This window comes from Lepidochelys kempii, chromosome 25, assembly GCF_965140285.1.
Source record: "Lepidochelys kempii isolate rLepKem1 chromosome 25, rLepKem1.hap1, whole genome shotgun sequence".
In the NCBI taxonomy this organism is placed as follows: Eukaryota; Metazoa; Chordata; order Testudines; family Cheloniidae; genus Lepidochelys; species Lepidochelys kempii.
Genome location: NC_136404.1, coordinates 18,037,280 through 18,173,949, shown reverse-complemented (window position 1 = coordinate 18,173,949; position 136,670 = coordinate 18,037,280). Strand labels below are relative to the sequence as shown.

The 136,670-nt window shown below is 60.4% G+C and overlaps 4 protein-coding genes across 14 annotated transcripts in view; 1 reads left to right on the top strand and 3 right to left on the bottom strand.

The window, feature by feature from the left end:
* Nucleotides 1-7,288: 7,288 nt before the first annotated feature.
* LOC144929895 (leucine-rich repeat-containing protein 25-like) lies at nt 7,289-22,030 on the bottom strand. Of its 5 annotated transcripts, none has more exons than XM_078850593.1 (6): nt 21,832-22,030; nt 19,993-20,216; nt 15,170-15,723; nt 11,514-11,576; nt 9,638-10,436; nt 7,289-8,213 (listed from the first exon to the last, which is right to left on the bottom strand). In XM_078850593.1, the coding sequence occupies exons 5-6, from the start codon at nt 10,426-10,428 to the stop codon at nt 8,063-8,065; spliced, it is 942 nt and encodes a 313-aa protein (XP_078706719.1). In that variant the 5' UTR covers nt 10,429-10,436; nt 11,514-11,576; nt 15,170-15,723; nt 19,993-20,216; nt 21,832-22,030; the 3' UTR covers nt 7,289-8,062. The 5 variants fall into 5 exon arrangements, with proteins under 5 accessions (XP_078706719.1, XP_078706721.1, XP_078706723.1 ...); XM_078850595.1 differs by having other exon boundaries at nt 9,638-10,432; XM_078850597.1 differs by lacking the exon at nt 15,170-15,723 and having other exon boundaries at nt 9,638-10,432; nt 20,030-20,216.
* A 9,925-nt stretch (nt 22,031-31,955) lies between these two features.
* On the top strand, nt 31,956-97,890 carry SSBP4 (single stranded DNA binding protein 4). 2 transcript variants are annotated; one of them, XM_073323668.2, is made up of 19 exons: nt 31,956-32,047; nt 35,347-35,483; nt 59,030-59,102; nt 60,095-60,156; nt 65,080-65,164; nt 85,958-86,047; nt 89,084-89,167; nt 91,000-91,059; nt 91,355-91,424; nt 92,072-92,142; nt 92,435-92,502; nt 93,111-93,156; nt 93,302-93,337; nt 93,513-93,567; nt 93,758-93,828; nt 95,268-95,346; nt 95,899-95,927; nt 96,390-96,491; nt 96,806-97,890. In XM_073323668.2, exons 6-19 carry the CDS (start codon nt 85,985-85,987, stop codon nt 96,833-96,835), a joined length of 864 nt encoding a protein of 287 aa, XP_073179769.1. In that variant the 5' UTR covers nt 31,956-32,047; nt 35,347-35,483; nt 59,030-59,102; nt 60,095-60,156; nt 65,080-65,164; nt 85,958-85,984; the 3' UTR covers nt 96,836-97,890. The 2 variants fall into 2 exon arrangements, with proteins under 2 accessions (XP_073179769.1, XP_073179770.1); XM_073323669.2 differs by lacking the exons at nt 31,956-32,047; nt 35,347-35,483 and adding an exon at nt 47,989-48,199.
* Nucleotides 97,891-99,174: 1,284 nt separating this feature from the next.
* ISYNA1 (inositol-3-phosphate synthase 1) lies at nt 99,175-106,190 on the bottom strand. 6 transcript variants are annotated; one of them, XM_073323663.2, is made up of 11 exons: nt 105,607-105,798; nt 104,480-104,604; nt 103,760-103,921; nt 103,075-103,204; nt 102,586-102,779; nt 102,002-102,151; nt 101,375-101,590; nt 100,621-100,785; nt 100,365-100,478; nt 99,979-100,196; nt 99,175-99,650 (listed from the first exon to the last, which is right to left on the bottom strand). In XM_073323663.2, exons 2-11 carry the CDS (start codon nt 104,591-104,593, stop codon nt 99,452-99,454), a joined length of 1,662 nt encoding a protein of 553 aa, XP_073179764.1. In that variant the 5' UTR covers nt 104,594-104,604; nt 105,607-105,798; the 3' UTR covers nt 99,175-99,451. The 6 variants fall into 6 exon arrangements, with proteins under 6 accessions (XP_073179764.1, XP_073179766.1, XP_073179762.2 ...); XM_073323661.2 differs by lacking the exon at nt 99,175-99,650 and adding an exon at nt 106,091-106,162 and having other exon boundaries at nt 99,657-100,196; nt 105,607-105,688; XM_073323665.2 differs by lacking the exon at nt 103,760-103,921 and having other exon boundaries at nt 105,607-105,794.
* A 10,403-nt stretch (nt 106,191-116,593) lies between these two features.
* Nucleotides 116,594-136,670, bottom strand: part of ELL (elongation factor for RNA polymerase II) — an 87,863-nt gene continuing 67,786 nt past the window's right edge. The window contains exons 7-12 of the mRNA XM_073324699.1: nt 132,950-133,046; nt 128,329-128,818; nt 123,989-124,055; nt 121,414-121,585; nt 120,144-120,188; nt 116,594-117,596 (exon numbers count right to left, since the gene is read on the bottom strand). Of these exons, the coding sequence (XP_073180800.1) occupies nt 117,492-117,596; nt 120,144-120,188; nt 121,414-121,585; nt 123,989-124,055; nt 128,329-128,818; nt 132,950-133,046 (976 nt within the window). The 3' untranslated portion in view covers nt 116,594-117,491. The remainder of the gene's footprint in view (nt 117,597-120,143; nt 120,189-121,413; nt 121,586-123,988; nt 124,056-128,328; nt 128,819-132,949; nt 133,047-136,670) is intronic.

The window sequence follows — 136,670 nt, the reverse complement described above, 5'->3', positions numbered from 1 at the left end:
GTGGCCGCAGGCTGGGGGGAGGCGTGTTGGCTGAGAGCGACTAGGAGAGCAGAGGGCTGCTGAGGGGGGCAGCAATGCAGCTGGGGGAAAAGGTGGCGCTCTGCCTGGCTGGGCTGTCCCTGCCCTTGGGCCCACGGTATATTGGAGGGCAGCTGAGGGTGTGCCTGGCGCTGCTCTGAGCGGGATGCACGGCCCCATGGCTGGGTGCCCCTGAGAGCCAGGCTCTGGCCTGTGGGAAGCAGGCAGGCTTGTGCCTGAGAGTTCAAAGCCCACAGAGAGCTGATATCAGTATCTTCCCCTCCCTCGCCTGCAGCTGCGGCTCCCTGGGGGCCCCTTCGCAAGGCTGAGCAATCTCCTGCCGAGGCGGGCGGCCCCTCCCAGGTGCCAAGGTGCTGGAGGTGTCAGCGGTTTTGCCCATGAAGGCGAGTGCAGTGCTCCCTCCGCACGGCTCCCTGGAGCCCGGCCCCCTCCCCCACACTGCCACGTCTGCTCCTGGCGCCCGGGAGGGCTGAGGCTCCACGGGACGTGTTTCAAAGGCCAAGGGACGGGCACAGAGTTGGGCTGTCCCAAGGATGCTGCCAAGCCTGTCATTCGTAACCCGCTGGCCTGGCCTAAAGGCAGCCCTGGCTGCTGGGTGTGAAGGCAGGGCCCTGCCCCACACTGGGTTGTGACTGGAGAGCGCGAAGGAGCCTGCACCCTGTTTGCCCCCTGCTGACCCCGGTGTTTCCCGGGCCCCCAGCAGCTAGCCCCAAATACAACGGAAAGCAAGTCAAGCCCAGGGCACCTGGCCTTCCTGTGGCTGTGCTCAGCAGGGCAGCCTTAGTGCTCCCAGCTCACGGGGACAGCTCGACGCTCAGCCGGGGGTGATCATGGACCTGGCCGGCTAACACAGGCCCTGCCTGGCTTGCCCCAACCTGCTGTACTGTCTGTCCACTCAGGAGGCTCGCTGCAGAAGACGACCCTGCCTGCCTCGCGCTCCCTTCCCCCGTTTCTTCTCCTTCCCCTCCCTGTGCCCGTGGGACTAGGAGACCTGGTGCCAGGGGCAGGTTCCTGCACTGCACCCCTGCCCCTGCAGCCCACGGAGGAAATGCTGCCCCCGCCCCCAGGCACCATTGCTCCTGGCTGTGCAGCATGGGGCAGTGCCGTGGGCCCCCATTCTGCCCGGGGGACATGGGCCCGTGCCGTGGGCCCCCATTCTGCCCGGGGGACGTGGGGCAGTGCCGTGGGCCCCCATTCTGCCCGGGGGACGTGGGGCAGTGCCGTGGGCCCCCATTCTGGGCAGGGGTAAATAGGAATCAGGCCACTGAGAGAAAGGTTAATGAGTCTGCCATACAGCCCTAGCTAACAGGCGGTTGGCTCTTGGCTCATGCGATAGAGGCTCACACACTAAGCTCCAGAGGCCCCAGGTTCGATCAACGTCAGCGTTACATTTGCACGGCCCTGCTGTGTCACACGATGCTGCAGCTGGGGACGGTCTCACTTTGAGGCTCAGCTAAGACGCAGCATCGTGTTCTCAGCTCCAGGTCTGGGTGACACGCTGGTCCCGGGGCCAGGTGGGAGCACCAGAGTTCACCGTCCCTTCTGTGCCGAGACCAGCGGCAGTGGGCCGGTGACGCCTGCTTTGGGCCAAGGCTCCTGGTACGTCCCTGGTGCCCCTCGCCGCAGAAGCTGAGTGCAGAAGGCTCCGCCCCAGAGCGACTAGGCTCCTCGGACGAGGTCGCCCGCGGGCCTGTGGCAGGAATTGAGCTGGGCGGCCCCCGGCGGTCTCTCCATTAGACCGTCCAGAGGCAGCTCTGCCCGGGGGGTGCCATGGTAATGAGTGTGAGGTCACACGCAGGCCTGTGCCCTCGCGGCGCGATGACATCGTAGGGAGGGAGCTGGGGGCAGAAGCTTTGTGCCAAACGATGCTCTTCTGCAGCGAGTCGCCCGGCCCCACCCCAGCGTGAAAGGCCTTCCTGGGTCGGGACCGTTCTTTGGCACTGCCGGCGGCTTCGCCCCCTGGGAGCTAAACAAGCCCTCGGCACGCTGGGCACAAATCCCCTGTGGTGGGCTCGGTAGGGCAGGCTCAGTGCAGGTCCCATGCTGTCCCCTGCTCTGCTCTGAGGCAGGCAGAGTCTTTGAGCACCTGCCATTTCCCCTTTCAGCTTCCCCTGGAGTCTCTGCTCTGACGCGTGGCAGGGCTGCCCTGCTAGGCATCCTGGGAAACAGGGACCCGGAGTGGGTGGCACACTGCAGAACAGCCCTGCCCCACAGAGCTGGGGGGCGGGAGGGCTCCCTTGCAGGCTCCGTGGTGACTCCAGCTGCGGTGCTGTGTGAGGGCAGAGTGCAAGCGGGGCTGCCGCCCCCACTAGCCAGCCTGGGCACTCCCAGATATTGCTTGGGCAGGGCGGAGCCTGTGGGCAGAGCCCAGGGCTGGCATAGGCCTCTCATGGCAGTGCATTGCATGGGGAAGTTAGCCGGTGACCACATGGAGGATTTTCTTGTTTTTCGTTGTTTTCCAATGGTTTGCATGCAGGGGGGGTGGGACTCAGTTTCCCTGGGTGTTACTGGTTTAATGAGGTGATGGGAGAGGGAGTTTGTTGTTACAGAGGACCAGCGAGGGAACTTGGGACACCAGCCAATGGCCCGGAGAAGGGAGACCCCAGTGACTGGTGACCCGGTGACCGGGAGGCCCAGCGCAGGAGTCGCAGCCAGGTCTGGCCAGCGGGAGGACAATGGGCTGCGGAGAGAAGACCCCAGTGACCTGACCAGCAGGTGCCAACCATAGGGGCCAGAGGACAGAAGAGAAGAGAGGGGCCCAGGCGACCCTGTTTACCTGGAGAAAAGACAATGGACAGAGGCCGGGCTTGGGGCCGAGATATCAGATGCCCAGCTGGGAAGCAGGGGGGCTCTGGGCTGGCAAGAGGGAGCAGGCAGAGCCCACGTGGATGCAGGGGAGACTTGGATGTGCTGTGCTGAGGGAGGCCAGGCCTGAGGGCCCTGAGAGTTTCCTATGCTGGGGTCAGATGCTCAATAAACCCTCCTGTGTTATGTTGGCTGAGAGTCGCTCCAGTCTAGAGAACAGGGTGGCATTATTCCCTCTGGGAGTGGAGGCCCCGGGGGTCCAGAGCGAGTGGATTCCCTGCGGGGGCCCATGGCAGAGACAGGTGTGCTAAGCCTCAGAGAGGTTGGGAATTGGTCCTGCTTTGAGCAGGGGGTTGGACTAGATACCTCCTGAGGTCCCTTCCAAGCCTGTGATTCTATGGGGTGCGGCTCCAGGAGGTGGAGGGGCTTAACTCCCAAGAGAGAGTCAACCCTCGAGAAGGGCTGTCTCACTGAAGGGGATTCCCCCCATAGACCGCACGGGGCCAAGAGTGGGCACGATCTGTGAGTCTGTGACAACGTGGTAGCAGAGGATGGCTCGTGGATGCGCCCTGTAGACAGTTGGCTGCAAGTGTAGGCACGTGGCAGTGAGCGGCAGCCAGCAATAAAACGAGGGAATTGAAAGGAACCAGCGTGGAAATGTCCTAGAACCAGCTCCATACGAGGGACCTGGCACGTCTGTGCAGGGAGAGAGGGCTGAGCGTGGGGAGGCTCACTAAAGAGCAGCTGATGGCTCAGCTTGTAGAGAATGATCAGTCTGAGGAACAGGCTCCAGACCCCGGGGGGCTCCCGGTGTGCCCGGAGAGCCGGGGAGTAGCTGGGGGGGCAGTCTGGGTAGCAACCGGGAGTGTATCAGACCTGACTCCCCAGTCAGGGTCCCCACTGGTGGAGCTGGAGGAGCAGAGACGGGCGGACAGGGAGAGAGAACGAGAGGACCCTGCAGAACAGCGGAAGCATGAGTTGGAGTTGGAGGAGCAGCGGGCCAAGAGGGCCTGCCGGGGGGTAAGTGGGGAAGGGCCCCGAGATGCCAGTGTTGTGGGGAATCTAGACACCAAACTGCTGCCCAGTTCAAGGAGGGGGGTGGGAGATATTGATGCCTATCTCACAGCCTTTGAGAAGGCTTGTGATCTGAACCAGACTGACCCTGCAGATAGGCTCCACTTTCTGACCCCCAGGCTGGGTCCCAAGGCCATAGAGGCATTCAGCCAAATGGATGGTATTGAGACGGGGGACTATGACCTGTTCAAACAGGCTTTGCTGCTGAACATCCCCAGACACCCCCCCTCTATCTATCTATCTCTCCATCCATCTCTCCATCCCCAGACACACCCCCTCTATCTATCTATCATTTGAACTGACCCCCGAGGCATACGGGAAACGATTCCAAGGTGTGCGCAAGACCTCAGGTGTCACTTACAAGGAGGTCGCCCACCTGCTGGGGGAATATCTCCGCAAGTGGGGGAAGGGCGCAGGGGCCACGACCGCAGGGGACGTGTATCACCTGGAGGGGTTGGAGATGCTGTAGGACATCTGCCCTCCAGACCGTAAGACGTGTTTAGCGAACCAGAAGCCCAAAGATCTGCGCAGTGCAGGGGCCCTGGCAGATGAGTTTGTGGAAGCAGCTCGGAGGCAGGAGGGAGACCCGTATCGGGGACTCAGAAGGGGAGTCACCCAGAGACCTCTCAAAGGTGGGACTCCAGGAAGCCCACCCAGGGGTGCCTGGGAATGCCGGGGCAGGCCGACCCCCCTCATAGGACTTGAGAGATCTGAAATGTAATTACTGTGGCCAAAAGGGACACAAGGTGGTGCCAGGCCTAAAGATGAAGGAAATGGCAGCCAAGCAGAACCCGCGGGGTGTCAACTGGGTGGGAGCCCACCGAGAGGGGGCACCGCTGGGCCTGGGGGCCGCAGTCCAGAGGGCTGTGCCAGGGTGAAGGGACCACCAGGCCAGGCCCGTGGGGGAAGGCAGGGCCTCAGGTCCAGAGCACCCGTACTCAATCCGCCGGGTGAGTGTGGGACAGGCCCCGGGGGACGATCCCCACATCATCCCCATTGAGGTGGGGGGAAGAAGCGTCCGGGGTTCTGGGACCCGGGTGCAGAGGTGATGCTGGCGTGGTCCGAGGTGGTGGGCTCAGACCAGCTAGTGCCCAATGCCTACATGACCCTTAGTCCGTGACATAGCCCAGCGCTAATAGCTCCTTCTGCTCCAGCAGGAACAGCCCTCGTACCACGACATCGGCGCGCAGCCTCGGATTCACGCCCTCGGCCTCCTTCCAGCAGCTCCACGCAGACCCGTCGGTGCAGCAGAGACCAGCCGCGGTGAGGCCTGGGGCCTGTGCTATGGGAAATGGCAGTGCTGGGGCGGGCACCAGGGTCACTAATGTTCAACTTGCTATGTGTCCACTCAGTCCCGCCCGCCTCCCGGGCATTCACTGAGCTGGTCCCAGGATTGCAAGGGTTAGATCCAGCCAACTATTTGCCAGGGCCCCATGCCACCTCCACTGTGGGGAGCCTGCATGGGGCTGCTCAGCCTGGCTACAGGGCAGTGCCAAGGGCAGGCTGCAAGGGGAGCCAGACCCAGGCCTCGTAAAGAGATACGGGGGCTCTGTGGGGCTCAGCCCACCCGGTGGATCCCCCTCGGCTTCCCGCTTTGCCCACCATGCCTGACTCCCTGCCCCGCCCACACAGCTGGAGCCTCTCACTTGCCCAGCCTCACCGCAGCAGTGTCCCGGGCACACAGGGGCGAGCGGAGAATCAAGCCTGGTGCCTGGAAGACCTTCGGCAGGGATCCGGGTGTTAGTGGCTGGCGAGGTGAATTGGAGGGTTCTGTCTGGGAGCAGTCTGCAGCCAGGCCCTGCGTGCCGGGAGCCCCTGCAGGTCCCTGGGGCTGGCTAGAGCCGGGCGAGATCCATGGCCCAGAACCTTGCACTGGAAGAGCCACCGTTCGAACGCCCGGCCTGTCCCCTTTCCCCGGCTCCTGGGATGTTCCCCCACCTCCCTGGGCTCTTTGCCCTCAGCCCCGGGCCTGGCGCAGAGAGGAGCTCCGTGGTCACTGCTGGCAGCCCCAGACTGGCTCAGTGTGTACAGGGCCCCAGCAAGGGACAGAGCCACACTGAGCGGGGATGAGGGTGGCTCTGCAAGGCCCCCCCCCCCCCCAGCAGGTTCTTTCTCCTGCCATCCCATCCGTGCACCAGGGCTGGGGCGTCACCCTCCTTTCCTTCCAGTGCGCCGGGCATGGCTGTCGGTGGCTGACTCTGCTCTGTGCAGTTGTGCGCCTCTGGCAATGGGACAGTGCGTCCCTCGTGCCCCCTCGTCCGCAGCCTGCAAGGTCCCATCCCCCCACCCCCGGCTTGGCCAGGCGTGCTGCAGCTCTAACCCATGAGCTGTGGCTTGCAGCTTCTCTCCAGGCCAGGAAGCATCTGACCTCAGCCCCTCAGAGAAGAGATCTGTGAAGGGACGGGAGAGGCCCTGTGTGGAGGCAGGAGGAAGCAGAAAGAGGCTTTGCCTTTAAAAATAACCCCGGTATAAATCCCATAATAGCTCCTCAGAGCGAGGTGTGGTAGAGCCCGTGGGGGTGGGACGGGGCCCTCAGCTGCACTGGCGTGTGACACACTCAGCTCACCGGGCCCTCAGCTGGGTCACCCTGCGCCCAAACAATCCGCAGCTGCAGGGGCTTCTGGGCAAGCTCAGGAGTGCTGAGTCTTCCCCCCGAGCTCTTAGCCCAGCAGACTGCACCTCTAGACCGCCAGCATCCGATGCAGTGAGCGGTAGCTCACCAAAGCTTCTGCTCAAATAAACTGGTTCGTCTCTAAGGTGCCACAAGTCCTCCTGTTCTTTTTGCGGCTACAGACTAACACGGCTGCTCCTCTGAAACCACCCCTAGACCCTGCACTGGTGCAGATGGTCTCTGGCGCCTCCCAGCGGCTGTGTGTGGAAGTGCAGGGCCACAATGGCAGCGTTTCCCTCCCGCTTGGGGCGAAGGGCTGCCAGGGACTGTCAGACCCAGGGTGTGGGGGCCAGAAGAGGCCCGGGCCCAGTGCAGGCCCTACCTGGCGCCAGGGATCTGCCCCCCGGCACTGAGCAAGTCTCGCCACCTGCCCTGACTCCAGCCCCAGAAGTTCAACGCTTTTCCGCAGGGCCAAGGTCCCTGTGCAGGGCCAGGCGCCACGGCGGAGCCGATACGATTCCACACCCCGCTTGTCCTCTCTCGGTGCACCAGAGGGGGGCTGCCCCACATGCTGACCATAGGAATGGGGCAGGGTGCTGATCTGAGCCCCTGGGGGGTCCTGGGCCGTAATGAATGAATGAATGGGGCCCCGCTCCCCAGCACCGAGCCTTGCCCTGTCAGTGCAGGACCTGCCCCAGTGTGGGAGGGGAGGCCCCTGTGGCCGTCTGGAGGGCAGTGTGGCTATTGAACCTGCAGGTGTCGTGGCTACAGTCTCTTTATTGAGCTTGGTACAGACAGCAAAAGCGGGCGGGTCCCCCACCCCAGGCTGCCTTGAGCCCTGCTCTGGGCCCATCTCCCTCGATTCCTGGAGCCCCAGCGCTCCGGGTCCCTCCTTTCCAGTGAGGCCCCACTTCCTCTGGGAATCGGCTCTGTCCTGCCCATGTCCCTTTTGCCCTCCCTTGAGGGGTCCACTGAGCCCCCAAGCACTGCACAAGTGGCTGGATGCTCCGTGGGGTGGCTGTGTGCTGTCTCCCCTCCATAAGTGTCTCCCCCCGGCAGTTCCCAGGTGCACAGGAAACCCCATGGAGGCCGAATTGCTGGTGTTTGGGTCCCAGCAGGGGCTCAGCCAGCCTGGCGCAGAACCAGGCACTTTGGCAGGAGAAATGGGAACTATTTCTGGAGGAATTTGCAGACTGATGCAGGGGTAGGATCCCCCTCCCCTACCCCATGAGGAGCTCTCCCTCTGTAGAGGGAGGGGAAATTCCAGCCCTCTCCCACCCCCAGGGGAAACCTGAGCTGTCTGCATTCCCATGGGGCTGAATTGGGTCATGGCTGCAGGGTAATACCCAGGGTGGGAAGCAATTGCCAGGGGATTTTGCTTTAATTGGGAACCCCAGCAGTCCCCTCCCTGGGGAGTGACACATGGTCACAGCTGCTGAACGTGGAGTGTGGCACCCAAGCCCCCCCACTGCCCGAGCCCGCTCCCCAGAGACAGCAGGGGCTGGGGCGCCTCCAGGCGGGCGGGTGGAGGGCTCATTTGTCCGGCATGATGTACACCTCCTCGCCGTCATTGGGTGCGGGGACGCTGCTGCTGTACAGCTGCTGGGTGTTGGCGTAAATGGGCTGGTCTCCGTGGCAGGTGTCGCTCTCCATGTAACACTCCTCGTCCACCAGCTGCTGGACTCTGCGACAGGCAGTGGAGAGGGCCCTGCGTTACCCTCCCGGCGTGGGGAGCGGCTCAGGAGCTAGTGGGCTCGGGGCTCTGCCACCTGCTCCTGCACTTAGCGCCTGGGGACAGCCAGTGCACCAGGGCAGTGCCAGCCGCAAAGGCTCCGCCCGCAGGGTCTGGATCCCCCCTGGGCTGGCTCCAGTGACGGGGGTTAAGTGGAGAGAACTGGGCCGACGCGCGTTTATACTGCAGTGTCTGAGCGGTGCGCAGCCTGCCACACGGCGAGGCAGGGCCATGCCAATGGCTCAGGGGGAGCTGGGGCGACATGCCCTAGGGCCTGCGGGGGGCTGTGGCAGAGCCCAGGTCTCCTGGCTAGCGCCCGGACCGGCCTTCCGCTCCATGTCAACGCTGCCCCGGCATGCATGGGAGGGAACGGATGGGGCCCCAGCTCCTGGAGAAGTGGCAGCCCTGGGGCCACGGCTCCTAGCACAGGAGAGTGTCACTCCCGTGCCTGGAGTCTGGTCACAAGCTTCTGGTCTTTTTATCCTGGAAACTGACTTTGTCGCAAGAATTTCTCTGTGGCAAATCCAGACAGCAGCTGCGGGGGCAGGGGTAGGTTTGTGGGATGTGGAATGACATGTGACTGGGGCGGGGGGGGGATGGGATGGAGTGCCGTAATAGGGACTGAGGGGCAGGGACTGACTCACCCATCATGCCCTGAGGGTCACGAGCGAGGTGTTGTTCTCAAACCACCTCCCCAAACTTCCCATATTTGTTAATTTCATCGGAGGCTGTTTCACCATCCCGGGTTTCAGCAAAGCAGCGGGGTTAACCCCTCCCCTGCCAGTCAGGCCGAATCCCCTGGCCTCATGGATTTGCCAAGGCAGTGCTGCCCCGGGGACGGGGGGGGAGGGGAGGAATTAGCCAGGACGTTGCTTAAAACCCTCCTCGGCTCGGATAAAACATCTCGGGTGAGACCAGAACCCAGCCTCAGCCTGCTGCAGCCCCAGACACATCCAGTTGGCTCACCCGGCTCTCGACGTCTGGCATGTTTCACCCGGACGCTGGGTGGTGCCTCCTTGGGTTCCCAGAGTGTTTAAAGGGTTAATAGCCATCCAGTGGAGGCTCTGTTTCGAAGGTGCTCTCTGGACTGAGCCCATGAGCCCAACCAGCCAGATGTGGCTCTTACCTTAAATAACCCAAACTGATTGATGAGCCCTCGGAGAGGAAGGCAGGTGGCTACCCCCTCGCTCACTCTATCTATCTATCTATCTATCCATACACACCCAGCAATCTATCTATGCATCCATCTATCCATCCCCAGACTACATTACATCCCTCTATCTATCATTGCATTTTCCCCCTGCATGCAGCCTCCCAGGTTGCCTGCCCCGAGGGAAGGGGACCTAGGGCCCCGGGGATGCTGAGTCGGTGCTCACCTGTACTGCGGTCCCTTTCTCTCCAGACACTCGTATTGCCCTCCTGGCTGGGAGTAGCCAATGAAGACGTTCTCATAGTTGTTGGCCTGGCCGGGGCCCGGCTCTGCGTTGCGGCTGATGTAGCGCGGCTGGCCGCGGGCGACGGATGCGGTGGATTCCCGCTTGCTGTGGATGGCGGAGGTCTGTCTCTTCCTCCTGAGCAGGAGCAAGGCCACAGCCAGGCCCCCCGCCAGCAGCAGCCCGGCCAGCACTGAGCTGGTGAGGGCCACGCAGAGCAGCGCGCACAGGGGCTGGCATTCCTGCCCGTAGAACGCGGTGACGTTGACGGGTCCCTCCTGCGCTGAGTGGCAGTGGCAGGCGGGCTCCGTGCTGTCGGTGGGGCTGCTGCCCATGCAGTGGCTGAGGACGCTCGCCACCACGTCGCACTCGCAGTCGAGTACCAGGTGCAGCAGGCTGGAGGCGTTCTTGAAGAACTCAGTGGGCAGCCCCCGCAGCTGGTTGTGCTGCAGGTAAAGCTCCTTGAGAGTGCGCGCCTGGGAGAGGAAATCCGGGGGAAGGGTCTGCAGGCGGTTAAAGGACAGATCCAGCATCTTGACCGACCCCCGCAGCCGGGCGGAGCCATTGATTTCCCTGATGCCATGGTTGCTGAAGTTCAGGCCTGTCAAAGTGTTGCTACTGAATTCCAGCCAGTCCAGGACCTCGCAGGAGCTTGAATTTGGAGACCCCAAGCAATGCGCCCAGCCGGACGGCACACTGCGCAGGAGGAGCAGGGCTGCCAGGAGTGCCAGCATCTTCCTAGCTGGGAAGCAGGACACAAGCAGGCTGTAAATGGGGGGCGTCGCAGCAGCGCAGAGGTGCGGGAGGCGAACCCCCCTTCGGTCCTATCTGCTCCACGCCCCAGGCAGGGCTGCTCCGTGCAGGCTCCCGCGCTGGCCAGAGGACGCTGTGGGGCCTCCTGGTGCATTATGCCCCAGGCCAGGCAGCACTAGCCCCTGCATGCTCATTATGCAAAGGAGGTGGCGGGAGGGAACAGGAGGGGTGGGGAGAAGCGGGGACTGCTCCCCTGTATCGCTCTGGGTGCCCCCAGGAGCCCTGGCTCCCCTCGCCCCAGCCACGGGCTGTAGTCGCACTGGTCTACTGGGCTGTGGAGTTCCGCTTGGAGTGGGCGCCTGGCTGAAAAGTAGAGCTGGGGAAGCAGCTGCTCTGCAGAGTCACATGCCCTGGCTTTGTGGGGAGAGGAGGGAGGTGGGGGCGGAGAGCAGAGCTGAAGATGGTCGGGGCAAATGGGGCTAGAGACACGGCCTGAGCACGGGGAGCCGTGCGGGGTGGTGGGGGTCCGCGCTCTGGCTTGGCCTCGGCCCCATCCCTAGGCCCCGTTTTCTCTAGTGGACGACCATGCTGGGCAGAGGGGCAGCTGTTTTGCAGGGCTGGGGGTTGAGTGCCAGCCCTTTAGCTCAGCAGGACTCTCTGCAGACTGCCAGCCCTGGGGGCGCTTGGCGGAGGAGCCCGCGCCCGCAGGGTTACTGCTGCCCCCGTGGCCCAGTCGTGGGTGTCTCCTAGGTGTTCACCGCTCAGGCCATTTGCAGGGAAGGGCCCAGCCACGCCGCTGCCTCTGCTCTTCAGCACCACTGGCAGGGCCCCCCGTGCCAGCCTCTTGCAAGCTCCGGCTGAGGGGTGAGGATGGGGCCGCCTGGCCCTGCCCTACCACGACAGGCTGATGGCTTGTGGCCAACGGGCACTCCGCTCCCCAGAGGTCCTTCACACCTCCCCACGTAGAGGTGAGCCCGGGCACCCCGCGCTGCTCGGTGGCACAGGGCGAGAGGCACCTGCCCACTGGCTCTGTCCCCATCCTGCCCCATGGAGCCCTGCCCCATACCTGAGCTGTCGCCTGCCTCCTGCCCTCCGCTGCGTCTGCTCCTCTGCCTGTGCGACGCGGCAGCTGGACAGAAGAGAAACAGGCAGTTCCTCTCTTGCTGGCCCGAGGCTGTCACAGTGTGGGGGAGGGACGCTCTGTGGTGTAGCTAGAGAGCCAGGAGCGGGTTTGGGGAGCAGGAGGGGAGCCCTGCCCTCACCGGGCCATCCCGCGCTGTGTGCTGGCTCTGGGCTCCTCCCTTCTCTGCCACTCTCCCTTTGCTTTCGTTTTTCAGTCTGGCATCCCCCTGCGCGGGGTGCTGCCAAGTGAGGGGCATCTGCAGGGCCCAGGGGGATGCTTCATGGCCCCCGGGCAGGGCAAGGCCATGCCGTCCCGGGGCATCACAGCCTGGCCACAGGGCCAGGACAATGGAGATTGGAGCAGCCCCATCAAGGAGGGCTAACTGGGGAGAGTCCCTGTTGGAGTGGGAGTACTGGGGGGCTCCCTCCCTCTGGAGGGAGGCCCCGCTGGGTAACATCACAGACCCTGCAGGACAACAAGGGGGAGGCTGGGCCTTTCAGCACCGCTGTGGGGTTGCCCCAGCACTAGCCCAGGTGTGAAGGGCCTGCACAGAGGTGGAGAGGGCCCGAGCGTGGGCACTGCTGCCAGCCTGCAGGCGTGGCATGGAGCTCCCTTCCGCTGCCCCCAGGGAAGGGGGCCAGGCACCCAGGCTTGCAGGGTGTAGTACCCTGCCCCACCCATTCCTGATGCCCAAGACGGAGCATAGCCCCTGCCCAGCCCACGGCCGCTGACTCTGCACCCTGGGCACAGGAAGGAAATGGGCCTTCCTCTGCTCCGATGTCACAACAGGCAAACCCCACCCCCAAGCAGGAGCAGATGCTGAGCCCTGGTTGGGTCTGAGGGCGCCCAGGAGTTGGTGAGGGGGAGGCGGGGGGCTTGGACCAAAGGGCTCAGGAGCCCCATGGGCCAGTGCACCCCCTTCCCCTGTGGCCCTCTCTTCCGGCCACAAACACCTGCCTTTGGCCCTCCCTTGCACCATCTCACTGCAGACTCCGCCACCCCGCCCAGCTCCTCCCCGACCCCCCTCTCCCTGGGTGCTGTATGCCATGCCGGGCAAGGCCCAGTGCCCTGGAGAGCAGCCTCCCTTGGACTGTTGTAGGGATACACGGCCCCCTCTCCTAGCAGCCCCCACCGTGGACACCACACACCTGACCCCTCCCAACCATGGGCCCAGACTCCTGCTGCCTCTGCAGGGCCAGTGCGAGATGCTCCAGAGCAGGCGTCAAGTGGTCCCCGAGCACCTGGCCTAGCTGGCCAGCAGGGCCAGCGTGGCCTGGCAGGGGCCGGAAGGGGCATGTCGCAGATCTCAGCCCTGCAGCCTCCGGCCTGGCTTGTCCCCTTCGTCGCGCCTTGCCAAGAGCCACACCCAGCATAGCCTACCCAAGCAAATCTGACTCCGGCTAGCCCAGGTAACCAGAGCAGGGCCAGTGAGCCAGGCGTGTCCCCAGGGACCCTGCTGGGCTAACCTGTCTTTGCTGCTGTTGTGCCCGGGCTAGCGAGACTCAAGCTCACTGGGGCAGGCTATGCTCCGCTCTGGCCCTGGAGACAGCCCCTTTGTCACTGATGCCAGACCCATCTGGAGTCCTCAGCCCGGCATCTCCTTTCTTGCAAGCCCCAAAGAGCCCCTGGCTCCCCTCCCCTCCTCTAGCCAGTGTCTGACTCAGGCTTCACAGTGAATTGGGGAAGCAGGGCCAGGTGAAGCAAAGGCAGTTACAGTAAATGCAACATGCAGGGGAAAGCGCTGAAATCCCCCAGGGCTGCTGCCCACAGGTGAGCTAGGTGCTCCCCTCTGCGCTCCAGGGGCAGGTTCGGCTCCCTGCTCCAAGCACGAAGCAAAGGGTCATGGAAACACGCCGTGCATTGGCTGCTTCCTTCAGCTGGCTCCAGCCTGGCTTCCAAGTGCACGCGGCTCTAGGGACTCGCTCACCCCCATGGCTGGCACCAGCTCTGTGCAGAGTGCCAGTGAGCCATGCTTTCCCGGCGCAGGCCCCGCAGGGAGACAGGGACATTAAGGCCAGAAGGGACCATCATGATCAGCTAGTCTGACCTGCTAAACATCACGGGCCCCAGAACCACACACCCCCACTCCCGAAAAAGACCCCTAACCTCCGGCTGAGCCACTGACATCCTCAAATCATGGTTTAAAGACTTCAAGTTAGAGCGAATCCACCACTGACACTAGTTTAAACCTGCAAGTGACCCGTGCCCCATGCCACAGAGGAAGGCGAACCCCCCCCAAGGTCCCTGCCAGTCTGACCTGGGGGAAATTCTTTCCCGACCCCAGATATGGCAATCGGTTGGACCCTGAGCATGTGGGCGAGACCCGCCAGCCAGACACCTGGGAGAGAATTCGCTGTAGTAACTCAGAGCAGGGGCGGTGAGTTATATGGGCCCATGGTGCCCGGGCTCCAGCAAATTCAGGGCCCAGGGGGCCCAGCTCCGCCAATGTTCGGGGCCGGGTCTCCTCCCTGGCCCCGCCTGCCGCCCCCATGTGTCTCCTCCCCCGAGCATCCCTGCCTGCCCTGGGCAGCTCCGCACTGCACTCCCTCACCGGCCACGGCTGCTGCACCTGCGGAGGGAGGAGGGGAGGAGGCACATGGCAGTGTACCCCCTTGGACCCCCGGCGGGCAACTCCGCGTTGACTCTGGGGGGAGCCTTATCCTGGCTGAACCTCCTGAACAGCAACCGGGGGGGCTCAGGTGAGTGGGGTGCCAGGGGGGCTGGGAAGGGGGCCGCCGTCCCCTCCCCCAGAGCTCACTGGTGCCGGCAGGGAGAGGGCTGAGGGGGAGTCCTCCTCTCTGGCCCCCAGCCCCAGGGCAACCTGCCTGCTGCACCCCAAACTCCTCATCCCCGGCCCAGCCCCATGCCCTGCACCCCAACCCTCTATCCCAGCCCAGAGCTTGCATCCAGCACCCAACCCCCCTCCTGCACCCCCTCCCCCTGTCTCAGCCCAGAGCCTGCACCCAGCAGCCAAACTCTATCCTAGAGCCCACACCCCTCCCGCACCCAAACTCTCTCCCAGAGCCGTAGGCAGGTGGTGGGGGGAGGGGACAACTTGGACCCATTCTGGGCACCACCAAAAATAGAACCCTGCCACCCCTGACTCAGAGCCCTCCCCATCTAGTGCCCATCTCCGGCCATTGGAGACATTCGCAGCCAGCTGTCAGGGCTCGGCTGCGCCCCCTCACACTATGCCTCGTGCCGCACAGTGCTTGGCTGGGCACTTTTATTTCCATCTGAGGGGCCGGCGGAGTCAAGGGCTCGCCGAGGACTCGCTGAGGAGTGAGCTGGGGAGGCAGAAGTGGGCAGGAGGCCTGGGCGTTCCTGCTGCCAGTAAAGGGGAAGCTGTTGCTGTGAGGAAGGAGGGTCGGTCGGGGCGCTGAGGGGAAATCCCAGGATTGGCCCTATGCTGACTCCTTAATGAGTGACGTCAGTGTGAGCCACGAGCTCTGTGCCCACTGGCAGAGAGTGGGGGGGGCATAAGGCTGGCAGGGATCCCTGGGGTCCGGGACAGACAGACTCGTTCACTGCATAATGGCCCAACAGGTGGCTAAGGAAAGCCAGCATCACGCTGGTCAGCAGACTCTCTGCGGAGTTACCTGGGTGGTTCTGGCTCTGCACTGCCACCTGTCCTCTCTCGCTCTGTGTGGGAAGGCAGGTCACCAAAAGGTGGTCGCACACTTTGGGGTGGGGGTGCTTATCTCTCTGCCTGGTCGGTTGTAACCTGAGTCTTGTAGGTTCACCATGGACCCCCGTTTACTGGCGAAGCACAGTGCTAGTCAGTAGCTTGCGGGGACTGCTGGAAAAAGCAAATCCAGGTGGGGACGGATTGGCTGGGGTGAAGACAGTGACCATGCAAAGCTGCAGCTGGCGAGTCGGCAACCCCCCCGGTTAGCCTTTGCCCGGGGGAGACAGGCTGCAGCAGGCCTGGGCTCCTGAAAGGCAGGGCTCCACCATCCTGCTGAGACGGCCTTGGGGTACACAGCCCCTTCTGGGCCAAGAGGCAGCTTGGTAGCTGAGTTTCGGCACCGGGTGATTTCCTGGGTCACCCTTTGTGTCCAATGGTTCCAGGGCTACTGCCGCATTCTTCACTAACGAGCTGGAGCCGGGCTTTCCTGACGAGGGAATCCAGGTGCTCGGTGTTCCCGTGGAGCTGTGTGCGACAGGGTGACCGGGAACCTGCAGCGTCCCTTCCCTTTGGGCCACTCTGGGCGTGGCAGGTGGGTCGAGGGACACAGGGGCTGGCATGTGCCTAGCGCTGCCTGCGCAGTAAGAGGGGAGAGCTCAGGGGGCGGAGGACGTGGGGACAGCCCAGGCTCTCTCACTCGAAGGGCAGGTGCCCCACAGCCGAGAGCTGTGCTAAAGCTTCCCCTACAACTGGGGCTTTAGCTTCAGGGACCCAAGGGGCAGGGCGGGATGTCGTTCACTGGCGGAGGGAGGGGGCAGGGCCTCACGCATACCACATTCAGCTGAGCGGGTAGCTGAGCAGGAGGGGCCCCTAAGGGCCCCAGATCCATGTGCCCAAAGATTCAGGGCACCTTGGCTGGGGAGGTGCCTGTCCTGGGACACTGGGCCTGGTTCTCAAAGCCCCACGGCTCCCTCCCGCTACAGCCAGTGGGGGGCAGGGGGGGAGAACTCAGCACCTTGCAGCAGCTGGCCCTGCTAGTGTGAGCACAGAGACATGCCCATGAGCATCCTGTGTCCTGGGGCTCCAACGGAACAGCCCCCCTGCTTCACCCTGCCCCACTTCAGAGTCAGCTCGGGCAGGCAGGGTTGGCGGCACGGCTCCATGGGGCCCTCTGTGACGAAGCAGGACTGTTCTTAATGTTTCCTCTGAATAGTGTGGGAGTGCCTCAGTTTCCCCTAGGCAGTTCTTAAGTATCTAGGGGGTGGGATAAGGGTGTATGGTCGTTGCAGAGCCCTAGAGGGCAGGTGTGTGCAGGGGTCTGGACACAGAGAATGGCCGACACCCTGTTTCCTGGCAACTGATGGCCTGGGCCCTTCCCCCCTGCAAGGTGAGAGCTACAGGGTTGGAGAACAAAGGAATCAGGTGACCTCCTGGCCTGGGAAAGGGACAAAGCCCAGAGGAGGAGGGGCTGGGGAGAGTTTCAGTTTGGGGCTGGCTGGGGACAGGGAGTAAAGTGCAGACGTGGTTGTCTGGCTCACTGCCCCCCAGAATGGACCCAGCTGAGGGGTCCTGTTCTCTGCACCTGCAAGCTCTGTGTTAGACCATGTTCCTGTCATCTAATAAACCTCTGTTTTACTGGCTGGCTGAGAGTCCCGTCTGACGGAGTTGGGGGGCAGGACCCTCTGGCTTCCCCAGGACCCCGCCTGAGCGGACTGGCTGTGGGAAGCGCCTGGAGGGGCAGAGGATGCTGAATGCTCCGAGGTCAGACCCAGGAAGGGGGAAGCCGGGTGAGCTGTGTGTCCTGCAGACAGGCTGCTCCCAGAGAGGAGACTTCCCTAGAGTCCTGCCTGGCTTCGTAGGGAGCAGTTCCAGAGCATCGCCCGGGGACTCCATGACACCCTCCCAGCCCCGACCCACTCGGCCACGCAGTGTCTGCGGGTAGCCCTGCTCCTGCCCTCTGAGCTCACCACCAGCCAACACAGGGAGGGAGCGACAGTGCCCTGACTCCAGAGCCACCTGCCTGGTCCCCCCTGGACTCTGAGCCCTGCTGGGGAGGGGGCTCAGCGGGGGCTGTGCTGGGGCTGTGCTCTGGCCTGACGCCAGGGGTGAGGGACCCTTTCACTGGTTTGAATCCTCGTCAAGGTCTCACATCATGTGGCACCCCTACTGGAAAAGGGGCTGGGGGCAGGCTCCCCACTTCACCACGCTTCTAGGGGGACAGAGGCGCACCGAGGGCTGGGACCCACACTGATGCACCAAGTCCTGGCAGATGCCCAGAGCCCACTGGGAAATTGGACAGGTCCTGGGGCGTTGGTGGGTCCACAGGCAGCAAACCCCGTCCCCTGGCTGCACTGCCCAGGGGGATCTCACAGTGGCTCAATCTGGCCACGCTGGGGGCTGCCCCACCCGGCAGCTCTAGACAGTCCTTAACTCTGAGCTCCCTTCGGAGCTGGGCCCAACCCGCTGCCCTCCATGGGGGAGCCGCAGGGCCAGGCCCACGCGTGGGTGTTCGACTGACATCTGCAGGGGAGCTGGGGAACCACAGCACCTGTCAGGGCCCTGGGAGTGGAACTGAAGTGGGGAGGGAGACAGAGACAGCGCTGCAGAGCAGAAAGCTCCCCCGGAGCTGGGGGGCAGGCCAGAGAGCTGCACAGAGGGGCAGGGAGGGGGGGCGCAAACAGGAGGGGTCAGATCTGTGCAACATCACTGGGAGTGTCGGGCGGTCGGGGTTTCTCTAGTCTCCTCTTTAGGCCCTTGTCCCTTGCGAGGAACAGCCCCTCCTGGAGAGCGAGTGACAGAGCAGGGCTCAGTGTGGTGAGCCCAGGGATGTGGGTGTGTGTTCCTGACACTCACAGTGTGTGTGTGTGACAGAGTGTGGGGGAGTCAGGGCCCTGCACCCCTCTTCCTGGGATTCACCATGACCCTCAGCCAGCCAGTAAAACAGAGGGTTTATTGGACAATAGGAACACAGTCTCAAACAGAGCTTGTGGGTACAACCAGGACCCCTCAGTCGAGTCCTTCTGGGGGGCAGGGAGCTTAGACCCCAGCCCTGGGGTTCCCTGCGTTCCTCCACCCAGCCCCAAACTGAAACTAAAACCCCCCCAGCAGGCTCCCTCCTGCAGCCTCTGTCCAGTTTCCCAGGCAGAGGTGTTACCTCCCCTCTCCCCGGCTCAGGTGACAGGCTCTCAGGTCTCCCATCCCCAATGAAACCCCCCTGCCACATCCCCAGGTCAACACTCCCCCCTCCCTGTGGCGTCACAGTGTGCACCCCTGACACGCACAGCGTGTGTGTGTGTGTGTGTGTGTGTGTGTGTGAGACAGCCGCTTCTCTTTTTTTAATGGTGCTGGCTGTGGAGGCCACAGGCCAGGGCAGATGCAGGGGAGCAGGGGGCTGGCTGGGGATTTCCCACATGCACATCTCCTGCCTGGTGTCACATTTCACAAGCCGGTTTGCAGCTTCCTGACCCCAGGTTGCTGGTCACGCAATGGGCTGGTCCTAGGGTTTGGAGAAGGGCCTGATTCCAAACCAGTGACTGCGGCCGGCAACACGTGTAGGCATGAACTTAGCCGCAGGTATCTAACCATCGGAGGAGTGAAGCTCTGGAACAGCTTCCCCAGGGCAGCTGTCGGGGCAAAAAAACCAAACTGGCTTCAAGCCTGAGCTTGGAAAGTTTATCGTGGGGACGCTCCGATGAGACTGCCTGGGTCACCTGGGTCAGGCATGGCCAGCTGGCTGGAGGAGCGGCCAGGTGCCAACCCCTGGACTGACATGCCATACTCAGTCCCGTAACAAGAGGGCAGCAAAGCCACACCATGGGCCTTGGCCCTGGGAGACTCTGTGGATTGTCTCTGGCTGCAGCAATCACCCCTGGGAGCTAATTCAATCTTGCAATAGTTGGGTCCTGCCAGTGCCTCCCTGCCTCTTTGGGGAGACAGCCCTGGGGCTGGCTGTGGCCTCCAGTGGCAGGGGAGTTTCACCTTCACCAGCTAGTCGGGGCCACTGGTGTCAGGAGCTGTACCCACTTGCCAGCCCCTGAGGGCACCTCCCTGGCAAGCGGGCAGCTGGAGGCCAGGGGACGGGGCATCTTCCTTATCTGCCCCAGGAAGCAGATATGGGCTCGGAGCTGCCGTTTTGTCAGCCCTGCTGGCTGGCAGGGAAGCCAAGCAGCTGCTTTGCTGGCAGTGCTGAGAGCGGTGCTGGGAGCCAACTGCTGTGTGCAGTGGCGGGGAGGGGTACAACTCCAGCCGCAGCCAGCCCAGTGTGGGGTGCCCCCCCCTTGGGGCTGGGTAGAGAGAGCCCCTTGGCAAGCTGCCTGAGAGTGGCAGGATCATTGGTGAAGGTGTGGGCAGGGGCTGATTCTCCCCGGGGCCCCCAGCCCAGGGCGGCTCCCTGCTCTCCCTAAACCCCTTTTCTCTGCAAAGCAGCAGCCGCGTCCCAAAATAGCTCTGCAGCTCACAGCCTTTACCCTGGGGCCTTACCAGAGCCCACTGCCGCCGCAGGCCTCGGGCAGCGCAGCGGGTGTGTTGTGGCACCGTGTGGCCGGGAAGGGGCGTGGGTAAGGGGGAGTGGAGGCAGAGGTGGGTGGTGTGAAGCCCAGCAAGCCGAGGGAGACAGAGCATGGGTTATGGAAAGGAGGCAACTGGGCGAGTGTGCGCTCTGCCCAGGCACAGGGCGGGGGGCGGCAGGGGTACAGCCAGGGCCCTGCCCGTAGTGGTGCCTGCCATCCAACAGTGACGGCACTTGGTGCAGCCAGGAACCGTCAGGAAAAAGATAGATCATAAAATAGAAAATACCATAAAGCTGCTGTATAAATCCCTGGTGCACCCCCACCTTGTCCACTGCAGGTAGCTCTGGTCTCTCCATCTCCAGAAAGGGTGTGTTAGCCTTGGGAAAGGGGCAGAGCAGGGCAGGGAAAATGGAACAGCTTCCAGATGAGGCGAGATTAAACAGAGTGGGACAGCTCGTCTTGGAGACGAGACACGAAGGGGGGATGTGACAGTCTGTACAATGGGGTACGCTGTGGAGAAAGTGAACAGGGAAATGTCATTTTCTTCTTCCCATAACCCGAGCACCAGGGGTCACCCCATGACATGACCAGGCAGCAGGTTTCACACAAACACAAGGCAGCGCACCGTCACCCTGTGGGACTCATTGCCGGGGGATGTTGTGAAGGCCAAAATATAACCAGGTTAAAAAAAGAGCGCGAGAAGTTCCTGGCGGCTAGGTCCAGCCATGGCTATCAGCCCAGATCCTCAGGAACATCACCTCACGCTGTGGGTGGCCCTAACCTCTGCCTGCGGAAGGGGGGCTGGCCGACCAGGGATGGGTCATTCAGTAATTGCCCTGTCCTGTTCGTTCCCTCTGAAGCAGCTGGCACTGGCCTCTGGCAGAGACTGGGCTAGCAAAGCCATTAGTCTGGGCCGGTGTGGCCATTCCTGTGACACTGAGCTGGGTCTCACTGCAGTTTTCGGGGGGAGCAAGTCTTGGGGGCGGGCGCTCGATCCACCGTGATCCAATAACAAAACGCCAAGCCAGGTTCCTGGTGTGGCAAGGGGAGCCCAGTGGATGAGGGCTGCTGGCCTGGGGAGGAAACGCAGCCAGGATGCGCACCAGTGGCTTGGGCCTGTGGCCAGCAGAGGCCAGCCTCAATCCAGGGAGTCTCGCAGCAGGAAATAGGGGCTCCCTCCCCAGCTGCTCCGGATCCAGGATTCCCAGGAGCCGCCTCCATGGAGGATCCATCAAGCTCCAACTCAGCACCGGCTCAGTGCTGTCTCTGATCCACCCCTCTGGGCCAGCTGCATGGACTTGCCCTGCCTCCAGGAGCTTAATGCACCAGCCGCTGCCCAGTGGGCACAGTGCCAGGGGCTCAGCCTTGCAGGGGGACAAAGACCCCAGTGGCTCTGAGCAGTTGACAGGGCTGGAGCAGGGGCTTTACTGGGTTGTTTGCCATTTCCCAACCTCCCAGGTGAGGACTAGACCCCAGGTCTCACCCTGGGGCCTGGGCAAAGGGTATGGCACTTGCTGAGCCTGCTCCGGCGAGCTGGCCCTAGCCCCCAGCCTGACCTCCCCTCCCTGCAGGCTCCCCTCTCCAGGGAGTAGCTGGTCCAGCCCACAGCAAACGTCCTAATCCGGAGGAACCAGAGACTGGCTCCAGCCCTGATGCAGGAGGTTTGATTCCCCCCACCCACAGTGGGGTGCATAGGCTCCTGCTGCCCACGGGGCCCTGTGCAGGCCCAGAGCTCTCCACACTGTGGGCAGCTAGCTCCGCAGAGACCCCTGGGTCAAGTCCTCCCTGGGCCAGGCCAGTGGCTGTATCCAGGACTGATTGGCATATTTCCCCCCCTCCTTCCCCCTGTTCCATGGTCCAAGAGGGGGACTTGGCATCAAGCCCCAACGTTACCCAGGGGTGAGGCGAAAGCGGAGGATGCCAGCGTGCCTAGCGCCCTCCCTCAGGGGTCTGGCAGCGGGGGGCGGGCTGGGAAGGGTCCCTTGGGGCATCAGGGACGGGATGACACATGGGCACAGGCAGGGAAATACTGGAGGGGCGGCACTGTCTCCTTCGCAGGGGGAAGGTGCCATGGTCTCATCCCAGTGGCTTCCCCTCCCTCCTTTATCTCCAGCAAAGGGCTCACCGCTCTGCAGCCGCTGCTCCCCCTCCCTGCCAAGGGGCGCTGGGCAGGCCGTTGGTTGTGAGCCCCCACCGGCATGGCAGAGGCCGCTCTCCACGCTCAATCCTTTGCCCTCCACTGGCAGCCAGAGCTCTGGCTCAGACAGATCCGCTGCGCTGGAGCCTGGAGAGCGACAGGGACATTTTGATGGGTTACCATGGCGACATCCTCCCCCTCGGCACTGGGATGAGATTGGCCAGCAGACGCCAGACCCCGGAGCAGAGCTGAGCCGCTCTTCACCAGCCCCAGCATGAGGCGGGCGCCAGGCGTGGCAGGCAAGCTGGACACTGCCGTTGGCCCTGCTTTGCAGCGTGTGCCATGGGGATGGCACAGCCAGGCAGGGCAGTGGGGGACCAGAGATGTGCAGACATCCTGGCTTCCTCAGCAGCTGGGCAGGCACCGGAGTTGGCAAAGGGGGACCAGAGTAATGGGTGTGTTGGCATCATGTCTGTCATAAATGCCCACATAACCAGTGTGATGCTGGCACACCCGGTGCCAGCTCATGCCAAGGTGCCCGTGCCTCGGACCACTGACAGAGGCAGAGCTGGATTCATTCTGGCGCGCCTCGGGTCAGTGGCATTAGCCTGGGTAGCAGGGCTCAGAATGGGTTTGGCTGCACTATGTGCATGGAGCTGCTGCTGGCCGTTAAGCTCACTTCCAACACCTGTGGTGACTGCAAGGTGAGCCCCAGCATTTGCATTGTGAGTCTTTGTACCCGTGTACCTCACCAGACAGGAGCGAGTCATTGCTTAGTGCGAAGTGCTGGGGTCCCGTCCCGCCCCACCCACATTGCAGCTGACACCACAGGGACTAGAGTGAAGTGTTAAAGAGGACAAAAGACTTTGTTGTTTACTTTCCCTCTCCCTGCCTCAAGCAGAGTGAAATGGATTCCTCCCAGTGGCTGAGTTTGCAGCTCAAAGTGGAAGGGGGGGAAGGGTGTAACAAGGAGGAACTGTATCTCTCTGCTGCTCAGACTGGGGGGCAAGGGTGCTAGGCGAAAGCAAGGGCTCCCCAGCTGCATTAGCCTGGGTTAGTCCCAAAGGACATATAGAGCTTGCTGATTCCTAAGGTTAAGATTTTGTCACAGTTGTTTTTAGTAACAGTCATGGACAGGTCAGGGGCCCTAAACAAAAATTCACAGGAGCCTGTGACCGGGTGGCGGGGCTGACAGCTGCGGGTCTCCCACTGCCCACAGTGGCTCAGAGCTCTAGGCCCACCGCGCCCACGGCGGATCAGAGCTGTGGGGCCCAAGCTTCCTGTGCCAGCTGACAAGGTCCAGCCTTGCCGCCCCAGGGCACGGGGCTGAAGCTGAGGTGGAAAATGTCACGGAGGTCTCTGAAAGTCACAGAACCTGCGGCCTCCGTGACAAAATCTGATCTTACCACAGAAGCTGCTGTTACTGTTTGAAACTTAAGCTTGGAACTCATTCTTTTGGGTGATGTATGTACACCTGCTTTAAATATGTAAATGACTCTTGTTGCCTTTCCCTAGTTAATAAATCTGCTACAATGTTTATTCTAGGATTGGCTACAAGCCCCTGTCTTTGGTGTGAGATGTAAGGTGCAAGCGACCTGGGGTAAGTGACTGCTCTTTGGGGCTGGGAGTAACCTGAATGTTGCTGTGATCCTTGGTGTAAGGGGCCATCTATCACAAAGGCAGCTTGCCTGAGTGGTGTTAGAGATCAGAGTACCCAAGGGCACTGCCTGGCTCCTGGGTTAGGCTGGGCTAGTGCCTGAGGGGTTCACACTTGGTAATTGGTTGGTGAAATTGAGGTGCAGAACTCACCCCCAGTTTGGGATTTGTGCCCTGGTTCGTATCAGTCCAAGCTGAAGTTAGAACTCATGCTCCGTGGTCACGGCCAGCCAGCTTGGCAGCCAGTGTGCACACACGCACGGTGCCTGCACAAAGACACACGTAGGATATGGACGCACACTCCCACATGCACAAAATGAGCACAGTGTATGCACACATACCCCATGTCACGGAGTCCCTGGGCGATGCTCTGGAACTGCTCCCCATGAAGCCAGGCAGGACTCTGGGGAAGTCTCCTCTCTGGGAGCAGCCTGTCTGCAGGACACACAGCTCACCCGGCTTCCCCCTTCCTGGGTCTGACCTCGGAGCATTCAGCATCCTCTGCCCCTCCATGCGCTTCCCACAGCGAGTCCACCCAGGCAGGCTCCTGGGGAAGCCAGAGGGTCCTGCACCCCAACTCCACAGTCAGACGGGACTCTCAGCCAGCCAGTAACACAGAAGGTTTATTAGACGACAGGAACATGGTCTAAACCAGAGCTTGCAGGTGCAGAGAACCGGACCCCTCAGCTGAGTCCATTTTGAGGGGCAGTGAGCCGGACAACCCCGTCTGCCCTTCACTCCTCGTCCCCAGCCAGCCCCAAACTGAAACTCCCTCCAGCCCCTCCTCCTCTGGGCTTTGTTCCTTTCCCGGGCCAGGAGGTCACCGGATTCCTTTGTTCTCCAACCCTTTAGCTCTCACCTTGCAGGGGGGGAAGGGCCCAGGCCATCAGGTGCCAGGAAACAGGGTGTCGGCCATTCTCTGTGTCCAGACCCCTGCACACACCTGCCCTCTAGGGCTCTGCAAGGATCATACACCCTTACCCCACCCCCTAGATACTTAAGAACTGCATCGGGGAAACTGAGGCACCCCCACACTATTCAGAGGAAACATTAAGAACAGTCCCGCTTGGTCACACCCCACACGTACACACAATGCACACACAACACACTCAGTGCACGCACGCCCCCCACAGTGCACACACAACTCCCACACACACATACAATATACGTGCCCAGTGCATGCACACCCCGCCCCACATTCACACACAGTATATGGATGCACACTCAGACAGGCACATGAGCACAATCCATGCACACATACCCCCCATGAACAATATACACACACAAACTCTGCATGCACACACACATGCTCATGCACACAACAACACACTGGAGCGCCTTGAGGCTGGGAGCTGGTTCCCTGACTAGCTGCCTGCTTGCTCCTGCAGGATCTGCCTGGCTCTGCTTTGCCCCGGCTCACTGACGTCAGCCCCTGGGGCACAGGGAGGCCGTGTGCTGCTGACGCTTGGCTCGTGCTGCTGAAGGGCCGCTCCATGTTTGGCACAGAGAGCGCCTGAGAAATCCTGGAGTGACTGGCCACGGCGCGCTGGCTAATCCCCGCCAATCCTCATGGAGCCGAGCCGACTCCATGGGGCAGACACAGAGGCTTAACTCTGCAGCCCTGAGCGTGCAATGCCCCAGCACTGCAGCCACCTTGGAAATCAGCCCCAGATGTGAGCCATGCTGGGACTGGATGTGCCCAGCACTGGGACGGGAGACTGGCACTGTGGGGATCCCCTACCCAGCCCCTTGGGTGTCACACCCTGGCACGGGAGACAAGGAGGTGCAACGCCGCCCTCAGAGCAGCTGTGGCTGACCTCTCAGCCCAGGGGCAGGGCATGGGGCTCCCAGGCCCAGACCATTCTGCTGCTCCTCCCTATAAGCAAAGCCACCAGGCAGCTCCAGGAGCTCCCCAGCACCTCACAGCCCTTCCTTGCTCACTGCACTAAGCCCCCTCCCCAGGCAGACATGAAGGAGCCTGCTGCTGCCCTGCCTGAAGCGGGGTGAAGAGCACTGCCCGGCTGGACACCAGCACAGGGCCTAGTGTCACAGCTGGCACCTAAAGGGCACATGGCTACCCAGGGCTTTGCAGACCCCACCCGGCCTGGGAACGAGGGACGGGTGCTGCAGGGTGGGGGTGTCCCCAGACAGGGGCCCGGTCAGCCTGGGCTCTCTCCCTGAACCAGCCTGGGGATCATGTTGCTGGGACACTGTCCCTGGAACATCCGGCCACAGGCTCCAAGGGGTTAACAACACCATGGCCAGCGCTGGCCCCGGACAAATCCGAACCAGATGGGGCTGGCGCTGCTGCTGGAAGCGGCCGTCCTTGGCCCCGGTGAATGTCCCTAAGCATGGCCACTCCCCGCTACCCCTGGCTCCCCCGGGGCGCCTCCGTCTGCCTGCTGGGGCTGCCGCTCCTGCCTCCGCTCGCAGGATGCTCTGCCCCTCAGGCACCACAGATCCTGGTGTTGGGGCTGCTGCTCACGCTGCCTGTGGGTGTCTGGGCCAGGATGGTTCCAGCCCATCGCAGTGCAGCCCTGCAGCACCCGGAGCCCACTGCAAACAGGTGGGCACTGGACAGGCAGCGGCCCCAGGAGACCAGCTGCCTGCACCACCTGGGGGTCTTGGCTGAGCAGCCCTGGCAGTCCCCTGCACTTCCCCTGGAAGAGGGCCCCAGACAGGGCAGCCCCTGCGCCTGGGCCAGTCCCATTGGAGTGGGGCCCTATGCACGCCAGGCTGCCTAGGTGCTGGGGAGCACTCCGGTGGGCCCACTTGCAAGGACAGGGGTCGCCCATTGCCTGCAGGGTGGGGCCAGCTCGGCACCTTGTGGCTGGCTCCTGGAGCAAGATTTAACCCCTTGTGGGGTCTCCCAGCCAGCAGCCAGGCTCACAGCATGGGCATCCTGTGCAGTACCCAGGGCAAGGGGCTTCTGTGGTCCATGCGCAGTCGTGCTGCAGAGGGCGCCTCCTGCTGGGCTGGGCCCGGGACATGTGGTGCTGGGTCTCCACTGCTGAGTGCTGGTTGGAGGCTGGGTTCCCCCGGCACCTGGGAGCGCCGTGTGAAGTGGGGCCAGATGGTCCCGTCTTCACCAGACCCAGCAGGGGACACGCGGCTCCTTGTCCAACAGGCGCACGGAGGGGCTGTGTCCGGGCACCTCCACAGCTGTCTGTGCGTCTGCCCACCCACCCCAGCTCCCTGTACCACTGCTAGGCCCTTATCTGCACCTGGGCAGCTGCCAGCCGCTGCCCCACACCCTGCCAGGCTGGCAGGAGAGATGGGCGCGGCTGCCAGCCCATGGCCCCCCATCCGGCCAAGCTCCCGTCAGTGTGGGGGGTGTCCCAGAGCAGTCATGTTGCCAGGGAAACCACTTCCTCTGTCTGGACATGCTAGGAGCAGCTGCTGCAGTGGGAGCCAGGTTCAGGGGGAGGGCGGGTTGAGCAGGCCATGGGTGACGTGGGTTTGATCCCTGCTTCTGCCATACATTCCCCGGGCCACCCCAAGCAGGTTCCCGTACGCTCTGGACCTCAGCTCCTGGCTGGGAATAGGAGAAGGAGCAGCCTCTCCCCCGGGTGCGGGTCCCCCATTGGAAGAGTGCCTCCCTGGCCAGCCCCGAGAGCCTGGTGCTCTCCCAGCACGCTCAGCGGGCAGGGCACCCACTCACAGACAGGCTGGAGTGTGCCAAGGGGTCGGCGCCATGCTGGGCTCTGCTGGGTGATGATGGAGGGCCTGGCATCCTGGCCAAGGTTCTGTCTCTGCTTCGTCATAACTCGCAGCCTGGCAAAGAGCTGGAGAACCCAGGAGTGGGGCAGGGGAAAGCCCCCCCCCAGCTTCCTTCCCTCTCCCCCACACGCAACACATCTGCCCAGAGGGGTGATTTGAGTCTGCTCCACAGGGGGCTGCAGCCCAGTGGTGGGCCCACTGGCACGTGGGGAGATGACTAGGTGGGGGGAGGCATCACTCCTTAACCACCTGGCTGTCCTGGCTGTGGAATGCCCAGGTCTGGGGCATGGGGAGCAAGGAGTCGGAGAGATTGCCCATGGCTGTGGCTCCTGGCAGCGTCCTGCTCCCTGATCTCTCTGCACCAGGACACAGCAGGCAGTGTCAGCAGGAGATGGAAGAGTGTCACGGAGTCCCCGGGGAATGCTCTGGAACTGCTCCCCATGAAGCCAGTCAGGACTCTGGGGAAGTCTCCTTTCTGTGAGCAGACTGTCTGCAGGACACACAGCTCACCCGGCTTCCCCCTTCCTGGGTCTGACCTTGGAGCATTCAGCATCCTCTGCCCCTCCGTGCGCTTCCCACAGCGAGTCCTCTCAGGCGGGGTCTTGGGGAAGCCAGAGGGTCCTGCCCCCCAACTCCGCAGTCAGACGTGACTCTCGGCCAGCCAGTAAAACAGAGGTTTATTAGATGACAGAAACATGGTCTAGCACAGAGCTTGCAGGTGCAGAGAACGGGACCCCTCAGCTGGTTCCATTTTGGGGGGGCAGTGAGCCAGACAACCACGTCTGCCCTTCACTCCACTCCCCAGCCAGCATCCAACTGAAACTCCCTCCAGCCCCGCCCTGCTCTGTCCCATTCCCGGGCCAGGAGGTCACCTGATTCCTTTGTTCTCCAACCCTTTAGCTCTCACCTCACAGGGGGGAAGGGCCCAGGCCATCAGTTGCCAGGAAACAGGGTGTCGGCCATTCTCTGTGTCCAGACCCCTGCACGTACCTGCCCTCTAGGGCTCTGCAAGGATCATACACCCTTATCCCACCACCTAGATACTTAAGAACTGCCTAGGGGAAACTGAGGCACCCCCACACTATTCAGAGGAAACATTAAGAACAGTCCCGCTTCATCACAAAGAGCCAGCTCAGGTTTCTGGGCCAGTTTTCCCCCATGACACTCACACATTGGCAGCCGGGCTGGCGCTGTGAGGTGCCCAGGTCTGTGGTGTGCCAGCAAGCCAGAGCTGCCGCAGATTCAGCCAACAAGCGGGGGATCGGTCACCCTGGGCCTCAGGAACATGGGCTGAGGTGTTACCAGGCGGGCAAGTGAGGCCGGGTGGCTGGTGGCCCTGCTCAGCCTCCCCAGCACCTACTGCTGGGACAGGGATGCACCCGGGAGCAGAGCCACCGACGCCCATTGCACAAAGTAATAGAGGAGACCCCCAGCGGCCTCAGCCCCATTGTACAGGGAGTCTTCTCTTCGCTGGCCACTGGGACCAGGCCTCCCTGCCCAGCCCAGCAGCCCAGGGCCAGCAAGCGCCTGTGCTAGGCAGACGGCTCATCCCTAGGAACTGATCTGAGCCCCCCAAGCCACCAACAGCCACTGGAGGGACACAGCTGCCAGTCACCACGGACCAGGCCTGGCTACAGGCCAGTGGCTGACCCCAGCCAGCCCGGCTCCTCAAGGCCCAGAAGCATTCACAGACCTGCCCTAGGACCTGCAGTGACTCAGTGGCAGAGTGGGAAAAGAACCCAGGTGTCCTGACTCCCAGGGCCATATGCTCCCTCCATCCCTGACAGCCAGAGGGGAGCCATGTGCAGCTGGGTGGGTGCGTGGTTCCCACGCAGGGGAGGGGGCCTGGCTTCAAGGAGGTGGGTTGGCTCTGGGAGGATAGAGCCCTGCACTCCCCCCCCCGCCCCACCATGCCAAGGGCCTTGCTGGGGGGAGACCAGCAACAGAGAATTGCCCCCCTGGAGAAGCCCCAGAGAACTGGACGGGGCTGGAGTCGCTAGGCATTGCATATGGGATGGGATGGGCGCCGCGCTGCATTTGGGGAGAATTCTCTGCTTCCTTCCGCAGGCTGGGCCAGAAGCCCCCAGGCCAGCGCCAGCGCCCCCGCTCCATGCTGACGGGCAGCGCTATGGCCCAGCTTGTGGGAGGGCTGTGCAGAGCAGGTAGCTATGGCTGGCACCTCCAGCTGCTGCACCACACTTAAAGGAGCCCCCGCCCTGATCTCACACAGCCCCGGCCCAGGGACAGCCGGGACCAGCATGGCGGGGAGCCAGGAGACTGGATCTGCACTATGTGAGGTCCCCATCATGAGGCCCCTGCCCTGGGACCTTTCCCCCAGGGGTGCATGAAGAAGCTAGGTGGGGGTGGAGCTGGGGTCATGCAGGGCTGTGGGCAGCTGATATGGCCCTGGGAGAGGAGGGGACATTCTCAGTGCTGCTGGGTTAAGGGCTATGTGTGGCCGTCGCTGCCTAGCTCCTGTGCCCAGCGTAAGATGCCCCTTCCACCCCCACGCTGGGGCTCAGGTTTGCTAGACTTAAACTGGAGGGCGGGCCCCAGGTCCAGGGGGCTGGAGAAATGGTCTGGCTGGGGCCAGTCGCCCTGTGCCACTCCCTTTCAGTCCACGTGTGACAAAGCGGGACTATTCTTAATGTTTCCTCTGAATAGTGTGGGGGTGCCTCAGTTTCTCCTATGCAGTTCTTAAGTATCTAGAGGGTGGGTGTCACGGAGTCCCCGGGCGATGCTCTGGAACTGCTCCCCATGAAGCCAGTCAGGACTCTGGGGTAGTCGCCTTTCTGTGAGCAGCCTGTCTTCAGGACACACAGCTCACACAGCTTCCACCTTCCTGGGTCTGACCTCGGAGCATTCAGCATCCTCTGCCCCTCCGTGCACTTCCCACAGCGAGTCCGCTCAGGCAGGGCTCCTGGGGAAGCCAGAGGGTCCTGCACCCCAACTTCGCAGTCAGACGTGACTCTCAGCCAGCCAGTAAAACAGAAGGTTTATTAGACGACAGGAACATGGTCTAAAACAGAGCTTGCAGGTGCAGAGAACGGGACCCCTCAGCTGGGTCCATTCTGGGGGGGCAGTGAGCCAGACAACCACGTCTGCCCTTCACTCCATGTCCCAGCCAGCCCCAAACTGAAACTCCCTCCAGCCCCTCCTCCTCTGGGCTTTGTTCCTTTCCCGGGCCAGGTGGTCACCTGATTCCTTTGTTCTCCAACCCTTTAGCTCTCACCTCCCAGGGGGGAAGGGCCCAGGCCATCAGTTGCCAGGAAACAGGGTGTCGGCCATTCTCTGTGTCCAGACTCCTGCACACACCGGCCCTCTAGGGCTCTGCAATGATCATACACCCTTACCCCACCCCCTAGATACTTAAGAACTGCATAGGGGAAACTGAGGCACCCCCACAATATTCGGAGGAAACATTAAGAACAGGCCCACTTCGTCACAGTGGGATAAGGGTGTATGATCATTGCAGAGCCCTAGAGGACAGGTACGTGCAGGGGTCTGGACACAGAGAATGGCCAACACCCTGTTTCCTGGCAACTGATGGCCTGGGCCCTTCCCCCTGCAAGGTGAGAGCTAAAGGGTTGGAGAACAAAGGAATCCGGTGACCTCCTGGCCCGGGAAAGGGGAAAGCCCAGAGGAGGAGGGGCTGGGGAGAGTTTCAGTTTGGGGCTGGCTGGGGACATGGAGTGAAGGGCAGATGTGGCTGTCTGGTTCACTGCCCCCCAAAATGGACCCAGCTGAGGGGTCCTGTTCTCTGCACCTATAAGCTCTGTGTTAGACCATGTTCCTGTCATCTAATAAACCTTCTGTGTTACTGGCTGGCCGAGAGTCCCGTCTGACTGCGGAGTTGGGGGGCAGGACCCTCTGGCTGCCCCAGGACCCCGCCTGGGCAGACTCGCTGTGGGAAGCGCAGGGAGGGGCAGAGGATGCTGAATGCTCCGAGGTCAGACCCAGGAAGGTGGGAGCCGGGTGAGCTGTGTGTCCTGCAGACAGGCTGCTCCCAGAGAGGAGACTTCCCCAGAGTCCTGCCTAGCTTCGGAGGAGCAGTTCCAGAGCATCGCCCGGGGACTCTGTGACACCATGTGCAAGGGGGCTGAGGTGCCTGGGGACAGTGCTGTGTGGAGAGCAGCCCCCAGAGAGGGGGCCTGGCCGACTGGGATCTCAAACTGCTTCCTAGCTGAGGAAGAGGAGAGAGGCTTTGCCATCCTGCGGGTCCCGCCTGCGGCGCGCCGGGCGATGGAGGGGCTGGGGCCAAGGGACACGGAAGGGCCAGCGGATTCCTGGCAGTAGCACTCTGGGGGCAGGAGGCACCTCGCCCCCCCGGCTGGCGCCCGGAGCCCCGCAGCAGGAAGCCCCCTGGAGCGAGCGCAGCCCTGGAGCCCGAGGGAGCCGCGCCCGGAGCCCCGGGTTCGCGCCTCGCAGCGCTTGGAGCTGGGAAAGTTGGAGCCGGTGGCCCCGGGTCGGAAAGCGGCTCAGCCCCCATTGCCCCGGGCCCGGGCCGGCCTCTGGGCGGGGGCAGCGCGCACTCCCGGGCACAAAGACCCACCGATCCCGAGGAAAGCGGCGCTGCGCCGCACTCCGCCGGCTCGGGAACCTGCGCTCCCGGCTGTTTCAAGCTCCCCGCAATGGGGCTGGATGCCGCGGAAGGGCCGGCTGGATTCGGGGCGGGGAACGCGGGGGCAGGCGGCGGCGGCCGGCCTGCTGGGGCACACCCAGGCCAGGCCCTGGGGTGGTTTGCGCCCGCCGGAGAACCCCTCCGACGCCCCCAGGCCCGGGAGCTGGAGGGAGCCCGGGCGCCCCCAGCCCCACGGGCCGCCGCGAGGTAGCGTTCCGCCGGGGAGCCCAGGGACCAGTGGCGGGGTTGGGGGTCAGGCGCTGCCCTCGCTCCGCTGGGCGCACACGGCGCCAAGTGCCGCCCCCGAGCTCGGGGAGAAGGCTCCAGGGGCGCCCCCGGGGGTGGGGCAATGCTCTGCTTGGCGGGCCTGCGGCCTGCCTGCCTGGGCTCCCAGCCCATCTCCGCCGCTGGCTGCTGGAGCAGGGCGCGGTGGGGCCGGCGGCCGAGCGCCGAGCACTGCCCCATGCCGGCGCACTCGCTGCCGCCTGCCCCGCTCCGCTTCCCCGCCTGCTGAGCACCCTGCTCCAGCTCTTTGCGGAGCTCGAGGGCATCGCCTGGTGGGTCACCCCCTGAGGTGACACGCCAGCGCCCGAGAGCAGGGTTTGGGGTGCTGCGGGACCCCAGTGCCCATGGGGTAGGGGGCCTGGGCACTGGTGCTCTGTAGATCCCAGAGAGCCAATCTCGGGGGCTGTTTTTTGGGGCGGGGGGTCGCACCTTAGCACCTCCTAGTGGCTGCTTTGCAGGCTGGAGCTGCAGCATTAGGAAAGGGACCCATTGTCCCGGGCGGGCATGGGGCAGCTCGGCCCACCAGAGCGCGGCACCCTCCAGCCCGGTGCGCTGCCAAGAACCCTCCTCCAGAGGGAGGGGAAAGGTGATGGGGGGAGCTGCCCCAGACCCACTGGCCTGAGTCAGGCGGGTGTGGGGGCAGGCCAGTCGCGGCGTGGGGCGGGGGCAGGGTGGTTGTGGGGTCAGTGGCAACACACAACTCTCTGGCCAGTTTGTTTCTTGCAGTGACTTCCCCAGGGACCCCCTGGCTCTGAGCTGGGGTTGGTGGTTGGGGTGTTTAATGCAGACCAGACGGGCTATTTCCATCATTGTCGGGGGTCACAGATCCCCAGGACTGCAGCGCTGGAACGGTCTCCAGGAGGAACCCCGTCAGTGGGCCAGACCCCTTGGGGGTCTCTCTTCCTCCAGGGAAAGCCACACGGCGTCACCAACGCCTTTGGCTGGACCGCAGGACTGTCAGCCCCCTGCTTCCCCTGTGAGCTCCGGGCAGCGAGTCCCTGGGGGAGACTTGTGCATTCTCTGCACTCGATGCCCCTCGCCCAGTGCTGGCAAAGCAGCTGGGCTCATTCGTCGCTAGTCACAGCATGGGAAGGGCCTGGGCTTAGCACGGAGAATCGTCCATTCCGGGTAGCCAAGCTGTGGTGAGCCCCATTGTTCAAGCTCTGTCTCTCCATCTGTCTGAGCCCCTTGGTCCGAATTCCAGGTCCGAGCCCTGGCTGTCCCCAGCAGCCAGCGCATCCCCCTCAGCTCTCTCCAGCCATTTGTCCCCGAGCTGGGGAAGTCTATATCGCTCTGGGGCATTGGTTGCTAGGTATCGATATCCAGGCAATTATTGTCTTTTCAGAGGCCCCCACTGATAAGGGGACCAAGACCCAGACCGCTAGGCGACACCCATATCTATGTCTCTGCCTGGTCTGAGAGCAAACAGCCCTTTCCCAACCCCCTGGAAACAATGCAGCACACTGGGGAAACTGAGGCACAAACAGGACTCATAAAAATATTACCAAAAATTCCCACTCAGGCGATTATCCATCCCCCTCTGCCCCCTGGCTCCTGCTAACTGGGTCTGGAAGGCCCTGCCGGGAGGGGGCACAAAAAGAAATGGAGAATAGGTTCTGGGAAGAGGGAGCATGTGACGATGGGACACAGCAGGGAGGGGGGAGTGTTGACCTGGGAATGTGCCCTGGGGATGGGAGACCTGAGAGCCTGTCACCTGAGCCAGGAGGGGGAGGGGGAGGTAACACCTCTGCCCGGGAATGCGAACAGAGGCCGCAGGAGGGAGCCTGCTGGGGGGGTTAGTTTCAGTTTTGGGCTGGGTGGAGGAACGCAGGGAACCCTAGGGCTGGGGTCTAAGCTCCCTGCTCCCCCCAGAAGGACTTGACTGAGGGGTCCTGGTTATACCCACAAGCTCTGTTTTGGACTGTGTTCCTGTTGTCCAATAAACCTTCTGTTTTACTGGCTGGCTGAGAGTCTCAGTGAATCCCAGGAAGAGGGGTGCAGGGCCTGGACTCCCCCACACTCTGTGACAGAGCCTGCAGGCCCCTCCAGGCCCGCCACAGGGCAGGCAGAGCTCCCATGTGAGCAGAGAGCAGCTCCTTGCACAGACACCCCTACTTTGTGGCTGGGAGGAGAAGCTCTGAGTCCTTCCCCTGCCTCCTGGCAGAGATGGGAGCTGCCCTCCCTTTGTCGTTAGCTGCTGGGGTGACTTGGGGGAGGGTTTGCCCATCACAGGCTGCTCTGCTCCAGAGTCCCCCCGCCCCCAATGCCAGAGGCCCATAAAGCCCATGGGCTTAGAGTTGGGACAGGGGGCAGCGTTGCCTCTGGGACAGATTCCCAATGCCCTTGCCTCAGGGGACCCCACTCCCAGGGCTGGCCTTGCCCCATGGCTCCTGCTGGCTTCCTGACCACATGCTCATCTCCCACACCCCGCCTGGTCTGGGAGCCACAGCCGCCTCCCCCCAGGGGCCAGGATACAGGCTCTGGGGCTGGGGCATTGGGCTGAAGATTCTGCCTCTGGCTCTCCCAGCTGGCCCTGTGGAGCCCGAGTTCCCCACTGCCAGCCCCTGCCCGCAGACCTGATGCCTGGGCAGGAGCTCCCGGGGCCCGTGTCCCTGGCTGGGGCTCTGGACTCTGTGTGAATCACCCCCAGCAGGTGCGAGCGCCATGGGGCGAGGTCACAAGGGAGATTCCAGGGAGCCTCCCCCCGAGATGGCGGGTGGCAGCGTGACCTCTGGCTGGAGACGTGCAGTGTCCATCCAAGCCCTGCGGGGGCGAGCACCGGGGGCTCAGTGTCTCTGGCTGGGGCCCCAGGCAGTGCAAGGGGGGAGCGGTGTGACCCCCCCATGGCTTCAAACTTGGCTGCTGCAGATGCACAGTGTGGCCCAGTTGCCTCTACTGAGCCCTGCTCTGTTTGCCCGGGTCCTTGTGACTGTGCCTCTCAGGCCAGTTCCCAGGGAAGAGCTGTTTGCCCAGCACGGGTGCTGGCTGGCCCTGCGCTGCTGGGCTCTGCAGGAAGGCCCAGGTGGCCAGCGAAGAGCAGGCTCCTTGGACAATAGGGTTGACGCGGATGGGGGCTCCTCTGTGTCTGTGTGGGATGGGTGTGGGGGCTGCAAGTCATAGGTAATAGGTCTGATCTCTGGGCCCGGGGTCCCACTCTGGTCACAAGCTCAAACTCTTCCCTGCAGCCAGGAGGGCCTGAAACCTCCTTTTCTTGTTTTCAGGGAACGCTGAGATCTGCACCTGGTCACCTGAGTCCAGGTGCTGGGGCTTTAAGAGGGACACCACATGTCACATGGCTGGCAGTGCTGCCCTATGCTGGCAGCGGTGGGAATGCTGACGCTGATATTGCTGCGGGACGGTAAGTTTGCGAGTGTCTCGGTGCCCATGCCTGCCCCCAGCCCTGGGATGGGAAAGCAGCCAGTGCCGAGGGGCCGTTTCCCAGGGGCTGGATGATTCTGTTTGCGCTGGGCTTTCTCTGCCAGTGGACGGGGGACAAGTGGCCATGCTGGGCATTAAAACAGGACCTTTCCTGGGGGAGCCAGCAGGCCCCAGGAGCTCAGGGGGTGGCAGGGTACTGCAGAGCAGGTGTCCATCTCATTTTGGAGGGCTGCTCCTACATGTGAATGCTGGAGGGAGGAGCCCAGCTGGCTCCTGGGCAAGGGTCAGACTCACACCGGGGCTGACCCTGGAACAACTGAGCTGAATGTGCCCCTGCCCCAGGGATGGCTGGGTACTGGGAGACCCTGCCCCACTCTGCCTATGAAAGGGTGGGGACGCCAGCTGTTGATGAAACAGGCTTGGAAGGGTGCGGGGGGCTCAGCGCGGCATCCTGGTGTGAAGTCAGGGCTCCTGAAACTGTGCTGGACCTAGTACACTTGCAGCACTGCTGCCTGCCGTCCCCGTGCCAGACACCTCCCTCCCCAGCTCCCCCAGAGCAGGGAGTGATGCGGGAAGAGGGCTGGTGGGCAGAGCAGGGCCAGGAGAGGGGGGTCCAGTGGGGAGAGCTCCTGTGGAGGCAGGCCCTGCATGTGTTTCTGCCTGGGGATCTCCAGGCTCAGCATCATTACCCCCAACTGACAGCTGGGGAAACTGAGGCACGGAGGGGCTGAGGCTTGTGCTCACTGTTTGGGTGTGACAGTGAAATCAGCTGGAGGTGTTGGCACTTAACTCCTCTGCAGATCAGACTCTGGGTGTCCCACGCCAGCACCCAAAATCCGTGGGTGCTCTGGAAAACATGGGTGACTGGGCCACAGTCCCCAGCAAGTCCCGTCCCCCATCGCCCAGCCTGGGGCCCTAGCAATGAACGTGTATGTAATGAGCCCTGCTGCTCAGGCCTGTGCCTCTCCTGCCCCCGGGCTGGCAGGGCTGCTGGGCACAGTGCTCCACAAAGCCCCTGGGCCTCCCCTCCCCTACCCACTCCACCTCTTCCCCCTCCACGTTGGTTGGCCCGGGGGCTCCGCAGCATTCCCATCTGCCAGGGAGGAGCCCGCGGCGTCTCACAGCAACAGGCTGGTTCTCAAAATGCACCGCACCATGGAGTCGCTGCCAGGGCCCCGATTCTGAGCCCTGCTCCAGGGTGGCTGGAAGTTCAATTTGCATCACTCCTAAAGTTCCCAGTGGGAACCCGGCGTCGAACACTGAAGTGACAGATTCTTCACCACCGTCGAGTCTCCCCTGGCTTTGGAGAGTAGCTCGCTGCCCCCTTCCCGGCCCCGGCCATGGCTTTCCCCTGTGGCCCAGCACCAACAGGGGTGTCACGGAGTCCCCGGGCGATGCTCTGGAGCTGCTCCCTGCAAAGCCAGCCAGGACTCTGGGGAAGTCACCTCTCTGGGAGCTGCCTGTCTGCAGGACACACAGCTCACCCGGCTTCCACCTTCCTGGGTCTGACCTCGGAGCATTCAGCATCCTCTGCCCCTCCCTGCGCTTCCCACAGCGAGTCTGCCAGGGAGGGGTCCTGGGGAAGCCAGAGGGTCCTGCCCCCCAACTTCACAGTCAGACGTGACTCTCAGCCAGCCAGTAAAACAGAAGGTTTATTAGACGACAGGAACATGGTCTAAAACAGAGCTTGTAGGTGCAGAGAACAGGATCCCTCAGCCGGGTCCATTCTGGGGGGCAGTGAGCCAGACAACCACGTCTGCCCTTCACTCCATGTCCCAGCCAGCCCCAAACTGACACTCCCTCCAGCCCCTCCTCCCTGGGCTTTCCCCTTTCCCGGGCCAGGAGGTCACCGGATTCCTTTGTTCTCCAACCCTTCAGCTCTCACCTTGCAGCGGGGAAGGGCCCAGGCCATCAGGTGCCAGGAAACAGGGTGTCGGCCATTCTCTGTGTCCAGACCCCTGCACACACCTGCCCTCTAGGGCTCTGCAATGACCATACACCCGTCTCCCACCCCCTAGATATTTAATTACTGCCTAGGGGAAACTGAGGCACTCCCACACTATTCAGAGGAAACATTAAGAACAGTCCCACTTGGTCACATTGGGATCCTGCCCCAGGCCCGAGGGGGACAGACAATTGGGGAGGGAAGCTGGAGACGGTGCAGTGCCCCTGGGTGCCTGCTGAGCTGGGTGCTGGAGTTTCCCTGTAACCCCCCCAGTTGTGTGGTCCTGCCCCTTTCGCGCTCGGAAGGGCTGAGCTGCCAGCCCAGAGCAACGGGGGAAGGGGCCCTGCCCAGCCCGCACCCCACCTCTGGTGCCAGAGTCGCTCTCCTGCCTTCCCTTGGTTGGTTTGCTGTGAGGCGTGGAGCGAAGCACGTGGCTGGATCCTTCCCAGTCCCCTGCCTCGGGAGCACGCTGGGGGAGCTTCGCTGCCTTTCCCGGGGCTCCCTCCACCCCGCTCACTGGAAAGCTCTGAGCCAAGTGTCCTAGAGGGGACCCTGCATGGGCCCCACCACCTCCCACCAGCACAGGGTTATCCTGGGAGCCACTGGTTGGGCCAGGGGTCTGGGAGGCACAGTCAGGGCCAGGTGGGTGTCTGTATTCTAGGGGCCCATCGCCATGGCTTTTGGGCCTGAGGTGGCCTGGCCTGTCAGGCTGGAACTGCTGCTTTGCAAACCCTTACTCCCTTCCAGCGGTGCGATTCCATCCCCAGTAAACAGGTCCCAGCAGCCCGGCCTTGCTGGGCACAGTACGGTGCCAAGCAGCTGCGAGTCTCCCAAGGCCTGTGTTTAACTCTTTGCTGGCTGGGCAAGTGGCTGCAGCCCTTCCCTGCAGCCAGGGCCCCAGAAGTGGGCCCCAAAGCTCCCCAGGAAGGAGCGATAGCAGCGGAAGGTGCAGGCTGGAGGGTCCCACACCTGGCCCTCTCTGCGCTGGCTCTGCTGCCCACAGTGGGCGCTGGGAGAGGGTTTTTGCAGGAACCCAGCGAGAGTGGAGTGTCCTGGGGGCTGGGCTGAGAGCTCGCTGGGCTCTCCTTGGTTCTCTTTCCTCCCGGCCTCGCCCTGGGCATGCAAATGAGAGCACTGGGCTGGAACCCCCGGCTGCCAAGCCTGGGAGGGTGGGGAGCAGCAGCCATGGAGAGGAGAGGCAGCAGCCTGGCTCCCAGCTGGCTCCAGGGGAGGGGCTGGGGGCCTAGCTGTGCTGCTCTGCTCCACCTCCCAAAGCCCCGTCCCAGCTGGCACTGGTCCCCACCGCTCTGCGGGCTGTTCCCAAGGCCTGGCTGGGAGCCCGCAGGGACTCTGGGGTGCATGGAGGGGACAGCGACTGTGAGGGAGACAGGAAGCAGCACAGACAGCAAGTCCCAAGCTGCCCAGCCTTGCCAAGGGGGTAACCGGCGAGCTGCCGCCAGGAGGGGGCGGTATATGCAGTGTTCGCACAGAGCTCCCCCCACGCAGGGTCGCTGTGCCGGGATCCACCCCGGCCCAGACAGTTGCGGTGGATGGCTGAGAAGGGACCGTTGGCTCAGCACATCCCTGTGCCAGGCCCGTTCACCTCGCCCCCTTGCACGGTCACGGCTGGGCGTTATCTCCCCCCCCCCACTGCAGTCTGTACTCCAGTGGGTCCTTCTGCCAGCTGCTGCATCCGTCTGGCCTGGGCGCGTGTGCTGGGTGGAACGAGCCTGTTTATGTAACCGGGGACTTGCTGATCTCTCCTGCTGTGTGCCAGGGGCTTTCGCCTCCATCTGCTCCTTGCCGGTGAGTTTGGCGCTGCCATGGCACACTGAGAGGCCAGGCCCTTGGCTCCCAGCGGGGACCTGTGTCCAGCCAGGGAAATTTTGCACCAAACATCACAGGCCTGGCAGAGAAGCACGGGGGGTCCTTCTACTTCCTTATTGCCCGGCCTCCATTTCCTCCTCCCCTCGCTCCTCTCTTCTCACTCTCCACCTTCCCACTTGTGTGCCAGGACCCCCCATTGCCACTTGAGGCCGCTCAGCACGGCTCCCCCTGCCCCCTTGAGCCAGCCCAGCCTCCTGCTGCATGTGTCTGTGCAGCGCCCTGCCAGCTGATGCCAGGGGACCATGGGCAATGGCAGGGTGGATGCTGTGCTGGCATACCAGCCTCCCTTGGCCTTCCCTCCCAGCTGCCTCAGTGGCCCCAGATCTCCTCACCTGGCCTCTATGGGGCATGGGGGACTTCAGGGTGTGAGAGCCCAGCTGGCCTGGCTTTCGATCCACTCATTCCCAGGGTCATTGCTGGGGCAGCTCCTGAATTCACTTCACCATGTCCTGGGACCCAGCAGGGACTCCGCCCCTTTCCTGTTCCTGGTACCCTACTTCCCCACCTGCCCCCAGAGTTGCTGGTGCCACCTGGAGATGGGGGCAGAGCCAGGGGCCAGTGCCAGGCTGCAGAGCAGGCCTGCAGGGGCTTTCTGTCTCCAGGTTTCTAATGCACCCTCACCCTGGTATCTGGGTACCAGCCCAGGGCTCCCCCACCCCTGCCTGGCCCTCCATCCTGAGGCTTCATCCCATCTTGGCTGAGGTCCGCCACGGCCACCACCTGGGGCCATTGAGCTAGGGATCCTCTGGCCATTTCCTTCCAGCCCCCTGCTCCCTTTGACCCTCGTTTGCTCCCAGCCCCATGTGCCAACTGGCCCGTCCGCACGCCTCTGTGGAGTGAGCCGAGGACTGTGGTGCATTGGGAGCAGCCGCCGGATGCTGCTGCGCTCACCCCCCTCTCCTAGGGGGGAGCCGGCGCCATCCCACCCCGTTCGCTCCCCTTCCCCCACTCGTTCCCCGTGCTCCGGAGGGGAGAAACCGGCGTGTGTGCAGAGTCTGCGTAGGCAGCCAAGCAGCAGCTGAGCAAGGCAGGGGGTGGCGCAGGAGCATTACCATACGCAGGCTGTAATTACCGCTAATTTCTTAAGTGCAACAAAAAAATGAAAACCCAAACAAAGCTCAGGCGGAGCGGGATGGGGGGACAGCAGGGCGCGCCCTCCAGCTCCCTGCTGGCACATGGCTCCTGGCCACCTGCCCACGCGGGGATGTGCCTCTGGGGCCAGGCCCACTCCCCTGCTCTGCTGGCAGAGATGGATTTGGCCTTGCAGTACCCCTGGGGGAGGGAAACTGAGGCACTGGCATGACCTCCAGAGCTCACAGAGTAAGCTAGTGGCACAGCTGGGAATGGAACCCAGGAGTCCTGACCTCCCCCACCCTACCGGCCCTCTGATCTGATCTGGTCGCTGGAGCTCGTCCCCACACATTCCCTTTGGGGGAGGAAGCCGTCTGAGCTGTCAGGTTGCTCCCCAGCACGGTGCCACTGAACCCCCACAGCTCTGCGGGCCCCCTGCAGACAGAGCTGGGACTGGGGTGAGGGGGTAACACCCCCACCCGTGCAGCGGGGGCTGGGCAGTGACAGCCACACGCTGTTCTGCAGGGACGTCTGTGGGACTGCAGCAGCTGCCCTGGCACGAGTCCCCCGGGGCCGTTGCCAGGCCGGGCATGGCTGGGACCCGGTGCTGAGGCGGCCCCTGGGCCTGGCCTTCGGTTTGTTCAGATCTCACCTTTCTCCACCTCGCCTTGATGTGAAGCGATGTCACGCCCCAGGCACCCAGCGTAGCGCCCAGCTCTGCAAGCCAGCGCACTCCAGGCCCCAGCCCCTGCCCAGTGCCCCAGGTCTCCCCCCAGGCCTGGGGGCTCAGGGCCATCTCGCTCCTTGAGGCCTGTCCTGCGTCAGCCACACCCCACTGGCATGGCTTGTCTCAGCACTTGGACCCCACGGAGAGAGCCCCCCCCCGGCTCTGTGCTGGTGCTGTACACTCCCTGGCTGGGCTACTTCCCTCGGTGCCCAGGGCTGGGCCAGTCAGCTCTGGGCACCATGCTGGTCCCCTGCCCAGGGGCTCATGTAGGGGCAACTGGCAAGGGGGAGGGAAGGGGGATGATTGTATTCATCAGCTGTGGGGCACGCCCACCCCAGCCAGGCCGTCAGATTCGCCACATCTGTGCCCGACACAGCCTGGCAGCCGAGACCCTAGCCAGCACCTGAGGGCTCCCTGGCAATGGGGCCTGGCTGCGCCAGCTGGAGCTGTGTGGTGTGGGGCAGCCCTGGGCTGGGAGCCACATCTGGAGGGTTGGAGGTCTCCACAGGACGCAGTCCCTGGAGCCAGACTGCGGTGCTTTGCAGAGGTGGCACGTCCAGGAACTGGCAGCCATGGCCTGGGTTCTGGGCTGAGCAGGCAGGGCATGGAGGGGCACAGACCCTCTGTCTCCCACTGACCGGGGGCAGCTCCCATCCCTGGCACATCTCCATTCGCCGCCAGCTGGGATCCCGCTCTGGGCTCCAGCGGGCAGCGGAGGGGAGAAAGGCATGCATGAGACATCCCATAATGCCCAGGCATGTGCCCATTTGCCCCAGTGGCCGCTGGTGTAACTGACCCTGGGCCGGCTCTGTGGCCGGAGCTGGGAGAGGGGGTCTGATGGGTCCAGCCAGACCCGCCGGCCTGCGTGTGCGGGGAGCACTGGGCCCTGCACGTGTGCAGGCGTGTGCCTTTGCACGTCTGCAGCAGTTTGGTGGTAGGTACCGTCTCAAACAGAGATTTCGAAGCATAAATCATATTGCTGTGGACTCTCTGCCTGCAGCTGATCCGCACCTGGGCTCCAGGCCGGTAACCGAGCTGCAGACCGGGGGGTGCATGGAGCACGTGCTCGAGGCGAGATCGAGGTCGTGCTCGATTCAGCCACTGCTGAAGCTGCAATGAAAAGGGATGAAGAAACCCCCCGCCCCCACCAACCCCACAATCCCATGGGCAGATGGGCTGTTCCAGCTAAAACGCTCCCAGCCCCACCAAGAGGGGCGCTTTGCTGGGGGAGGGCAGCCAGGAAGCCTCCCCACTCTCCTCCCTCCTCTGGTTCACATCCTCACATGCCGTGGAGCACATCTGGCCGGGGAGCCCGCAGGGCAGGTGGCTCTGGGAACCTGGGAGCGATAAATGCTCAGTGGGGTGAGGGTGGGAACAGCCCCTGTGGGGCAGGTGTACAGACCAGTAGCTTCCATAACCGACACAAGGTGGCGCTCCGGCTCCTCGAGAATCCAGCCGCCAGCGCCATGTTCTGCTCCCGAAGGGGGTGGGTGAAGGGCAGTGCCAGGCAGGGTGGGGCAAGCGAGGGGCATAATTGGGTGTGTGACAGGCGGGCGATGAGCATGGGAGAGCATGGGTGGGGGGCATCAGCGGCGCGTGAGGGGCACCAGCAGGCATGGGGGAGAAGGCCCAGGCCCTGCCCCCTCCATCCTGCCTGAGACATGGCTCGGTGGGAGATTTGGGGCCCATCACCCGCCTGGTGGGGCCATGCGAGCGCACTGACCGATGTTGGGGGGCGATTAACCCCCTCAGTGCCAGCATGCTCTGTGCAGTGGGTGGCAGCATACTGTGCTGTACCCTGGGGAGGGCTGTAAGAGCCTGGGGGCTGGGCACATGATGCACCGAACGGGGGGGCACCATGCCCTTGCCAGCCCCCTCCCCGTTAGCGGCCTGGTAAGAGCGGCAGTCACAGAGGAGGCGTTCGGGGACCTGTCAGCCTGGCTGCAGGCGTGAGCTGAGTCACCAGCTGCCGATGAGCAATTGGCAGCTCTGGGCAGCCAAGATGGCTTCAGACCAGCGACCTCCCGGTGCCAACCCAGAGCTGTCCTGCCCCCCACGAGCCCCTCCCACAAACGTCCCCCCACCCCACAGCTCCAGCCCCAACCATGCCTCCCTGGCACTCTCACGCTGCGCTCGGCAAGGTCAAGGCCTGGGAGCGGGAGCCTCCTGCTCCGTGCTGCCGAGGGCCCTCTCCCATGTGCCCTCGGAGCAGCCTGCCAGCCCGAATACAGGAGGCTCCCTGAGGGGGCCATGCAGGGCCGCGATGGGCTGGCCACGATGGGGTTATGGAGCAGCCAGGAGTTCACGAGACCCCCTCCTCCCTGCGCTGTAGATGGAGGGAAGCCCAGGCAGTGCGGCCAGACGGGTGTGTGTGTGCGGGAGCAGACGGGCTGCTCTTAGTGGGGCCAGGAGCTGTCTGGGGACTCGGGCCGGCCCAGAGTGGGGGCTGGGCCTGGCCTGGGTCTTTGATTTGATTGAAACCCAGGCACTGGGCACTGAGCCAGGCCGGGGCAGTGGGGGCCTCAGGGAAAGGGGCTAGAGGCGCAGCCAGGCTGGGCCGAGGATTCCCTCACTTTATTCTCCTGTTGTCATTGGCCCATTACCTGGGCAAGGGCTGAGCTCACTGGGCCAAGCCACATCCACAGCTGGGGTGGGCTGACAGGGGAAACTGAGGCAGAGCTGCCAGGAGGGTGGCACCTCTGTTACCAGAGAACATAACAGAAGAGAGCTCAGACCAGGTGGTCACAGTGGTCCCTTCCGGCCAGAGCATCTATGAATCCTACTCCCCTGGGTGGGGCACTTCAGGCTGGCCAGGATCATGCCTGCTGCCCGGTTCACTGTCACACAGCACCGGTGCTGTCCCCAGGACAAAGACGCTGGACGGGAAGATGGGCCATGGCTCTCAGAGAAGAAAGCAAGAGTGTGCGTGCGGGGTCGGGGTGGAGGTTACTCGGTCTTTAAACCAATTCTCTTTCAGTGAGATTTCTACATGGCAGGTTGGCCAGGAAATCTCTTCTTTGGGGGTTTATTTCCCTCGCTGGTGTATCAGCGACGGGGCTGTGTTTTCGTAGGGTTTGTACAGGCCATGTTTATTAGTGCAGGTTGTGTGTGACTCGGGGTTGCGCCCACAGGTTGCTGGGGGGCTACTGATGCACTGTGCTGACAGAAGGTTGCTGGTACCTGCTGGGCCAGTTGTGCTGATCAGTGGGGGTGGCTGTGGGTTCGGGTGTGTGGCTTGCACACGCGGGTTGCAGGAGTAAGCTGAGTTGTGTGTTCAGGTTGCTCCCGTGCATGGGGGCGGGTTCTGCACACTGGCTAGGGGCTTGGTTGCCCTGAGCACCAGGATGAGGAAACAGCTGAAATGACTAAAAATCAGACTTTAAAGGTGATAAAAAAGTGCCTGGTAAGTTTCCAAAAAGCTCACGCATTTCTTTCTGTGCTGAAGACCCATTCAAGAGTGGCTGGTGCTTGCAGCTTGTGGGGACGGAGTGCTCATCAGCCCAGGGACAAAGTCTGCTTGGCTGCCCTTCCCAGGGGGAATGGAAGCAATGGGAAACAGAAGGTATTTTACCTGCATGTGCAAACAAATAATTATGGATACAAACAGCAAGAGGTACCCGCACCCGCGCCCGTGCACACACTGCCAAGGCCAGCTGAATTCTGCGGGGCTCTGTCAGACAACGACGCTTCTCTCCTCTGTGCGTAGCAGCAGCTGTGGGTTCTGACATCCTGCTCCCCTGTTCTTCATCGGTTGCCGGAAACAGGATCTCTGCTTCTCCATGAGTCACCCGCTCCCGCTGCTCGCTCCTCTCCGATGACCTCACCCGGTGACATCTTCACTGGTGCTGCGATGTCACCGAGCGCATTGGAACAAGTGGTGGGAGCTGGAAGGCTCTTGGGAAACCCGAGGCCCTGGTAGCAGAGAACACGGGGCAGAGGAATATGCCAAACCCAGCAGCCTGGTTCTGGGGGAAGGCTGAAGAGTTTCTAAATCAAACGTGCTTCCGAGTTCTATTTGAACCGGCCCACAAGGCACCTCAGCAGGGCAGAGCTGCGCACGGAGTCTCCTGGGGGACTGAAAGGAGACGTCCCAGGCTCCAGCGTCCCGAGCGCTGAGCCCTGCGGCGCTGACCTGCCCTCTGCATGAACCGGGCTCTTAGTTCTCCGGGTTCCCGCCCCCAGAGACTGCGACCGTGGGTTCTGAGTGAAGTGTTGTTGCCATTCCCTGGCAAAGCTGGCCCAGACTGTCTCGTTCCGCCGGTTACTAACCAGGTGCTCATACAATGAACAATCATCCCCCCGTATGCATCTTTCATTGTGGTTTATTAATGGAGAGGAGAAAAAGAAATCACCCTTTTTCCCTTGGCTCTTCCCACGTCCAACCACACCAGGCCAGCAGGGGGACCTGCCCGGCTGCCTGAAAGGAGAGCCGCTGGGCTCTCGGGGGAATCTTGCCAGGCCCGGTGTAACTGTGGAACTCCACGGAGTTCCTGAGAGCCAAACTGGGCCCTTAGCTTCAGGGTGGGGGGCAGCCCCTCCCCCAGGGTCAGCGCCACCTTGGGCATCTTCAGCCCTGGGTCACCATCCCTCTCCAACGCTCACTTGGCCGCCCTTCTGGGCCAGCCTGTCTCCGCTCCAGGGCCAAAGCTGTCTGCAGACCGCAGGAGGCAGCTCTAAGCCCAGCCACCACTCAGTTCCATGGACCCCCCAGCCACGGAACTGGGGGGCAGGTGCAGCTCCGGGTGTCACCCCGGATCTGCTCTCCTGTCGGCCAGCGTCAGCTCACTGAATTCAGCAGTCGCTCTGGATTTCTCAATGTATCAGAGCAGAGCCGGGTGCCCAGTTTACCTGACCCAGGGTTTAGAGAAGAGCAGGGGCTAGTGGTCAGGTCACAGGCCTGGGCCCCAGACACCCCTGGGCTTTCACTAGAGCTGCCTGGCATGCGCTTGACCAGACGCGTTTTCCTTGCACTGCGTCAGTTTGTCAGCACTGGAAAGTTTCACGGTGACGTTGTGATTTGGGGGAACGGGAAGAGTTCTAATCTGAGCGGAGGCAGCTCTGAGCCGAGATGGGCCCAAGCAAAGCCCAGAGCCGGCTGCTGACGCTCCCCAAGTTGCTGAGCTCTGGATCAGGGTCCACTGCAGAGAGAGGTTTGGGTCACACAGCTCTAGTCCCTCCTCCCCCCAGTGCTGTGTGAGTGGGTCAGGCCCAGGTTTCTGCCCAACCCTGCTCCAAAAATCCAGCACCAGGGAAAAATCAAGAAACTCCAGCCTTGTTCTGGGGCTTGTGAGAAAACCTCAGTGCATGAGCGTCCCCTCCTGGCCCTGCTGCAGCGACAGGGCAACCCCTCCTGCTCCTTTAACCCTCCTCTGCTCATTCCACACAAAGCCCTGGGCAGTGTCACTCCAGCACCTCTGTCTTTATGGGCTTGGCTTGCAGCCCAGCCGGTCAGCTTCCCCTATGGATTTCAGGGCTGCTGTTCTCTCCTCTCTTGCTGGGGGGCTGCTCAGTGGGAGTCGTGCCTGGGCCAGTTCTCTTCTGTCCCGTCCCCAGGGGAGACGGGGCTGGGGGGATCCTGCTCTGCCCGCGGAGAAGTGCTCTGACTTTCCACACAACACCCCCCCAGCATCTCCTCTGCTCCATCCTCCTCCAATGGTGCCTGGGCCACAGGGAGCAGAGAGGCCGATGAGCCAGCCGCAGCCTTGGCTGGGCCCTTAGCTCCGTGCTGCTGACAACCTACCCGGGGCGTGAGGTGCCTTGTGCCACAAACCCCCAGTGTCAGCGGGGAGGCCCCAGAGTTTGGTCTCCCTTCTGATTCCCAGCCTGTGAATGCAACTCTCTCGAGAGGGGCCGTAGGCGGAGGCCACTGGTGCTGCAGGAGGCGGCTGCTGCAGGATTTGCCTTTTGACCCACTTGGCTGTCCCTGGGCCACCGCGAGAGGCCAAGCAGTGCAGCTGCTGGAGGTGTAGTTTGGCTGCTGGTCAGGGACGACTGGCCTGGGCACGGCCTGTGGGGGTCAGTGGTGACTGACCCTGCGTGCAGGGGACCTTGAAACACAGCCCCTTGGCACATCTATTCCCAGCAAGTGGTTTCCATGATATTCGGAGAGTCCCCAAATCTCTCCCAGCCGGGCTCCCTGCACCCTGAGGAGGGGCAGCATTCCTCTCGGCCAGGCCTCCATGTCCTGTCCAGGGGAGCCCTGGAAATGTGCCCTCCCTGGGTTCGCACCCAAACGTGCCAGTCACACAGGAAGCAGAAACAGACTAGCAGTTTCTTCTTCCTTTGAAGCCAGAGCCACTAAACCCAGCAACCTGCACACACAGGAGCTGCTGTGTGAAAATACCCATGGGGCATCTCCAGGGAAAGTGCAAACAATGAAGGAGTTTCCTTCCCAGCCTAGCTGGTCCTGAAATGGTTTCCGAGCATGAGGGACAAACAGCAAGAGGGGGGTTGGCAGAAGACGGTGTCCAGGGCTGGCAGTGGGGTGGCGGGAAGCACTGGGCGAGGTGCTGGCAGTGGGGCGCTGGGTGCAGGTTGCTGAGAGCACCCTGCAGTGGGGTGTTGGGCGTGCCGTGATGGGCCTGCCCCTATTAGCCTTGGGTAGAGTCTGAGGCTGGAGGGAGCACGTGCCAGCGTGGGGGGGGGGGGGGTTGATCGGGGCGCCAGGCCCGTGGAGTGTGCACCGTGCCGGGGCGGGAAGCATGCGCGCGTGCGGAGCCCCCCCCCCGCGCGCGCGCTTCAGCCCCGGCGTTGCCCTTTTAAGAGCTGAGCCGGGGCGGGGGAGGTGGCGCCGTTCCTGGAACAGCCACCAGAGACGAGAGGGCGAGCGAGCGCGCGCGCCCCCCGCCCGCCCGGTGCCTGCGCGGCGGTTTCAAGCTCCCCCGCCCGAGCGCCGCTGCCGGGTTTGCGGCCGCTGCTCCGGGCCGGGGCCGGCGGGGTGGCCGTGGCGATGGGGCGCTGCGCCGGCCGCGCTCGCTGACGGGCGTGCACAGGCGAAGCCCGGCCGCAGCATGTACGCCAAGGGGAAGGGCCCCGCCGTGCCCTCGGACAGCCAGGCCCGGGAGAAGTGAGTCCGCCGGACCCCGGCGTGGGCCGGCAGCGCGGGGGGGGGCCCGTTCCCCGCCCCCCCACGCGCCCCCCGGGGCGACTCCCCGCGGGAAGTTCGCCGGGCCGTGGGGGCCGCAGCGGGGCGCCCGCCCGTGGGCGCGCAGCCCGCAGCCTCCGTGCCGCCCTCCCCGGGGCCGGGGGCCGGCGTGGGGCCCCCGGCGGCGGGTGGGGGGCGGGTGGGGGCCGCGGGCTCTGCCCCGCCGCGGGCGGGCGGGAGCGAGCGGGGGCCGCAGCCGGCTCGGAGCGTCTCAACTTTGCGCCGCCAACTTTGCGCTCTTGGGGCGGCGCGGGGCGCGGGGCTCCGGAGCGAGGGTCCGCCCGGCTGGGGAGCCGCGTCGGGGGCCGGAGCGGGGCGGGGACGCGTCGCGGGGGCTGCGGGGGCCCGGGGCCCGGCCCTCGCCCACCGCGGAGCCCCCGGAGCCAGGCGGGTCCGGCCCGGCGCGGGGGGCTGCGAGCGGCCGCCCCTGGGGTGACTTGGGCGGCTCGGGGCCCCGCCAGCCCCCGGCCCTGCCGCGAGGAGCGCCTGGGGGCCCCGGCGTCGCTCCGGGAGCGGGGCGGGGGTCAGCAGACGCCCCGGGGGGGGGCGGGAAGTGTCAGGGGCTGGGTGCCCGCACCCTGCCCCCGGGGCCGGCCCCGGCAGGAGCCCCCCCACCCCCCCATTGTTAGGGGCAGCCCGGCCGGGCGCTGCTGGGCCGGGGCTGCAGCCTGGGACGCTGCCCGGCGGGTCCCGCAAGTCGCGGCCGGCCCGGGCTGAAGTCCGGGGGGGGACCCTGCACACGGGCCCCGCGGAGCTGCTGCTGGTAGCAGGTGTCGATCCTGTCGGGGCCCCGCTGGGCTGGGCGCTGCTCGGACCCAGCCCAGCCGGCTCCTGTCCCAGGGGCTGGCAGGACCCAGTCCCAGCCCTGCGGGGCTCTGGGCAAAGGGTCCCGGCCAGGAGGAACCCGCCGCTCCTGGGCTCTCCCTTGTCCGAGGGGCAAAGCCTGACTGGCAGCGGCCAACCGAGGCAGCAGGTTGCCCTGTGGCCCCCCCGCCCCATCCTATGGCAGAACTGCGCAGAACAAGGGTGTGGCTGGGCACAGGTACATGGGGGGGGGGGAGGACAGATGGTGGGGGTGCGCAGTGTGATGTGTGAGTGAGTTCTGCATGGGGGGGGGGGAAGTGCGAGCTTAGTTTGCCCTGGGTGTTGGGCCTGGGGGGAGGTGCCAGGCTGGTGCAATACCTCACCATGTGCAAACAGATTTTCCCCTGCGGGGGGCAGTTACTCTGTGGAGAGCCCTGTCTCTCCCCCCCGCCCTTGCCCCAGGGCAGCTCTCAGTGGCAGCAGGGGGTTTGCGTCTGGCACATCACAGTGGTCGTGTGCTGGCTGGAACCGGGCCCTTTGGCTCGGTGCGCGGCCTGAGCCGTGTTCTTCGCTGTTGGGCAGATGTGGGATCCCGCAGGGAGGCGAGGGTGAACCTCTTCCTACCGAGACTGGCACGTGGACCAGAGAGTGACAGGAACCAGCCAGAGACCCGGGAGGGGATTGGTAGCGCCCCCCCCCCCCCCCAGCCTGTCCCTTTCAGGCGGACTTGGGATATTATTTCAGTGACAAAGAAGGAAGACAATGCAACCTTGGGACCAGACAGCCGCTTGGTGCCTACCCCTGGAGCTTCCTGGCGTTGGTGGGTGATGGTTGTGAGCAAGGGGGTTCCCGAAGGATTGGGCCGGTCTCGGCCCATATCCCGTCTCCAACAGTGGCTCTGTGTGTCTCTGCTCCAGGGGCTGGAGGGTGCATCACGGCCCATCAACTGCTGCTGCGATGGGCCGGGAAGGCTGCGGGTGCTGGGACGGAGGGGGCTGCAGGGCTGGAGCGTTTGCTGTCGGAAACACTGGGGCCACCCGCTGCACAGACCGTTCAAGTAACGAGAGCAGGGGAAAGGCTGGAGGAGGGAACCCCAGGACTGAGCTTCCCCTCCCCAAGCCAGGGCCAGGGCAGGCTCTGGTAGTAGAATGGAGTCCGGACAGTCCTCCTTGCTTTGATTCTGGGGCGGCTGCGATGGGCCCTGGGGTGCCGGATGGGCCCTGGCTGAATCACTCGCAGGAGCCAGATGCTCGACCCGCCTTTGGCGCCGGTCGGTCCCACTGAGGCAGCCGCGCTGACTCGGGATCCAGGTGAGCCGTATCCGCTTAGCGGCAGCTGCCTGATTACATCCCTGCGCTGTCACTCGCTCATTCATAAAAGCGGCCCCTTGAGAGCAGGGGACGTGCCTCCTACAAACACAGCAGTCAGCCGGGGGGGGGGGGGGGGACTCTGCCTGTGTGTGTCTGTCCGTCTGTCTGCCCTGTGCGTGTCTGTGTGTCACCACGTCTCCCCGGGGGGTCAGTGCAGGACCCCGTACTGCTCCCTTTCCCCAGGCGATGCCAGGCCAGGGGAGCCGAGGGACCAACCCCAGCCTTGCCCCGGGGGGCTCCTCTGCCCCCGGGCCCCATTGAAATGTCCCTGGCTTGTATCTGGAATCCAGGGGAGAGGGTCTGTTCCATTACATGATCATTCTGGGGGGTGGGAGGATTGCAGGCTGGCTCAGCTGTGCTGGGGGCGGTGAGATGCGGGGGCCCAGCTGGTTGGGGGAGGGAATGTGGGGCCAAGCTCCCTAGGTGGAGGGAATGGCTAGAAAAGCAAGTGACCTGCCCTGGGGCCTGTGGTTCCAGACCCCATCCTGATTTAGTAGCTCGGGAGGGAGGGGCTGGGGCAGTCGGCCCACCCGGCTGGCTCGGCTCCACGTGGGGTGAGCTGCGTTGGAGTCAGTGCAGCTGCTTAGGCGAGTTTACTCACTACAGGATTGGGGCTGTGGTCTTCCTCGGGGGGTGGGTGTGCCCCCCCGCCCCGCTTGCTGGCTGGGAGCCCTGGTCTTCTCGTCTCAGGGCTGGAGTTCAGGCCTGGCTGGCTGTATGTGGCCCATGCCCGCTGCTTCCAGGCTCCTGGACAGGAGCATCTGGGCCCGCTCTCCCCGCACGGAGCCGTTCTCTGTACCCCCCCCATGCGGTGCCACCGGTGAGGACAGCTGGCGCTGCTAGGTTAGGCCAGCACTGCCCCGTGGGCACCTGGGGTGGGCAGAGCTGGGAGCTGCTGCTGCGGAGGGTGAGGAGAGCTGGCAGGGGCTGGGGCTGAGCCTGGGGGAGATGCCAGGGGCTTTGGGAGGAACCATAACAAGTTGACTCGGCCCCATCTGGGTGTTGTCAATGACCCTTCTGCTTTCCCTGGTGTGGCAGGAGGAGAGTGAAGAGCTGGGGGAGGGGGGCTCATAGGGAGGGGGCTGGAAGGAGGGAGAAGCAGGTGGGGCATGCGGCCCGTAGGGGGCCAGTCCCAGCCAGGCCCCATGGTGACGCTCACCAGCGATTGTTCCCGTTGTTTTCTGCACTTGGTTGGTGATGGCCGAGAAGCTGGGATCTCCGCTCGGACTCGCTGGCGTTGGTTTTCCTCCAGCACACGTGTGCGCACGCATTTGTTATTGTAGGGTTGCCAGCAAGGGCTGAGCCTGCATGCAGCTCTTTGTTGTTGTAGCTGTCATGGGGCGTGGCGGAGGTGAGGAGGACCAGGGAGCTTGGGGGAGGCTGTGAAGTGAAGAATGGGATCGGTGAGGCCGGCCAGAGCTGGGGAACCCCTGGGGAGTTGCAGGAGCTTGTGCAGCGGCTCCTGGGAATGTGGGGTGATCCAGCCTGGCTGCGGGAAGCCAAGCCTGAAACGGTGGATCCTAGCAGCCGGGGCAGGGCTCCCTGGTGAGTGGAGCCCGGTGGGGATGCTGCCCCCTTGCAGCACGCCAGGGGATAGGGGTTGGGGTTGGAGGGAGGATCCAGAGCAGGGGGTAGGACTTGCAGCGGGCAGGCCTGGCTGAGTGGAACTGAAGGGAGCCCTGGCCTGGGGCTGGAGAAGGGGGGAGGATCGAACCTGGGACCTTTCAGGTGGACGTCCTGGGGCGCAGGGCCCTGGAACTGGGGCAGAGAGGCTGGTGCCAACCTAGACGTGGGCCCTTGGGAGGCTGAGCTGGAAGGGACGTCCCTGGCAGGGGCATGGCAGTCAGCTGGGATTTGCTGCACTCTGGGAGTTCGGGACGACTGGCTTTGGCATGAGGGTTCTGTGGGTCAGCTCATGGGAACGTGACTGTACTGTGCCCACAGGGGGACTTCGGATAAACACTAGACTATGTTACCTTTGGTGGGTGAGTGAAGGGGAAACTGAGGCAGGTGTCCTGGCTGTGCCATGGAGGTACTGAGGGGAAGCTGCCCTACTGCAGGAGGGTTGCTGGTGAGCTTTGGACCTCTCTGTGTTGGTGGGCTGTAGTAGGTGAGCCCTGGGCTGTTGGCTTTGGGTTCATTTGTGTTGCTTTAAGGAAAACTTTGCATTGGAGCATTGACACTGAAGAGAAAACGCATGAAAACGAGCCAGACCCTGCCAAGAGATGCAGAGACAAGCCCCAGCCTTCCCCTGTGGGAGGCACTACTCTCCAGAGTAGCAGGAGCAGGGGAGAGCCAGGCTGTGGGGAAGCCGGGGGTGGGGGTTGTGCCACTATCCAGGTCCCTTGGAGACTCCAAAGCATCACTCTGGGAATCTGCCCCATAGAGACTCTCTGGGACCCCCCTGCCCTCGCCAGCCCCTCATGTGGCAGCTAGCCACCTCCTGCAGCCTTCCCTCCATGCAGAGGGTGAGTGGGCTGGATAGTATGGGGGGGCTGCCTCCAAGAACTTCTTCCATGTGTCTCCGAGGGTCTCGGATGCCTGGGTCCAGAACCGGTCCTGGCTTTAGTGCTCTGAACAGGCCCTGATCCACCAGCTCTGCAGGGGTTTGTCCGTTCCCGGCTGCTGCTCCGGGAGGGGAGAAGACGACATGAGCGCTGAATTCTCTGCTGGCGTCGCTCTGCCCACTGCAGTGGGAGCATGCTGGGTTGCACCAGCTGAGGATCTGGCCCTGGGAAGCAGTGGCTAGAGACTTTTCCCTTTGAATGTCTCATGGAAGTGCAGAGTGGTTGTTATCTGCAGGGCCTTGCCCAGGGGCCAGGGGAGTGTGCGCTGCACAAACACAGAGGAAAAACACTACCCTGAGTGTAGAGGAAAACGTTTAGAATCAGACATGTGCAAAGTTTATCCTGGCGCCCGTAACCATAGTATCTGGGCTCCTTCCATGTCCAGAGCAGTAGCCGCGTCCCCTGTGGGCTCCGTGGAGTGTCTGGCTGCTCTCGCTTTCGGGCAGCTCTCTGCTGGGGGGAGGTTTGCGCCTGGCTGCCTTGCTGGCTGTTGTCAGAGGCTCTGTCCTGGGGCTGTCTGGGTGGAAGGATGCTCGTGTCACTCAGGCTCTCCAAGAGGAAGGCTTTGCAGAGACTCTCCGGCTGCCCTGGTTCCCCTCTGGGCATTTGCTCCAAGGCTGGGTCCCCTCTGCTTGGGCCTCAGCTGTCAGGCCTGCTCCCAGGCTTTGTGAGCCACGGCGTCCCAGACCAGCACGTCCCTGATGGTGTCCCAACGGTCTCTGCCATTCTGACCCCCTGTTCCCCCAACTCCAGAGACCCAGCTGGTGTCCGGGTGACTATCTCTGCCCTCAGCCCGCCCCAGACAGCTCCTGAGTCGGGCAGTGGTGGAAGCTCTGCTGTTCCCCACAGACCTCGGTCCTAGGAGCTCCTGGCTGCGCTGCCTGGGGCCCAGGGCTGAGGCTGGAGCGAGGTCTCTGTCCCCGTCCCCGCAGGCTGGTAGCTGGGGCGGGAAGCCAGTGTGTGCAGGCCAGGCCTGAACATCGTGGCGCAGGGGGAAGCTGCTCCTGCTCCCCCACGCCTGGCCCTGCTGCTGCTGGCCCCTTGGGCCCAGGCATGGCCCATTCTCCTGGGGGCTTCTTGTTCCAGGAAGCCCCGTGCAAGTGACTGTGCCCAGAAGAGCAGTGCTGCCCAGCCCAGTAACAGCCCTGGGTGCTCTGTGAACCCCAGCTTGGTAATGGCAGGACCAGAGACCCTGTAGCTGCCCACAGCACATGCCAGGTAAACCATGGCTGGGAAACCCGTTCACAGGATGGACTTCCTGTAGGAGTGTAGGGAGCTGGGTCCTGGGCTAGAAAACCATGCACCATCTGTTCCAGCTGGTACACTCTCAGCTCGCAGCCCCTCAGTCCTGCCCCCCACGCACACCTGGGATCCCTGGCACCATGGTGCCATTTCTTGGCAGGCTGCAGCATTGGGTTTGGGGTGCGGTGGAGCCCCCCAGGGTTTCCAATGCACTGAGGTGCTGTCACAGCCCTGCTCTTGCGAGCCCCATAGCAACAGCTCACAGGGAAGCAGGAGGGCCCTGGGAGAACCTGACCGTGTGGCAATCCTATCTGGGGGGCTGCTATTTGCAGCTAGCACAAAGGGCTGGGGGAGGGCTTGGGCTCTCCTGGTGCCCAAGGTGTCTGTACAGTGCCTAGTGCCTGGGGGGCTGTAGCTGCTCCTCCCAGGGAGCCAAGCAGGGCATCCCCAGCTCCCCACCCAACCAGCTGGCTTCGAGGCCAGCTCAGCCCTTGCTACATGTCCAGCTCCCATCAGGGCCTGCCACAGTGGGGGGCAGTGCAGGGCACAGGGGGGCCGTCCACCTGCATTCTGGCCTGGCTGTGCTGACCTTGCCTCATTGGTGGGAGGGTCCTGTTTCCAGCCCCCCCACTCCACCCCTCCATGGACGCAGCTGGAGCAAGCAGGTGCCCCCGCTCCTCTGCCATCCTGGCTGTCTTTACCCTTGCGCAGAGGTTACCTCGAGCCTGGAGTTCCTGCGCCGTCTGGCTTGTTCTAATCCCCTGCCCCCCGTGGCATTAAGACCCAGCTCTGGTGGAAGCGCGCGGTAGTGTTAACCCCCAGGGTGCTGCACAGGAGCTGATGGAGCCAGCAGGGAGGGTGGAGATCTCCGTGCACAGCCCTCTGCCTGGGGTAACCCATCTGGGTGCCCTGCTGGGCTGGGGCTGCTGCCTGGCAGGACTGCAGGAGCCCAAGGGGCCAGTGTGCAGAAAGCTCCCTCCGGTGAGAGGATGAGCAGTGCCCGGCTGTGAGCGTGGGCTGGGCCCTGCCCTGGAGCCAGGATGGACGGACATGGGGAGTTCCGGGCAGGGCCTGGCCTGAGCTGGGCTCTTCCCCTCTGGAGACCCACAGGCCATATCCTGAGCCTGTCCAGCTGCTAGCCATGGCCGAGGGGGAGGGGGGGCCGGGTGCCTGGCCGATCCCAGGACACTGTGCCCGGTGTTCCCGGTGTGGATTGTGCTGTCTGTTGCATCCCCAGCTAGCTGAGTGGGCAGGCGTGCCAGCTGTGTCCCACACCAAGTGGGCACACGCTCTGCAGCCTGAGACCTGGGGTAATTCTCTGCCCTGGGGACACTCCCATCTCCACCTATTCAGAGCTGCTGCTCTCCAGCTGGCCCTGCCTCCTCCTGCTCCCTGTGCCAGAACAGGCCGGCCAGGCCCCTCAAGTTCCTGCACTGAGCAGGCTTGGGGGGGCCCCCTTGGGGGCCAGGCAGCCTGGTGGGGGAGCTGGTTAAGTGGGCAGAGCAGGGGCAGTTCTCTGTGGATTTCTCCAGCACTGCGCTCTTCCCCATGGCATGTCTGTCTGCCCAGGGGGACCCTGGTTGGAACCCAGCTCCTGCCGTGGCAAGGAGCAACTCCCTGTGCCAGTTGCTACCAGTCGGTAGGAGGGGGTAATGGCCATGTCCCGTTCTGAGGGCTGTAGGGCTGAACTGCCTGGCTCCAGCCCTGGCACAAGGAAAGGCTCCCATGGCCATGTGTTGGGTGGACATGCGGGCAGGGGGGCACAGAGGATGGCTTCCATTCCTGGCATGGCCACAGCAGGGAGGCAGGTTCCGTACCCCCCCATGCCACTCCCGACGGGGCTGTGAGGCCAGTGGGAGGCTCCTCCCCCTGTGTGTCTAGATGCCAGCCCCCCGTCCCAGTGCTGGCAGTGCAGGCTGGGCTGAGGGGTCTGAGCCCCCACGTCTCATCACCCCACAGCCTTCACCCCTTAGAACTGGTGCCCTGCCTGCTCCCCGTGGGGGCTGAATGTGCCAGGCCTCTGCCCCTAAGAGCAGAGCAATGCCCCGTGAGCCTGTTGCCCTGTGCACTGGTTGCATCTCTTAGGGATCCCGGGGAGTGGAAGGATGATGTTGCATGGGTGGGGAAGTGGCTGAGTTCCCCCCTCCGTTCATCCCTCTGCCCCCAGCCTTTCCCTCCTCATCTCCCCTTGTGCTCTTTCTCTGCATCGCTTGCCCATTCGCCTCCCACGAGCCCTGGGGCCTCTCCCACGCCGTGGCCTGGGCTGGCTGGGAACACCCCACCCGGCGGGACTCGGACATCACTGTTACCAGTGCTGATGAGGTTTCACTGCCTGCAGCCCCGGGGGACTGAGCCCTGCATGGGACGCTCGTTTATGGCTCCTGGTTTGCCAGGCGGGTACTGTGTGGGAGCCGCCCTGGCTCATCCCTGCCCTGGCTGCCTGGTGAGGGGGTGGGCTTTGCAGCTGGGGGTGGGGGAGGCACTTCCAGTCCAGGGATTTAATTCTCTGTGCTCTAGGAAAGCTCCATCTGCGCCTCTCATCATCCCTCTTATGTCCTTCCCAGCCCTGTGGATCCTCCCTTGCACATGGGGATCTGGCCGCCTGGGGGAGCAGGGGAACCGTGGGTTCTGGCAAGCCCAGCACGCTGGCCCATCTGAACCAGCTCAGCAGCTGGGCCCTGTCTGGCTCCCCATGTAAACTCAGCAGGGCTGCGGGGGAGGGATCAGCCCCTGCTGCCAGGTGAGGCTTTAACACCCAGCCCTTGTGAGTCTGTATGGACTGGCTGGCCTGGCATGCTGGGGCCACAGGGTGGGAAGGGGGGGGTGAAACAAACCTTGCCCCCTTCCCTTCGCTAGTGGTGGGCGAGCCAACGTCCGTGACATCCGAGTGGGTATGGTGAGGAGAAGGAACCAGCTGCGAGAACTGGGGAAGTGGCTTCAGTACTTGTGGGTCACCACTGAACGGGGGCAGCAGTGGGGCAGGGTGAAGGGAGGGAACCAGCCCCACAGCCTGCCCCAGGGAGCCAGGGTTCTGCAGGCAGCCAGATGACAGGGGTAGTGGGTGAGGTGCATGAGGGGGACCGGACATGGGGGAGCACGATGCATATACCCCCTGCTCCGCAAGGCATGTTGGGCTCCCTGCTAGGGCGCATCTCAGCCCAGCCGCACGGTGCCATTGTCTGGGGGGCAGGCAGTGTTGATGCTCTGGATTTTCTTGCATTGTCGCGGCTTTTCAACCTGCTCAGGATGTTCTGAATAATTGATGCTTTGCGGTGCTGGCAAATGGATGGAGAAGCAGGAGCCAGTGGCGGGGCTGTAGCAGCCCCACTCTCCCTTGGACAGCCCTGGCTGGGAATGCATTTAAACCCATCTCCCTGCAAGGAATGCCTGGTGCCCAGGGGTGTTCCCTGTGTCACTTCCAGGGCACCGCATGGCACTGGGGGAGCCATGCTGGTTACAGAGTGAGTGCCCTGATCCCTGGGGCACTGCCCCTCCTGTTGCATCTGGGGTTATCCCAAGGCTGGGTTTTTTTCTGAATTTGCCAGTTGCCAGAAAAATAACTTAATCTGCCGGGTTGTTGGTGGGTTTGGTTTTTTTTATTTTCTTTATTTAGGATGGGTCTAAAGATTTGCATTCCCATCACCATTCACTGGGGTAGCAAATGGTAAAAGTTTCTGTGTCCAGCCAAAGATGCTGCAGCGTTCCCACTTCTGCAGCTTGAGATAACAGATCAAAATTGTTGAAAATACAGCAGCTGCCTGCCCACCAACATGCCAGCGCCCCGTGCGGGCGTGAGAGGGTTTGAGTCACGTGAGAGTGGGGGGAGGGGTTTGCGGCATTGCCTGGGGGTGCAGCAGGCTTGTCTTGTGGGGGGAGTGTGCGCCTGTCTGTTTGCATTTCGAAGGGGTAACGCCCGCTGCAGCCCCCCATGCTCTGTGGGTTAGGAGTCTGGCACCCCTGGGACTGGCACTGAATGGTCGATTCGGACCATTCCCAACCCTCCCTGCTCCATGGAGCCTGGCATGAGGCCAGAAGAGCTGGGCTGTCTGCTCCAGACACAGGCCCCAGCATCTCAGACTCTCTTCCTGTGGACCTGGAGGGCATGTGGTTCCCCTTGGCTTTAGCAGGGCCTGGCAGGGATGGGCACTTGCCAGACTGAGACTGTGCTTGGTTCTGTGGGTCACAGGGTTCTTGTCTTCCAGCCCCAGTCCAGCCAGTGTGGTGCGGCTGTCGTGTTCCACCCCAGAGGCAACTGCCTGACCCCACTGCCCCCCCCTCACAATGGGAGGCGCTTGCTAAATGCTAGATCTGGGCCTGTGGAGGGGCCTTTGTCTGCGTCCCTGTTCATGGCAAGGGGAGAAGGAAACCTCCCCCCATGGGGAATCTGGTGTTTAGGGGCTCCAGGGGGCTTCTGGAAGCACTGGCCACTTATTCCCAGGGCCTGCTCCACACAGCCCCTGTCCTGCATGCGCAGTGCTGTGCCCAGGGGGAGGAGATGGCAGAATTGGACTCCCAGTCCAGATAGCACAGTGGAGCTGACTGAGGGATCAGGGAGGGAGGAGGAGGGGTGCAGGCTCCCTGGGGCTTGGCTGTGTGGGGCATCGGGACAGAACTAACCCAACTGCTCCTGGGATCAAATGCTCTGGCTGGCTCGGCCCCATGGGCTGCATGGGGCCCAGAGAGCTCCTTGCATGGGGCCAGGTCCTGCTGCAGAGCGGGCTGTGGGGGGGAGGCATTCCTGGGACTGAGGCATCTCTCGTCTTGTGCAGGTTGGCGTTGTACGTGTACGAGTACCTGCTGCATGTGGGAGCCCAGAAATCTGCACAGACCTTCCTCTCGGAGGTAAGACCAGGGTGGCTTTGGGACCCCTGCAGAGTCCGGGGTGGGGGCAGCACCCCACCAGCGTGTCAGGGGGATGCTAGGTCCCGTCAGGAGGAGGGTCCCAGCCGCACAGAGCGGCTCTCCCATCGGCTGCTGGAGCTTCCATCTCAGCCCTGCTCATGTCCCGTCCTGTGTTCTGGCCAGTGCCGTTTTGGCTCCGCTTGGTTCCATGGGCTGCCAAAGCTTTTGATGGCCCCCTTTGTAGGGGCATCCCCAGCCTGGTGAGGGGCCCCAGGTGCACGGCTCCCAGCTAAGGGGGGCTGGGACACAGGGTCTGCAGCTGGGGCAGGGAGAGGGAAGCCCGAGTGCGGTGGGGATGGGCTGGTGGAGGCTGCGTCACCTGGGTGCTGTCACACCGGGTTCTGTGCCGCTGCAGGACATTGGGCAGCTCTATACCCTGGTGCGCCGGAGTGGGGGGAGGGGAGGGCTCTAGGGCTGGGCCGCTGGGGTGATTCCTCCATGTAAGGCCTTGGGGGCAAGGAGCCGGCTGAGGGGCTTCTCTGCTCTGGGGTGAAGGTGAGGGCCTGATGGAGCAAATGAGGGCTCCACACAGCACATTGCTGAACAAGGGTCCCGGAGCTCTGCTGGAGCCCCTTGATCCTGCCCTGCAGCCCCCATCGCTCTCCTGGATGTGGCTGGCCCAGTGCATGGGCCCCAGGAGGGGGATGCTTGCAGGGACAGCACACCCTGGAGACCATCAGGGAGCTGGAGATGTGCTTGGAGCGCCGACCCCCCCTCCTCCCTGACCCTACGATAACCCCCGCACTGAGTCGCCCATCGCAGGTAGCTTCCTGCGCACCATGCCCGCAGGCTGGAGTTAGGAGGCCAGCAGATGGGAACGCTGTGGGGGCCAGGGCTGGATCGCTGCAGGGGTTTGTTCCTGCTGATGCTGCATTTCCACCTGGGATCCCCTGTCTGGACATGGCTCGGGTGACCTGCCTTCTCTCTTGCAGATCCGATGGGAGAAGAATATCACGCTGGGGGAGCCCCCAGGGTTCCTGCACTCCTGGTGGTGGTAAGTGCCCTTCCAAGCTTGGGGCGTGGGGGGACTGTGCCCCAGGCTACAGCCATGGGGTGGGCATGCAGATCCCCTGATCAGCTGGGCTCTGCCGGGGAGAGGATGGCCCCTGCCCTCTCCTTGTCAGCGGAACAGGGGAGGGGGCGGTTGTTAGTGGAGGGGGGAGGGGGAAGGGCTGTTCCCTCCCTCCCCCAGTTCCTGTCCCTGCTGGCTATTCCCTCTGCCGCTGACACTCATCACCTCGAACCCCATAAAGCTGCTGCTCTGCTTTTCCCATCAGCCTGCAGGAGCAACTGGAATTTATTTTGGGTCCCCCCTGTCCCCTCCGCATCCTGCTTCCCGGAAACACCCCGGCTCCCCCAGTGCTGGGCCCCACCACACCCCCCTCACACATATGGAGACAATTTGGCTGGCCCCAAAAAGGCAGAAAGCACCGTTCCTAGGCAGCCACGGGGCTTCGTCCCGTTCGATCTGGGCCTGATGTACTTCCCCGTGGCAGCCCCATGTTCTGGGACCAGCGGGTTCCTTCCAGGCTCCCATCGCTCAGACGGGAGTGCAAAGGAGATAAGGAGCCGATGTACAAATGGGGCAGGATTTGGTTTGTTCTGCACAGCTCCTCTGTTAAAGCGGGGTAAACTAAGGACTTCAGGAGGAGTTCATGGGTAGGGGTCCATCTCTTCCCTCTCCCAGGAGCCTCACTGGACTGGGTTTGTTTGGAGCCAGGTCTGGTTCTGGGCTGTTCTAATGGCCTGGGCTGGGGGGCACGGAGCTCCCATCCTCGTCCACTGAGCTGTGCACACCCTGTCCCGCCTGTCTGCCCCATGACAAAGTAGCTGCTAGCAGGGGCGGTGACTTATATGGGCCCGTGGTGCCTGGGCTCCAACAATATTCAGGGCCCTGTGGCCCGACTCCACCAATGTGTGGGGCCGGGTCTCTCCCCTGACCCTGCCTGCTGCCCCACCCCATGCCTCCCCCCCACTCCCTCCCAGCATCCCAGCAGTGACAGTGGTGGGGGTGAATGTGCTGCTGGGGGGAGGGGGGTCGCTTCCCCCCCCCAGCAGAGCTCACTGCTGCTGGCAGGGAGAGGGCTGGGGGAGTCCTCCTCTCTGGCCCCAGGGCAGCCTGTCTGCACCCCAAACCCATCCCCAGTCCTGAGCCCCCTCCTACATCATTAGGAGAAACTTTTTCACTAGGAGGGTGGTGAAACACTGGAATGCGTTGCCTAGGGAGGTGGTGGAATCTCCTTCCTTAGAAGATTTTAAGGTCAGGCTTGACAAAGCCCTGGCTGGGATGATTTAATTGGGGATGGGTCCTGCTTTTGAGCAGGGGGTTGGACTAGATGACCTCCTGAGGTCCCTTCCAACCCTGATATTCTATGATTCTGTGAACCCCTCATCCCCAGCCCCACACCCCCAACCCTCTGCCTGAGCCCCCTCCCACAGCCCTCACCCCTACACCCCCTCCCTCAGCACCCCCTCCTACCTCCAAACTCCCTCCCAGAGCCTGCACCCCTCATCCCTTCCTACACCCACACCCCCTGCCCCAGCCTGGAGCCTGCACCCAAACTCTGTCCCAGAGCCTGCACCCCTACCCCCTTCTTCTGCCCCCAGACTCCCTTCCAGAGCCTGCGCCCCAGCCCGGAGCCTCCACCCCAGACCCCCTTCCCCCACCCAGACTCCCTCCCAGAGCCTTAGGCAAGTAGGGGGAAGAGTTTGCGGGCGGGTTCTGGGCACCACCACAATTTCTACAAACCTGCCACCCCTGGCTGCCAGATGCCCCGTGCCTGGCTCCACCTGGTGCAGCCCAGCTGCCGGGGGCGTGACCCTCGCCTGGCCCCCAGCTGCAGAGAGCTCTCCAGCCCCACCGCTCTGGGCTGGGACCGCCCAACTGCATGGGGCTGGCATGGACTCCTGGGTCTGTGGGGAGTGCTGCCCCAGGGCATGCCTGGCAGGGGGTGCTTGTCGAGGTCTGTGGGGGGGAGGGGCTCCTGCTTCCCCCTCGTGCCCTAGCTGGATGGGGTTATTCCGGGTCCCCTCTGTGCAGCCTAGCCAAGCGGTCTCTTGCTTCAGAGCTTTGCCCCCACCCCATCCTCTGCTTGTGACATCACAATAGTCGCCTTGGCAACCAGCCGTGATGTCACAAAGAGAGGGTGAAGGGCCGGGCAATGGCTGGAGCGCAGGGGGCTGGGTTCTGTTCCTAGCTCCATGCCCTTTGCTCCCAGAGCCGCAGGGGAATAGGGCCCAGCTCCTGGAATGGGACTGCTCGTGTTGGGTACCCACGGGAGATGCCTGGGGGGCAGGGGGCCTCGCCTGCCAGCTGGGCCCCAGGAATCTGAGTGTCCCCCTGCGTGTATGCAAGGTGCTGTAATCTCTGCTCCTGTCCCTGGGAGGGTGAATGCAGCAGACCTGCTCCCAGCCCATGGGACAGACTGGTGAATGGGCCCCAGAGCTGAGGGGAAAGCTGGGGTGCAGTGAGGCTGCCTGACCCACTGCTGCCTTTGTGTTCAGGGTGTCAGTCCACCCCACGGTGCTGTGCCTCCATCCTGGGTGGGTGGGTGAGCCTGCTGAACTCTGGACTCCTCAGCTGTAGCATGTGCCTACCTGTGTGTGGGGGCGGTCCCTGCACTGGGCCGGAGCCCCTGCTCCTGCCGCGGAGGAGGAAGGGGTTCAGGGCTGTTGGGGGGCCGTGATCCCCAGGGCAGGGTGTCCCAGAAGCAGCAGGGGGGATCCCCTAGCGGCTGGGGTTGTGGGGGGGGGGAGAAGGGATGAGGCCGTGGTCCATTCTGCTGCCCAGGGCCGTGGGGGTTGGGCCCCTGAGGTTGGGGGTTTATGGCTGGACGGAGCAGCGTTGCTGGTGCCCGGCCTCCTGCAGGGGGCGCTGACGCTGGCCAGACAGGTGCTCCATCGGTTCAGTGCCCGGGGCCCAGCCCCGCTGCCCCCTCTCCCCTGAGCCCAGCCTGGCCCTATGGGCGCCCCTGGAGTGAGCTGAATTTCAGGGCAGGTCCTGGGGGTGGGTGGGGGTGTGAGATGAGATGGTGACATCAGAGCACTCAGCCACTCACCACCTGGCTACCCATAGTATATTTGCATACCATCATCCTATTGGCTGGAAATGCCAGTCGTGGTTGACAGCGATCCGTTTTTAAAGGGGCAGTGCTAGAAATATTCAGGGCTGGTTGAGCGCTGCTGGATCAGCCCTCAGCTTGGCCCAGCGGCTTTGACGACCCCGGCGCAGCCCCTGCATAGCACCAGGCTCAGGGGCCAGTAAATAAAACCAGGCTCGACTGGGGAGAATCGCCGCCAGCCAACACAGGGTGCAGCCAGCAGCAGAGTGGAGGAGTCTCCAAAGGGCCAGCTGCAGCCGGCGTGTGTAACTGGGGCTCCCCGATCTTAGGCACAGTGGCAGGAAGTGCCAGGGCTGACGCCCTGGCCCACAGGGGAAGGGGTCACTCTGGGGGTCATGATAGCCAGGTTCAGTCCCGGCTCGGCCCCAGACTTCCAGTGTGACCTTGGGCAAGACCATCAGCCTCTCTGGGCATCGCCTCCCCGTCTGTACAGTAAGCAGGATAGATCGCTCTGCCCTGTGCTCGTAGAGCCCAGACCTATCCTGCCGATCTAGCTACAGCGCTTAGCAGCAGAGTGTGCCCATGAGTGCCTCTGCCCCACCTTCTCCTGGGGTGCTGGGAGCCAGTGGGGTGCTTGCCCGTCGGGACCTGATGTCTGCGTATTTAGCTGTTTCCAATAAACTATTAGGTGATGGTTTGGTTTTTGCAGGCATGGGTGGGGGAGAGAGATTGGGATTAACCCTTGGGCTGCTGGAGTAGCTCCCCGGAAGGCCTTGCTGGTGCGTTATGCCATGGCCGAGCAGTGGAGCAAGACGTGAGGCTGGTGGCTGCGCGATCTGCATGGCCGGGTGGCTCCCCGGGGCCACACCGGGCTGCCTGCAGAGTGGGAGCAGCCATGGGCGAGGGGGCTGCGGGCTCCCTTGGGGACTCAGAGAGCGCTGAGCCTCTTCCCAACCTCTGGGCTACCCAGAAACGTGGACACCCGCACCTATTCCACCCCGTAGGCCCCTCCTAGGTGCTTGTCAGCCCAGTGCATGAACAAGCCTGTTTGGGCCAGGCTGGGTGCCAGAGGCAGGGTGGCTCTGGCCAGGCCCTGGCCTCCCCTTCTCCGGGATGCTGCAGCCTGATGGAAAGTTCCTGGGATTTCAATTTCAGCTCCAGCTGATGATCTTAGCAACCGTAACCTGGGAAAACACTCTGCGGTGGAGCCTGTGGGCCAAGGGGGAGCCGGGCCAGCCCCAGGGCCTGGAGCAGCCACTGCATCTGGAATGGGATGCTCCCAGCATGCTGGGCCAGGTGCGGATGTGCCCTTGCTCCCCCAAGGGCATGGCTGTTCTCCACTGCCTGCTGCGGGTGATCAGCCATGGGCAGCCCTGACCCCGTGGGTCTGGCCTGACCCCATGGCCGTGGCTGGCACCAGCACAGGATGGGCCTCCGTGGTTCCAGTCCAGCAGCCTCTTGTGCTGCTGGTAACGGGTTCAGATCGGGGCCGTCAGGCTGGTGGTGGAGTGAGTTTGGTGGGTCGTGGCTGAGGGGCTTCAGCCATGATTTTTGTGGCACGAGTGCAACCCCTCATGTGGGCAGGGTGAGCTGGCTGGCACAGGGCCCCTCCCTCTAGCTCAGACACGGCCACGGGCCTCATTGTCTACCCTGCAGCTCAGCACAACTGGGAGCTGCTGCTTAGGGAGAGCCCGGAGCAGGGGGCTGCGGGTCGGGATCGAGGGGCACCGGCAGAGCTGGGGGAGCCCAGGGCTGGGGGAATGGGGCTGTGGGCTAGGATCGAGGGGCACCGGCGGAGCTGGGGGTTGCCGGCTGGGGGGCGCACAGGGCCTGACTGACGCGCTCTCTCCCCGCAGTGTGTTCTGGGACCTGTACTGTGCGGCGCCGGACCGCCGGGAGACATGTGAGCACTCCAGCGAAGCCAAGGCCTTTCATGACTATGTGAGTAACCGCGTCCCCGCCAGCGGCCAGGGCTGTGCTGGAGGCTCCAGGGCGGAGGGCTTGGGGCAGGCCAGTCCCACCGTGCTCTTGGCTGGGCTGTGGGGGGGGGGCAGCCTGTGCTGAGTAGCCCCAGGGGACTCAGCTGTGCTGGAGGAGTTGTGGGGCTGCTGCTGTTACTCCCCTGTGCTGGGGGGTGTCGTGTAGCCTGGGGGGTGTGTGCTGTGACAGGGTCGGGGTGTGTGTGGCTGTAGCCGGGGGGGGGCAGCATGCTGTGACAGGGTCGGGGGGGGGGTGGCGGCTGTAGTGGGGGGAGGGGGCGGTGGTGGCTGTAGCCGGGGGGGCGGGGAGGGCAGCATGCTGTGACAGGGTCAGGGGTGTGTGTGGTGGCGGCTGTAGCGGGGGGGGCGGTGTGCTGTGACAGGGTTGGGGGGGTGTGGCTGTAGCCGGGAGGGGGGGGAGCCGGCAGTGTGCTGTGACAGGGTCGGGGCGGTGGTAGTAGCGGGGGGGGGGGGCGGTGTGCTGTGACAGGGTCGGGGGTGGTGGTGGCGGCTGTAGTGGGGGGAGGGGGCGGGTGGCGGCTGTAGCCGGGGTGGGGGGGAGCCGGCAGCATGCTGTGACAGGGTCGGGGGGTGTGTGGCTGTAGCCGGGGGTGGGGGGGAGCCGGCAGCATGCTGTGACAGGGTCGGGGGTGGTGGTGGCGGCTGTAGCCGGGGTGGGGGGGAGCCGGCAGCATGCTGTGACAGGGTCGGGGTGTGTGTGGCTGTAGCCGGGGTGGGGGGGCAGCATGCTGTGACAGGGTCGGGGGGGGGGTGGTGGCGGCTGTGGCTGGGGGGGCGGTGTGCTGTGACAGGGTCGGGGGGATGGTGGCGGCTGTAGTGGGGGGGGGTTGCTGAAGTCTGGGGGGGCTGTCTGCCCTAGCACGGCCGTGTCTGCTGGCTGGGTGGGTGCTTGTGAGGAGCCTCCTCCTTTCCCGGCCACACTCGGGGCTAGGTGTCGTTGCTGAGCCCTTAGCTCCGGGCCTCGTGTTCTCTGCCCTGACCCCGGCTGGAAGCTGTGTGGGGCCCGGGCAAGGTCCTGCCTGGCACTTCCTGCGTCTCCCGGCAGGGCTCTGGAGCAAGGCGCTGAGCATTGGGCTGCAGACTGGGAACGTCTGGGTTTATCCAGGAAAGCTCTCCAGAGGCCAAGGGGTGCTAGGAAATGGGTGGTGGGGACAGGCCCCCCCCGGGCAGCCACTCTAGGGGTGACCACTCCTGTTTGAGATTGGGGGGGGGAGTTGGACCCTGTATTTTCGGGCCAGGAGGCCCATTGTGACCATCTAGTCTGACCCCCTGCGTAACACGGGCAGAGACCTGCCCCCACCATTCCTAGAGCGGAGCTGTCAGGGAAACAGCCCAGGGATGGAGACTCCTCTCCAGGCCTTGGGGAAATTTGTTCCAGTTGTTAATTACCCTCAAATCCACCCCTTATTCCCAGTCTGAGACTAGGGGGAGGACTGTGACCTGGTGGGGTGGGGAGGTGTCATGCAGCGGTGGCTCTGCCAGGGTCACCATGGCACCCTGCTGGGTAGTTCCTCACACACCCACTGTGATCTCTGACCCCCTGTGGGTGATCCTAGACCCCGGGCCAGGGCAGGCGCCATCTCCACCTGAGGCGTGAGCTGCCATGACCCACTGCCCAGATCCCTCCCACAAATGGCAGACATGCGTGCTCTCTTTGCACACTCGCCCGTTCATCCAGGCGCAGCAGGGCATAGGTGGTTCAGCACCCACTGGCTGGGGGGTGCCGAGGCGGAGATGTGATGAAGCGGGACTGTTCTTAATGTTTCTTCTGAATATTGTGGGGGTGCCTCAGTTTCCCCTATGCAGTTCTTAAGTATCTAGGGAGTGGGGTAAGGGTGTATGATCATTGCAGAGCCCTAGAGGGCAGGTGTGTGCAGGGGTCTGGACACAGAGAATGGCCGACACCCTGTTTCCTGGCCACTGATGGCCTGGGCCCTTCCCCCCTGCAAGGTGAGAGCTAAAGGGTTGGAGAACAAAGGAATCAGGTGACCTCCTGGCCCGGGAAAGGGGAAAGCCCAGAAGAGGAGGGGCTGGAGGGAGTTTCAGTTTGGGGCTGGCTGGGGACATGGAGTGAAGTGCAGACGTGGTTGTCTGGCTCACTGCCCCCAAAATGGACCCAGCTGAGGGATCCCATTCTCTGTACCTACAAGCTCTGTTTTAGACCATGTTCCTGTCATCTAATAAACCTCTGTTTTACTGGCTGGCTGAGAGTCACGTCTGAGTGCGGAGTTGGGGGGCAGGACCCTCTGGCTTCCCAGGACCCCGCCTAAGCGGACTCGCTGTGGGAAGTGCACGAGGGGCAGTGGATGCTGAATGCTCTGAGGTCAGACCCAGGAAGGTGTGAGCTGTGTGTCCTGCAGACAGGCTGCTCCCAGAGAGGAGACTTCCCCAGAGTCCTGCCTGGCTTCATGGGGAGCAGCTCCAGAGCATCGCCCAGGGACTCCGTGACAACTGGTGGTAGCGGTGGGACGCCCTGGACTCCATGACAGGAGGTCAAGGCTAAGATCTGGAGTGTGTGAGCACCTCTTGTGGGCAGGCGGAGAGCGAGGGTGCCCTCGGGCAAGCATCCTGGGCTGGAGAGTGGCTGCCCCCAGGGCAGGAACTTTCTGCAAGCACCCAGCCCACTGCACTGAGCTGGTCTAACCGGCAGGGCTCTGTGCTGCCCATCTCTGTGCATCTGCAGGAGCAGCCTGGGGTGGAGAGCCCCCAGGGCACCCGCTTCCCCATGCCCGGTGCTCCTGACATAACTGGAGGGCATGAAGTGCTTGCTCTGGATCTAAGCAGCGAGTTGTCTGCAGGAGCTGGGCGTGGGGCTGGAAAGGGGGGAAGCAGCCATGATGCAGGCATTGGAACAGGTTTGCTGTTAACGACGCTGCATCTTTGTGCCGATAGCTTCCTTTCTCCTGTCATTCAGTTTGTGTTTTCAGCTGTATTGTCTCCCTGCTAAATACCCGATTTGCCAGCTGCGGAGACGGGGTGTGTGATGGGAACGTTTGGACAGGTGGCTCATGTGTTTTGACTGCACTCGTGGCTTGTGGGGGTGTGTGTGTGTGTGTGTGTGTGTGTGACAACTTCTGCACAGCAAGGGCTGGAGCCTCTTTCCTGGCACCAGCCCCCGTGTGCTGCAGCCAGCTCTGGTGCAGGACAGGGGCAGTGATTTGACCACATGCCCGGGTGAGAAATGTTAACAGGCTGTTGCGGGAGGCTCACTTCTCAGCCCGCCTCCCTCTGCTGGGGAGGCCGCCAGCTTCATGGCCAGACCAGGCCCTTCTCCCCACTGCAGGGCTGACCCCCAGGGAGCCAGCTGTGAGGGAAGCTGCATGGCACGGGCACCCATCCATCAGGGACCCAACTGAGAACCTGCAGACTCATGTCACACAAGCCATTGACTGTTCTTCAGGTGGTGATGGTTCTGTCACTGAAGGGTGGGGTGAGATTGGACCCAGTGACCACAAGGGGAAAGCCCCACCCTGGGGCTGGATCAGAGCCGGTGCCCCCTGGAAGGGAAGGGTCCCATCTCCCATTCCCCACCTCCCACTCCAGCCCCAGCTCCTAGCTAGGATTTGGGCGCTGGGCCATGTTGGCCAGAGGGAGTTGATGTCAGGACTGGATGGGACCCAGGGTTCCTGGCTCCCTGCCCCCTGCACTAAGCCTGGGACGCACACCCTGTGGGAAGTCGTGGTAGGGAGGGGCTGCACCCAACTCCCAGCTCACTGCTGTCCTGGGGCAAGGAGCAGGGAATTGAGGTTCGCTAGGACCCAGCACGCTGACGGGCCTCTGCTCCCCTCCAGGCAGCTCTAGTTACACCAGGGAGGGGGAGCCTGGTGCATCTGGAGCCAGGCCAGGCTGCCTGTTACCAGCTGCAGCCCAGAGCCTGTGAGGTGTCAGTAACAGGGAGCAGGGGGCACAGCTGGGTGTGTTTAGGTGCAGACCCTGAAGGGAGGAGGAGGGGGCTGCATGGGGCCAGCCAGGGGGGCTCTTGCCAATCTCTGTGGGTATTTGCAGGGTGAAACGCTGGAAAGGGGGCGAGTTTGCTTGGCAACACTGCACCCGGCAGCAACTTATGGGTCTGTGCACGATCCAGTGCCCCTCCCCGCACACAGCCTGGCCACTGCCCCTCAACCCCCACCTGCAGCCCCCTGCTATCCCAGCCTGCACTTCCCTGCAGCCCTGCTGGTGTTTCTCTGTCCTGACCTGGAGCCCCCTTTTTGCTATCCCAGCTGGTGCCCCAGTCCTGTTCTCAGCCTGCAGTAACGCAGGCCCCGTGCTTGGTGCCTGGCTGGCAGCAGCGCAGGAGGCCAGAGCAGTGCCCTTCGTTCCTGATCGCTGGGTGCTGGCAGGGCCCTGGCTGGCTGGGGGCAGGAGGCAGAGACCGGGCTGGGGGTAGAGTGATGGGGGGAGCTGGTGGTCTCCCCTTGGGGCTGGCTGAGGGGCTTTGTGAGTAGCTGGGATGCCCAAGGGCACGGTGAGGGTCTCCCTTCGGCTGGGCCTGGAGCCTGTAAGCAGCCCCTCAGCCAAGCCCCTTCCTAACCAGTCCGAGGCCGTGGGGGGTGGTCCAGGGCCTCCTGCTACCCTCCTCTTTGTGCAGAAGCATCAGCGCCAGCTGTGGGGTGCCTGGCCGAGCCCACGCCTGCTGCCTCGGGCTGTGCAGAGAGAGCAGATGGCAGCGCCCCTCTAGCGCCCCAGGGTGTGCGTGGGGCTGGCCGCGCTCTCGCCCCGGCTGCCCTTGGCTGGCAGGCTGCAGCGTGCGGGGCATTAATATTTCAGGCCTGTGCTGCAGGGAGCGGCGCGGGTCCTGCTGGCGCTCTGTGCACATGAATAACTTTCTGGGAGGGGAGCAGAGCGCCGGGCCGGGCCCTGTGGGAATCCGCCAGCACGCTCCGGAGAGCGTGGGGCGCGCCAGCCCTGAGCCGTGGGGGGTGTGCTTAAAAGGGCAGTGGCTCATTCCCAGCCGCTCCCTCCCATCACAGTCCTGCAGCCCCACAGGGTGTCTGCCGACTGCCCCCAGCCACAGGTGCTGCTGCCCCCAGAAATTTCCAAGGCTGGGCCTGGCACACTGTGCTCACACATGCATGTCGTGCTCCCAGAGAGAGAGACGCACTCCATACACGTGAGCATGCATGGGCCTTGCATGTGCGCACAGCCCCTGTGAACACACACGCACACCACACACAGTCACGCAGATACACCCCTCACACATGTGTGCACACCCACCGTGACAGACAGAGCCATGTGCACATGCTCCATCATGATCCCAGGCCCCTGGTTACTCCCCGATGCCCCCTTCTCTGCCAGCCAAGTCTTCAGGGTTCACTTAAATCACATTTTCAAGGTTTAATTTGTAACCAGGAGGGTTGCAAACCGGGCTCCTGGCCTGGGTGTGGGTCCCCTGGTGTTAAGCAAGGCCTGGCCTGGGCAGGGCATGGATGGCAGACCTATGTGGAAATTGCTGGGCTGGTGAGCGTGGGGGTGATCTCCCCACCAGTGTTGACCCTGCTGCCCTAGAGCAGTGCTGGGGGGCGGCTCCGTGCTGGGGGGCAGTGCTAGGGGAGGGGAGACGTCGGAGCCTTCTCTCCTCTCCCAGAGAACTGGGACTGCCTTGGCCCCTTCTTCACTTTCCTCTGCCACCTTGATGGGGAGGGGTCAGTTCCACGGACCTCCCGGTGCCCCATGTATGCAGAAGTGCTCCGCTGCCTCTAATGAGCGCAGGGGGGCAGGCCTCAGCTTTGGGCCCCATTGTGCCTCCAGCACCACTCCCTGACACTGTGCAGGGATCTGACCCAGAGGGATGCCCCCCCATTAGATGCCCACCCAGCTTGGCAGGGTGAGCTGCAGTGGGGCAGCCAGTCAGATTGCCCTGTGGCCCAGCCTGGCTGTGGGGCGTGTGTGTATGTGTTGGGGGGCGGGGGGACAGATGTGGGGCAGGTCTGGGGAGTGCTCGGGGGCCTCAGGCAGACACCCCTGGCAGTGGGGCGCTGGATGTCTTTGGAGCTTGCCTGGGGAAATGGAGCACTGGGCTTGCTTGGCTTGGCTGTGGGGGGGCCAGGCGGCTCGGACATCTGGAGAGAATTAGCCCCGGCAGCAGGAGCCGGGGGCCGGCAAATGTGTTGTCGCTTCTCAGCTGCACCTGGCTCTGGGGCACCCTGCCAGGCTTAGGGCTAGAGTGGGAACAGGTTAGCCTCTGCGGCCCCCTTCTCTGCACACAGCTGGACAGGCTGGAGGCTGCTCTATGCACCCCCCCTCCCAAGCCCTGGAACACCCCAGGTGTCGGGCAGCCACAGAGAAAGGCCCTGCTCCAAGGCCGGGGCCAGGACAGGTGCCATCCCACCAGCCAGAGACCACCCTGGCTTCCCCTCCCGTGCCAGCCCTGCAGGGACCCAGTTCCCATCGCCCAGATGCTGCCACCTGCCCCTAGGAGTCACAGCAGAGCCTGGCTGTTCCCCTGTGCCCCCCCGCCCTTGCTCAGGCAGCGCTGGGGGCCAGGGGTCAGGGCTCTGCAGCAGCTCGGGCTCTTATCTGCGTGGGGCTCCTGGGGAGTTAATCAGTGGCCACAGAGTCAACAGCGCGGCTGCCCCTGGCTGCCTGTGTTTGACTAGTGTGGGGCAGGCCCTGGCTGTTTGTCCTGGCGCTGGGATTGCTGCTCTGCTGCCAAGCACTGAACTGCCTGGTGGCTGGCGGAGTTGGCAAATCCATGTGCCACGCTGCACCTTGGCCATGTGCAGGCCGGGCAGCACTTCTGGCAGGGCAGGGGCCTGGTGGGACGGGACAGCTCACGCTCTACACTGGATGGGCTGCCCAGGGCAGGGTGGGGCTCCTGGCCCTGCATTGCCCAGGGCTACGGGCCCAGCAAGACAGCAGTGGCCCTGCAAGGGACACCCACTGTGCAGAGTGGGAGGGAAGCTCTGCTGCGGCACTGAGGAACTGGACTGTGTGGGGCACCAGGGAGCCAGCTGGTGAAGTGGGCAGGGGCTGTGGGGCGCTGGTGCTAGGGGGCTCTGACTGGCTCTGAGTCCAGCCCCGGGCTGCAGCAGGGAGCTGTGGTGCTGGAATGGGCAGGGGTGGAACATGCCCATGGTATCCTCGGGCCCCCATGCTGGGAGCCTGGTGGCTGAGGCTAGGTGGGGAGGAGGGTGGTGCTGCGGCTGGATGGAGGGCAGAGAGACTACTGATGGAGATAACCCCAGGGGGCTTGGCATGGCATAGTGCTCCTGGCATGGCCCCCTTAGGGCGATGCCACCCCTTCACCTCCTCCCTGGCATGGTCCTACCCTTCCCAGCTCTGTCCCCAGCATGGTGCTCCCTCCTGACCCGGCCCTCTGTGCAGTGCTCCCCCACAGTGCTCCAGCATCGTGCCCCCCTCCTAGCTGCCCTCCGTGCCCCCCTCCTAGCTGCCCTCCGGCACGGAGCCATCTGTTTGTTTTGCTGGCTCTTTAATTACTCTGGTCTATTTACTGATGCTGCAGTCAGGCTGATGCGAAGGACACTAATTGCCCTGTACATAATCCCTGTGCCATGCAGCCCCAGCACTGTGGGCACATGCCCTCCAGGCCGCGGCCCCATGCCCTCTGGGGCGGGAGCCATCCCAGCTCCATGATGCTGCCTCAGGGCCGGGGTCTGCCATAGGCCAGCTCTGGGCAAAGGGCGCTGGTGTGGGGGCAGCTGTGGGGTTTGCCAGCTCAGGCCCTGCACTGGATCCTGCTACAGGGACTGGCTTTACTCAGGGCCTCTGGTGCCATGGAGTGGTCTGGCAGCTCAGGAACGCTTTGACCCCGGCTGGGGGTGCTATTGGACTCTGCCCCTCTCGCAGCCCGAGGGTGGCACCGGCCCCCCCAGCCTCCTTTGGGTAAAGTCCTGAGTGGTGGCTATTGGAAGGCGACCCCTGGGGAGGCTAGTGTGATCCCAGCCCTGTGCTCAGCACCATGGGAGCGGGGGTGCGTGTGTGTTGGGGGAATCCGCCTTTTCTAACCAACCTACGCAGGGGTGTGTATGTGGGGGGGGAGATGGGCTCCAGTTAGGGGCTGACTGAGCCAAGGGGCCTCCTACCTCCCACCCTGCCTGAGCAAACTGCAGGGGGAGGGGATGCAGGCTCCCTCCATCCCATTCCCCCCCTTCCTCCTCCCAATCTAGGTTGGCTAGAAAATGCTGGTCGTCCCCCCCACACACACACACATTTCCCCTCCCTCTCCTAGTGCTGCCGCTCCACCTCCTGGCTCTGCCCCCTCAGCACTGGCCCCTTTGTCTCCTCCACGTGGAGGCGGGAGCCGGGCTGGGCTGGTCCCATTGTCCATGACAGCCTCCCACCCCCCAGGCCCTACGGGGGTCCTGGCAGCCATGCAGCAACTTGCCAGAGTGACAGCTCTTGGAGCCCATGTCCCCCACCAGTAACAGGACACCCCCAGGTCCCCCCCGCCTGGGGGAGGGGCTGCCTCCATGCTCCAAGCCCCCTGGACTGGGCACTACCCAGAGCCGGAGGAGGCTGGTTCTGCCTGGCTTCCCGGGAACGTTGTCCCAGAGGGATTGGGGGCTGTGCTGTTCTGCCCAGCACGTGCCCCTGGAGTGCCCCAGCCTGGCTGCCGGTCCCGCAGTTAACCAGCTCTGGGAAGACATGGGCAGATCTCCCACCCCCATGCCCCCCCTCCCCCTGGATCTCCCAGCCCCCACTTCTCCCCCAGATCTCCCATGCCCCCCTCCACCTGGCTTTCCCACCCCCACGTCCCCCTCCCCAGGATGGCCCACACGGCTCGGTCAGTAGCTGGCGAGGGGAGGGAAAGGTCAGGCCTAGACGCTGGGGGCCGCGTGGGGCTGCAGCAGCTGCCCTGCAGTTGGTGCCCTGCAGCCAGGCTGTCGCAGCAGTCGGTCGCTGGCAGTAGGTTCTAGTGGTTACAGACGGGGATGGGGAGTCAGACCTCCTGGGGTCTCTTCTCAGCTCAGCCCCTGACTCGCTGCGTGGCCTTGGGCAGGGCTGGCTCTGTCTGTCTTTCTCTGGCCGTTCCCAGGCTGCCCTCTCTCTAGGATGGTGTCTAGGCTCAGCCCCCCGGGGTCCCTGCCTTTCCCCTCTGGCTGCAGCTTTGCCAAGTGCTGGGCGTTTTATCAGGCGAGGGTGCAGCAGGGGTATGTGCTGGAGGGGTTAATGAGCTCTCTCCCCCCACCCTCCAGCCCCGGGGAGCAGGGTGGGCTGGGAGCCAGCTCTGTGGTGCCCGGCCGTGTGCTCGGTGCAGAACTGATTGCCACGCTGGAGTTAATGAGAATCTGGCGCAGCGACGCAGCTCGGGTCAGACGGCACGGGCAGGCCCCGTTGCCATGGCAACGCTGCCTTGCATATGTAAAGCGAAAGGGCTTTGGGAGCGGGGAGGCCGCTGGGGGGGCTGGGAGCCCCAGCAGAGGGGAGCCTCCATGGGGGGTCAGGGCACAGCCCCACAGGTCGCTGCCCCAGTGCCAACCCCCTGCCCCGGTGCGGGGGTGAGTCGGGACTGGCACCAGCCCAGCTCACCTGCTGCACCCCCAGCGCCTGGCCCCTGATCGATCGCCGGCTAAGTGGCAAGGCTGGCTCATTCCACACCTTGGCTGCTGGTATTTAGGCAGCGGAGAGAATTGATGGTCTGTGGAGCCCAGCAATTCGGACATTAGCACCGCCCACAGCGACCAGAACCCACGTGGGCACCAGGGGAGGCCCCAGGGATCATAGGGGTGGCTCTCGGGCCAGCAGCAGAGCGGCTGAGCTCACCTGGCTGCAGGACCCAGGTCTGACTCTGGACAGGCTCCCTTGGCCCCTGTCCTGGTTCTAGCCTGTCTTGTGTTGGAGCAGCAGGGCTGAGAGCCCCCAACTTGTGGGGCTGGGGGAGCAGGGCCCCCAGAACTTGCTTCCCAAGCTCCCACCAAGCCTTGGCAGAGGTGCCCTGCCTGGGAGTGCAAGGGGAAGACCCTCCTGGGGCTGGCTGTGGTGGGGTCCTCGACGCCCAGCCCTGGGGCTGGGAGGAGCAGAGTTGAGTCCTGCTGGTGAGATTTGGAGTTGTACCACAGGGGATGTGCGCTGACAGCCCCCCACGTACCATGGGCAGGACTCACACACCCTGGGCAACACCCTGCTGTCTGAGCTGGGGGGGCATGGGGACCAGCTGCCCATCTTGGCCACCAGCCAAACCCTGGGGCTGCCCATCCAGCCGTCATGGCTGATTGTTCTGTGCATCGCGCTGCCCCCTGCTGGTGCTGCGCAGACGGCGGAGAAACTGCCCTGTGACAGCGGGGGTGAAGCCGGGCAGCCCCACCCAGGGGAGCGGGCAGCAGCCGCTCTGCTGGACTTGAGAGTGTCTGGACCGTGGGGGGCAGAGTGAGGGTGGGGTGGCTGAGTGTGAGTGTGGGTGTGGGGACAGGGCCCTGGCCGGGGCGGGATGGTCTGAGGGGTAGTGAGGGGAGGCGCTGTGTTCTCTGCCCCCCTCCCCACTGGACTGGGATTCGTGGTGTGCATGACGACTGCCCGTAGTGCTCGCCACGCTCTCCCCGCTGCCCCACCTCGGCTGGCCGGGCACCAATGGGGCACCGACGGTGTGCCATGGTCTGCTGGGCAGTGGAGGCGGGGGGGCGGTGCCCTGGGGGTGAGGACACAGGACACTGGCAGGGGCTGAGCTAGTCCAGCGAGGGGCAATCCAGGACCCTGACAGACACAGCAGGGTCGGGAGTGGAGAGAGCTGTGCGGGCAGCCTGTCCCCTGGAGCCTGGGGAGGACATGGGGGTGCTGCATGCACGGTGGGGGCCTCGTGCTCATGCCTCCCGGCCCCTCTGCTTTCGTGATCCATTACCAAGGCCCCCCCCGGCCATGTGCCACCTTTCTGCAGGTGAGCCCGCAGGCGCTAGCAGTGAGGGCCGGGGTCGGTCGCCTCAGCGTGACCCCATGGGAAGGAGCATCGTTCTGGTGCCAGGGCTCGTGGGGTGCTGAGGCTGCACCAGGGGCTGGTGCCCCTCTAGTTCCCCGGGCTGCAGGCAGGAAGGCGGGAGGATATCCTGTTAGAGGAGGGCATGATCTGTCACCAAGCAGCATCTGGGGCAGCAGGGGCCGCCTGGCTAGAGCAGCCTCCTAGCCAACGAGCACATCTGGATGGGGCCCTGGGGCCCCTCTCCACAGGAGGCCGGCCCAGCCCTTGCACCTCACCCCCAGTGCCTGCCAGCCCCCCTCCCTGCGAGCTGCAGTGCTGGGCTCCCCTCCCCGTTAACCCTACGGCGGCTGGCAGAGAGAGGAGCCCACTGCTGGGCTGTGTGCTGTGACTAGCGGGTGATGCTGTGCCAGGGAGGGGGTGGGTGTCAGGGAGGTGGGGTAGGATTCTCATGCTAAGGCCACACACACACACACACACACACACACGTGTACACACAAACATGTCCCCCCCACCCCACATGGCAATGCCCCCCCCCTTCCTGTGCAGGGTTACAGGCCTCAGTGGCTACTTAAGGTATTTGTGCTTCTGCCCGGGGGGAGATGGAGAAAGCAAGTCTCTGCCCCTCTCTGCCCCACAGCAGGTGGTGTCAGAGCAGGGCAGAGGGTGTGGGGATCCTGGCCCCCTGGGGAGCTCACTGGCTGCCTGCAGGCTCAGGCAGTCCTTCCCCCCCCCTTTATTCTCGGTTAATGCCTGTGTGTCTCCGTAGTGCCTGTCACCGCAGCCTCCTGGTGCAGCTGGTCGCAGTGGGCTGGTGCAGGGCACCAAACCTGTTCCTGTACCCCCCGGCCACAGCTCTTCCTGGGAACAGCCTGGGGATCTGGGCCCTGCTACCCTGCGCGCCCCTCTGCGTGCTGCCCAGCAGCCCTGAGTGTGGTACCCCCAGCCCCTGGCTATCCCGTGAGGGAGCCTGGCACCAGCGCAGGGCGGGGGGCGGACAAGTGAAAGAGCCGGTTGGGGGGCAGGCTGGGGGCAGGGCAGGTGTAAGGGCAGGAGGAGGTGTTGCTGGGAGAGCCGATGCAGGGGGCAGGTGCTTGATGGGTCCTTGGGAACCCCCAGCTGCCGTCGCTCGCACCCCTGGGCCCCCGCACCGGGCAGCTTCTCCCCCTACAACTTTTGTGTGCCCCACTGCCACGGATGCTCTCCCCTCCCCCACACATCGCCTCCCGTCCTGCCCTTCTCTTGCCTCTCCCAGCACCCCTCCTTCCCCTCCCCCGCACGCCCCCTCCCCTCCCCCGCACACCCCCTCCCCTCTCGTTTTCTTTCGCTGGTTTTCGTGACCTTGATGCAGAGACTCCCCAACCTGTTGCCATGGCAACACCTGCTTTGCATCTCCAGGCCTGGAGCGGGGCTGTGATTGACAGCTCTGGGGGTGTCCCCAGCCCCGCTCCCCCAGCCCCGGGCAGCCCCTCACCCTCCTTTCTCATCACTGCCTCTGTGGCAGCACCTGGCCGGCTGGTGTGGGATTGGCCTCAGAGCCCATACCCAGCTGCCCCATGGAGCTGGGCTCCATGACGTCCCCAGGAGCTCAGATTGGGGGAAGCTGGCCTGATCCCCTTCTTCAGTGCTGACCAGGGGGCACATGGGGCCTGGCGCCAGCTCAGGGGGCTCAAGGGGGCTTCTAACCTGTGGTGCCAGGCTCCCCCGGGTGCCTCCTCTGTTGGGGCGCTGGGCTCTTGCCCTGCCGTGTGACACCCCCCCCGGGCCTTGCCAAGCAGCCCACGCTGCCCCTCCAACTCCTTCCTCGTTCCTACCCCGAGCGCCCCAGTCCTGCCTTGGAACCATGGGCCAGGGCCAGGAATCTCCTGGGAGCCTGCTGCTCCCCAGCGTTGGCACCTCCGGCTTTAACCCTCTCTGGGCTGCCCTGTCGGTGCTGACGCCAGGCGTCCTCGGGCCTCACCGTCCTGATGGGCATCATCCCCTGCCCCCACATGGGCTTTCCCGCTGCCCACCGTGCGCCCTTGTGTCCCGCCTACCCTGGGCCCTGACAGATGCCAGCTGGGGTCTGTCCAGCTGGCCCCCCTCACCCTGCTGCCTGAGTTGGCTTCTCGGCAGGGCTGCGGGCAGCAGCTGGCTGTCGGCGGACAGTGGGACGCCGGTGGGATTGGAAGACTGGGTCCCAGTTGGTACCGTCTGTAGGACGGACTCAAGACCACGGCTGGGAGCGAGCCCCAGCTCCCGCAGCACTCCTGGCCATTCTGCTGGCCACGGCTAGCTCCCCCCTCCCTTGACGGCACTGCCCTGGCACTGCTGGGGCTCTAGGCCTGGCCTGCAGCAGCATGGTCCCTGAGGGCACCAGAGCTCTGCCCAGGCTGGGGGCAGGGGTGCCAGCTCCCTCTTTGAATCCTTGCGCGGACTCTCTTGATTCTTGAGTTGCCCCAGTGCTCTCAAGGAGACGTTTGCCAGCAGCCCTGCCGTGCCGGGGTGCCCACTGCCCAGTCCAGTGCCCTGGCCCTGCCAACCCTGTGCTTACCAGCGCCCCTGCCATAACACATGTGTGCGTGCCCTGAGCTGTGGTGAGGAGAGCAGCTGCAGCGATGCGGGGAGCCCTGAGGGGAGACAGCAGCTGGCTGGTGATGGGGGGCCCTTGGGGAGGCCTGGAATTGGGGTGCATGTCAAGGGGTTTTTACCATGCAGCGCTGAGCCGGTCTGCCAGGTCTGGGAGGGGCCGGGAGCCAGCCCTGTGGCAGTGTTGGGGCCTGTTGGGGCAAAACGGGGCCAGGCTGTGGCGAGCCCCAGACAAAGGGCCGCATGCAGCGGGTGCAGGTGGCCAGGCGGCGAGGGGGTTAACGAGCGCGGGTGGAATGTGGGGGGGAGAGATTTGTGCGGCTGGCGTTGGGGAGGCCGGTTTCATGGGGTGCCGCTCGGCTGCCTCGCCTCCGGCGCTGTTGGTTTTGGCTGCCTGCACAGACTCTCCATTGTCTTGCAAATGATTTGTGCATGGCTGTAAAGTGAGTTCAGCTGGGCCCAGCCTGCTCTGATCCTGCTGCTGATAAATGAGGCAGGGGGCCATAACTTTGTCTGCTGCAGGGCCCTAGCGCGCACTCGCTCGCTCCCCCTGGAGCAGAGAGGCTGCCTGGGCCAAGCCCTTGACCCACGGGGACAGGGCATCAGGGCCCCAGGGCCTGGCAGGAGCGGGCTTCCTGCTGTCTATGACCTGTGTGACTTCACGGGGAAGAGGGTGGGCACAACCCATGATGCTGACTCTGGGAGGCAGCACTGTCCAGTGCAGCAGCCCTGGCCCTGCCCTGTTCCCGGCAGAAAGGCCTGTCCTCTGCTGGGGCTGCTGCCTCCTCCTAGAAGCTTGTCGTGCCCCAAAGCATCTGGTGGGAGCGGGTGGCATGGGGCTCCATGGGTGGGACTGGCTGGATGGGAGTCCCACGCAGCCCGGCTCTGGGGCTGGAGCACCAGGAAGGCAGGGGCCTCATCTCCCCAGGCTGCAGGTTGGCAGCAGATGCTGCACATGGTTCCGCTAAACCCCAGCACTCGCCTCCTTGGGCCAGTTCACAGGCGAGCCAGCCAGTGGAGGGGATGATGATGGTGGTGGGAGCCAAGTGCCCTCAACATGCCCAGGGTGGCCCCCTGTGGGGAGGGCATGTTGAACAGTCTGGCAATGAGTGCCGGGAATCACAGGTCAGGACTTCTGGGTTCCATCCCTAGCTCTGTGTAGTGGGAGTGAGTCTGTGCCTCAGTTTCCCCATGCACATCACGGGGGTGATATTTCCCTCCTGGGTGGTGGGGAGCTTGTGTGGCAGAGTGCGCTGAATCCTGTGGGTGGGAGGTGCGGCATGACCAGGTTCCTCTGCTCAGGCCCCACAGTCCAGGGGCTGCTGGTGGGCTGCTGGTGCCCCCTCTTCTTGCTGGCTTGGCCTTCCTGGGGGGGCTGCCCGTGCACTGCGCCTTAGTGCCACTGAAGCTTTTCTGCGGCTGCTGGCTCAGCACGGTCACTAGGAGCAAAGTGGCCCCACTGTATGTCCACTTGCCTCTCCGCTCCCTCTGCCTGGCCAGCCCAAGCAACATCACTGCATGCCAACAGGAGTGGGCTAGCCATGGGGGGCTTGGCCCCCGAAGGGCCCCAGGAGCCCCCTGAGGATCCTGTCCAGCTCCCCAGGAGGGGCTCTCTCTACATCCGAGAAAGCGTCTGGCACCACCCGGGCATCATGGCGGCTCCCAGACACTTCCACCCCCACTGCAAACAGCATGGAAAGTGAAACCCTGTGTTTGGTTTGTCCTGAGTCTTGGTGCTCCTCTGCCCCCTGGCCTGCGCCCTCCCTGTGATGACACACAGCAGGGGCACGGGTGGGGGTTCAGCCAGAGAGGGCGCTGGCTCTGCGTGGGGGGTGCAGCTGTCAGTCTATTCCTGCCCCAGTTGTGACTGTCGCATGTCGTCGCTTGGCAGGGAATTAGTGAGTGAGAAACCCACCCGCCCACACGGCCTCATCTCTGCCGTCCATGCCAGCGCTCACCGGGAGGCGCTGCGCAGCCCAGATCCCTGTAGACCCAGCGGGGAGGGGGCTGCCCGAGAGGAACACGTGGGCACAGTGCCCCCACCCCACCCCTCCCTGCACCTCCCCTGCCAGGAGCCCTGCTCTGCAGAGCCTGCAGCTGGCCAGCCCCAGGGCTGCTGAGCTGTGGGTCTGTGCCCAGGCGGGTGGCCGGCGTCGCCTCTCCATTTAAGCGTGATGGAGGGAGTGTTTCCAGGCAAGCCTGGCTGTGTGCAGCGCCCGCTTGCTCAGTTGGTGACATCTGTCACGGAAGGGATTAGTCATATTTCATGTAAATGAGTCACTGGGCTCGGTCAGGTGGGGGCGGCCGTGCGGGCTAGCAGAGCACACGCCGTGCGAGGGGCTGGAGGGTGTACGCGCAGAGCCGCCCATCGCTAGTCATCCCGGAGCGCCTCCCTGCACAGGATGCTGTGGACGGCAGGGAGATGCTCACGGGCAGAGGGGTGAAAATACCCGGCTGCTCTAGGAAGCTGGGCAGAGTCCGCCAGCTGGGCCGTTGTGACATCACTGGGAGGGGCCTTCTGATGTCACGCCGGCCTGTGATGTCACAGTGTCTCTGGCCAGCATGTTCTGGCAGGGGCTGGGCAAGCCAGGAGCCTGGGGGGTTGGGGATGGGGGCACAGGCCAACAAGGAGAGGCCCATGCTCCATGGGGTGGTGTGTCCTGGTCCCGTATACAGCACTCAGGGTGGGTCCCTTTGGGGCACCCAGGGTTGAACGTGCTGGCCACGGAGGGTCTGGCCCCTTGGGCAGGCATTGGCACGTGGTGCCTGTGGAAAGAGCCGGAGACGCTGTCTGTCGAGCAGCTGGTGGGCGCGGGGCGGAGATCACTGTCTGCGCCCAGCGGGAGGGGGCAGCCCGGGGGAGCAAGGGGGCAGCTAACAGGCCCCCTCCCCCCATATGCTCAGCAAGGGCTTCCCACGATAAATGCAGCCGGCACAGGCGGGTGGGTGGCCTGGCACTGCGAGGCCTGGGCTGGCATGGACAGCCCTGGAGATGTGTCTTCCCCATAGCGGGTACCAGGGGCAGCAGCATGAAGGCCTCATGGAGCCACCCCCTAGTCTGGAAGGGCCCCACCACGAGGCACCAGTGGGTACTAGCTCCAGTGAGTCCCTCCGCATTCAGAAGGGAATGGGTTTGGGGGGCTGTTGATCCGTTCTGGATCCAAACCGGCAATGCCTAGAGGGGAGAGGCCCCATTCCCCACCCCCCGCACCCCCGAGCCAGCCAGTCCCCTGCTGTGGGGCTGGCCTAGAGCTGGGACCCCTAGAGGGGAAAGGCCTCGTGTCCCATTGAATCTCCCTCACCACCCCCAGCTGGTCTAGGTTAGAACCAAATCTTTCCTGTAGGGTGGTGAGGCCCCTGATTGGTCATGGGGGGGGGGGGGAGTATTAACCCTTGGCTTGCCATGCAGCTGGTCTGGTCACTTGCTGAGCCCTGGAGCCCAGCTGGGCTGTGGGCCTTGATGTCCCCAGCCCTCTATCTGCAGCGGGCTCAGTGGGCGGCAGGAGGTGGCTGAGATTCCCCACTGGGGCGCCAGCTGGAGGTCTCCAGGGCTGGTCATTCCCGAACCAGTACGTGATGGGTCTGGTGTGGAGGGCTGTAATGTATGTGGGGTGCAGGGTCCTGCCAGGTTCAGCAGCAAGACAGGGAGGTGCTAACACCCTGCGCCAGCCCCCACCCCCGGGTGCCCCGCAGGGCGTCACTGCTCTGAGCTGTGACCGGAACATGGATGGGGAGGGAGGGAAACAGGCCTGATGCAAGGGTGAGGGCCAGAGGCTGAGGCCCCTGGTCCACGGCTGCAGCCTCCCCCAGGGCTTGCCAGGTAGGGGAGGGACCCTGGCCTTGGGTGAGTCACACGCCAGGGGCTGCGGGGGAGACAGTTGGTGTGCTCTGGGGATGGCTAGGCTGGCTCTCACAGGGCCCTGGGAGAGGCCGGGGCATCTGGCCTCCGGGGCCTGGCTATTTCTGGTGCTGGTAATGAGTGTGCCCATCGCACTCGTGACTGGGCCAGCCCCGGCTCCTTTCACCCCAGCTGGACACTCTTCGTTCCAGACCAGGGCAGCCTGTGTGCATCCCTCGCTGCTGGCCTGTCTGTCTGTCCTGTCCGGAGGACCAGTTCCCGGGCGTCCTGGCCCCGCCCTGCACCGCGTTTGCCGTCTGCCCCGGGGCCAAGCGGGCACAGATGGTGCTGTTGGGATTCCGGGACGTTCACACCTGCTCTGCAGGGGGACGCTGGGCCCCAGGTGTCAGGCAGGAGAGTGAGGCTGCCCAGCTCCTTCCCACCGTCTCTGTGGGCAGAGACGCTGCCTCTGTGTGCCGTGCCCAGGTGTCCCCCGCGCCGTCTGACCCGTCCCTCCTGTTCTCCGCTATCCCGCCCCGCCTGGGCTGCGTCCCCAGGAGCAAAGGGAGGGGAAGGGGGGCCCAGGTCTGCCAGGTTGTGGTAGGGCCAGCTGGGGGCACACCCCTCGCGCTCCAGTCGGGCAGGCCCCGTCCATGCAAGAGATTGGATGTAGGCTCGGCAGGGGGGCCTTACGGAAGGGAAAATCCCCGGGGTGATGGAGGGGGGTGGTCCCAGCGCAGGGGGCAGAAGGAGACAACAGGAGCAGTGGGGTGGGGGAGGGATTGCACGGGGCCCTGGATTTGGCAGTGTCTCAGCCAGCCCCGTGGAGCAGAGCCTCTGGACCCCCCAGCCCTTTCGCAGGCCCCTTCCCCAGCATGGCCATGGAGGTGCAGAAAGCAGCCGCCTCCCTTTCAAATTGAAACCATTTGTGGCAGAGCAGCAAGGGGCCGAGCCGGAAAGCCAGCGCATTCCTTCGCTTTAATAGCTCCCCTCAGACGGACGTGGCTGGTGGGGCCCAGTGTGCCCCCCTGCACACAGCACACCCACGCGGGCCTGCCCCGACAGCCCAGCCCAGCCTGCTGTGCCCTGCCCCACAGGTGGCCTGGCTCTGACTCCCCAGGCTGGGGTGGGGGCTCTGCCGAGGGGGGCTGCACTGGGGGGTGGAGTGCTCTGGCTGGATTCTCCATATATTTCCATCTCGCTCGTACTGAGATGTGTCCTGGCTGGACGCTCTTGGGGCAAGGAGACACCAACCCAGGGCCAGGCACTCGCTCAGTGGCTCCTCAGTGGCTGTGCCCTGGCCAGCGGGTCTCAGCATGCCATGCTCTGGCAGGGCACGACCTGCTGGGCCCCATAGTGTCCTTGGACTGCGCCGCCCCATTGTAGACGAGGGAGGCTGCGGGCCAGGTGTGGCCTGGGAGGGGGATGCTTAGTCTGGAGCTCCCTTTGTCTCTCCTAAGGGCGTCCACTCCTGGTGCATACTGGGGGCAGGTGGGGGGATCTGCAGGGAGCCCCCCACCTGCTCCCACAGCCCCACCCCCCAGCTCCCTGGCAGTCATGGAGAGTTGCACCCGCCCTCCAGCTGGGGCGTGAGCTGCACTGGCAGAGCAGAACAGCTGCAGGTCGGGGTTGAGGGGCATTGGCAGGGAGCTGAGGCCTGGGCACATCCCCCCTGCTCTGGATTTGTGCTGGGTGGGGACCCCCTGGGCCAGCTCCACCCAGCCCGCTGCACATCCCCGAGGGATGGTTCGTTCCCCTGTCCTGATGCCTCGCTAATCAGTGCTGTTAATTTCATCCAGTTAGCTGCACGTTGGCATGAGCATGGCCCCAGCTGCCTTGACTGTCAGATGTGCCCCTGGTGCCACCTATAATGAGGGCAGTCAAGGGGAGCTGACCTTGGGCAGGGGCCGTAATTAGCGCACGGGGACCATGGTGACCGGAGCCGAGGGGTAATCTGCAGGCACGATAATGAGCAGGCTCTGGGCTGAGCCTCACTGAGTTTGCTGGTGGCAGCCCTGAGCCTCGCCCAGTGCCCGGGGGCAGCGGGCTGGGGGGAGAGATGTTTCCCGAGGGGCTGGCATCTCGACTGGGTGGGGCAGGCTCCTGGGCTGGGCAGGGGCACGTCCCCAGTCCTCCGTTCCCAGTGGGACTCAGCACTAGCAGCTCTGCTGAGACCCCAGCGGAGTGCCCAGGGAGCAAGGGCCCACCGCCTCTGAGCCGCTGGGGGCAGGGGCTGAGGCCAAGCATCCAGCTCCTCCCTGGTTTGTGGGGCCGCCGGGGCCTGGCCTGAGCGTTGTCGCCCCAAGGAAGCCGACGTCCCCCCTTGTCCCCAGTAGGCGGGCACCTGCTGTATCCCTCAGGGGTTAGCGTCTTTGGCCAAGGCAGGCAGCACTGCCAGGTGCCGAGAGCTTCTGTGCCCTAGAAGGGGGGCATTGGCTCCAAGGTCCTGGCCACCCTGGCACTCTGTGCCACCCCCATGCCTAGCCTGCACTCTGACAGCTCCCAGCCCTTCCCTGGCATGCTGGGTCATTCATTTACCTGGTTGCCATCCCAGCTGTTCCAAAACAGGCTATCCCGCCGAGGTGCCAGGCCCATGGCACCCCACTGACTGCCAAGCACATCTGCCTCCTGTCTGGCCTGACAGCCTCTCGCCCCCAGAAGGGTGAATTCCCTCCCCACCTGGAGCAGAACCCCTCTGGGGTGAGGGACGGACCCGTCACAGGGCTGAGATTGGCCTCAGGCTCCCCACGGAGGGCCCCAAGCCAGGGCAGAGAACAGGGCTCTCAGCAGCATCTGTGGGCATCGACCCCAGAGCTCACCGGAGGTACCAAGAGGGGCAGTGACTTATCCAGGCTGAGCGGCAAGAATAGAACCCAGGAGTCCTGGCTCCCTGGACTGGGCCATACCTACTAGGCCAGGTTGCCACCTCAGCCCTGAGGGAGGTGTTCTGTCACTGGCCAGCCAGCTGTGGGGTCTGGGTGGGCAGCGGGGGGCTGGGGGGTGCAGGGCATGTTCAGCAGCACAGCCTCTAGGGGGTAACTGAGGGAGGTAACTGGTGTGAGGAGGCTTCCCCCCAAACCCCAAATTCAACCACTCTCCTATGAGAACCAGCCCGAAGCAGCGTCATAGAGGGGGGAGGGGCTCAGCACCGCCATGGGGCATGGGGGGCACGTGTGGGGCGCTGAGGGAGAGGCATGCATGGGATATTGGAGGACCCCCCAGTACTCAATACAGGCTGTCCCATCTGGAGAGGCCTCTCCCTGCCAGGGCTTCTGACCCCTCACTGCAGCTACCTGGGGGCTGCCCCCTTCCTGCGCTGGGAGCGGGGCCGGGCAATGTGGGCACAGCATGTTCCCAGAGGGGTGCGGGGGGGGCAGGCTGACTCCCACCATTCCAGACTCCCCTCCCTAGCCTTGGACAGCATGTGACCCCTCAGGATGACCTTTGCTCTTTCTCCGCAGAGTGCCGCGGCGGCCCCCAGCCCCGTGATGGGGAACATGCCCCCGAACGACGGCATGCCAGGAGGACCCATGCCACCTGGTTTCTTTCAGGTACCCTGCCCCACTGCATGGCCGACTGGGGCCCCACTGGCGTGGCGCACTGTGGGGAGCAGGCGAACGCCCAGGGGACAAGGTGCCCGGGGGTGGGCGGACCCCACAGGGATTTCCCGTGGAGGAAGAGGGCAGCCCCAGTCCTTTCCCTTGGGGTAACCTCTGGGAGCCAGCGCGCTGCCCTCTGAGACCCAGCCAGTCCTCCACAGCTCTGCCCTGCCAAGGGGGACCCCGTGGGCCTCCTTGCCAGCTCTGCCCAGTGCCCTCTGCCGGGAACCTCCAGCAGTGCCAAGGGCTGTCCCCGTGCCCAAAGTAGGTGTCAGAGTCACCGTCAGAGCCTGCTGCTCCCGAGGGCTGTCTGTGCCCACGGGGGCCCTGCTGCGTTGCAGGGAGTTGTGGGGGAGAGGAGAGAGCCAAAAGTGGCAGCCTCTCTCCCTCTCCCCTGCTGCACTTCAGGAGCAGCCACCATGCTGCGGAGGGGGGGCAGCCCCCCCATGTCCTAAGCCTGGCCGCTGGGCCCCCAGTCGGGAGCTGCCTGGCCGCCCAGGGGGGTGTGAACTAGCGCTGAGGGGCGAGGGTCCTGCTGCTCTGTGGCCAGCGCCCCCGCCATGCGTAGGAACAGGCTGCCCTGCGGCGGAGTGGAGGCTGGCCCATGCGTCTGGCACTCAGAGCTGTGGGCCCAGCGGCAGCTCCAAGGGGGCCCAGCCCAAGGTGCTGCGTGTGGGGCTGGCACGTGCTATGGGCACTGTCAGGACACACGGCCGGCTGCAGGCTCACCCACGCCCTGGGAATGGAGGCCGGGCGGGTTCTGGCCAGGCTGGTGGAGCTGCCAGAGACATGGGGGGCAGAGGAGGGGGAGGGGAGGGGAGCTGATGCTGTGGGCACGGAGGAAGGTGCAGCCCCGGGGTGCACAGGGTCAGTCTGTGTGCAGGGAAGGTGCCTGGGATGTGTTCAGGAGCGCGTGTGCCCGAGGGGGGTGCACAGGGTCGGGTGTGCGTGCGGGGAGGGTGTTGGGGGGCGTGTGCCCGAGGGGGGTGCACAGGGTCGGGTGTGCGTGCGGGGAGGGTGCTGGGGGGCGTGTGCCTGAGGGGGGTGCACAGGGTCGGGTGTGCGTGCGGGGAGGGTGCTGGGGGGGCGTGTGCCCGAGGGGGGTGCACAGGGTAGGGTGTGCGTGCGGGGAGGGTGCTGGGGGGCGTGTGCAGGAGGGCGTGTGCCCGAGGGGGGTGCACAGGGTCGGGTGTGCGTGCGGGGAGGGTGCTGGGGGGCGTGTGCCCGAGGGGGGTGCACAGGGTCGGTGTGCGTGCGGGGAGGGTGCTGGGGGGCATGTGCCCGAGGGGGGTGCACAGGGTCGGGTGTGCGTGCGGGGAGGGTGCTGGGGGGCGTGTGCCCGAGGGGGGCGCACAGGAGCGGTGTAGGTGCAGCCAGGTGGTGGTGTGTGGGCGTTGCTACGGGCGTCAGCCTTGGCAGCTTCGCCGTGCAGCTTCAGCAGCCGAGAGCCAAACTTCTTGCTGCTGCGGGGGGGCAGGACAGGAAGGGATGTGTGGGGAGACGCTGCCCCCTAGTGTCGAGCCAGCCACGTGCCTCCTTGGCCGTCCCCTGCCGGCCAGCCGGGGCGCTGCGGGTGCTGAACGGAGGCAGGGCTGTGCCAAGTCGTTATCTCCTTAGCTGGATAGAAAATGATTTTATTAATGGCATCTTTTCGCCCCACGCGGCGCCCGCACCTGGGTTGCCGGAGCCTGCCCGGCGGGAGCTGGCTCAATACTGCAGCCCTGCCGACGCCGTCTGTTCCCCATTAGGCCGGGAGCCCTGGGAGGCTGAGTGGTGAATGGGGGCCAGCGGCACTGCCGTGCGGGGATGGGCTCACGGGCACCGCTGCGTCCTCATGCCTGTCCCGGCCCCGCCGCCCCGGGGAGGAGCTGGGAGCTGGATCCCTCACGCACCTGCCCTGTGCTCAGAGCCGGGTTGGGCAGATGGGTCACCGCGCCCGGGGGTGGGACACGGGCCCCTCTGCATCTCCGAGGCCACGGACTCACAGCACCGATGCGCTGGCTGTCGGTGGTGTGCTGGGGGCCGGGGTAGGCGGGCGGCGACAGGCTCTAAGGGCCAGGGTAGCGGTGATGGCCGGGAGGGCGGGGGGCTTTTGTGGCTGGAGACACTTCCCCCGCCCCACACGGAGCCGCGGTGCAGCCTATTCCACACCGCCAGTACAAGAGCCCCTGGCCTGCTCCGGCTGGACATTGGCTCCGCTTTGAGTCTGTGCCAGGCAGCATCCAAGGGCAGCCTGCAGCTCCTCCCCTCCCCATGGGGTGGGAGCCGGGCGGGCAGCGTTCTCAGGACCCTGGGCTCACCGCACCTTCCCCCGCAGGGACCGTCTCCTGGGCACTCAGACGGGCACCCACGGCCCCAGGAGTCACCTGGTGCTGCCAACATTCAGCTCTGCCAGCTGGAGCCTTTCTCCTGCCCCTCGTGCCAGGGGACGAGCGGCCCCCCCTTGCCCAGCCCCGCCCGGCGAGCCCCCATGTGTGGGGGAGTGCCAGGGGGCAGCGGGGGCAATGCAGGCTCGCTGGTGAGACGGGGTTTGCTGCCACCTGCAGGTGGACGTGGGGACCGGCATGAGGCCGGCCTCAGGCTGACGTGTGCCCGGGGCATCCCCTCACCTCTGGCCTGCTCGGCAGCACGGGGCATCGGCCACTGGAGACACCCACTCCCAGTGCCCAGGTCCCGGGCTGCCCCCCAAATGTTGCAGACTCCACCTCCCCCAGCATGTGTCCCCCACCCCGGGCGATGGCTGGGGCCCAGTCGGCCGTGGCTCAGCATGGGAGGGCAGTGGCCCCGTGACCTGGCCCAGGGCAGCAGCCAGGCAGAGGCGAGCGGGGAGCTCAGGTACATTGCGGGGGTGTCTCTGGTTGGCAGTCCCCAGGGAGAGGGACCCACCAGCAGGGCCTAGGAGCAGGCGAGGGGCCAAGGGCAGTGGGTGACGGGGGCTCGACCCAGCCCCTCCCTCCTGTAACCCCCTGTGGTTTGTTTCTCTTGAAGGGACCTCCGGGCTCTCAGCCATCACCACATGCACAGCCTCCGCCCCACAACCCCGCCGGCCCCATGCTGGGGCCCCACAGCCAGGTAAGGCCGTCTGGGGGGAGCTGACCCACCACCCCCTAACAGGCTGGGCCTGGGGAGGAAGCCTGCCGAACCCTGTGTGTGCATTCCCCGCACAAGCCATTCTGCCCCCCCTGCTTCCCCCCACATGCCACTCTGCCCCCTGCTTCCCGCACACTCACCCACTCTGCGTGGGGTCACTCACCTGAGTCTCTGTGGGCTCCTGCAGCCTGGAGGATTGCCTCAGACCCTTGGAGATCCCCAGGTGTACCCCAGCCCCCCCGATTGCACCCCGCTCCACACAGCCACCACGTCCTGATCAGCCGCACACAGCCCAGTGCCCGGCAGACTCCGATTTTCAGGCTCCCCCACCCCGTTCCCGAGCGCGGGCTCAGCATGGCCCGGGACGGACAGGCAGTGAGCTCCTCTTCCCACGTGCCCTGCCCCGGGCAGCTGCCTGGCCCAGCCCCCTCCTCCCGGTGGGAACTGCACAGTGGGTCAGAGCAGACCCCAGAGCATCTGCTTTGCCCTGGCACCCTCCGTTCACCAGCTGGGAGATAAGGGGCCTCCAGGGACCCTCAGCCCCCCAGGCCTCCCGCCAGCCCCTTCATACGCTGATACCTGCCCCAGCCAGGCCTGAGTGCAGGGAGCGAGGCTGGGGCCTGGGAGGGGGGGCGCAGCCGTGACAAAGAGCTGGGCCATGCAGCCCCCGGGCCCCACCAAAGCCAGCGCCGGCATCTGTGTGCCACACGAGGACCCTGGCCCCTCCATGAGCCGGGCGTCCGTCGCTGTGAGGAAGGGTCTGGGGGCGAGTGATGTGGGGAGACCCTTGCAGCTGGGAGGGACCAATGGGGTAAATTGGGGGCAGCAGGGCAGGGGCTTGCCTGGGCACCACTTGGGGAAGCCCAGTTCTCGCTCAGGGAACTGGAAGCCTCAGCCGTTAGGAGCCATCCACTCCTGTGCAGGGAGCAAGGCTGGGGCCTAGGAGGTGCTGGGACCCTCCAGCCCCCCTGGTCTCTGCTTCAAGGGGACTAAGGAGAATCCTGCCTGTGGGGGGGTGAAGGGACAGTCCCTGTGGGGCTGGCTGGCAGGGTGCATGGGACTCTGCGAGGCCATGGCAGCGCGGGCAGCTCCCAGCCCTAGCACGGCGGTTCTGCCCAGCACCCAAGAGGGCCTGTTGCTGGGAGACATCGCAGGGCAAAGCCGAGAGCGCAGCTGAACTGTCAAACCCCAGGCAGGCGGAAGCAGAGGGACCGGCTGCGATGGCAGCCCCGCTGGGCAGGAGGGCAGCAGCCGTAACACCAGCGTCAGGGCAAAACACCTTGTGCCCATTGTGTCAAATGCGGTGATGCCATGAACAGCAGCCCTACAACTAGCCTAGATGGCTCAGGGCGGGAGGCGCAGGCCGGGAAACCTGCCACTGGGGGGCTGGGTGACCTTGGGCAAGTCACTGCCTCACTTTCCCCATTGCCAAATGGGGACAATGCTAGTGATACGGGGCCCCACGGCAAAGCCCTAAGAGCCCCCTCGCAGGGGAGGAGCTGAGAGGTACAGTAGGACCCTACCTCTGCCCCGTCCCCTGCGGGCACCAAGCCTCTCACCCAGGGCCCTGGGATGAGGAATGCTGGGTGCACGCGGCCTGATGAGGCCTGGACGCCTGGGTTCCTGCCTTGCAGCCTCTAGCCGGGCCACACATCACTGCTTGTGGTTAGACCCCTCTGAGCAATGGGCAAGCTCCCAGCTCAGGCCTCTGCCCTGCAAGCCCAGCGCCAGCCACGGGGCCTCTGTGCTCATGCCCCGCCCTGGCTGGGCTCAGGGGATGTGCTCTCACCTGCCCCCCCTGCTCTCTCTTGCAGCCTTTCATGTCCCCTCGCTACCCCGGCGGCCCCCGGCCCTCGCTCCGCATGCCAAACCAGGTGAGGCCACCGGGCCCTGAGAGCTGGGGACGTCCCAGGGCGGGTTGCCCCAGGGCTAAGCCCCCTGCCCCATGTCTGGGACAGATCTCTGGCCAGTCTGTGGGTCAGGGAGTGCAGCCCTAGGTGTTGGGGGGGTGGGGGGGGTGTTGAGGCTCACTCAGTGCTCCTTCTCTGGAGGGGGGCTGTGTCATTTCCCGGGGGGGGGGGGGGTGCTCCTTCCCCAGGGGGAGCCCGGTCCATGCCCTTCCCTCCTGACGGCTGCAGCTCCAGGCTCATGGCCCTTCTGTTCCTGCAGCCGCCTGTGGGGGTCCCGGGGTCCCAGCCGCTGCTGCCCAACACCATGGACCCCAGCACAAGATCGCAGGGTGAGTCATGCCACCCGCGTGGCCCCCTCCTCACCGCAGGGCCGGTCTGCTCCCCCCCCCCAGCCAGGTCAGGCCTTGCCAGCCCCCAGCTCTGGGGCACCAGCAGCATGCAAGTGATGCAGCCGCCAGGGAGGAGACAAGGGTCCTGGCTGGGAGCAGCCCATCCCCCAAGGGGGGGACCCTTCACTGTGAAGGGCAGGAGCCCCCAGGACCAGAGGGGAAGCCCCTCACAGCACCCCGCACCCCCGTCTCTGTGGGGAAGGATGAGGCCTTGTGCTGGAAGAGCACCTTGGAATTACGACTCCTCACTGGGAGTCCTCCTCTCAGTGCTGGGGGCTCCATGGTGGGGGCCAGCGCCCCATGGGGACGTTGGGGGAGGGGAGCAGAGCTCTGGGAGTGGTGAGGGGGGGTCGGGGAGCTGTACCCCAGGAGTGGGGGGGTTAAGGGAGCTTGGGGAAGCAGAGCTCTGGGACTGGGGGGGGCTCCGGGAGCCACACCCCGGAAGTAGGGGGTTGAGGGAGGTCGGGGGAGCAGAGCTCTGGGAGTGGGAGGTTGGGGGCGGTTCAAGGAGACATGCCGCAGAAGTTGGGGTTCAGGGGAGCTGGTACTCTGCTGCCTTGTTCACCTTTCCCTCTCCCTTTACACAGGGCATCCGAACATGGGGGGCCCGATGCAGCGGATGAACCCCCCGCGAGGCATGGCGGGGATGGCGCCCCAGGTGAGTGTCTCCCCGGGGTGCCTTGTATCTGGCACCCCCGCTGGGTCCTGGCCCGGCCCTGCTGTGCAGCGCTGTGACCCTGGAGCGATGGGATGGGGGCAGCATGGGCACAGGTCTGGGAGCCAGGACCCCTGGGTTCTATTGTTGGCTCTGGGAGGGGAGTGGGTTGTTGGGGGGAGGGGCTGGAGCCAGGACGCCTGGGTTCTGTATGACTGGGCTATTGCAGCCCCTCAGAGGTTGGGCCCGTCTACCCCCGCCACACGCTCACCTCGCTCCTGCTCCTCTCTTGCAGAACTACGGCAGCGGGATGCGACCCCCGCCCAACTCGCTGGGCGGCCCTGCCATGCCCACCATGAACATGTAAGGCACCTCTCCTCCCCCTGTGCCCCAGCCACACCTCCCTGCCCCCCACGACCCACTGGGAGGGGCCCAGAGCCAGCCCAGCGCCTGCAGGATTGGCTGGGGACTCCTGGGCCACTGAGGGCCGTGCCCTGCGCCAGGTGCTGCAGACGGGGCTCCTGGCCATGGTCTGGGGCCTGCAGCCGCTCTCCTGGCAGTGGCAGCAGGCCCAGCACCCAGCACGTCCCCCCTAGCAGAGCCAGAGCGATTGGCAGGAGTCCAGGCTGTCCCAGTGCCATCAGACACCCTGGGCAGACACACAGATCTGGGGGCGGGTGGGCAGGTTTCGGGGGGAGGGAGAGTGGCTGGCTGGGCAGGGCTCGGGGAGTCCATGGCTGGTGGGGAAACTGAGAGGAAATCCCAGCCCCAGGGGCCCAGCCCTCCAGACCGTCCGTGAGGGCAGAGTGGGACTGTCCATGTCCCAGCTGCCCCGTGCCACCCTGTCCCACCCCCAGCGACCTCGGATCCCAGCACAGGGGCGCCCCCCCGCAGGGCAGAGTGCACGCAGTGGTGGGCGGGTGTGGAGGGCCCCTGGGGAAGCGCCAACCTCACGCCTGTTTGTATTTCAGGGGCCCAGGAGGGCGAGCGCCGTGGCCAAACCCCAACACCAACTCCGTGAGTCCTGTGCATGAGGGGGGCGATGGGGGCCGGGCACGACGCACGGGGGGGGGCGATGCGGGCCGGGCACGACGCACGGGGGGGGTGGCACGTGGCAAGGGACGCTCTCAGTGCTGACTCGGCCCCTCTTGTGTCCCCACAGATCGCGTACTCCTCGTCGTCACCAGGGAGCTACGTGGTGAGTTCCGCAGCCCCCCGGGGGCGGTGGGAGGTGCTGAGCCTGCACCTTGGGGGCATATTGCGCTGGCCGGGCGCCGGGTGGGTTGGGGGGATTCTCCCCAGGGCACGGGGCTGGCACTCTGCGAAGGGCTGAGGCGCTAACAGCTCCTGTGCCTTTTGCTCTTCTCCCGCAGGGCCCTCCCGGAGGCGGCGGCCCCCCAGGAACCCCCATCATGCCCAGCCCAGGAGGTGAGCTGCGGGAGTGACATTGCCCAGCCCGGAGGGGAAAAGCAGCTGACACATCTGTGCCTCTCTCTGGGGGGCAGGGGGGGGCTGCAGGGCCAGTGAACCCCAGTGAGCTCGTGCACGGCTGCACAGTGCCCGCCCCCTCTCGTGGTCTGTGGGGCTGGCAGCACTGACCCCACTCTGCTCCCCACAGACTCCACGAACTCCAGTGAGAACATGTACACCATGATGAACCCCATCGGGCCCGCTGGGAACCGGCCGAACGTGAGTGCCCCCCCCCCACGGAGAGCCCTGGGCAGCCCGGGCCCTGCCCCACCCCACAGCCAAGGGGTGCTGATGGGGAGCTGGCCACAGGCACAGAGAGCTGCTCTGCCGGTGCCCCTCAGCCCCGACCCCCCTGCCAGCCCAGCCCCTTCCCACAACTCTGCTGGTGCCCCTCAGCCCCAACCCTGGGCTCCCCTTCCCACAACTCTGCCGGTGTCCCTCAGCCCCGACCCCCTGCCAGCCCAGCCCCTTCCCACAACTCTGCCGGTGCCCCTCAGCCCCAACCCTGGGCTCCCCCTTCCCACAACTCTGCCAGTGCCCCTCAGCCTCAACCCCCTGCCCGCAACTCTGCTGATGCCCCACAGCCCCGACCCCCCTGCCAGCCCAGCCCCTTCCCACAACTCTGCTGGTGCCCCTCAGCCCCAACCCTGGGCTCCCCCTTCCCACAACTCTGCCGGTGTCCCTCAGCCCCGACCCCCTGCCAGCCCAGCCCCTTCCCACAACTCTGCCGGTGCCCCTCAGCCCCAACCCTGGGCTCCCCCTTCCCACAACTCTGCCAGTGCCCCTCAGCCTCAACCCCCTGCCCGCAACTCTGCTGATGCCCCACAGCCCCGACCCCCCTGCCAGCCCAGCCCCTTCCCACAACTCTGCTGGTGCCCCTCAGCCCCAACCCTGGGCTCCCCCTTCCCACAACTCTGCCAGTGTCCCTTAGGCCCGACCCCCTGCCAGCCCAGCCCCTTCCCACAACTCTGCCGGTGCCCCTCAGCCCCAACCCCCTGCCCGCAACTCTGCTGATGCCCCACAGCCCCGACCCCCCTGCCAGCCCAGCCCCTTCCCACAACTCTGCCGGTGCCCCTCAGCCCCAACCCCCTGCCCGCAACTCTGCTGATGCCCCACAGCCCCGACCCCCCTGCCAGCCCAGCCCCTTCCCACAACTCTGCCGGTGCCCCTCAGCCCCAACCCTGGGCTCCCCCTTCCCACAACTCTGCCGGTGTCCCTCAGCCCCGACCCCCTGCCAGCCCAGCCCCTTCCCACAACTCTGCCAGTGCCCCTCAGCCCCGACCCCTACCAGCCCAGCCCAGCCCTGGGCTTCCCCTTCCCTCACCTCTGCCGAGGCCCCGCTCTCCGTCCCTGCTGCCCTTGGGCGTGCGGGGTGTTGTGTGGGAGCAAGCGGGGACAGAGCAGGCTCTGCTGGGCGGTTGGTGGCCATTGGCATGGCTGGCTGTCTGCACTGCGACGGGCCGGGGTCTGCAGTGCCAGAGGCCTCCGTGCAGCGCTGGGGTGCCCCATGGGGTACTGGGGGCAGAGCAATGCTGGGAGTGTCCCTGAGGCCCTGCACCCATTTCCCCTCCACTCCCATCAGCTCGTGCATAGAGCCGCAGCCCCACTATGCCCGGGCAGCCCATGCCCAGCACTGATGCACTCCCTTTCCCTTGCAGTTCCCGATGGGGCCTGGCCCCGATGGGCCCATGGGAGGCATGAGCGCCATGGAGCCCCATCATATGAACGGATCCTTAGGTGGGTAGCCCCAGCCTCTCGCCCGCTGGGGCGTGTTTCACCCACACGTGTGGAGGGACATCCGGATGCCCGAGGACCACCCCAGCCTGGATTCTGGGCCTAGCTCTGCCCTGATTGTGACCATGGGCAGGTCCTTTCCTCTCCCTTGGCGCTACCCCTGGCGTGCCAGGACGGGGCTGTCCAGGCCGGGAGCCCTGCGGTTCTGGCCCATGTGTTCAGACCTGCCCCAGCCTCCCCAGGGGACTCAGCCCCTAGCGCTGCCAGCCGAAGGCAGCCTATGGGCCAGTACACACCCGGGAGGCCGCCAGTGCCTCCCCGCACAGCACATTAGCATCACCTCCCCCGATGGCGCAGGGGGAAACTGAGGCAGAGAGGCCACAAGTGCCTTACCTATGTTGGGAGCGAGGGCAGGAGCCCTGCCGCTGAGTAGGGCTGACACATTGCAGCACGGCCTGGGCTCCCTGGGAGGTGGGTCCGTGTCTAGTGCATGGGGGGACAGGGCCCCTTTACCTGGTATGGGGCAGTGCTAACAGGACCTGCTTGTCCTTCCAGGCTCTGGCGACATGGACGGGCTGCCAAAGGTGAGAGCACAGCACCCCTGTTCTATCTGCTCCCTATGTGGGGGGTGTTCCCCTGGGCACCCCCTGCCCCCTCCCAGGGTGGACTGCCTGTGCCTCTCCCTTCAAAGGGCCAGGGTATTGCCAGCTGCTGGGGGTGCAGCCCTGCCTTCTCCTCTGGGCACAGTGGGGGTGACTGCACACAGCCCCACCCCCAGCACTGAGGGCAGCAGGCTGCCAGGCCCCCGCCCCAGGGGCCCCTGGAAAGGCGGGTCCCGGCCAGGGCTGGGCTACAGCAATGCCAGGCCCCCACCCCAGGGGCCCCTGGAAAGGCGGGTCCCGGCCAGGGCTGGGCTACAGCAATGCCAGGTCCCCTTCCCAGGAGGCGGATGCCAGCAGCGCTGCTGGAAGCTGGCGGCCTTTCACCCCTGGGGCCGGGGGAGCAGCAGGCCCCCCTCTAACCTGGGCTTTTCTGTGCCCCTGCAGAGCTCGCCGAGTAACATGGCAGGGCTGAGCAACCCGCCCGGGACTCCGCGGGACGACGGCGAGATGGGCGGCACCTTCTTAAACCCCTTCCAAAGCGACAGTGTAAGGGACTGGGCAGGCCCGCCGGGCAGGCGGAGAGGGCGGGGCGGGCGGGGCTCCCGGGGCGGGCGGGGCAGCTGCAAGGCATCGGCCACCCCCTGGAAGAACAAGCCTGGCACGGTCGGACCTGTGGCGGGGGCCCTGCGCTGGAGGAGCCTCCCCGAGGTGTGAGCTGCCCCGCCAGAGGAACGGGGTCAGCTGAGCCCCCAGCTCTGAGGCCAGCGGGCTCCCTCGGCCCTGCCCCCCCCAAGCGCGTGGGGCTGGCCCCGGCGGCCTCCCCCCGCCTGCTAACGCTCTGGTGTCTCCCGTCTCTCTAGTACTCGCCCAGCATGACAATGAGCGTGTGATCGGCTCGGACGTCCCGGCGCAGAGAGCCAGACGCCCCTGCGGTTCTAAACTATTTAAAACACACCCGCAGGAACTGGCCGCCTGCCCTCCTGCCAGCACCCCCCATTTCCCCCTCCACCTGGGGCACAGGCCCACCCTGCCTCCATTGGCACACAGCCCCCCCTCCCCCTGGCACGGCCCTCCCACTGCGCCAGGCAGAGGAGCGAGCTGCCAGAACTGGGGCCCTGTTGGACTGGTGCTGTGGGGTACACTGTGGGGGGGGGGCTGCTTGTGCCAGGCAAGATGCTGTTCTCGGGCACGTGGGGGGCTGGGCTTGGAGGTTGGAACGTGCTGACTGTACGGGGGGGCAGGAGGGGGTAGGCCAGAGCTGTGGCTGCACTAGGCCAGAGCAGTGCTGGGGGCTTCCCAGCATGGTGGAGCGGGGAGGGGGGCCATGCGGGGGTCCAGCCACAGGCAGCCTCCTTCCCAGCCGGGCAGCAGAAATGGGGCAGAGTGAGGTTGGGGACGAGTCCCCACCGGGGTGCCAGGGGACAAGTCCAGCTGGGTTTGCTGCGCCACCCCCACCCAGCAACAGCGCCATGCTGCTTGCTGTGGCCCTCGGGGGTTACCGGCCACGGCTGGCAGCCCGGCCCCCAGCTCTGCCCAGCCCCACACAGCAGGGTGGGGGGAGGGGGGGTATTTATTTAAGGGTTTGTTTTGCTGTACAGGGTTTAATTTATCATGGGCTTCCCCCTCACCCCCACCCCCTCCAGGGGGCCCAGCTGCACCAGAGCCTGCTGTGGAGCCATGGGGCAAACCCTGGAGGTCGAAGCAGCTGGGGGGCCTTGAGCACCCCACCCCACCCAGCAATCTGCCCCCCTGGGCCATCAGCAGGAGCTCTGGGCTACCCCCTCAGCGGAGTTATGCCACTTCTGTCATCTGCTCATTGGCAAATACCCTAGGGCAGGGGGACCCCGCCCCTCTACCCCTCCCTTCTTGCCCCTGCTGCCCTAATGGCCATGCCCGCAGCCCCTGCAAGCCACAGCACCTCAGCCTAAGCCCCCCCGCAGAGCCCTCCCCCTCCCTGGCTGCCAGCTAAGCAAAGCTGCCTCAGCCCCCTCGTACTGCCCAGTAACCCACCCCTCCCTTCCTGTGAGCACCCCTAGGGCAGCGGGGAGCACCCTCCCCCCGCGGGATGATTGCTCTTAGCTCACCCTGGAGTCCAGCTGCCCCCCTGGCCCTTCCACAGCAGGAAACCCCCTATGGAGATTCTAGGGAATAGGGCCCCCCCCCAGCCCCAGCAGTTTGCTCAGCCACTGTGATTCCCCCACCACTACCCCCCCCAGGCCCCCACTGACAGACTGGGCTCGGCCCCTGCCCTGCAGCAAAGGGAGGCAAGTGTACATAGGCCCCTGCAGCAGCCCCCTTTGCCCCGGGCGTCCACCCCAGCCGCCATCAGGACCACTTTTAAACTTTCATATGAAGGATTTTTCCCCTTTTATAAACATGAAGGACCTCAGCAGCCCGGCGGTGCTTCCTCCCGCTCTCAGCCCGAAGCCGCTTTGTACAGCCCCACCCCGCCCCCGCCCCGGCCCGGGCAAGGGGGCCTTCGCTGGGTTTTCTGTTGCTGTTGGGGGTGAGCCTCCGCCTGCCTCACTGGTGTGCTGTGCCCACCGCCAGCTGGGAGGGGACGCAGCCAGCTGGCACATTACGGCCGCCGGGCAGCGCCTCCCCTGCTAGGTTAGTGCGTCTGTGTAGGGATTTCGTCTGTTCTTTCTACTCTGAAGGCTTTAGACTGAAAGTTGCTTATCAAAAACAAAAACAAAAAAAAACCCAAAAAAACAAAAAAACAAAAAAAAAAACCACCCAAAAAACCTGCATCAATAAATGTAATTTGATTTTTTTTTCATAGCTCTGCCTCCTTTGTCTCCCCCTTTGCCCGACCGGGACCCCTTCCACGGCACCCCCCTCCCAAGGGAATGATGCTCCACTGTGCATTCAGCCTGGCGCCCCGACAAGCGTCCTCCTGCCAGAGCCACGAATCCTGCTGCCCTTTGCCTGCCCAGCACTCACTGAGCCAGGACCCCCCTTTCACTGGGCCCCCACAACAGGAATGGTGCTAGGGGCAGAGACTTGGGACAGCTGGGGGAACCCAGGCAAAGACCCACACCAGCTGCAGCTGGGAAAGCCCCAGGGCCCACATTCCAGGGCAGGGCTTGTGGGGCACACCCCAGGGGGACCCCTTTCACAGGGACACTGCTGGTTCCAGGCACACCCTTCCCAGGGAGGGCCACAGGATGCCAGGCAGGTGCAGAGCATGGCGGGGGGGGGGCACGCAGAGGGACCAGCAGAGATATAGTGACTTGCATGCTCCCACTTTATTCCAGAAAAACATTCACAGCTTCCAGTTACTGTCAGTGGAGCCTGGGTGGTGGGGGGGGTGGACGGGGCTCCTCATGCCCCCAAATTAATTCAAACTAAGAATCGCCCTACAAAATACAGCCCCCCCGATGGGCCATGGGGGAAGCACTGCTCCTGTCCCCCTTCAGGCTGACCACAGCCCCTCTCGAGCTGTGGCAGTTCTCAGCCCATACTCCCCTGGGAGCTGGGGGTCGTCGTGGCCATGGGGCAGGGCTCTAGTTGTCAACGTGCAGCTGGGCTGGCGAGGTGCCGTGCCCATTACTGGCTGGACACAGGTAGCCATTCACCGGGGCAGCTGCCCTCTTGTGGGAGACGGGGCACTCGGCCAGACGCGCTCGCTTCAGACTCGGACATGGCCGCTGCATCTTGTGCTCCAGCAGCATGTGGTTCTGGGGGGGCAGCCCCACACAGGCCCTGGGGGCAGGATGAGAGAGAGCAGCATGTCAGGGGGGAGGGTGGCAGAAGCCTTCACGGCCAACCAGACGGCCCATGGGCTGGGCACCACCAGGTCTCTGAGGGGACCTCAGCACCAGGTCCCACGGGGGCTAATGCAACTTGCCCCATCCCCACCATGCTCAGCCGAGGACCCGGGCTGCTCCTGGAGGGCCCTGGGGTTGGCAAAGGGACCTGGCACTGGAAGTGTGGAGGAGAGAGCGGGGAACCAGCCCTGGGGGAGCGGCAGTCAGCGCTGAGCTGGAGGAGAGGACGGGGGCAGAGGGTTGGAGGGCAGAGCCAGGGGTACCTCAGGATGTTCTCAATGCAGCTCCTCTGCCGGAAGAGGGCGTTGACGACGGGGGAGCCCTCAGGCACCAGGGGTGCCTTGCACAGGAAGCCCAGGATGGATAGGACGCTGTGGAAACCCTGGAAGTCTGGGTCGCTCTCTGTGCAGAAGCTGATGCGTTGGCAAAGCTCGGTCAGGATGGCCAGGTCTAGGATGATGGGGCTGGCCAGCAGGGAGTCCTGGGGGTGGGGCAGAGTCAGTAGGGGGGCCAGGGCCAAGCTCCCCCTCCCCAAGGGAGATGCCACCCAGGGCCAGTGCTCTCCCCAGCCACCGCTTCTCCCTGTGGCACCATCGGGGGGGGGGGGGGAATTGGCCCCGGGCCCAGGGGCAGGAATTCCCGGCCCTACCTCGCAGGTGTTGTGTATGGCGATGGTGTTGGTGCCACCCATCATGATCTCCGAGGTGTACTCGTCCAGCGCCCGCTTGCTGTCGCCCACGTAGGGCACGTACTTAATCACCACCTGCAACCGAGAGCCATCTCAGTGCGGGCCCCAGAGCCACCGCCGGGCAGGGGTTTAGGGCAGCTTCTGCCCCCCACAACAGAGCCGGGTAGAACTCTAGGGGGGCTCCCTCCCCCGATACTGCCCCTCCCCCAGCACTCACACAGTGATCGGGCTTCTCCTGGGGCCCATAGAGCAGGGGGTTCGACTGCACCATGTCGTCCACCACGTTGCTCTTGGAGGCCTCCTTGGAGCGGAACTGCTGCGGGGCCGACAGGTTCTTCCCGTCGTTGTTACCCAGGTGGTTGTAGCTGACGATGGACACGGTCTGGGGCGGAGAGTTGGGGGGGAGGGGATGGGTCACAGCAGCCTGAGGCCTCCCTCCCCCCCGCCCCACACACACACAGACCACAGCCGCAGCTGGGGGAGCCCTGGTCTCCCTGCGCACCTCCAAACCCACCCGCCATGGGACAGGTTTGTCTGGATTCCAAGGGGAGGGGCCAAACTGAAGCACCTCTGGCCCCACCCCCGGGATGCTCCAACCCCACTGGGCCTCCAGAGCCCTTGGGGGTTATGCAAGTGTCATCGTTCAGATGCGCCTCAGTCCCGACCCACAGCCCCCCCATCCCCAACACACCTTAATCCCAACCCGCAGCCCCTCCACCCTTGCGGTGCCAGGCCTCTGGCCCCCAAGGAGCTGGCCTGCACCCCGCTGCAGGAGGGGGTTACAATCCCTCCCACCCCACCCAAGGGCCCTGCTGAGGCCAGATTCCCTCTCCCTGCTGACTGTGCCAGGACTCGGCCCTGGGCTCCAGGAAGGGAAACCCGCCCAGACCCCCCCCAGCAGCCGCTGACCTGGCCCAGCGGCATCACCAGCCCGGCATGCCCCACGGTGGGCGCCCCCAGCACCCGCTCACCTTGAGGCCGGCGCTGACCAGGAAATCCACCAGCACCGACTTGAGCTTGGTCTGGCCGGACTTGAAGTCGTCTCCGCAGATGAAGACACGGCGCTGCAGGGCGAGCTCCACAGCGCCTGGCACAAAGGTGTTCTGGGGGGAGCCGTTGATGTAGGCGCAGCCCTCCAGGATGCTGGCCACGGCAAAGAGCGTGGAGGGAGACACCTCGAGGCCTCGCTGCGTAGATGGGGAGAGCTCAGTGCAGCCCCAGGGGTGGATGGAGCCCCTGGGAAACCCCACCCCAGCACACGGGCAGGGCCCCCCCACAACCCCCAGCCAGCGGGAGCACCAGGCCCTCGGAGAGAATATATCACAGGGCACCCCTCCCCTGCACCAGGACACCAGTCAACCCCACCCCCCCACGCAGTGGGGCTGCTGCCCCCAAACCCAGCTCCTCCAGTCCCATCCCCCCCAGCTCTAGCACGGGGCTTCAGTGGGTCCCCCCACCCCCAGCAGGAGCCAGAACCAGCCCCCCAGGCTGGTTGCGTCCAGAGCATCAGAGAGACGAGAGGAACAGCCGGTGCAGTGTGCCCATCCCCCAGCAGGCGGGGGGGGGGGAGGCCCTGCACGCCTCCCACAGGCTCTCACCTCGATGGCCTGCAGCAGGTTGGCAGCTGTGTCGTTGACCCCCGGCAGCACATCGCAGAAGCGCTCAGTGTTAGCCGTCCACAGGACCACGACCTTGTCCACTCCGCTGGTGACCTTGAACTCCTGGATGTCCCTGCGGATCTGCACCACCTGTGCGAGGAGACTCGTCAGCACCCGGCAGCACGCGCCACATACAGGGGACCCACGGGGAAGCTGCGATTTGAGGTTGTCCGTCCTGCCCAGCGTGGGTCAGCTCCGGTGGGCAGCAGGGACGGTGCTTGGGCTTAGGTGCCAGGACTGTGCCCCCAGCACCCTCCTGCAGGGCCCAGGGCCCAGTCTCCCCACCGCTGGCATGCGGCCCAGGGCTGCCCTTGGGAGCAGCGATGTCCCGGGTCATGCAGGCAGAGGCCGCTCCAAAATCCCAGCCCAGCTCCCCGAGCCCGGGCTGCAGGGTCAGAGCCGGCGCAGGAGCCCCAGGGAGCCTGCTGCATTGGGGCCACCCGCTCCCCCACTGCGGCCACGGGACCCTGGGGCTCGGCCCTGCAGCAATGGGAACATAGTGGCTGGGGATCCCCCCCACACACCTGCTCAGCCTTCGTCCCATGGAGGACATTGTCGGCTCGCTCCTCCTGATTGGCTGCAATGAATCCTGGGATGTAGATGGAGGGGCGGGGCTTCATCTTCACCATGTGGGGCCAGAGCTGCTCCTGCAGCTGCCAGTCGAGGACCTTGGCCCGTCTCATGGCCTCAGCCAAGTTCAGGGAGGAGATGTCCCAGCCTGAGACGCAGGAGGAGATGCCAGTCAGAGCTCTGGGCCCCCGCCCACACAGCCCCCTCCCCCCAGACCCCTATACACACAGCCCCCCCCCCGGACCATCCCACCCCCCAGCCACACAGCCCCCCCCCAGGGCCACCTTCACACTCATACAGCCTCCCCTCCTGCCATCACAGCCCCCGCTCAGGCCAGCCCCTGCCCACAGAGCCCCCGCCCCCTTGGACTATCCCACCCCACCCACACAGCCCCCCTCCCCTGCCCAGCCCCCGCTAACAGCCCCCAGGCCATTCACACTCACCATCAAAGATGAGGTCGTTAGGGTGCACCATGGGCAGCAGGTCCCGGAAGGGCACATAGACGTCGCCCGTGGGGCCGGTTCCCAGGCAGATGGTGGACGCTTGCAGCAAGGAGCCATAGTAGTTGGCGTGCTGGGAGGAGGGAGAGCATCAAGGGCACACTGAGCCCCAGGGGCGCCCAGGCAGAGGAGCTCCCCCACCCCCGGGACCTTCCAGGAGGGCACAGAACATGGGAGCGGGGGTGGGGGAGTCCCCAAGGTCTGAGTGCACAGCCCCCGGCACGGCCCGTGCAGCTCGGCTCCCAGCCGGACCACGCCGCGTGGCTTGGGACAGCCCCCCCGTGCAGGGTCCGAGCGCCACGTTCCCGTCACCACAGGCCCCGCGAGCACTTCCCAGGCCATGGCCAGGACACACGCAGCCCGACTCCGCACCCCACAGGCCGGGAGAATCAGGCGCCAGCCTGGAGTCCTGGGGCCTCACAACCAGGCGGGGCAGGGCTTTGGCTCTTCCACCCACTCGCCTGGGCCCAGGCTCCATCTCGTGGGCAACCGGCTGGGGCCGCATCTGGGTGTTCGAGATGAGCCAGCTGGTCACAGGCCCTGCAGCCTGCGGGGGCTGGGCAGAGAGCACCGGCGCCCTGGCAAATGCCGCCAGACGCCGGGGGAGGGGGGCGCGAGACTCACTCACCTTCCGTCCGGTCTTGGTCATCCAGGAGAGGCCCAACCTGTTGGCCAGCACGGCCGCCGTCACCGTGGTGCCATTGTTACCACCCCAGCCCACCAGCATCACCCCCAGGCGGGGGACCTGCCTCTCCGTGCGGAAGGTGAACTCGGTCAAGTGCGGCTTCACCTGGGAGCCCCGGAGACAGGCGGTGAGAACCGGGGCGCAGCCTTCGCACACAGCCCAAGGGGAGGAGGGGGCGGGGGAGCGGGACGAGACGCACGTGGGGCACCGCAGGGCTCTGCATGGGGACGGGACAGCAGCACCCAACCGATGCACCAGGGCAGCTTGCCCAGCCCACCCTAAGGCTGGGCCCCTCTGCAGTGGGGCAGCTGCTCCCTCAGAGCCCAGGGAGACCAGGGCACTTAGAGCCCCGGCCCCACGGCCCAGACACCCCCAGGCTGCTGCGGGCACAGTGGGGAAGCAGACCGAGTGCAGCAGGGCTACAGGCAGAATGTGTCCCCAAGTGCCCCCTTGGCTCCATCGCTCCCCTCGCCTGGGCGGAGGAACCCGCCTCATGGCTGCAGATGCCGTGTTGCGGCTCACGCTCAGCCGGAGTCCAGCCCAGGCCAAGCAGGGCTCTGGGCCACTCCCACCAATGGGGCAGGTGCATCGAGAAAAACAAATGCAGTTCCCCTTCCAGTGGGCACAGGGCCACGGTACGCTGGACCCACCCACAGCAGGTACCTTGGTGACGCCGTCCTCCCTGCTCACATGCACGGTGCTGTACATGTACTTGGCCTCAATGTAGTCCTTGCTGTAGGTCACATCGGGGCTCTCAACGAGGAAAGTCTCTGCCATGGTTGCTGGAGCTGAGACGTGGAGGAAGGAGGCTATTACAGACCCACCAGGCCTCACGCCCAGGCACCAGCAGGAACAAGGGTGCAAATCATTCACCACCCGCTGCCCCTGCGACCGGGATACTCCCAGCTGTCCCCTGGGCCAGCGTCCCCCCACCCCAGACTGGCTCTTCCTCTCCCAGAGCCCTTTTCTGAGATGGGGCATAATCCCCACTGTAATAGACAGGGAAACTGAGGCACATAGCTGTGAAGAGGCTTGCCCCCCTACCACCACCGGGATGGTCGAGATAGAACTGAGGCATCCTAGCTTCCAGTGTGCCGTGCCGCAGCCCCCTCGTGCCAGCAGGGCAGGAGTCGCCGCCGGTGCCCCAGACGCTCCACAAAGAGGTGCCCAGAAGTGGCGGGGTTTCTGTGAGCCTGCGGGATGTGGGGCGGGGCAGCTGGGGCCGGGCCAGGCTCATTCAGCGCGGGGACACGCCAGACAGCAACAAAACAGGCCGGGAAGTCTGGCTTCTTCCAACAGGCGCTGTGGGCTCACAAGGGCAGGGAGGCATCGGGCTGTTTTGCTGGTGCCCAGTGGAGCGAGGGGGGGCACGGGCAGCTCCCCCAGCCCCCGGCCCAGGCCCCCAGCGGAGCTACACCAGCCAAAATAACCCAGGGACAGGAGCGCAAGCCCAGTGCAGCCTGGGTGCAGCCCATTTCCACCCCCCCCCCCATCGAGGCATCTTCTCCTTCCCACCACGCCCCCCTCCAGCCCAGCCCAGCCCCCCGCCCTCCAGCCCAGCCTACCAAGACCCCCTTCTCCACGCACCGCCCCCCACCCGGGCAGTTAGTGCCATTACCTACAGCACACCATAGGCAGAGCAGGCCGGGGGCTTGGGGGGACCTGGCGGGGGGGGCAGTTCTTAAGGGAGCCCCTTCCCTGCTCTCCGGGGCCTCCCCCAGCTGCTCTGACAAGGGCCGGCGGGGGCACGACGCCCCGAGATCTCCGTTGCCCCGCGGTCGCAGACTCACCACTGGACCGCGGCGGTCTCGCCTCGTGCCTCAGTTTCCCCCATTTGAATCACGGGAAGCACGATCGGGCCGCGATGCTAATCTGTGCCCACGGAGAGAGCTCGGTTATGGGGCTCTACCGCGGGTCCCTGCCCCCACAGCCAGCCCTGCCATGGGGCAGCAGCTCAACGGGGCGGGGCGGGGCGGGTCCGGAGCGGGAGGCTCCGCCCCACCTCGAACAGGGGCCCAGCCCGCGCAGACCCCAGCTCCCCGGTGCCCCCCAAACCCGCGGGGCTGAGCGCCCCCAGCGCACGGCCGGGGCGGGGGGGAGGTCCCGGCTCCCCGGGAGCGTCAGGGGCTGGCGAGGGGGTGCAGCCCGCGGGAAATACACGCCCCCCCCCCAGAAACCGCCATGGAAACCGGACCCGCCCCGAGCTGGGGGCTCCCCCCAGTCCCGAGCGCTCCCAGCCGCGGGCACCGGGACCCGCCGGCAGCCCGGGCTCACCTGGCCTGGCTCGGCTCGGCTCGGCTCGGCTCGGTTCTGCTGCGAACCCCTGGGGCACGCGGCGGCTTAATCGGCTCCCAGGGCCCGCCCCCCTCCCCGCGGCTCCGCCCCCCGCCGTAAATTTCCATCAGCTGCGGATTCCCCCACTCGCCTGGACCGGACACGTGCCCGCGGGCCCCCCCCGCCCCCGGGGGGTGTGAGCCTGGCACCCCCCAGGTAGCATCAGTGCCCAGGAGCCCCTGCTCCCAGCACCCCCTGGGACCCACTGTCCTGCTGCTCCTTCCCCTGGAGGGAGTCACTGTTTGGAGAGGGCGATCACCCCCCACAGCTGGCCCTGTGCCCATTCCCCGAACCAGCCACCAGCCCAGCCCTGCGGCCCAGTCCCCCAGCCAGCCGCTGGCCCAGCCCTGCACCTCATTCCCTGCAGCCCAGGCCCCACGCCAGCCGGCGGCCCATTCCCTGCGCCAGCCAGCGGCCCAGGCCTGGGCTCCACGCTGCCCCCTCCTCAAGGGGAGAGGGCCCCTGGCCCTTCCTTTTTTGACTATTTTCATGAATTGAAACCGCAGAGCGAGGCCCCCTGGGAACAGGCCGGGCAGCACTCACTCCACGGAGCAACTAACCCCCAGCCACTCTGGAAAGCTGAGGAGATGCCAGATCCCTCCTCCACTCCCAGACCCCACCCGCTGGGGGGCAGAAACACCCCGCCCCACACACACACTTCAGGAAAGGCAAGGGAGACACATCCCAAAAGGGGCTGAGGACCTCCCCCAGAGCTTGGCGGGAGTGGGCAGAAGCTGAGAGCATTTGCTGAGTGTGTGTGGGTTTTGTGGTCAGGTGCAGGCTGGCTGCTCTTGGTGCTTGATCCTGGTGAGATATGGGACTTTGCACATTCTTTGTAAATAAGCAAAACTGCCTCAAAGAAATACCTGTCACCCCTTTCTACCCTCACCTGGAACAGCAGCAGGCCCCAGACTCTGCCTAGCACCGGTCTCCCTGGCATGGGATGCTTTGCCCTTCTCAAGCCCAGGCCCTGTTAACAGCTCAGAGGCTCTGGGCCCCCTTCCCCTCCTCTAGCTCCCACGGCAGCCCCCTGGTCAGAAGGCCATGCTGAAGCAGAGGAAGGCCAAGGCATTTGCAATCACACAGCATGTCTGAAATGAACAGAACCCAGGCTTTCTGAAGCTGGGAACAGAGGCAGCCGTGCTGATGGACTGTCCACACAGCCATGGACCCATCGGTGTGTGATCTACACTTCACAGCAGTGGTTCCTGAGGCCATGGGCAGCTGGACCTGGGGAGCAGGCAGGGGGGCTGCTGTTTTCCTCCCAGTGTCCCCCACCCCTGTGATTCTCTGATGGTTCCGGCTCTCAGATCCATTCTGGTCCAGAGGGTGCTAGGCACTGCCTGACCTCACCAGCTGCTCCTGGCCACTCGCCCTGGGCCAAGCCCTCCCAGAGCAAGGCAGGGGATGAAGTGTGTGTCCTTCCTTGAGCCACACCCGGCTGCCATGTTAGGAGAGAGGCCAACCCCCGCAGTGTTAATTATCACTCATACTCCACGCCCTGGGGGGCATCCCTCACTCTCCCTGCCAGATGTGCTCAGACCAGCCTGGCTCCTCAGAAAGAAACTTCCTTAACCTGTTGCGAGAGCTGGGAATGGAGGGAGGGGCTGCCCAACCAGCCTAGCTGGAAGCTCACAGCTGGCCCAGCATCCAGCACCTGCAGGAGCCCAGCGTCATCATGGGGGGCTGATGGGGTGATGGTGGCACCTGGCAGCAGCCAGGGGTTAACAAACATAGGGAGGCCAGAGCACAGGAGCAGGGAGCTCAGCTGCCAGCGAGCACAATGAACAAGAGAACAAGCAGCGGGACAGGAGAAAAGGGGCCAAGTTCTGCCCTGATAGGAACGGGCCTCACAGTCAGTGGAGCGGAATTTGGCCATTTGTCCTCCCCCAAGCACCTTTCAGCCTGCCTTTGGTGTCCCAAAGTGCTTTGCAAACACTGACTCACAGGGGCTTGGCTTGTGCAGGGAGAACACAAGGCTGGTGGCCATGTTGCACTCGGCAAAACCCTCCCACCCAGCAGCCTCTGCAGCTCTCCGAGCTTGTTCTGAGGGAGAGGTGGGGACGCTGGAAAAGGGGCTCTCCCCCAACAACAGTGACACCTTGTGCAGCCCGGGGCCAAACACCTCCCACAGTAGCAGGGGGAGGCCAGGGTGTAGAAAGCATGGACAGATATTTATCAGGAGCTCAGTGCAAAGCTTTCACCTCAACAGCCTCTGGTCTTCTGCCTTTTGCTACCCCCCTTTTTGCTTCTCTAGCATCCCAAGCAGCTCACAGAGAAAACTTGGAAGCCGAGCTCTCCTGGGAGAGATCCTGCTGCTCTCTATTCGGCTTCGTACCCCTGGGAGGAAAGCATCCCATGCATTAGCAGTAAATGGAGGGGAAGGGGCCTGGAAAAACTACGTCCCCCCAAAGGAAGCCTGGGTGTGCTGGCCCCAGCTGAACAATGCTGGCATTGGTAGGCAGATGAAGGAGAGAACGGCCAAGCACTGGAATTCCAGAGCCTCAGCAAAGGATTGAAACAAAAACATGGCTTTGTACCAGGATCTTGGCTCTGAAAGTCCTGGCCAGGGGGCCTGGAGCTGGTACTTTTCCACTGCTTCCCCTTTTTACCCCCTCCCATAACTTCCCCCATTGTTCCTGTCCCACTGCTCCGGCTCCCACCCCCGCTGCCGGAACAGCACATGAGCAGGGGCTCCCTGGCTTCTGCTTTTCCAGCATTACGGCAAGGCCAGCAGCATCGCCCGCGTCCCCAGCTCTCTGCTGACCACCAGCACCCGCTGTCTTCTGGCAAAGTGTCACCCTCGGCTGGTGTCCATGGAGACCGACCTGACCTCAACAACAGCAGCTCTTAGAAACCACTATGAAAAGCGCCCCCGTGAAAAGTGAAAGCTGACCCAGGCTTCTGCAAGGAGCCCTGATCACTCGGCCCCAGGCTGTTCCTGCTCCATGAGCCAAGGGAGGCAGCGAAGACCTAGATGGAGCAAAGGTGCCTGGTCCCATTAACGGGCCTAACCCCAGCCCTGCTGCAGCCCTGTAAACATCCGGGTGTTTCACAGGCTGTAACCCAGGCAGAGCCAGGCGGCGATGGGGACCCTTGGATCATCTTGGCACATGGACAGAAGCCGCTTACGGAGACAAGTGCCCTGCACCATGTGAGGGGAGGTACCCAAGGGCAGAACCCAGGGAGGCCAGAAGCATTTTTAAGTGAACAGACACAAGGAGCAGCTGGGTGTTGCTTAGGGTTGGCCATTCTGGGATGTTCATGCGTGTCACAACAGGATTCACACCCTGACTAGCTGCACACAAGGTCTGATACTACTGCACCCCTTAGCAGCAGGCCTCTGACCCACGGCTAAGGGTAATGCAGATTCCAGAACCACAGCCTGCAGCGGGCAGAAGGGAGAACTCCCAGGAAAATCCACAGAGACCAGGCTCAAGAGCATCCTTGGCATGTTTATTAAAATGGATCTGGGGAAAGTCCAACTGTTATCTTGCCTTAAGAGCCCTTGCCACTTGGGGCAGGGAGGGGAGGGAGAGCCTGCATGGCTGGAAAGCAGGTCTGGCCAGGGAAATGAACTAGAATAGATAGGGGAATAAACTACTCTGAACTAGCTCCCACTGTATATGCTATTCCACAATCAAAATGATTTTAGTCCTGAGTAATTACTCCAGGCTGGAAGCTTTTCTGGTCACCTGACCATGCAGCTAGAAAAGCCCTGAGAAAGGCATCCCCCAAACCACCCCTGTGCATTCACTAATGGGTAGTGAAAGGTTCCAGCTGGGGCCTGGAACCTTAGGGAAGACTCCTGCGCCCTGCCTGTGCACCTCTCCCTTTACCATATTTATCCTCCCACCCCCAGGGGAGGTAGGACAGAGCAGCATCCGTCTTATGCAGTGACTCCTTTGCATCATACAAATGTACAGGGCAGGAGGCTGCTGCCAGGACCTCTAGGGACCAGGGTAGGTAGACAGTCGAACTTCCATATCCCTGGCCACCAGTCAGCTCCTGCCTTGGGCTTTTGCGAGGGTAAGTTTTGAATTCTTCCACTTTAAGGCTACCGCGGGGGAACCACCTTTGTTAAAGCCCACAGCTGAACCTTGTCACTCGTTGCCTCCTAGCTGGCAATATCACACTCACTTCAGAGCAAGGGAAACAGGAGCTTGTGCTTGATGGACTGTAAGTTGACCCACGTTTACCCCGAGGGACCAGCTTTACTGTACAGCCCAGAATTCCCTGGGAGAAGTTGGCCAGAAGTGAATCCTGCACCAGAACACGCTGCCTAACCTCACAGAAGAAGCTACCCAGGGTACATTGACATGCTGAGCAAACTGGACCAGCCCTGGCTTCTGGGCACCCCAACAGCGAGCTGGGTTTGGGGATCACGCAGGCTGAGAGCTGATTAGCGATCACACATTAAACTTTCAGCTAATGGACAGGAGAGTCAAGTTTCCAGACAATTAGGTTCAGATAAGACGGAAGCTTCTGTGGCAATGCTGGGCGTGGCAGAGAGGAAGCAGCCAGTAAATTTCCACTTGCAGGTTTCTCTCGTGAAGCCCTGCTAACGCTCCAAGCATTCTGCTAATTGGTTCACTTCTTGATCCTGCCTGGAACACAACCTGACAGCAGTTTATGGACTGGGAATTGCCTGGAAGTGACAGGAAAGAAGCAATTTAGTGCTATTTACACACACATTCCATTTTGGCAGTCGAGAAGTAGCCTCTGTCCAAAGTGCAAGCTCTGTTTTCTTCCCGGAGTTCAGTGCTTGTTAGAGCCTCAGGCTGCCCCCTGCCCAGGTTCTGGGAACAAGGGGAGGAGATAAAACAGGACTTTTGGATCAGCTGGTCCACACAGTGGCTTCGTGAGACTTCCATGTGTTGGGAGTTTGGAAAACAGGACGCAGACAACGAAGAGAACATGGTAGAGATACACAAAATAAGGAATGGAATAGAGAAGGGAGATCTGGCACTCCTGCTCTGATAAAAAGGTTAAAGGAAATTCAATGAGATTGAAAAATTAAAAAATGAAAATATTTTGAACAGAACATGTAATTAAACTATGGAACTCCCCGCCACATGAGATCAAGAGCTTGTGTTCCTCTCCCCCTCCAATAAAGGTGGTGGTCACAGAACAGACAGCAGTTAAGGGAAGAACAGAGGCTGTTTTAGGAATGTGTTTGGATACTGACCAGTCACTAATTGTTCTCAATTCATTCTTGTGTTAGACAGGATTTCCTCACCCAGCCTGCACGCTCAGCGCTGGAGGATTCCTAGTATCCCTCATTTACTCTCTTTTAAAGTATCTGAAATAAACGGACAGGCACTTTTGGTGTCTTAAGTTAGAAACTAGGACTCCACGAGCTGGATTGCTTTGTTGGGTCCGTTCTTCCACCCCTGTGCCCCTGCAGCTTGGCAACACCCGAGTCCTGAGCCCCTTCACATCCGCCAACGCATTTCATCCTGAGCATCCCTGCTCTCCCCAGCAGGTATTGCAAGTCATGCTGAACTGGTGGCCCTGTGAGGTTCACGCATGAACAATGCCATACCAAGCAAGAAGTCAGATACTGAGGCAAAGAGCAGAAGTCTTAAGGGGACAAAAATCCACCTTTTGAAGTAATGCCACAGGCTAGTTTCCCACGAGAGCTTTGTAACAGCGCCTTTAAGGCATTTGCCATGTTTAAATATGCAGAATGCAAAAGAGACCTGTACATTAAACTTTCAGCCTGCCAGAGTCAGGTTTCTAGACAATAAGATGCAAATGACGATTTCAGCTTAGGCAGCCTGGACAGGGTACTAGGGAGCCTGCTGAAAATTTCCACTAGCCAAGTTTTAAATTTTTACCTTTCTCAGCTGTCATCTCCCACCTCCATCTGAGGGCTCTGCTACCCTATCTCCAGGGATCGTGTCCCTGACTGCAGCACATGCCCAAGGCAGAGGAATGAGCAGCACCCGGAAAGAGCGCAGGAGGGAATATAGACAGAGCTAACCCACAACCCAGTCTCCTGAAAGTGCCCCAAAGCAAGCAGGGGCACCAAGCACTGTGTGGAGAGGGGTCTCCAGCTGCACAGCGTGCCCTACCCCATGCCGTGAATCAGTACCGGCTAAGGGTGCATCAACACCGGCTCCCACCCACCAGCTGAGCAAACGGTCCTGGATTGCTGGTGCTTTCACAAGGGCTGCAAAGGCAGCCTGGATCAGGTGCTCTGCTCACTGGTTGGTGGAACACAATGGATTCCCATGTGACAGCTGAGCTACCTGCCGATTCTCCCTCCCCCAGCACTGTGTGGGGTACAGGCTGTTCCTAATTACACCTGGGAGGGGATGCCTATTGGTGCCAGGACCTGCTGTGTTTTCAGTTAGAATTCTGCTGTTCTTCCACACAAGCCAGCCTCAAACCCAGGGAATCGGCCATAGACCAAGGTATCCCCTTCCACCTTCCCCTCAAGGGCCGCAGCCACTAGAGGGCTCCCTGATCCTCTACGCTCCACACACCACTGGGCTTGAGGACAGGAAGGTGCTTGGGGTTGCTGCTGCCAAAGAGGATTTTCCCTGAATCAGTGGGAAATTAAACACAAAGTAAAGTTTAGACCTGACAAGAATGTGCCCTAAACTAAGCAAGCCAGGCCATACAGAGGCCATGGAGAGCACAGTCCCACTGCCTTAGTGGTTCTCAAACTGGGGGTCATGACCCTCAGGGGGTCGCAAGGTTATTACCTGGGGGGTCGCGAGGTGTCAGCGTCCACCCCAAACCCTGCTTCGCCTCCAGCATTTATAATGGTGTTAACTATATTAAAAGGTGTTTTTAATTTATAAGGGGGGGGTCGCACTCAGAGGCTTGCTGTGTGAAAGGGGTCACCAGTACAAAAGTTTGAGAACCACTGCACTGCCCCATGGTGGCTGAACATTGTCATACACCTCATTAAGCCAATTTGGATCCAAATGTGCTGTACACACTGCGATCAGCCAAGTAGAATGCATGTTAATTCCTATCTGTGAAGCAGCTGCATGAGCAGCACTGGAACAGGGACATCCTGGTCCCTCTTGCAGTGGAAGTCAGCAGTTTGTGAAATTTTCCACAGGGTCATAGGTCTTTTTGCTGCCCTTCCATCCCCTGAACAGATGCAGGCAAGTAGGGCAGGGCTAACAAAAATAACTATTAATCCCCCAGCAAGAACATTGAGATTAGGATTAGTCCACTTCAGAGAGCACCTTGCCCACACTTTACCCAGAAGAGGGTTGAGAGCCACCACTCTGGCAATGGAGCACAGGTAAGTACCTCAACACTGCAGATAGACAGGGCTTTGGATTAAGAACCACCATGGGAGAGAAAGGGGATAAATCAGAGCCAATTAGAGCAAACAGATCCTAGAGCTCCAAGAAAACAAAGCAGTTGATCCTGAATTCAAATCTCAACTGAGCCACTGAAATCTTGAGGGAGTTTTCCCCGCATCCTGAGCCTCCGTCACTCCGGAACAGAGAGAGGAAAACTGAGAGCTCCATTGTTCTGCATCTGCAATGAAGCTTCCTGGGTGAAAGTTACCAAGTCCTTTGAGGGTGACAGGCCGAACGCGAGCCCTGGGATGTCCCTCTCTCGCATCCTGGTAAGTGTCAGACCAGACCCTCTGCCACTGTTTCTCTTTCCTACTGCAGTGATAATGCCTTATGTTTTGTAATACAGAATTGTAGCACAATATTTCAAACATTCTAGTTCATTCTTTTTTGGGGGGGTTAAACCCCATGCCAGCCATTTACCCGCAGAAATAAACTCTGAAAATAAATATACAACCTTGTTATGCTTGTTTTCCAATACAGTGAATTTATTATATGTTGCAAAATCAGCATTCAGCTTTATAGTGTACAAAAAGACACTAGCTCCTTAAGAAAAGATTAGGAAAGCTGAAGAGTATGCTGCCTTTAAATTGTAACGTTTTGGCAAAGTGAAAAGCTCTTTGTAAACTCCAACTCCATGGCTCAATATAGTTTTATCCACAGTACAATATTACAAAGTAAAACACAGTATCAATAAGTTAGATCATACTTAATCATCTAGAACTGGTTTCTATTAACCCAAAAAGCACAAGATTTGCCTAGCTTCATACTCTCTAAAAAGGCAAAAAAAAAGGCAAAAAGAAAAAAAGAAAAAAGGCAGAGTTGACTACGTAACACAGACCAAAAGAAAAGTGAAGCAGAAAGTCATTAAGCTAATTGGGTCTCACAGTTTGGATAGTCATTAAATATTTTTTCAGCTTTATATTCTGATTCTAGAAGTTCCAGAATATACATGTAAATGTACATAATACATCTTTGTATACAACTCTGTTTGCAAAAATATTTTATAGCAGATGTATAAAGACTGAGAGCCATCTCTACTTCCCTCAAAAAAAATCCAAAAAACCCTTTCAAAATATTAAGGATGAGAATGAGAAGTGTTTCCATGGAAGAATTTATTTATCTTGAGTCATAACTGATGCCCTTTACTGCCCGTTTGGAGTTTCACGGTTCCTTGCGTTTTCAAGAGGAAGCATACTTCGTGTTTCTGTTGCTTAAAAACATGTTGGCTGATAATGTAGTTTGGGCTACAGATTAGACCAGCAATCTGAAAGCCACGGACGAAAAAAAACTCTTTCAAGCCCAACCGCTTGTATCGTCTGGTAGAATGTTGCTGTTTGCATCCTGAAGCCACGATGTACCGGGAAGACGCTGCCTTCTGGCAGAAGCTTGACACAGATTTAGTGCTGGATTCCCACAACTGCTGGCTAGCAAAGCTGCCTTCAGCAATACTCCGCTGCTTTTCGTCTATGCATTGTGAATCCTCACAACATGCCCAGAGACCTCTGCTGATAACAGTAAGTAGTACACAGACAAAGTGAAAAGGGAGCCCAGTAGCAGGGCAACTTAACCCCTCACATTAAACACAGCTGGAACAAATCAGATCACTGATGCTCTAATAAAATAGATCTTGATGCAACTCACAACTACAGAAAGTCTGTTAGATCAAAGCTGTTTCAGATCTTCTATGTTTTTAGCAGGATTTGAGCTAATACAAGGGAAAATGGACACCCTTTGTTTCTGATATTCCCATGAAACCACCACTTGCTGTTGGGGGAGGGAGGGAACTCATGTGTGTAACCTCAAGAGAACACTCATTTGACAAAAGCTTTTCACTTTAAATCATCCATATTTTTCAGCTTTCCCTATCCACTGGGAGCCCCAATGGGGCATGAGATGTTCTGAAGACAGCTACTTATGTCCATGAAACAAGAATAACCTTCCCCTGCTCTCCTACCCCTTGGAACTTGAGTCTGCTTTGTAGGTAGGGGAAGCGAAGACACCAACATTTTCCTTAAAACTTCAGCTGCTTCTGGACTTCACTCCCACAAACACTGGGTTCTTCCGCCAAGTAATTCTGCAGACCTCTGTGAGCCCGAGCCCTTGGTCGATGTCCCCCTTGCCCTCCCAACTCCTTACTAACCCTTTACTGACTGGTTTGGAAACCACATGAGGCCCTCCTGCTGATCTGCAGAACGTAATTGGCCACTGGCTAGTCATGGATCACAGCTTCAGAACCACCATACCAGAACACGCATAGCAGTATATGCAAACGGCTCCCATTAGCACTAAGTCAGATCCCCATGGGAGCTCACTATGGCAGCATCAGCGATGGCACTGGGGTTGGAGGACGAGGCAGGAAAGAGAAACTGACACTTTAAAACTATCTACACCTTGAGCAAGGGCCTTTTAAGACGACAAATGGTGGGAGGGTTTGGAGTACAAGCCTAGCAGCAGCAGAGTCCAGCTAGAATGGAATTACTTCAGATGGACCCACATTTCCTTGGGCAGGAAAACACAAACCCGACACTAGTCAGAGAAGACCTAGTCCCCCTTCTTATTCCTGATGACCTGGCCCTCTCACGCTCTCAAAGAGGATCACATTCTTCTGATGCAAGGAGGCACTACTGGGGATGAAAGAAAACCTCCGCTGTTTGGAAGATAAAGTGGAAGCGAGTCAAATCACACCAGCTGGCAGGATTAAAGGTAAAAGCCACAGACCTAAAGGGCACCTTTGTGCTTTTTGCAGAGTTCTTCATGCCTTGGCCATGTTCTAAAGTGTTCCCTTCAAGTCCAAACATCCAGAGGGAAGGGCTGGACAAAGCACAACAGTGTAAGTGACCCGCCCTGGACATGCTACCTTGCTTCTCTCCAGCAAGTTCCGGTTCCTGTTCCGAGTGTCTGACTCTCTGCTGCTGCTTCTTTGGAAATGTGCAGAAAAAGAACGCATCCCCCTCTCCCGCCCCACCAAATCCTGATTTATCCCATTCTAAGGGTCATTACAAATAGCAAAATGACTCCTCTGGGTAATTGTCCAAGGAGCATTAGTAATACTGCAGTTATAAGGCAGGGAAGGTTCTGAAACACGTGGCCTAAAAGGGAAAGGGAGGCACAGTTTTAGAAAAGTTGCTTCTTTTTATATATATAGAAAAATATACCAGAGTCTCATTAGCAATTAATAAAACTGGCTGTCTTGGTATAAAACTATAAAAGTCAGAGACAGACAGGTCTCGGCCTTCCTGCCATTGGTATGTGAAGTATAAAGCAGGCTGACGGAATTGTGCATACTGGAGAAGCCATGGCAAAGTTTACGCCGATTGTTTCCAAATGCACGAGCTGGATACGAGATTTCATATACGAACAATCCAAAAGTCTGCATCGGACAAAGCGTTCGGTGCAGGTTCCTGGGCAGTTCCCTCCTGCTGACACAGCCACCTCAAGGAGAGCACAAACAGGAGAGGACGACCAACAGGAACAAAGGACGAGAGCACTGGGAAGTTGAGTATTTCACACGATGCCATGTAGCGCAGACAGCTCGCATATGAACATTGCAGGTGCCAGAGAAGGAGGTAACTTAGCAGCATTCCAGTTCCTCGCCATCTGCAGAGCAGAATATGCAGCACAGCAAGAACTGGGCCAGCGATAACTAAACTTCATTCCAAACGTTCATCCATGAAAACGGCTGATTCTTTACCTTTGGGAGTTTTATTCACTTTAGGCAAGTCTTCCCTTACATGTCAAAAGCTGGCTTCAAATAAAGCAGATTTTCCTTTTTTTACCTTCCAACATTCAGAGAGGGTAAAACTTGAGAGGACTATGCCAGGCACTGGTTTTGCTACTTGGCTTAGATGCTGGCGTGACAGACGCTGCATCATAATCATCCCCACGTTCTTCCAACCACGAGGACGTCGTGCTTGGCTCAGAAAGGAATTTATTTTTCAGTTGTATAAAGGAAATGGTAACACCCAAGTGAATTTTTTTTGCACTGCCCAGTCCAGATATTAGTGCCAAGACTAAAACTGCTGTTGGTCATACTCTGCTATCAGTTTTTTTATATGAGCCAGTTTGTTGTGGAGGTATTCGCAGCGATTCTTTTCTTGGCTGTAATTAGGGTTTGTCTGCAAGGAAAGGAAGATACAATTACCAAAGTTAATAGTTCTCCAGTTCTATCATAACACAGACCACAGATACAGAGTGGGTCAGACAGCCCCAAAATGCAAACCACATTGATGCTTGTTAACAGTAGGCACTGAAGTTTGGTTCCTTTGCTCGATGGACAGTCACTATCCCTGAGTCACTAAAGAGCCTAATACTTTTAGCATCCAATTAAGTTTCTTCATCAGGAAGATCTTTCCTCCTCCCTTAAAAAGGCACTTGGATTTGTTGTTGCCAGGTTACAGCAAAGTGTTCTGGTCCTGGATAGTGTGGACCAGTTCTATTCCTCAACCCACCCTCAACCTAAAATTGGAAAGCTGTGCTGAGCAGGATAACTCCAGTAAAAAAAACCAAAACATCCCCTTTAAGTGGGAGACAGCTATAAGTCTCCCTTCCTTCATGAGGCTAGGGTTAGGCAAGAGCAGGTACTGCAATGTGTATTCTAGCAGGTTGTGTGTTGTAGATCTGGGAGGGTACAGGCCAGCAACTTCTACATTTCTCATGAGAGATGCTCTGGAGTGAACTTCCCCACCACTGCGGGATGGAAAGGGAAAGAGGTGCCCATTACTTTTGAGTCACTTTATTATTAAGGCTCTACTTATAAAAAGTTTGATTAGGAGACATTGCAAGAAATGGTTAATTGTTACATATTATAATAGGTTGTTATATTACCATCTACAACACACGTCATAAATGATACGTGCTTATAACATTAAGCCCTTACAAAACTATCAACAGAACCTTATAAATGCAACCAGACTTTGTTTAGATTAAGATGATGTCCCTCCCAACAGTGTAAGAACATAGGCCACAGCGTCTGTTCTGTAACTGGGGACCCCAGCCCCTGAATCAGGGCTGCTAAGTAGGGTATTGCTAGAAGGATAGCCAGATTTTGACTACACTTGAAAAGTTCTAATATGAAACTGCAAGAGACCAAATAACCAAGCTCTGCCAACTTATTGTCTAAGGCAAAGCAGCACAAAACAAAGCCTCCAGAAACCTGTGTTTTGCAGCCTGCAGTTCACCTTACACAGAAGGTATCGACAGATGTATGCATTCATATTCGTCACGTTTTTTAGTAGGGCTGTGTACAAGTTAAAAGCACTGTGTGTGTCACTAAGATCCAACCCATCCGTTCATTAACTTGTTCTGCACCTTCCCTTATCTCCTTCACTGGACACCACAGTCCAAGTGCTAGGGGCTGGGAAGACACCTCCCACGCCGAGGGCAGGACATTCACGTGTCTGGTGTCTGACATGTTCCAGATCCGCCAATGCCAAGTGCTGAGTTGTGCTGTGCAGGGTATTGAATACACCTCGACATGAGTGAGCAGAAGTGAACCACACTGTGGACGAGCACACCGCATTCAGTTACCATACCTGTCCCCATGCTGGGTACAATGTGGTGTGCAGGGCCCCACACTTATGCAGTAGCTAACAAAGGGGGATGCGAGGGGACGTGTAGACAGGCTATCAAGCAAAGGCACAACAGCTTTATCTGCAGCACGCTCAGCCCTGCCCTCCCTCCCTGCCTTGGAGCTGAACCACGGGATCCTTCTAAAAAGGGAAGTGGAGCACAGGGAAAAGTGCCCCAGAAACTCACTTCACAAGCCTACAAACTCCTCAGCAAAGGGAGGGCTTTCACAAACTGACAATCTGATAGAAGAAAAACCACAGTGCTTCCAGGTGCGCCCCATGTCGCTGCTCACTGCCAGGCTCGCTGCCTTCCTGCATTTCAACCTCACGTATCCAGACTAAAAAGAAAAGGAGGACTTGTGGCACCTTAGAGACTAACCAATTTATTTGAGCATGAGCTTTCGTGAGCTACAGCTCACTTCATCGGATGCAGACTGTCTTCTGCAGTTTCCACGGCATGCATCCGATGAAGTGAGCTGTAGCTCACGAAAGCTCATGCTCAAATAAATGGGTTAGTCTCTAAGGTGCCACACGTCCTCCTGCTCTTTTTGTGAATACAGACTAACCCGGCTGCTGCTCTGTATCCAGACTACAGCACCTCGGGGCTGGGACCATGTCTTTAACCATGTCTGAGGCACATAACATACTGCAGGTGCTACACAAAGAACAAACAGGCCAGTATCCTCAGCGGATGATTTTAATAGCCAGTGCATCTGTGTTAGTAGCCGCTGTAAACATAGTTCTATCCTCACGCATTGAGAAATGCCAGGGACACCACAAAACCAGGGGGAACCCAATAACTGTCACTCAGGCAGTGCACCTCAAAGCCTCAGAGGTACCCTTTCACGATCTGAGGCACTAATGCAGCAATGTAACTCATTCGTTCTTTTGCCAGCACTTCATTCAACACAGACGAAGTGTTGACTAACATGTCTCCCTGAAGGGCCCTGCCTCAGCCACTGAGCCCGATCTAACCAGCAGAGGGAGCCCTTTCCTTCCTGACAAATTGCAGCCAGTCATCACACAAACTCAACCCTGTCCCTGGTACGTGGAGAAAGGGATTATTTTAGTTTGTAGCGGAGAGTTTTCACTCACCTTTTTAATTTTACGATATTCCTGTAAAATTTGATCGTGGATAGTCTGAAAAAGAAAGGAAATCAAGTTCTTTGTTTCCATAAAAACAATACAACTGGAACCTACTTTAGCGAATATCACACTTTGATTATTCAAAGTTGAGTCAAGTGAGACACTGACCTCTTTCCCAGAGGGCACTGTTTATCAAACAATCACATGGAAAGAATTACTGTATATTCCGCTCTTCCTCCCCCATTTTCTTGCACCTGGAATTATTTTGATGTGTTTTAGGTCATGTTGGCCCTTTCCAAATTGAAAAGTGGCCAGTTCAGAATTTCCAGAACAGCATACAGGAGACATGCTAACTTAATGGCAAATTTTTTTTTTCAAAAATGTATATTTGTGTTCACATAAAAGAGCTGGATGTTCAATATCAGGAGGGAAAAAGCAGCCACAGTTTAGTGGAGATGTGGCAGCTACAGAGCCTGAAATATGTACAGCCGTCCAACAATTTGTTGATCCAAAACAAGGGCCTGACCCCTTCAACAGTTACTGTATGGTTTACTGAGTGGTTTCATTGGCTTCAATGACTTGCCATGGCAATGGTTATGCTGATAGCGAGTGCTGGAGGGATCGGGGAGGAGGGGAGCTACCGAGGCTACTCTGCAAGTAGCCTAACTTCACTGAGAAGTGTTGAATTATTCTGCTGTCCCCAGAAAAGCAACAGCAAAACAAAGGGTATTTCAAAGGAAGGGAAGGACATTCGAACAGTACAGTCAGTGCTCTGTAAACAGCAGTTTATTATCCTCAGTGAAACTTATTTTCTCAAGCTAATGAATAGTTAAAGCTCTTAAAGTCAGTCTGACAGGTTGAAGATCAAAGCATCAAGAGAAATAGACAACCCCACATTAGCTCACTTTCCATCTTTAATAAGCTCCCATACTGGTGAAATATCATGTTTCTGGCTAGGATGATACACTAATCGCTGCCAGCAGGATTTGGCTGGGGACACCAATGGTCTCAGTGAGGCTGCTCATTGTCAACAAGTACCACAATATGTGTTTCAACTGAAAGAACACAGGGCTGTTCAAACAGCCTGAAAAGCTGTCAGCTGTTCGTACGCTCTGCATCCATCAGTTCTGGGCTGTGTACAGTACATTTAATACAGTGTAACAGTGCCTGATATAAGTCCTCCCAAGACACCCAACAAAAAGGCCATGTGAACTACAAACCAAACACAGCTCTTACGAGCGGCACCATTAGGTTTTCAAACAGATATTCCTGCTTATACCTTATATTCTTCAGAGCCCTGCGAAAGCTGCTTCAGCTGGGAATCTAACTGGGTGAAGCGTCGAGTTATTCTCTCTATCCGGGCATGCAAGTCTCTGTACTCATTGTACTCCGCATTGAAGTCATTCTTATAACTCTGACGCTGCTCCAAAGAGGAAATGGATGCATATTTTCTGAAGGGAACAGAGTTTAAATGGCAGTTTAGAACAAATGTCTCTTTCCAAGCAGCAAGGTTACTGCAGTTCAAAGAAGCAGGTCTGGCAGGTGCCTGCCTTCCAGGACAAACAGTGTTATTTGCATTGCAACAGCACCTGGAGCCCTCAGTCAGCATTGGGCCCCCACTGGTGTGGGGACTGCACGAAAACAGAAGACAGCACTTCCCATATTAAAAAAGGGGACCTATCCCCTCTTCACCTTCTGAAAATACCTTGCATGAACTGAACATACTGAGAGTGCCCATGTATATCCAAAGGCCCATCTAGTAGGTCATTTAAAAGCCACTCAGTTTAATCAAATGCAATTAACGTGACTTGCAGCAGGGCACCTCCTAACTAGTCTGATCTAAGGGACTGCTCTCTCTCGCACCTGGTTTACTATAGGTGACACCACCAGTATCACACCTTACTCTTTGCAGCAGCGACAGTGGGGGCGGGAGTGCTGCCAGGCTAACACAGGTCTTAAGCGACTGAAGGAGAACAGAGTGAAGGACTCTGAACTAACCCTCTGTACTAAAGGGAGCCTAATTTATTAAAATGCACCGCTAAAGTGACTGAATTGACACGTATATTGTATGGGGTGTTGTGGTCGCCACATTGGTCCCAGAATGAGAGACACACAAGGTGAGCGAGGCAATATTGTGTATGAATCAACTTCTGTCAGTGAGACAAGATTTCAAGCTACACAGAGCTCCTCCTCGGGTCTGGGAAAGGTACTCCGAGTGTCACAGCTACGTACTAGCTTATTAGAGGATATGACTGTTCCCTGCGCTGCAAAGTTGTGGTTTTACTGGGCTACTGACCACCACACTGCACAGGAGAGATGACACAAAGTGATCACTCCATGCCTGAGCTATCAGTCCTCATCCTCAAAGATTTTCAAACCCTGAGCCTGGGAGCTTAACTTCATAACTTTGCTGGACACAGGCTGTGTCCTCACTAGCACTTTTGTTTGCTGCACTCAAACAGTCCTCAATTCCTGCAACAGCAGCTCAAAGAACTCAGCTGTGAACTGCCCTATACAGTCCAGTTGTCTATATACCAGTAAAACCACCATTTTGATTAGAGCATGGGAAACAGTCATACCCACCAATCTGTGACTGGCCATTTTTGCACTGCAAGCAGAATAAAAGGATGCCCTCTCCACCTCCTCATGAAGCACAAGGCTGCATGATCCCTGGGTACCCCAAAATGGATCCAATGGGGCTAGAAGAGGGCTGGCAGCATTACCTAGTCCGATTCAGGGGTATGTACCAGATCTGAGTGACATTTCACAACAGCGGAAAGTGTGGAGTTTTATTTACAAACAGATCTGGCTTTAAGCTGCCAAAAACCTCAAGTAGAAAGGATGTGAGTTACCCATAGCAACAAGTACTGCTTAATGGGAGTCAGGAGGATATGATTAAAAAAAAGTTTAAGGTGAAAAATCTGGCACCATAAGCCAAGGATTACCCTTCCTATGAGGAGTAACTCTGGTATTTTGAGCCTGCTAGTGTGCTGCTTTTCCCCACCTAATTCAAAAATCCATTAACTTCCCATCTGGAGCCATCACACAACGGTCAAATGTCACTAAAACAAAGGGAGATAGAAACTCATTATCCTCACCCCCCCACCCAGGATACCAGCAAAAATAAAATTTCATATATTCAGTCAATGACTGGACAAAGGATCTAGAGAGCCATATTTAACACTGATTGAACAAACAGGTTCCTGGCTTAAAAGTGAACTGACTGATACTACAATCATTAGCAAAATTTTGTGAAGACTAAAACATTACAGATAAATACACTTAACAGAAAACATTTTAAAAAGCAGTTTCTCACTTCCCCATCAAACCCAGAGTACAGGGTTTCCCCTTGCAACAAGATGATCTTTCAGATACACCCTAAGAATCCAGAGTACTATTGGAAAGTGATGGACTTCTGTCTAATACTGAGCAAGTTATTTCCTCTCAATGTCTCCATCTATAAAATAGGATATTGTTTACCAACCTCCAAACGGGTTGTGAGGATTAATGTGTTTCAAGGGCTTTGACAATTAGATATTGTTATTTATGGGGTAGGTGTAGCCAACCACTGCAGTGAAAACACCCTTGAACTCTGGGGTGAGGGAGAGGTGAGGGGGGAAGAGAACCTGCTGTAAAACCTAGTTGGAGTTTAAGGCCATACATTTGTGAATTTGGATTCAATACCTGGGTTTCTGGGTTTTTTAAAATAATTTTTACAGAGTTCTAACAGAAATCAGAGTTCTAACATAGAAATGAGAAAATAACAGTGATGGTTAGTTATGTCTTAGTCACTAGTTAGTTTTGATGGATACTTTGGAATTGGACCAAGGTAACGATACAATGAAGATACTTACAATAAATAATCTGGCATTTCTGAAGTTGACGTTGGTACACTAGAATTATTGCATGTTCCATTTAAACCTGCAAAAAATAAAAACCCACATTTCCATCAACCCTACATCTTACAAAAGGTATGTTAAGTTAAAGTCCAACTTCATACCTCATTTATAAAATGCATTTGCCTTGATACAAGAAGATTTGTGTTTCTAGTTTAAACTGACCAAAGGCAGAGTATCAATATGATGAGATGACTGGAACTGCCAGATTTAGCAAATATTGATCTATTTGCAAATGTGTTGAGCAGCAAAAACATCCCTTAATTTAACTAGTTTATACATATTGCTGCATGTCTCTCAGCAGGGATAACGTACTAATCCCAGCACTGGTGAACTTCAAAACAAATTAATGCAATCCAGATGGGCAGATCAGAAAGTTGAGCAGAGTATAAATTATCTTCCCTTCTATTCTATACTACATGCTTTACTGCTATTCACACTATAGATTCCTGGAGGAAGTTTTACATGTCAGAATGGGATGAAGAGAGATGTTCAACTCTGCATTTAGAGAGATTTACGATTTCATAAAGCAAACTCCTGCTGTTATTCACGCATGTCTATAGACTAGGCCATCCACACACAGAGCACACCAGAAAGCACTCTCTATTCCAGAAAGCTAGGAAAACTGGGAGTTGGGGACAGGTGGAAGTGAATTGGCAAAGGACTCAGGCTAGGTCTACACTACACAGCTTTTAGCAACATGGCTGTGACGCTACAGTGGTGTCGCTAAAAGTCGTGCGGTGTAGCCGCTGGTTGTCAGCTTTCCAGCCAACAAAACTTCCACCCCCCGTGAGCAGCGTTTGCGTTGTTGGCAGGAGAGCACGGCTGCCGACAATGCGCTGTTCACATTGGCACTTATCACAGCAAAACTTCTGTCTTTCAGGTGTGGGGGGGTTAACACCTCTGAAAGACAAAAGTTTTGTTGTTCAATTGCCAGTGTAGACATACCCTAAGAAAAACTTATGGGATTTTTAGGTGAAGAGGATGGCATCAGAACTTGGCAAGCGTAAGTTTTTATAAATAGGTCCAAGGTAGATTTGACTTCAATCTGAGCTGAATACATAACTAACTATTCCTTTTAGCTGACAAATCCGAGGAACTGTCCGACAGTGAGGTGTCAGAGGTGGTTTTGGAACAAATTAATAAATTAAACAGTAATAAGTCACCAGGACCAGATAATATTCACCCAAGAGTTGTGAAGGAACTCAAAAGTGAAATTGCAGAACTATTAGCTATGGTACGTAACCTACCACTTAAATCCGTCTCTGTATCAGGTAAGTGTAGGGTAGCCAATATAACACCTATTTGTAAAGAAGGCTCCAGGCTTACAGGCTGCCAATATGCTTAATTTCAGTACCAGGCAAATTGGTTGAAACTATAGTAAAGAGCAGAACCATCAGACACACAGACAAACACAACTTGTTGTGGAAGAGTAAGCACAGCTTTTGTAAAGGGAAATCAGGCCTCACCAATCTATTAGAATTCTCTGAGGGAGTCAACAAGCACGTGGACAAGGGCAATCCAGTTGAAACAATGTACTTGGACTTTCACAATGCCTTTGACAAGGTTCCTCAGCAAAGGCTCTTAAGCAAACCAAGCAGTCATGGGATAAGTTATCCTCTCATGGATCAGTAACTGGTCACTCAAAACTGCCCTCTTCTATTCATTCCTTCTGAAGCATCTGGCCAGCCACTGGCATGCAGTATGGCTACGTTCTTATGACCATTTCAGGGGAGGATACCTCATAAGCAGTGGGAAATTAATTTGAAAGGTGAGTAGTGCGCAATGCCCTGATAGGCCCTACTAGGAAGTCAGTTGCAGTCAGAGGAAGAAGCAAGTTGCAGAGGCAAATGGGGGTGGCTTCAAAGCCATAGAACTGAGGGTGTACTCATCCTATTTTGGAGAAGTACGATGTGCTTCAAAATCTTCCTTCAAAGCAAATGAGTCAGCAAAGCAAGTAGAATCTTGACTATATATTGGTCTTGTAATACAGAAATGAGTTACATAGGAATGGTAGCATATTGCCCAAGCCCCACATTTATAGCATCAGCTAGAACTACTTTGGTGTTTTCATCCTCCCTAAAATTCCTCTGGAGTAGTTACCCCAAAGCTACCTCTGAAGTAATAAATCCCGTCCTAGGATGAGCTGTCCCATACATTCCTATTGGAGGTTGTACCAAGACTTCCCTAAGAAGAAGGAAAGCCTACGAGGAACAAGAAGTGGGCATAAGGACTATCAGCATGAGTACAGCAATCTTGATTTCTGATGGTGAGCGGAGACAGTCCTCCCCACCAAATTACTTACCTACCTGAGTACGAGTTAGGGAAGTGAAGGACTATTTGGGACAAGGGTAAGAAGGAAAGCCGAGATGAGAGAAAAATAAATCAACAAAGGTTCATTTTGCCCTTGAGTGCCACCTACTGTCTAATTCAAGAGACCCCGATGTGGTCATCTCCAGCTAAAACAGAACTAGTAATAGTCTGCAAGGACAAACTCAACTTCTATACGAGGCACCTGGGAGATGTGGAGGTGAACCTAGCTGGATTTACCCAACCAGTTACAATGCTGAATCCCAGCATCACCTGCTACATTTTGTTTATAGTTACTTCTAATCTCCAATCATTTGGAGCACTGCTAGGAATTGCGGAAAATAAGTTACTTTATAAATGTATAGATGTGATACGTGTGGGACAAGTGAAGAAACACCCAAGCTCAGTTCCCATTAATACAGCAACAAGTCAGAACTGCAAAACTGCTGTTTTACCACTTTTCTGCCTTACTTTCTAATCTGGGATTTTTAAAGTGTCAGTAGCTCACTAAGAAAAGAAAAAGAAAAAGAATTGTAATATTTTGCTACTGAACAAGAAGTGTGTCAGGGAAATAGCATGTATATTCTGCCTGACTTACGCCAAAATCAAGATGACAGTCACACAGACAAGAGCAACAGGAAGAGAAGAAATTCACAGAAAAGTGAGTATTTGGCACATAGTAAATAAGATCAAAATAGTAAAATGAAGGTTTGATGTATTAATGGAAAGCATCCCAAAGTACCAAAACCTACCCCATTTATAATGGTCAAAACAGCCTACACAAGAGCAGTTAAAATCACTGGTCAGCAATCAGATCCTGTGTACATGAACTGCTTTGGCTGGTATGGAAAATCACAAGGGTCAATATCTTCTCTATTGAGCTCACCCTATATTGACCTGGACGTTCATTCTTTAAAACAAGTGTGTACCTTTATCAAAAACAATTCATTCTATTTTTTACTTGTATTTGGGCTTTAACAGAATGTATCTCCTATAAAAGATAAACTCTACTCAAAAGAAAGGAATGTATATGCATTCTCATGCATCAAAGGTGGAGACGGATTTAGTGTGGTTAAAAATGGAGATTAGTTAAAAGTAATGGGGTAAAATTAAGGAAAAAGGCTGGATGTAAAGTACAATTTAGTGACAGATCTATGAGCCTTGAACTGCTATTCCCAAAGGCTGCAGCAGGAGCAATATTGCTTGAGACATTATAAATTAGACTTGCCAAGCAGTAGCAAACAGGAAACATGACTGCACAAGCAGGTGAATGGACTAGATTAGCCAACAGAGCTTTTCCCATGTAATTTCTGTGAATCTACGCAGTAAGTCATCTCTGAAACACTGTATTGGGGTTGTTTTTGCCATTCGTCCTTTTTAACACTTGAGATGTTGGTAGCTTTGTTGATCCTTGAGAAAATTAAATCAAGTAAACAAAATACAATAATGAACCTTATTAGCTTGAAAGCTTATACTGTCTGAGTCCGAAGAACAACAGGTATCACGTTAAGTTTATCTACAGCTTCTGTTGTATCCAACATTAAAAGCCTTTGATGTGACTAGATTTTCTATTATGGAGTTAAAATCAACACAGTGACCAACAATATGAAAATGCAGATCCGCTGGGAAACAGAGTGGCAGCTATAAGTAATCAGTGACAAACTGGTATTCAGACCAGAATGACTATCCATGTACTAATACAAGGCTTTTAATTTAATGAGGAGAAACTTGACACAATCAGAAGTAGATTCCAAAACAGTATAAAATAAAAAGTTAAACAGGAAAAACTTGATATACTCTGCACAGAAAGACCATACGTTGATCTAGGTAGAGCTAATGAGTGTTTCGCTAGCAGAGCGTCTCTGGCCTTGGATCTATAGGCAGGATACTTTGGTATGATGGGTTTAGAACAGAAACAATCTATACCAATATTTTCCATGCAGCCACTTGTTCATACAGGCAGGCAAAGTGTTTCAGAATTTACATACCTGTGACACCCTTGGGGGTATTAATTTTTAAGCCACCTTTCTTGATTAGTTCACAGTCCTGCTTCTCCTCTTTGCATTTTTCTTCACTTTTCTCTTTTCTCTCTTTTTCTTTGTGCTTTTTGGATTTTTTCTTTGTTTTCACATACAGTGAGCTACAGTTGTGTTTGCTTGTTTGGGGACAGTCTGTTGACAAAGGATTAGTCAATTTGTCAGTTGCCTCTGGGTTCTCACAGTCTCTGCCATTGTGACTTAGGTCACTGCTGACATCGGAAAGGGGGTCATGAGGCCTTGGAAGCTCCAGAACTGGTAAGTGAGAGCCGGAGCTGACAGAATCGGCCACAGCCGACTGCACCACGGGAGCAGGTGCATCTTTTCCGTTCGAGGAGTTCAGTTTCCCATTGAAAGTGGGCTGAGTTCTATGGGCCAAGTGAGATATCCTAGGCTTTTTGTTGGCTAGTGGATCAATGAATTCCAGAGGCTGGGATCGTTTCTGAGGACAAAGAAAAACATTCTTTTAAAAGACTAATAAGACAGTGATTTCAAACGAGTCATTTGCTTTAAATACTCTGCTTCACCAGTAGGTGGCACTGCTGTATCAATAAGCAAACAAAAGTCACTAAAAAATAAATGCAATAAAATAAAGTACTTTGACCAGCGGCCCAATGCAGAAAAGGTTTTGTTCAACAAACTTTCTTGTTCTGTATATGGTGGGGGGAGGGAAACAGATGCAGTCATATTATAACTTTCCATTCCATTAGTATCTCAGGAGGATACTAAACAGTAGCTACTAAAGTTAGACATTTCTAATATCAGCAGGTCCAGATAACTTGCATCCAAGAGTTTTCAAAGAGCTGGCTACACCATTAAAGTTGATTTTCAATAAGCACTGGAACCCTGGAGAAGTTCCAGAAACCTAGAAGAAAGCTAATGTTGTGGCAATATTTAAAAAGGGTAAAGAGGATGACCCAGGTAATCTTAGGCCTGTCGGTAACATATAGGACTCAATTAAAGAATAAAAGGAGGGTAATTAATTAACGCAGTCAATATGGGTTAATGGAAAATAGTTCCTATGTAATGCAATATCTTTCTGATGAAATTACAAATTTGGTTGATAAAGGTGATAGTGTTGATGAGACTTCTGTAAGGTGTTTGAATTGGAACTGCATGACATTTTGATTAATAACCACAACAATATAAAATTAATGCAACACACATTAAGTGGATTAAAAGATGGCTAACAGATGGGTCTCAAAATGTAACTGTAAACCAGGAATCTTCTAGCAGCTGTGTCTTAGTGGGTTACCACAAGGATCAGTTCTTGGCTTGATGCTATTTAACATTTTTATTAATGACCTGGAAGAAAACATAAGATCACTGAAAGTTTACAGATGACAAAAAACGGGGTGGTGGGGATGGTCACTGAAACAAAGTGATATGGATTGCTCGGTAACCTGGGTGCAAGCAAACAATATGCTTTTTAACACAGCTAAATGTAAATGTATGCATCTAGGAACAAAGAATATAGGCCATAGTTACACAATGGGGGAACTCTATCCTGGGAAGCAATGACTGAAAAAGAGTTAGGGGTCATTGTGGATAATTGGCTGAACATGAGCTCCCGGTGAGGTGCTGTGGCCAAAAGGGCTAATGCTATCCTTGGATGCATAAATAGGGGAATCTTGAGTAGGAACCGACACTGCTGGAATCCTGTGTCCAGTTCTGGTGGCCACAATCCAAGAAGGATGTAGATGAATTGGAGAGAGCTCAGAGAACAGTCACGAGAATGATTACAGGATTAGAAAACACACCTTGTGATAGACATAAGGAGCTCCATCTATTTAACTTAACACAAAAGTTAAGGGATGACTTGATTACAGTCTACAAGTCACTGCATGCAGAACAAACATTTAATATTGGGCTCCTCAATCTAGCAAAGACAGGTCTGACATGATCCAGTGGCTGGAAGTTGAAGCGAGAGAAATTCAGACTGGAAATAAGGCACACATTTTTTTTTATTTTTTTTTATTTTTTTAACAGTGAGAGTAATTAACCACTGGAACAATTTACCCAGGGGATGCTCCATCACTGGCAATGTTTAAATCAAGATTGGAGGTTTCTTTAAAAGATCTGCTCTTGGAATTATTTTGGAGCAGGTCTCTGGCCTGTGTTATCCAGGAGGTCAGACAAGATGATCACAATGGAACCTTCTAGCCTTAGAACCTATGAATCCAATGCAAATCCACCAAGTTGTCTCACCGGAGACCCCAGATAGGACGCAAGTATAAACTGCCAGGCCTCAATCCAATACAGGAGAAACCTAATTCTGCTACCCAAGCAGCTAATTCTCTCAGAGACCCTAACAGTAACTGCACAGCCAGACAAAAAGGAGCGCAAGTGCCAAATAGGACTAGAAGGCCCTTGTGCGGAGAGGCTGTATGGGTAAGTGGACAGAGAAAGCTGTAAGAGGTCAGGTTCTAAAAAGTAATTACTGGTACTACTCTGCTCTCTTCGTCTCCTGTAGAAGCCCAAAACCCAATCCCTGTCAGTCTCTTTCTAACTTTTTTGTTTCAAATTTCACCCAGTGGAAGCAAAGCTACCCCTATGCAAGGTGTAATGGAAGAACACTGACAAAGCAGAGGGCTGCAATCTCTTTTGTCTGGAGAGCTTTTTGAATAAGTATTTGCCAAAGATGCTGCTTTTGCAAAACACCTACACAGGATAATGGCAAAGGAGGAAGCATATTCAATGGTCAGAGCTCCAAGAGTCAGGATTTCTTGACACTACTCCAGACTGATACTGACTTACTCTGTGGCCTTTGGTTAGTTACTTGAACTTTGTGCCTCAGTCTCTTCCCCTATAAAATAGGAATAATGTCCTTTCCCACCTCACAGGGATTCAAGGCTGAATGTTTGTAAAGAGCTGTGAGTTCACAGCACAAAAGATGCTAGAGAAATGCTGAAACTCACCATATGTAGAGAGGGATGATCTTAACCACTACTGACATATGGAAAACTCCTGGCAGGCTGGAAGTGAAGAGAAGGCAGGAATTTTCCACTTGCCTTTTCAGACCTATGGGGATAGAGTTCTGAAGATAATGCTTTGAGAAAATACTTTTCAGTGATAAATCCACTGCTGATGGATGAGGGTAACTAACCACATCTGCATCTTAAATCAGATGGTTCTTGGGGGTTACAGGTTAGCTGAGGAGGAGTTACACTGTGAAAGAACCTTTCTTCAGTCAATGTACAAAAAGCTTAGCTTGGAGCCAGAAGCTATGGCTGCCAGCCCTAATCCAGTTTCAGAGGCAGCCAAATTATCTTGGATAGCCTTCAGTACCACAGCATACATTTGCCTTGCTGAAAAAGGCTGCACAGAGTCTGAGGCAGGATTATTTAGCACCCACTGGAATACTGAGGATAGTTTTGACTGTGTTTCTTTTGGATATTTAATGATTGTCCTTACTCACTCAGACAGGATTGTTGTGTTTGCAAGGGGAATTTTTGTTCCCTCAAAGCGCATTTGGAATCTCAGCTCCTTTGATGGAAATCATCCGATTAGCTTTCTTCTTCCAGTTAATTCCCTGCGTTTGCCAACTCAAGAAGGCCCAAGAATGCTTGGTGACAGGAAGTCCTGCTTTCCAGACTAGTTACAATCAGGAGGGATGTGGAGAGGAAATGCACTCTGCCAAGGGTTTATGGGGCAACCACATCACTTCCTCAATGCCTCCTGGTGGCTTTTCAATACTGTTACTTCCTCTTTGCTACAAGGTGCAGGGCTGTGCAGATAGAGGGAGCGATGCAGAAGACTACAAGCAACCCCCAATAAGTGTGCCCCACGCATTCTGGTGCCTGCAGATCCTGACAGATGAAAACAAACCAAATAAAGAATGGCCAATTTTTACTCACCTTAAACTAAGGCCAGTATTATTGCTAACACCACCACCTTGATTTTCTTGGATGAAACATACTAGATAAATACTCAGATTTTAGAAAAAGTTCTGCTTGAGAATGAGGTGTACAGCAAGCACAGTGAAAGTCCCAGAGTGCGCTGCAGCAGTCTCCACATGGGATGTTACTGAGCAGCAAGCTGGTGCACTATAGAGTCACACCTTGACTTGCCACGTAGTACCCTGCATGTAGACAAGCTCTTAGTTATGCTTGGGAGCTGGTTGTTACTGGCTGGCTCTAAATTATTGGTAATGGGTCAAATTTTCAAAAAAGTGTTTAAGTTCCAGAGGAGCAGAAGTGCCACAGGATTTCAATAGTTTAAAGAGTAAAATTTTCCAAAGCATTTAAGAGGTGAGGTTAAGCAAACTTAGACTGCTAAACCCCACACAGACAGCACAGCATCGCATCTTGGGAGGGGAAATGGATTCATGTGGCACTCACAATAATGCTCTACCTTTGTGCAAAGTTTTATAATCGGTTAATCTTCACCACCCTTGTGCAGTAACTATGTCCAGTTTTACAGATGGGCAAGCAGAGGTTAAACCACCTCCCCAAGGCCTGACACTGAGCCAGTCGTTGGGTTTAGACTGTGGTGGCTCCAGACTCTGAGCCCTGTGCTAACCACCGGACACCAAGCTACCCCACATACTAGCCCCAGCAGTTCACCCACCTACCTGAGGAGGGGAAGCGGAGTTCACATTGTCTTTTGGCGGACTCAAGGAAGGAGCGTCTCCCACAAAACTGCTAGTATTCTGGGGCTGACAGAGCTTCCTGAAAAACAGAATGTATGGTGGTTCAGACCCTGTACCTGAGGGACCCAAAAACCCATCAGGTGGCATTGAAGACTTTCCTTTAGCATGAGAGGATCATCTGGAAGTTATTCAGTAAATCTGCACCCATAGTAAAGCTAATGTTTGATATTCCCATGCAATTGGCCTGGAGGTCTAGCGGCAAAAGTAGTTGCAAGCTCTAAGGGCCAGTGGGGACTTTAACATTCCAACGCCGACAAATTTCATAAGCAGCAATAGGTGGTGTGGGAGAAAGCCCTCCTTACCTCAGGCACAGCGACTACACTGCCCCCAGAAAGGGGCAAGGGTGATTCCCAGAAGAGTCAAACCTCTTCGAAAGGAAACAAAGTTCGAGACGTACAAAACTTTGCCCAGTAAAACACTGAGGGCATCAAAATATTGACAGAATCTCCCTCTTTCCCCACCATCTGCGCATTCATCACGAGTAGAACAGGCCCATGCAGTGCTTCCAAGGGTTGAGTCAACAGAGCAGTGAGAACCCCTGCCTGAGAGGCTGGGGTCAGCATTGTCTGATGGGGAGGTAGCTTATTTTTTTTACACCCTTACCCTTCGGCCTGTTTTCCCTGATACCTAACCCTAAATATTGCTACTGTAGAAATTCATTCTACTCTAACAAAATTATTCTTGAGGCATGTCAGATAAAACATTTATATTAAAACTAAAAAGCCAAGTGACTGTACTGGATGGCTTCAGTGTGTTCTAGCCCATGCCTGACGGATGCCCTTTAGTAATCAGAATTCATTTAGATTCTCACTGACTTTTCAGTCTCGTAGGGTTATGGTCTTACAAAAAAATAAATCAATGCAGAGACATTCTTACCGGGTCCCTGCTTTGAAGGTAAGTTCAAATGTTAAATGGAGTAAATCTCTCTCCATTAGGAGAACATTTTAGTCCACAGAGGGTGGGACAATTATCCCTTAAAAGTGAGCCACTGGGGTGTTTAAAGGGGAGAAGTGGAATCTGTGACAAGAGCCTCATTGGTCTGTTATGCATTAGGCAAATTTAAGGCTCCATAATAAATACTCTTTAAACTTGCACCTCCCAGATGATTGCTCCAAGTGGTGCACTTACAGTATTGTCTCAGATAAAATGATAACCTCTTCCATCAAAACAAGATACAGTTCATTTTCATTGCTAAATCCATCCACCTTCTTTTAAGTATCAATCTAATTTTTCTATGCAGTTCCATAGCACCCAGAGCAAGTTTCAGAGAACATTAACTTTGCCCTGAGACTTTTCCAGCATGATCCAGAGAACCCATGTCTTAAATCACTCAGGAAATAAATGCCTTCTACTGAATCAGGTTGCATCCGTAAAGAAGTTAACTCTGAAGAGGATTTAGAAAAATAAAAAGGTTTCACTGTAGCAGTTCTACAACCCACATAGATCTTGGTTACTTAACATGGGTAAATTCTACCAGAGGAACTTGTTTCTTTCTCTAACCTGAAGCTCTGATTATACTTCAGCAGCTAATTTCCATGTTTAAATCCACATTCTCTTAATTAAGAGATTTAAACTAAATGAAGTGACAAAATAAACCAAACCACCATGCCTCAATGACAGGTTTTAGAGTAGCAGCCGTGTTAGTCTGTATTCGCAAAAAGAACAGGAGGACTTGTGGCACCTTAGAGACTAACCAATTTATTGGAGCAGAAGCTTTTGTGAGCTACAGCTCACTTCATCGGATGCATTCAGTGGAAAAAATACCTCAGTGGTAACGGTCACCTCAAGAAACATGTTTGAGTGGATAGTTATTTATTTGTATGCCTATGAAGGGAACTAGTGGCAATGCACAGAGATTACAATTAACTAACTTTAAGTCAGTTTCTCATTGACTAGCCTCAAGTGGGGGGAGGGATAGCTCAGGAGTTTGCACATTGGCTTGCTAAACCCAGGGTTGAGAGTTCAATCCTTGAGGGGGCCATTTAGGGATCTGGGGCAAAAACTGGGGATTGGTCCTGCTTTGAGCAGGGGGTTGGACTAGATACCCGCTGAGGTCCCTTCCCACCCTGAGATTCTAGGACTCTATGAAGTACGACAACTGGGCCTCCTAAACTAGTCAACAAAAGCAATCCCAGGCCACCTCTCTTTACAGGCCACCTCTCTTTACTGAAGTGAAAGGTGTCCAAAAGGGATAAAGCCACTGAATCCAATGAAGTTTAAGTTGCTAACACCCAGGCCTGGTCTACGGGTAAAACTTAGGCTGAAATAGTTACACGCTCGGGGCCAGGGGTGTGATGAATTCGCACCGTAGCTGTGCCAGCCTAACCCGGTGTAGGCACAGTTAGGTGGGCAGAAGAACGCTTCCAATTGACCTAGCTACCATTGCTTGGGGATGTGGCGTTCCTATAGTGACAGACGGACCCCTTCCATTGCTGTAGCCTGCATCTAGACTACTGCTTACTGCAGCACAGCGGTCCTGCCATTGCTATGCCGCGCTAGTGCCCAGAGCGGAGACATGGTCTCCAAAGACTAAGCTACAACACAGTGGGAAGGCTGGAAAAAGGAAGCAACACTGGAAAAGGTGAATGAATCCAACATTAATCTGGTTAAAAACAGTTTAAAAATGTCTAAAGCTGGGTTATTAAAGCAACTCCTAATCCATCCCAAGCGTTTAGCTCCTTGTTTTTATGCTCACTAGAGTGCCGTCAAAGGATATTTAACAATTGGACAGAACTAAGCAGCAACTGAGGCTACCATGTAAAGCCCTGCATCTGGTGTCTGGGCTCTCTGAGAGTGTTTTTCTACCAGCTTCAACTCTACATGGTTTTTCCATTTTGTAGTCTCATTACCTGCATTGGCTGAGCGGGTCTTTGTTTGTACAGTTGAATACATCCTTTCCAGGGTCTATTTTTAGCTCTCTGCATAACTGACTGCCACAATTCGAGAAAAGCAGTAAACACTTCTCTGCTAGGAAGAATCAACCTTTTTTTTTTTTAAAGCCATACAGACTCTAAGGATAATTGTAATTTTCCATTTAACTATAATTCAGCATGAAGGATGTTTAAATTGGTTACAACACACCAGTTTGAGTATTCCTAAGTATGCCAAAGAGCATTCAGTGTTACAGATTTTGTTGGTTTAAAAAGTCCCATCTTCAGGCCAACTGTGCTTTCAAACCATGGAAACGGTTCAAACCAAAAAGCTGTATTTTATATTAACCAAAAATCACAACAGAAATAAGCCTCAAAACAAGTCCAAATCAAGCCTCTACCTGCACAACAAACAGTACAGACTGGGGAAAACGTGCAGAAACCAGAAGTGGGACTATAAACCTGTAGAACAGAGTAGAATCCCCTAAGAGAGATCTGCACGGCTTGCTGTAATTTAAGGAGTATAGCTGCAAAGTACAGGTAGGATGAGAATCTCTCTGTGTACTCCCAGATGGAGGGAGACTTTCAATCCTAGGGACAAGTACCTGATGAAGTGGACAGATTCTAACAGTCTGCTTACTGCCCTCCTGCAGCAATAAACAAGTTTTCACTCTTTCTGCCTGCCAAAGAGAGGTTCTAATCCCACAGGCTTTGATGAGGCAAAACTCAAAGGCTTGAAAAAACAGCTAGAAACAGAGAAGCCATCCTAGCTG

Bases quoted from the DNA above. Each gene is read 5' to 3' on its own strand.
- LOC144929895 (XM_078850593.1), bottom strand. From the start codon at position 10,428: ATGCTGGCACTCCTGGCAGCCCTGCTCCTCCTGCGCAGTGTGCCGTCC. The intron at 8,214-9,637 runs GTGAGCACCGAC...TGCCTGTCGCAG, and splicing joins AGAAAGGGACCGCAGTACAG to AGTCCAGCAGCTGGTGGACG.
- SSBP4 (XM_073323669.2), top strand. From the start codon at position 48,144: ATGTACGCCAAGGGGAAGGGCCCCGCCGTGCCCTCGGACAGCCAGGCC. The intron at 59,103-60,094 runs GTAAGACCAGGG...TCTCTCTTGCAG, and splicing joins CACAGACCTTCCTCTCGGAG to ATCCGATGGGAGAAGAATAT. The intron at 92,503-93,110 runs GTAAGGCACCTC...TTTGTATTTCAG, and splicing joins GCCATGCCCACCATGAACAT to GGGCCCAGGAGGGCGAGCGC.
- ISYNA1 (XM_073323662.2), bottom strand. From the start codon at position 104,593: ATGGCAGAGACTTTCCTCGTTGAGAGCCCCGATGTGACCTACAGCAAG. The intron at 103,205-103,759 runs GTGAGTGAGTCT...CCCTCCTCCCAG, and splicing joins TGACCAAGACCGGACGGAAG to CACGCCAACTACTATGGCTC. The intron at 101,591-102,001 runs GTGAGAGCCTGT...CCATCTACGCAG, and splicing joins ACCTGCTGCAGGCCATCGAG to CGAGGCCTCGAGGTGTCTCC.